The sequence below is a fragment of the Vicugna pacos genome, chromosome 20 (assembly GCF_048564905.1).
Source record: "Vicugna pacos chromosome 20, VicPac4, whole genome shotgun sequence".
In the NCBI taxonomy this organism is placed as follows: Eukaryota; Metazoa; Chordata; class Mammalia; order Artiodactyla; family Camelidae; genus Vicugna; species Vicugna pacos.
The window spans coordinates 43893141-44035635 of record NC_133006.1 but is presented as its reverse complement, the minus strand read 5'-3'; the positions used below and the strand labels follow the sequence as shown (position 1 = coordinate 44035635).

Sequence of the window (142495 nt, the reverse complement as noted above, 5' to 3'; positions counted from 1 at the left end):
CAACCTTCGGGGTAGCTCAGGGCCTCCTTATGCGCAATTACAGAGCAGTGAAGAGAAAGGTGTTTCCAAGAGCTGCAAGCTAAGAGGAACTGGGCAAGGGTAACTGGGAAAGATGAACCAGAACAAGCTGCTCCGTGCACCCTCCGCTGCCTTCTTCCACCAAGGTGGTTCTCCAGAGGCAGCAGGTGCTGCGTCTACGCCATCAAGCAAGGTGAATTAGGGAGAGTACCGTTTAGGGAAAGTACCTCCAAATCTCCCGCACACCTTCTGCCACCTCCTCAGCAGTGTGAACCTCTTCTAGTATCTTCCCCTTTTAAGACTGGTCTTTCTGGAGTAACCTCAGGCGCACCTTGTTCTAGTCATACTATTGTGATCATCATCTACAGATGAGAAAAATTTCTATGTTTCTGTCTAACTCTAGTAAGCTAAGAATTTAGAACACGGTCTGCCCCTTGAAAAACTTCCTATTTCCTTAAAAATTTTGTGCCAGATGTCTTCCTTTGTCTTTCCATATCTGTTCTCCACCCCGGCTGGTGCCAAGGGAGACAGACCAGAGTGGACCACACAGTGGCCCCACTCTCTGGTTTCCCATTGGGGTCAGCCCACGGGGATCCTGGAGGAGTCCAGGGGCCAGGAAGGGAGCAGCCTCCCTTCAGGTCCAGCTGTGCTGGTGCGGCCAAGCCCAGGCATCATTACTCCTCTCTAGGTGGCCTTTCTGCTCACCTCTCCTCCTAGGTTCTGGGCTCTTGGTATACTTAGAAGTGGTAAGTGCTTCCTGTCACAAGGGCAGGAGTAAACCTCACTTTCCTTTGTGGTTTCCTTATTCCCTGTCCACACTTATAAATAGGTCCTCCACTGCTCAAATGTGCTAATTTAAAACTATTCTAATCATATGTTTCCTGCTGGAACCATGAAAAAAATCAGTCTTACTCACATAAAACAGACAGATCTTCAAGAGCAAAAAAAAAAAAAATAATATGTTGGTAAAGAACTGTAGATTTCAGAGATGGAGAAATTGATGAGGAATCTTGTTATAAGACCTCAACCAACTCCAAAGGCCACTACAGAGTGGACGTGTCATTCACGATCCAGGGGAAGTTCCTGTGCCCCTAGAGCATCCTTAGTGGGACTCTAAGCACAATATTGAAGAGTTTCCTCCCTGGCTGTGCTATTGCATACCCTTGACAGTTTCTTTTGGAATGAAACCCTCTTATATAGATGCAAGGTAGCATTTGAAATTACTGCTAGAGTGAGATGCAGTGAAACAGGTGTTTTCTTCTCTGAGCAGAAGGTACCTGAAAGCTCTAGGAGTTCTTGTCTACCTGGGAGGAAGATGCCAACTGTGGAGTGGCAGGTTGTGAGGCAGAGGAAGGGTACCTGCAGACCCAGAGAGCAAACGTGGCAGATGGAATCTTCTCCAAATACCCAATGTGCTCTCCTTGCTGAGCTTAGGACTTGACGTTGCTTTTTCAAAAAGACGAGCTAAGGACAAAAGTGGAAACAACCTAAGTGCCTAACCATTATGGTCCAGCAGCACAGTGAGGCATTCTGGATGGTGTGAAAACTCTGCAGAAACATGAGAAACTTTTATGATACAAAGTTAAATGAATCAAGCAGAACATTAAGACTACATATGTCATGGTTACGACTCTGAAAACTGTATGTAGAAAGATTCTAGAAAGATAAAACCAAAAAGAGAATAGGATGCTAAAGTGATGGGATCATGAGTGCGATTTTTTTGGTCTCTGGTGTCTTTGTTGGAAGAAGTAGTCCTCTGTATGCCTCTCAAACCCTCAAACACTTCGCTGGGAACGCCAGGGGGCAAGGCCCTGACTGCCCCTTTAGCTGGGCCGTTTTTCAGGGTTGTCTGTGTAGCTGGTAACCTTGAAAGGTGTAACACTGCTCCCCGAACAAAGGGCAGGCTTGCTTACTGCTTGCTGTAAAAGCAGTGGACTCCCTCCACTCTGTGTTCCTCAGCTGTGAGGCAAACTACTCCACGCGTAGCATCCACCTGAGCCCACTGCATCACTTGTGTGGGAACTGAGGGGAAGGGGAACTGGCTCAGGCTGCTGGCTGTGCCATGACTGATAAAGCCCTTTGTCTGTGGTCCAGAAGTCTCATGTCTTCCACCAACATCCATTAAACAGTAGTAGCCTGACTCACTAGCTCATCATGAGAGTGAAGCCCAATCTCAGAGCAGTAGTCTTTAACATTATTACAAACCAATTTGTAATTATTTGTTTAATATTTCTCTTTCCCACCAGACTGTAGATTTTAGGGGGTAAGAATTATGTTTGTCCTTCTCACCACTGTTTTCCCAGCACTGAAGGGAGAACCTGGCTCAAGGTTAAGCTTCAACAAATGTTTTTTTCGGGCAATGGACTGAAGGAGCAGAGGTGTGTAAGAAGAAAGTTCTGAAAATGAATTCAGACCCAAATGGGGGTTTGAAGTTCAGAATGAAATTTTGCAACCATATGTCCCTGTTGTTCGGCAAGAACTAAGGGCACCACCATCTGTTGAGTACCTAGAAGCCAGGCCCTCTTCTGGGTGGTTTCCCAGGGTTACCACATGTAATTGCTCTCACCTCCCCTTCTCCGGCACAGCTCTGTATATTGCTAACCCTGAAGGAAAGCCAAGAGGAACAGCAGCAAAGGCTGCCCTTCCTGAGGGGCTACTGCTCAGCACACACACTTCTTGGCTCATTACGTGTGCTAACTTGTACAACCATCACACCCATTCTGTGTGCACATAGCCTTCATTGTCCCCGCTTGGGAGCTGGAGAACTTGGAGGACAAAGGGGTGGCAGAGCTCCCCACAGTCAGCCCGCTGCTGAGCGGCAGTACTTGAGCAAGGACAAGCGCTCAAGATGCAGGTCAAGCTCATTGCCCCTGGGTTGCTGGTCACAGAGCAGATGAGAGTGAAGCCAGCACCCGTAAGCTGCTCTGGGGAGGCCAAGTAGCTCACAGTCTAGACGGAAAGACAAGACATGCACACATTATTATGTATTTTATGCTACAAATTGGCATCAACACACATGAGCAAGTGAGAAACCATGTGGGGAGATCCAGGAAGGCTTCACAAAAGAGGTGACATTTGTTCTGAAAGCGTCATCTGAATGTCAGCCCACAGACCATATTCGGTGACCACTTTTCCCCACAGCTCTGGGCAGGACTGGACAGGAAGGGGAAGCCATGAAAAGTTTCTCCATTACTTCTGAGGGCAAAGGCCCGCTAGAGGGAGCCAGATGATTGTGAGAGACGTGCAGGCGTTGCGGGATACTTTTTTTTTTTCTCAAGATTTTTGTATCACTTTTTCTTACTGAAGTATAATTGACTTAAAATATTATATTGGTTTCAGGTATCTGACATAGTGATTTGATATTTTTACGCATTAGGAAATGATCTCCACCATACGCCTAGTTACTATCTGTCACTGTACAAAGTTATACAGTAATATGGATTATATTCCCTACATTACATCCTTATGACTTACTTCTTTTGCAGCTGTAAGTCTGTACATCTGAATCTCCTTTACCTGCTTAACATATCAGCCAACCCCCCTCCCTGGCAACCACTAGATTGTACTCTGCTCTATGAGTCCATTTCTGTTTTGCTTTGTTTGTTTAGTTTTTTTAGATTCTATGCATAAGTGAAATCATACAGTATTTGTCTTTCTTCATCTGACTTACTTCACTTAGCATAATACTGTCCAACCAAGTTGTCCCCAATGGCAAGATCTCATTCTTTGTTATCCCAAGTAATACTGCATTTTATGTGCATATATATTCATATGTATATATATATATCTCACATCTTTATTCATTCATCTGTTCATCTATTAGTGGATACTTGGGTTTCTTCCATGTCTTGTTTACTATAAATAATGCCGCCATGATCGTCAGTGTCCATAAATCTTTTTGAGTTAGTATTTGTGTGTGTGGTTTGGTTTTGTTTTGTTTTGTTTTTTTGGAGGGGAGGAGGTGGTAAATACCCAGAAATGGAATTGCTGGATCATATGGCAGTTCTGCTTTTAACTTTGAGGAAACTCCATACTGTTTTCCATAGTGGCTACACTAATTTACAGTCTTACCCACAGTACACAAAGTTTCCCTTTCCCACACATTCTGGCCAACACTTTGTTTCTTGTTGTCTTTTCAATAATAGCCATTCTGACAGTTATGAAGTGATACCTTATTGTACTTTTGATTTGCATTTCACTGATGATGAGGGATGATGGGCATCTTTTCATGTGTCTGCCATCTGTATCTTTTCTTCGGAAAGATGTCTGTTCAGATCATCTGCCCATTTCTTAGTTGGGTTACATTTTTGATGCTGAGTTGCATGAGTTCCTTGTATAATTTGGATATTAACCCCCCATTTGATGTATCATTTGCAAATATCTTCCATTCAGTAGGTTTGAGGTGCCCTCTTTTGTGTGTTTGACCAACTCCTCATTTGCAAAACATTTTTCTTGTTTCTTTTAATCAGAGTTGTCCTCAACTCTAAATCAGTGTGTATGTATTGTCAGTTATCCTATATAAATCTGGATGTTTCTTTCTGAGCAATTTAGTAATTTTCCTTATTTGATGTAAGAAATGAAACTGGAGTCTGCTAATAGTACCCAAGTGTAGGTAACAATTCCAGATCTTTTCATGAAATTTAACACAAGGGTCCTCATGGGTAGGGCTCCTTCCTCATTTGAATGCTGATTCTCACATTGGCTTGGCCATATCTCTGCAGGTGTTTTTTTTGAAGAAAAAACAAGTCTTTGAGGCTTGTCTATGAATTCTTGTTATTTCAGAACATAGTTCTTTTTTTCTGCTTTTTTCTAAAGGCAGAAACTTATTCTCTTACAGCTCTGGAGGCCAGAAGTCTGAGATCAAGGTGTTAGCTGGGCTAGTTCCTTCTGAGAGCTTCTTGTGGTTTGCTGGCAACCTTTGGTATAGCTGATCCCTGCCTGCTCTTCCTCACAAGGAGCACCTTGTGTCTCCAATCTCCCTTTTTAGGACTGCAGTCATGTTGGACTAGGGCCCACCCCAATAACTTCATTTTAACTAGATAACCTCTGTAAAGACCCTGTCTCCACGTAAGTTCACATTCTGAGGTCCTAGACCTTAAGACTTTAACCCATGAATCTGAAGGGATACAATCCAACCCGTAGCAGTGCCCAAGCTAGAAACTCAGACCCAGCTCTCAGTGTTCCCGTCCCTGCTCCCTCACTTCAATCTTTAGCTCAGTTTTGTTGTTTCTCTCCATGTCTACCCCAAGTCAGCACCTTCGTCTCTGCCCTCTGACTAATCTCCTCCAGCCAGTTCTCCGTGCAGCCTGCTCGGGTCCTGAAAAAAGTACCAGTTTTCTCACACTTTCCTGGTTTCTCAGGGACACACAGTGGCTCTCTAGAACTTCCAAAAGCAAGCGGAAAGTCTCTGCCCTGTTCTGGAGTTCTCTGTCTCCCTGGTGCATTGTCATACTCTAGGAAGCCTGGCTGGTCCTCAGCAGAACCCATGTGTCCACTGTTTATTCCTGCTTCCAAGCCATCATGCTGTTTCTACTGTTTTCGCTGCCAGAACGTCCTCCTCCGCCTGCTCCAACCTGTGAAGACTCTACAGGCCAGCCTAAGTCACACTGCGTCTGTGACACCTTCCCTGAAGATTTCCTTCTTAGCATGTCAGCAGGATTTACTACAGCCAATACCTTACAGCCTTGCTCCTGATTTTTTTTCTATTTCATGTGTATGAATATCTTCAAGCAGCCTGTGAGCTGCTTGAGGGCAGGGCCATTTCTCTTTGTCCCACTCCCTTCCCAGTGCAGCGTCAGAGCTACATGAGGTGTCAGTAAGTGCTGGCTGGATGAATCAGTGACCGAGTCAAAGGCCTGGTGAATGGGAGACAGATGGACTTGATCACGTGAGTGAATGATGGTGCTGAGGACAGGGCTCTGAGCCTGCTGGGAGCTACACTACATACTGACGTGTGATGACGCTGGGGCCTCGGTGAGACGGAGGCTTGCTTCCTGAGGGGCAAGCTTTGTCTACACTTGGAGGGCAGAGGTGACCGCAGACATGTTCTCCAGCTCACCAGAGGACAAAGGGAGGGCTAGAGGCCCACACACCACCTAGCATCTTACACGTGACCCACGGTTCTTTTCAGAGAAACACTGTGTTTCCCACAGTTCTTTTCAGAGAAACACTGTATTTTGGACCTCCACGAACTCAGGAAGAATGACTAGATCTCCGGGGGGGGGGGGGCTTGGGTGAAGTCAGTGGCGGCACCTGAATAGGTTTGGTTATGATTACCTGTAACCTGATAACTGTGAGGCAGGTAAAGATACATCATGGTGTTTTCCAGTCATGCTGCCGACAGGGTCTGGATCTAGTCTGGGCCGTTGCTCAGGGAACTATGGAAACATGGGTCAAGAACACCCTCACCAGTGGGCTTTCCTGGTTACCTTTAGCAGCAAGGAAGTAGAGAAGATCACTGATCCAGCAGTGACCTCCGAGGTCAGAGGTCATTGCTCATCCATGATCCCTCCAAAGCAGCCCTCGGACAATGGCCATTTCTGTTTGAACACCTGAAGCCCGTCACCAGGCCAGAGGCAGACGCTGCCTCACAATGAAGATGCATGCGATGCACCAGGTGATTAAAAGTCCCCAGAAGATGTATAGTATCATGTCATCTTCATATAGTGACAATTTTACCTCTTCTTTTCCAATTTGGATCCCTTTTATTTCTTTCTCTTGCCTGATTGCTGTGGCTAGGACTTCCAAGACTATGTTGAATAGGAGTGGTGAGAGTGGGCAGCCTTGTCTTGTCCCAGATTTTAGTGGGAAACTTTTGAGCTTTTCACCGTTGAGTACTATGCTGGCTGTAGGTTTGTCATACATAGCTTTTATTATGTTGAGATATGTCCCCTCTATACCCACTTTGGTGAGAGTTTTTATCATAAATGGGTGTTGAATTTTATCAAATGCTTTTTCTGCATCTATTGAGATGATCCTGTGGTTTTTGTCCTTTCTTTTGTTGATGTGATGTATTACATTGATTGATTTGCATATGTTGAACCATCCTTGTGTCCCTGGGATGAACCCCACTTGACCATGGTATATAATCTTTTTTGTGTGCTGTGGTTGCCAGGGGGGATGGGGGTGGGAAGGGACAGACTGGGAGTTTGAAATTTGTAGATACTGACACGTATATATAGAATAGATAAACAAGATTATACTATATAACACAGGGAAATATATACAAGATCTTATGGTAGTCCACGATGAAAAAGAATGTGACAATGAGTATATATTCATGTATAACTGAAAAATTGTGTTCTACACTGGAAACTGACACAACATTGTAAACTGACTATAACTCAATTTAAGAAAAAAAAAAAAGTCCCCAGAAGAGATCACCAGCTCCCGATGGAAGCCCTGGGAGCCTGTGGCTGCTGGGGCCTGGCTCTGTCTCTGAAGGTCCTGCTTTGGTTTCTGTTAGGACTGGAGCTGGACATGCTTGGGGGTCAAGCCATCAGAATGAAAGGATCAGCATGATAGGGGAACCAGCTACTTCTGCTCTGAAGACAGACCCAAACAGGACCAGCTACATAATCTGCAGAGCCCAGAGCAAAATGAAAATGAGGGATTCCTTGTACAAAACTTAGTAAAAGATACTGTACAAAAAATATCAAGATGGTGACAGCAGGGCATTAAACCAAGGATGGTGCCCTTCTGACCATGAGACCTTGTATGACCACCCAGGTCTCTCACAGGTGGAGGAGTACAATGTTCAGTCTGAACCACTCACAAGCCTGGGCGTCTCCAAGCTCTCCTGCCCCAGGGCCTGTGTACCTGCTGTCACTTCTACCTAGAACACCTTGAGCATCTTTTCCCCCTGCCGTGCCCCTCTTCCTTGTGGATGAGGGCCCAGACCTTTGTGCAGAATAGTGGATTAAGCCTATTTTTCATTTGTTTCTGTGTATGTATATACAAAACATACATTTATTGTTACAATAAAAATATCCTTTAAGAAAAAGAACAATTTTGCCTTCACAGTTTGACCCTTATTTAAACCCTGTGGGCAGCTCAGTTGTGGATCATTCTGGGTGAGTGAGCCTTTGAGTCCCGGATGGGGAGTGAGGAGTTCCACCAGCAGAGTTCAGAGGAAGGCTGCTCTGCAGCGGGGCCTCGAGGAAAGCAGAACTTTCATAGAGAGGAATAAGCCAGCCTGCTGGGAAAAGGAAAAGACAGAACCTAAAGACTCACGATGGACCTGAACCCATCTTTGCTAGGGCTGGTGTGAGACAGTGGAGGCGGTGGTGCTACCTAGGGCGGAAGCAGCAAGGGAGCCAGGGAGACAGGTGGTTGATAAGTTGAGGTCAGTGTTACCTGCACAGCCAAGGGATGCTGCCGTGTGTGTGTATGTGTGTGTGTGTGTGTGTGTGTGTGCGTGTGTGTGTGTGTGCGCGTGCGCGTGCACGCACATGCACGTGTGCACACATTTATATGGAATCTGATCAGTTTTTGATGGAGGATGCTTGACAGTGAGGTGAGATGACGGTGTTATTGTATCATGGTTGTGTGCTCTGGCTTCAGCATCAGACAGTTTAACTTCAAAGCATCGCCACTTTCTAACTGGGAGACCTTGGCAAGATTCTGGGCCTCAGTCTCTTCCTCTGTGAAATGAGCGTAATGATAGTACCCCCATTTTAGTCCTGCTCGTGTGTGGATTAACTGAATTAATATATGTATTACGTTTAGGTGCCAGGAAAGTAAGTACATGGTAAGTACTCCATGAATGTCACCTATTATCACTGGGGCTAAACCACAACTACTGCTGGGCACGATTCCTAAGTCAAGTTATTGCCTCAGATAGCCATGGGGGTGGAGGGTTACACAATTTGTCTGTACTTTCTACCTTATGCATTTTTAAGAAGTGGAGCACCTTGGGGGCATTCCCACTGACGAATGACTCCTACACATGGGCAGAGCACGATTTCCCTAGAACGTTGTGACCAGTCTTCCAGATCGGCTGCACTCAGAGGGGCACCTTGCACGTTTCAAAAAAATAACTTCCTTCATGAACATCTGCTGGGTTTTCCTTCCTCTCTCTCCTCTGTTTCCTTTTTCTCATACTTGAACTATTGAGCATATTAACAAGAGCGAAAAATTTTCCCCCGTCCCCTTTTTTAACTGCAACATGATTCAGCACACTTCTGATCATTCTTTTATTCTGGATACACGGTTTTTCTTGACCTTTTTAGGGACCTAGTTCTACGTGCTTTTCCTATGTGACTTACTGTGATGCCGGAAATAGACTGATTAACTACAGCGTTGCTTTTTTTTTTTTTTTTCTAAAACCACAGTCACATTGTGGGGTATTTGTCATTTACTTGACATCTTTGGGGTACTTTTTTTGTGATTTGTTAATCCAAAGCCAGGATTCAGAGGAAGTATAATTCTTATAAGGAGGTTAGTGGGATGCTGAGAGAAATGTTTAGGACCACAGTGCAATTCAGAGATAAAATTGGGATTTGATCTCTAAAAAATTAATGCTTTGAATTTCATGCAAGAACAAAATATCAGCAAACAGAAGATGGCCCAGTTATTTCGCCATGTTGGAATTAAAACATGTATTATCAGAAATCACATTCTCCTGCTCAGTCTGGGGTAGATGTTTAGCTGAGGCTTTCTGGGGTGCAGTAGCATGTGATGGGTAATGGGAAATACAACTCTGCTTTGTAGTGTCTTCTTCTGGGAGGGTGGCAGGGATCTTAATGGGAGAAAGGAACAAGAAGGATGTAATTGCTCCTGGAAACACGAAGATGGAACTGAGAATTAGAGGACAATGAGGAATTACTGTTAAGGTTGTTGAGGATTACAGTGGCTTGTGGTGTCATTACCTAACAAAATACAAGGAGAGAAATGTCATATTGTTGGTAAATACCTAGTATTTGAAATATTTTAGCAAAAATAAAATAAATAGATGAGAAGAATAAAGATGGAGGACTCACACTACCTGAGTTCAAGAATTACTACAAAGCTACGATAATTAATACAATGTGGTATTGACCTAGAGATAGACAAATAGATCAATGGATTAGAATAGAGAGTCCATTCCGAAGTAGAACTGTACAAATATGGTCCATTGACAATTGACAAAGGTGCATAAACTGTAGATGGAGAAAGAAGTCTTTTCTTTTCTTTTTTTAACTGTATTTTTTTGTTTGTTTTTATTTTATTTTATTTTTTTAACATTTTTTATTGATTTATAATCATTTTACAATGTTGTGAGAAAGAAGTCTTTTCAGCGAACAGTGTTGAGATAATTTTACATCCACCTGCAGAAAGACTAGCCTTGACCCATACCTCATACATACACGTAAAACAAACGACAAAACCTCAGGAAGAAGAAACACCAACTTTCAACATTTGGTATATGTCTTTGTAGTATTCTTCTATTCACATAAAATTGTATCAGTCTGTATATACTGTGTGTGTAACCAGTTTTGCTCTGTCACTTAACATTATGTAATTAACACTTTCCCATTTCACTGAAAGGATCCTCTTGTCTCTTCACTGAAGGCCGTCCTCTGGATCTGGAACAGAGAGGGGCTAAAGGCAGGCTGTGCACGAAGAACTTGGGCCTCTTGGAATCCAGAGACATACTTGGTGGCCTCAGAACGAAGCACTCTGACCTCCAAAGACAGCCCCCAGAGCTGTCCTGGAGAGTCATGCACCACACAAAGGGTCCTGGAGTAAAAGTCCCTGGAGAGAGAGCCATACTTCATGAGTCGCCTGCTGCAACTGTGGGGCAAGAGCCTCTCTGAGAGTGTTTGGCCCTTTTTCCTTTGGCCGCACTGCCTGTGTTTTCCAGACCGCAATACCCTGCGATGTCTGTGTCTGCTTGTTACCATCTTTAAAAAACCCCAAACCACATAAATTGTAGTAAACAAAGACATTTTGAATTCCACCCTTCAGGTTTGTTATCACATATAACAGTCATGTCCTGGGTGTAGGTTGCTTGATACTGATGAATTCATTATGGGAAATGGTCATATGACTTCCTTCTGGAGGAGAGGCCTGTGGGGGAGGGAGTGCTCTGACCTGAGTCCAGGGGACACAGATATATTTAGCCTTTCATAACCATGAGCTGCTGGGGTTGAGTCAGACCAATTCTGCTCCTCTGTGAAGTCCTCAGGCATCACTTGATCTATTGAGGAGGTTCTATCCCCCGTCTCAGTTTCTCCACTTGAAAGTAAGACCCACTCCATGGGAACAGAGGCTGAACCACGTGTTTTTTTCACCTCTGTTTTCCAAGCATCAAACAGACTACCTGGCATCTGATGGGTATGAAATAGAAACTGTGCCAGATAGATGTGAAAAAAATGGATGGATGTATGGTGGATGGTTGGATGAATGAGTGGATGGATGGATGAGTGGATGGATGGGTGGATGAGTGGATGGATGGATGGGTGGGTGGGTGGATGGATGAGTGGATGGACGGGTAGATGGGTGGATGAGTGGATGGATGGGTGGATGAATGGATGAGTGGATGGGTGGATGAATGGATGAGTGGATGAGTGGATGAATGGATGAGTGGATGGGTGGATGGATGGTTGGATAAGTGGATGGGTGGATGGGTGGGTGGACGGGTGGATAGATGGTGTGAGATGGTACTGATTTGTTGGTCCTGTAGTTCAGTTACAGTGCTTTATTGAAGCAATGTACCTAGGTGTCACTCTCATACACACCAAACATCAGGCTTCAGTTTAAGCAGTGTTGGCTCTCAGTCACGAGAGGAACCAGGTAATGAGCTCTCCTTTGATGTCTCTCTCTTCCTCAGGTTGCTCATTAAGCACATCACAACAACAAAAATATATGGCACAGTGCCTGCAGGCCCTTCCCTCCTTGCCAGGGGCTTCCAGCATGGCAGGATTTGTCTTTCAAGCCATCTGCATTTGCTCTTCGGGTCACACGCGTGTGTCCCTCTGGTCGGGTATCCAGCATGGGCCAGCCGCATTTCAGCCCTTCGGTCAAGTGGTTCAGCCCAGCTATGCCACCACTGGCACCAACTCCCCTCCGGAGCCCAAACAGGCAGCCTCCTCCCTGCAGACTGAGCCTGTGCCCGCTGTGGCTGCCGGTGTGCTTCCTCCCTCACACAGGGAAGAGTCTACAAGGGATCCTAGGCAAAAGCAAAGAGACTAAGCCTTGGGGTCGCTTTACACCAGGCGTAGTGAGGTGAGGTGAGTCTCCCACTGGGCTTCTTAAAACGTTGAGACCCGTACAGACTCCCATGACAGTCCTGGCACGTCCCCTAGGGCTGCCACTGAAGGAGCCCTTATGTCAGGCCTTCTCAGGCAACACTCAAAAGATACTTGCTTCCAGTCCACCTCAGTGGAAGTTTACTGCGGGCTGAATGTGGCAGGTACCACGAACTGTGGCTTAAAAGGAATTTACAATTTAGTTAAGAAAAAAGGTGATGTGATTAGAGAATGCAAAATGTCCTCAGAAGGTGCGCTCCACTCCCTCCTCGTCCAAGGGGGAAGGAGTGTCTTTCTCTGCCTTCAGGTAGAGAGCCATCCAGCAACTCCTAAAGTTAATCTCTCTGTAAAAAAGGGAAAGTTAAAAAATGTAAAATGTAATGATGTCACACAGACAACTTATATCCATTCAAATATAAGTTGGAAACTGTTAATAAAATAAATTGGAACCACCTGCCGAAAAAAAAGAACCTTCAGGGATTTAGGCTCCAATTCCAACAGTCTGAAATTTAGTTGCAAATTTAGGAGTAAATAACAAAAGATCTCTGAACAGAAAAACAGACTCAACAAGGTTAATGCATCCTGCGTAAGTGAGCTCCACCCTCATCCAGTTCCAACAAGTGTAATATTCCTGCTTACTAGACAAAAACAGTTAACAGAAGATATTTAAAGAAAGAATGCTGCATGAGATAGAATGACTTAAAACAGACAGACAGCTGAAAGTGAAGAACTGTATAAAACTATTATAATATCAGGCACAAGAACTCAAAAGGCAGAACAATCTAAGACATTTTACTATTCAAGAAACCAGCCTTACACTTTCATGGCTCCTCAAAGTACAATACATTTCAAACATTACCCAATTTTCTAACGTAATATTCTATACATTTATAACAATTAGAATCCAAACAATTCTAGAGCCACTGTCTTTTCTCAATACGTGAAAGCCATATGGCCATACTAATAAAATGAGCCTGTAGCTTGCAACTCTCCCCAAACCACTGATCTGGCCCAGAGCGCAGGCCCCCTTGGTGGAGACCGAATCTCCCTTAGGACACTGCTTTTGCCTGATTTCCCACACAGACCGCTGGAATCCAAAACAGGGAGAAAGATGGGTTGGGAGTGCTTTGTGTGAAAAGGTGGAGGAAGGGCTCGCCCAGAGAAGAAGGCCAGAGGAGAACTGATTTGCCACCAGAACAGGTTAAAGGCATTCTCTAATTAATTTGCTGCATCCAGTCAAATGGTGTCTATTCTTTATCAAACCCACTGAGGGAAGAGTTAGACCCCTTCATATCCCAAAGCACCTACTGACTGGGACATGGCAGACAATACATGCATTTTGAGAGTATGAAACAATGAATGGATGATAGCCTTTCCCAAAGGAAGACAGCCACTGAGAGAGGAGCAGTCACCTTACCTCAGGGTGGGGATCTGGTTCCCCATGGCCTGCTTCCAGGACGTCCAAGCCGAGAGGTTGGAGGCCAGAAAGCCAGGCACAGAGCAGCATCTGAGAGCCTCTGGGAACCCCTGCACCCCATGTAGCAGGAATTTCTAGGGAAGCAACAGCTAATGATGAAGGGAGAGGAGAAGTGTCCATCCAGAACACTCAGTGTCAGCTGGTAGTGGCCTGGGAGAGAGAAAATACACTGGCTGTCAGAGGCGAGCTCATTCAGGTAAGGTACCTGCTTACATGGATGCTCCTACCAGAAAATCTCTCAAGCCATAGGAAAAAAATAAACTGTGTTTCATTACCCCTGAGAGGCAAAAAGTATTCCATGCAGTTTAGAAAGAATGCCACCAAAATGAGTTAAGTTTTTTAAAAGAATTCATTATTTTCAAGGCAAGAAGTCTCCACTATTTGGTAAATGCACTGACGTGCTAGATAAGTGGGGATTATTTCTTCCAAGCTGAAAGTTATTTTAACAGCTGATTAGATTTTTTGCAGTGAGACTCAGCATGCGGATAAGTCTTCCTGTTCAGTCTGATGTTAGAATATGTCCACATAGGCTTTCTGAATGTCCCAATCTTCAGATTCATAAACAATGAGAATGGTCTTCAGCTGCACCCCCCACAGGAAAACAGCTGTAATAACCAAGAGCAAAGGGCTGTATGACACATGGAGCCAGACAGCACAGCTGAAAGTAGGTTCTGCTTTTTAGATTCAGCTCATTGTTAAGCAGGCTGTCAGACTGGCAGGAGAAAGGAGCCAACTCAATAGCAAGGAAGATGGAGGTGGTATGTTTCCAAATTATCTGCTAGTCATCCAGATAGACCAGACTATTTCCAATATTTCTTGGAATCCTGTCTGAAATTCATGGTTCTAGGAAGTGTAGGAATTTCAGCCACTGATTATTCCTCAACAGACCAAACACAGTAGAAAAACAGCAGGCTGTGAAAAAAAAATACAACAAAAGGTTAAAATCCTTAAAAATAAAAAGCTCCTAAAAGTCATTAAGAAAAACAACTCAATTTTTAAAAAATGACAAAGGATATGAGTAGACAATTCACAGAAGAATTACAAATGGCTAATAAGGGTTTTTTAAAAGAGTCTCAACCCCCCGAGAATCAGGGAAATACAAATCTGATAACAAGACAGGATTTCCACTTATTACATGAGCAAGGATTAGAAAGACTGCTGACTCCCACTTCTGTGGAGAATGCTGGGCTTTGCTTTTCTAAGCATGACTGACGACCATTTGTATCAGAACCTTTTGGTGGGTTTATTTAAAAGGCAATCACCTAAACTTGGAAACAACAGGTGTCCTGCCACAGTTGAACTGACAAACTGTGGCATGTCCACACCAGGGAGCACTGCTCAGCGGTGAAAAGGAACGAGCTGTTAACACAGGCAACAGCTTGGATGAGTGTCAATGGCATATTCCGAGTGAAAGAAGACAGTCTCAAAAGGTCACATACTGTATGATTCCAGACTTGGAAAGAAAAAGATCGATACTGACAGAGAAAAGATTGGTGCTCACCAAGGGTTTGAGGTGGGAGAGGCTCCACAGCTGGAGGGAGCTTGTTGGGGTGATGGAAATCTTCTGTACCCTGGTTATGGAGGCCACACAAAACTATGGCCTGTGTAGAATCCACAGAACTGAACACTCCATCTGCCCAAGAGTCAAACTTAACTGTGTGAAAATTTAAAAAACAAACTCGCGAAAAAAGCATATACAGAGTCCACCTCCCTAACAATCAAAAGCTCTGGGCCGGTGGGGTTGAGCCAGTGAGATTTCCTGACAGCCTCCCAGTGATTCTCGTGGACACCAAGTTTCGAGAATCGCTGGCCCTCATAATTATTCGTGTAAACATGGAAGAACACATTCTGGGGGGTAATTAGGAATATCTGTCGAAATGTAGAATGTGCACATGCTATCACTTGGCAACCCATTTTTAGGAACTGACTGTGTGGATATACTCGGATATACTCATAGGAGTTTGTAAACTCAAGTACAGACATGGTCTGCGGCAATGCACTAGTGAAAATTAAGAACAACCTCATCTTCTGTCAACAGCAAACAGTAAAATGTATTATGCTACAGCCATTCTGCGCATTAGTCAGCGTGCAGTGGAGAAAGGGAACGTGCCTATAATTTCACGTACACATTCACATTCTGGTACACCTGGAAGGAAACAGACGTCAGTGAGCATGATGCAAACCCAAGGAGCAACGTTACCTGCATCCACCCTGCCCAATGAAAACACGCGAATGAGTCGCCTTCGTTTAAACGGACAGGGAAATCTCACAGACAAACCTGGCTGTGCGGTTGCTTCTGAGGAATCAGAGGGCCTGGCAGCCGGTGTGGCTCACACATTTCACTTTTCCTTCAGCACCGTTCTCCCATCCGTGTTGTCAGGTGCTGGAGGCCCTGTGGTCTGACCTACCTAACACGTTGCAGGCGGAGGTGGGGGGTGCTTCAAGTTTTGTTTGTTTTGTGCTTTTTTGTATGTGTACCTGTATGACGTGAAATTGATATGAAAGTTCTAACAGAAAGATACAAATTAAATCAGGTGTAATGTTCTTATGACTATTGTCCTGCTGGGGCGTCTCTTCTGTGACGGGGCTTTACGTGTGTTGCGTCTAATCTCACAACCACCTTCGGGTGGATTTTGCTAACCCTCTACACAGACGAGGAAGCCGTGGTACAGGGAGCTTAAGTCCCTTGCCCAGGCTCCTGCCCCTCCGTCCAAGCAAAGGCACGAGCCCGGCTCCTTGTTCCCTGGGCTCCACCTACCTTCCAATGACACGGTTCTGAATTGACAAACCAACACGTAAAAACAAAATTCAGCCGCTATATAAGCATATTTCCACCATTTCGCCTTAATTAAGCAAGTACTTATTGACTGTATTCTCTGCAACAGAAGCCATCTGTTCATACATTATTTAAATATCCAAAATATTTGAAATGAACTCTGTCCATTCTGTTTTCCAGAGATCCTGGCTATGTCCCCAGCTGGCTCTGGGAGAGCTCTTCGCCTTGCCTGCAGCCCTCAGCCTTCTGCTTGGATCACCATTCTGATGGCTGGTTCCCTCGCTTACCAGCTGTGGAGCATTTTGAATATCACTCTGGCTACATGGGTGTTTGCTTTGTAGCTGTCACTGACGTGTAACATCTCCCTTCTCCCCTCATCTCTGTTGCTAAGCCGTCTCTTGTTTCAAAGCATGGCTGTTGCTGTTCCTTCCATCTGAAATGACCTTCTTTTCTACTCTCTTGATCTCTCTAATGGCCTCAGTCTTCTGTCCCATCCTCCGGAAGCCTTCCCTGCCCAGCCACCTGGCATCCTGGGTGGTCTCAGGGTGCCCTAGGCTCACCTCTACCGCGGGCTGTTCTGCCACTGCTGTGAGCTTCCTGAGAGTGGGCCTGTGTCAGCATATCTTCCACAGACAGCACAACACCCGTCACCCACCGTGTGCCTGGTGCATGCTTCTCGACCCCACGGGAGACTGCCCAGATGAGCAGCACTCACAGCTGACTAGGCACATGGGAACAAGTCTGAGTCAGTGGACACGGGAGCCCAGACTCCAGGACTCCAGGACGTCCCTAACTCGGCAGTCTGAGGAGGGCCCAGCTCAAACCAGACAGGAGGAAGAGCAATCCCCGAAAAGCTCTTTCAGCTCCCCCACCTCCTGGCACCTGAACGGCCTCGCGTAACGCGATTTCAGCCTTGTTCATGAGTTTGTTTCAGACAAACAGGGCGTACTAGCCCCACCCCCAACCTAAAACTAACACCCCTTCCAGCCACCACTCAGGACAGGGGTGCCACCAAACAGTCCAGTCTAGAGTCAGAAGTGTAACTAGTGTCGGTGTTGTGAGACGGTTGCTTTTCTCCACAAAACATCTCCGTGATCTACAAGCCAGCACTGTGGCAGGCGGCTCTGCGGCAGCCCTCGTGGCACCTGAGACGCCAGCCCACTGCTCCCTGCCTCCCTCTTCCCCTGACGCCTCCCTAGCGTTGGTCCTAAATTCCCAGTTACCCTCAAGGATATTTTTCTGAAGTCAAATATCCTCTCATTGCCTCAAACTCCATGTGTCCAAACACAAAACGCAGTCTTCCCACTCAAAACACCGTCCCCACTGTCTGCAGTCTCCGGTCTTCCCGGCCTAGACCTTCGGCATAATCGTCCACTCACCGCCCCCCCTCCCCGGAGCTTTCTCTCCTGCGCGGTTAGTCACCAAGTCGTTGTACTGATGAGACTCTTCCTCCGTCGCAGCTCTTAGGTTTGCTCTGTCCTCCCTCATTTCCTCAGCCACCAGCCCGTCCTGGCTCCTCTTCACCGCCTGGCTCTGACCAGCAACGTCCCCTGGCGAGGCAGAGCTGAGATGCCACCCCAGGATTTTCCGTTGTTCTCCGACCCCCTGGATTCACCACGTTACACTTCATGAAATGCCTCCAGCCTTCGCACCGCGCCTCCTGCCGCCCCGGGCCCTGGCACTGGGTGTTCCCGAGGAACGGCTGTCTGCTCTAGGAAGTGGTGAATGGAAACTCACGGCTGACCTTGTTTCACGTTTTGATCCCAGGCGAACCCAAGGGTTCTCGGCTTTGCAGGGGTCTGATGTAAGCTATCGAATCCCTCCTCAGAAGGATGAATAAACCCACAAAATGATGGCTATAATTTCAGGACCACAGGCCTCCTGAGGCCTTTCCATAATTTCCGGGTTAGGAAGTGCCGCTCCATCCTTGCATCCAGTCAAGAATGTTACTGTTGAATTAACCTTTCTGAAATATGTCGGGAATCAGTGTCAGAAATGCATTCTCGAGTAGAGCACAGCCGACTTCTCCAGCCTGGAGCACATGGCTCTTCACTGACTGACGGTTTGGCCCATCTGTGTGTGTTTCCTACTCCCCAGGAGAGAGTCAGGCCACTGCTACCACAGGGAGGTGTCATGCTTGGGGGTGATGGCCCCTGTCGCAGCACATTTCTGAGCAGAATGGCTACCAGCAGTGCCCTGAGCGAGTTGCCACACAGCCTCCTGGGGCCACGAGGCCACATTTGCTGTGGGGGCTGGCCGTGGGTCTCTGGGGATTCTCGCACAAGAGCTCACCCCTGTCAGTCAACGTTCTTCCTCCCTCCAACTGCTATGATCTTTACTCAATGTACGCTTCTTAGCAGGACCAACTGTGCCCCTGGGGACAAGTAGCAATATCTGAAGTCATTTTTGCTTGTCACAGCTGGGGAGTGCGCGCGACTGGAGAGGGCAAGGATGCTGCTTCGTACCCTGGAGCGTACAGGACAGCCCTCCCAGCAGAGAGCTTTCTAGCCCCAAACGTCAGTAAGGCCTAGGTTGAGAGGGCCTGGTCTGCAGGGATCTCTCCACCAACAGTCAATCCTGAAACTTCTTCAAGTCCCCGCTCCTCACTGAAACTTTCTCAGGCCCCCTAATTCTACCAGGGCGTTTCCCTCCTTAGACCCGACCCTACTTAGTGCATCCCCACCCCCACAGATTAGCGCTGGACACTGACGTAAACATTGCGGAACCTTGCGTTTGTCTCGCCCCACACCCTCGGCTAGGCTGTGAGATTACTGAGGGCAGCCATGTTTATCTTCCTGCAGGTGCAGGCGCCTGGCGACTGCGCCATAAGTGCTTGTTCACCCAGGTGGTTTCCTGAAGCACAGGATGAAAAATAAACTTAAATTCTAAGGTTGATCAAGCCAGTGCTTCAGTCTGCTGGCTCCTTTGAGGGACAGCAGGGTATGGAAGCAGAGGAGTCTTGTTTAAATGCAAGAGGGAAGTTCTAGAGTTTCCACAGAATTTAAGCTTTTCTTATTCTGAGGACTACACCTGGAAATGGAACTCGAGTTACCAGCTAGACTCATGGCTGTCCTTTGAAGTTTAAATAAAATTTGACTCAACCCTCAACAATGGCAAAAGACATTTTCTCCCATCCTGGGACTCTTTGGGAAGTTATGTGTTCAGAAGTCACTTCCATCTCCCCACGTCTGCTTTGCTGGGACCCTCTGCTTCCCCCTTCATCTCCCGTGGCTGGCCTCTCCTTCCCACTCTGGGCAGGTCCTGCCTCGGCCTTTAGCTCCTCGCCCCTATGTCTCTCAAAATCTCCCACAGGGGGCTTTTATGTGAGTAGAAGTCTTTAGAGAAGGTTAGAGAGACAGGGCGAAAAATGAAACAGAAAAAAGCCCTATTTATTGGCGGCGGGTGGTGGTGGGGGGTGGTGGCCTATTTTTAAAGGTCCTTCGGCAACCGCAGTCCAGGAGTTCCCTACAAATCTGCTTTTTGCTCCAAACTTCAGCCTCCTGCTAGGTAGCTCTGCACCTTCTCTGCCTTCTTTCCTTTTCCTGAGATCCTCCAGCTCCTCTAAACCACTTCTGCGGAGCAACCAACAATCCCTGCCTGCCAGGTAGGCTAGGATGATCTCACCCTACGCAGAGCCAGCACTCTCTCCCTCTAAAAACACCCTTCCTTTTGTTCCTGCCACTGCAGGACGATGGAGCTCTGCGTTCCCGTGAAGAGAGGTATCGGCTGAGACACGCAGGGGTCGGGGGCTGGCCTGGGGAGAGGGGGAGTCGCTGGCGCAGCTCTCACGGCTTCATTGTGTGTCGCAGCGGTTTTCTTTCCAACCAGACCTTGGAGGGCTGTGGGCACCTTTAAAGCCCCACGTGTCAGACAGTCACCAGACTGACCGACCCCCAGAACCAGCCAGAGCACCTGTGGCCACCCCTGCACGGGACGGGGGCAGATAAAGGCCTCACTCACACTAAAGACACACAGACAAACACGCCGCTTGGGAAGGACTCGCTTTTGCTGATGCACAGAAAGTGCTCTAAGGTTTGTGATTCTTATTTTGCAGCTGATACCAGCTTATTATAACCTCGCTGGGAGAAATGATCTCCGTGAATATTTTAGTGCTTGTCCTGCTCTACGAAGAGCCCTTAGGAAGGAAGGGAAACAATTGGGTCAGTTTCACCCAAGAAAAAGGCCTTTCTTACTTTACAGGGTCAGAGACCTCGTCTTCTCCTGCTGCTGAGAAGTGTCACATCCCACCCCGAAGGTAACGCGGATACCCTCCGGGGGAGCTCAGGGCTCTCCTGGTGCTCTGGTCCCTTAGAACTATTTGAGATGCTCCATGTTGATTGAGTGCCAACTATTGTTACCAGACACCCACCCAGGTGAAGGGGCAGCATTGGAACAGACAGACCTCTCCCCACAAGGTCCTTCCCTGGGGGAGGAGACAGAGGGAGGAATTCCCTTCATTCCTCTGGCCGTCAGTTTCCTCCCCGAGTACATAAACGGGGGAGCTTGGACCAGAAGTTAAATGTCTTCAGAGCTTGGGAAAACCATTTGAAATGCCTGTGTGTTGTAAGCGAGAACATCTCTTCAAGGTTCCTTCTTTTATCTTTTAAATTGTGATGAACTCTGCACTTTACTTCTTGGTATGTTCAAGTATTTTAAAATATTAAAACAATGTTTAAAATGACTTTCCATGGAGTAAAAGTTATGCTTGGGGAAAGTATGCATTGACTATCCAGTGCCTACACACCTGCTTAGAAAGACACTCCGCCTTGAGAAGCAGGACTCTTTCTGCTCTGAAAGAACATGGGAAGGACCTGGACTGACATTTTCTTGATAGCCAGTGCAGCAGGCAAGCTATCCAGCACTTGGTGCCTGGGGTGGGCAGAGGAAACCACTGAGTGGGAACAAATTTTCAGAAAAGAGAAGCTGAAGACAAACTTCCCAATTGTGCCAGACGGGCCCTGAGGTCTGGGTCCTGTTGCTTCAGTCCCTGGCTGATTAGATGACTGCATGCGTGTTTTACAGCCCCCAGACTCTCTCCACGAATGATGTAATCCTCACAGTTACTCTGTGAGGCAGAGAGCTTGATTCCCGTCTGACAGGTCTGGAAGCACACCCAGAGGAAGGGCACCTTGCTTCGGGCCATGCAAACAGGGGACTCAGACGATGCCCCCGATACCAGATTGGGAGCTTCTTCCCTGTACTGCATGCACTCTCTGGGACCCACAATTCCTATAAATTACTCAAAAGTACAGGTGTGCTAGAATGGTCATGGAGTGGGTGTGTTTTGCTTGTTATCAGGTAGCAGAGACATTAAGCAAGGTTCCTAACGGAAGCCTGAAGGCCAGCTGGGACCCGGCTGACCCACTGACCACACCTTCCTTTGGCTAGTTTGCCTCCAGATGAGGAGCGAGAGTCCAATGACAGCTCCACGGCGGTCTGAGGGCCCCCACAGTAATTGCTGGTCCCGGGTAGCAGCCCGGCTGGTAGGGGGTCACCTGCCTCACTCCCTGAGCCCTTTTCAGAGTAGCCAGGATGCGTGAACTCTGCTGGGAGTCCTCCAGGAAGAAGAAAGGCTTCTTCTCAGAACTCCTTTAGAAGCCGAGTTCTAAAGAAACCCCAAATGTTCCTCATAAGGCGAGGACTTTTCTCTGCCTAAGAGATCAAGTCACGGCTGCTGGGGCAGGCGGGCAGGGAGGGCGCATCGCGGGTCTCCCCCGAGGAAGCCCTGTTGGGGTGCTCACAGCACTCTCTCCTTCTGCCAGCTGGTGGCCCCGCCCCTCCCCCGGCAGGAGCAGCTTGTTTCCTGCTCTGCAAAGTGGGAGCAATGAAAACCCTCGTCAAGGGTGCTTTCCTTTGAGTTTTGAGAACTGAGCCTGACTGCCTTTAGCTTCGTTCTCCTCTACGCATGGGCCTCGTTTGAAATCTGCATCAACGGTTCTCAGAATAATTCAGGTCTGGGTGTGTGTGGTGGGGAGGGTGGGGGGCCCGGTCAGCGGTTTAGAACTTTGCGGAAAGGTTGGAGCTTCATGTCGACTGTCGGCAGAGGTGTGTGAGAAGTTCAGCCGCAGGGTGGTCCTGGGAGGGCCGGCTGGGCCAGGCGGTGGCAGGGGGACTGCAGGGCACGGGGAGGGAGGAGGGCAGCAGGGAATTTCTTCCGGCCCACAAGGGAGCCTGTCCTTGAGGAAGGGGAAAGCACAAAAGTGACCACTGCACAAACAGCTACGTTGCCTACTGATTTTCACATGCTGGTGAGATCAGTAAAAAGAGAAAGGGAAGGAGGCTGCATGTATCATGAAACTAAGCCATAAATAATGAAAGTACCAGTTACTCCCTGGGAGTATCTGTTTCTAACTGACTTTTTGTCAGATGGGGCAGGTATAAGCCAAAACAGCAAGACCAAAGAAGCAGCTATTCTGTGCGGATGACAACTGAACTGAGAGGCTGTTTCTACATTGGTGTCTATGGTGGGCTGAGTGCTAGCTGAAGTCTCCCCGCTCTCGAGCGATGCTCCATGGCTCTGCCCTGTTACTGTACCTTCTGTGAGAAGCCTAGTGGCCCCACGGGCCTCGGGGACTCTCCTGGCCGCTGCCGGGCCCCTTGGCACCCCCTGAGCTCACACACCCCCTTGGCTCTCAGCCCCCACAACAGTCCCACCCCTCCCCCTACACAGCTCTAACGTGGAACTCGCTCCTCTCTTGGGGATCCCACACCCCCAGACTGTAGCCCGTGATGTCAGGCGTGCTGCAGGTGCCGCAGGCTCAGTGTGCAGGGGGCTGTCAGCAGATGTGCCCAGAAGCCAGCCGGCTGCTGTCCTCACCCTCCCCCAGCCTGACTCCAGGGCCCTTGCCTTCCTAGCAAGGGAAGAAAGGACAGACATCCCTCTCCCCACGTCTCCACTCTCTCCCTGCCCACCAGCTCCTTCCCATGCGGCCCTGCCTTCAGCCTCCCTCTCCCCACTCGGCTCAGGCCTTCCCTTCACTCGCTCTTCGAGAACTCAGTGGTGCTGAAAGGAGTGGCTTCACCCCTCAGCAGCAGAGCAGGGCTGGCAGCTCCTGTGCAAATACCAGGTTGTCCTTTTCCCTCTTCTCCCCCAGTCTCGCCAGATGTAAGGGTGAAGGGTAGGGGCTTCCCATGAGTGATGTCCACTGTACCACACCTTCTTAGAGTGCAGGACATAGAAAACAAACAACAGTTTTGAATAATGAAAGTTTTTCTGTTTCTTCAGCAAGTGAAGATGAGTACTGTTTAATAACGCAGTCACGTGCTACTTGTTCCTGAAGAAACACTTGCTTGTGCCACGTTCACCTTAACGTGACGTGAAGGCCTTTGCTTGTTCTGTCTCCACAACCCAGATCTCCTCTCCCCGCCTGCTCTTCCTCCCCGGCCACCTCAGGCAGCGTCTCCTCCTCCCTCTTCCTTGTCCGTCAGAATCCCACCCTGCCTCCCACAATGGACCGGCCGTTTATCTTGTCTGTACTCCTTGTTTAACTATTCCGCACACCTGTGTCTTCTCTCCTTGATTTCAGACAGACTGTTCAAGGCTTCCTGAATTTTAAGCCCTGAGGTCGTCTACAACTACACACAGCGGCAGTGAGGTGCTCTTGGGCACGTGACTCCACCAGTCCAAACGTCTGCTTCCTCACCTGCAAAGTGAACATGAAAACAGTCCCTTCTTCAGAAGTGACGCTGTGAGGACTACATGAGGCTGTGCTTCAGAGAGCTGTGCACAGTGCTGACACACAAGAAGGTCTCACTGCACGTCAGCTTTCGTTCTGCTGTGGATGACGGTCAGCGTGGAAGGGTGAGCAAAGCCACGAAAGTGAGGAGAAACTGACCAAGTGCGTGAAGTAACCAGCCAAGCAAGAGGAAACACAGCAGCCCAGGCGGTTATCTGAATTACTGTCCATCAGAAAGAAGCCTGGTTGTCAGCTCGACTTTCTAGCATTCCAGCAGGTGACGGCATGTTCTGCAGACAATATGGTTCCTTAGGAGACTGCTCTGGCCACCAGGAGGAGCACAGCGTGTCCCCCTTACAAAGACCACTCTCGGCCAACAGCAAGAATAGGAAGTGATGACAACACTTGGCCTGCTGGCCAACTGGAGTGGAAGGGGAATTCTTCCACAGGTCATCGTAATTCCCCAAACTGAAAACTGAAAATTCGACCGAGTAGCCAGAAGGTTCAAAAGGGGCCTCTGCTTGTCAACCCATGGCTGCCTTGCTGGGTTTCAGGCGGGGTATCAGTATGAGCTTTTCCTGTAGCGCAGGCTGGCATGCTGCTTCTGTCCTGACTCAAGGAACCACTCGTGACCTTCTGACTCACCAGCACCTCCTTCTGCAGCTTCTAGACACGAGACTCCCTCCCCCTAGAGCCAACCAATGACAAAGCTCGTAACCAGCAGTGACTAAACATGCGCTAGGTGTCAAGTGCTGTGCGTTGTGTCAGCACAACAGACTCCTGAGGTGCCTACATCTGTTTCCCCCTTTTTACAGAGGAGAGGACCAGGCTGTGACATTTGGGTGAACGGCCCCAGAACACATTTTTTAGGCAGCAAACTGCAGACCCAAGATCCACGGCTCCAAAGTGCACATGCTTAACTACCGGACAATGAGACTGAGCTTCTCTCAGCCCACAGAGTTTGGGGTTAGGGTCAGGACCATAGCTAGCAGACCAAATAAGTGCATACCTGGCATGACTTGAAATGCAGTAACACGAGCAGGCAGCTGCGATGGAAACCCCGTCCACATTTCCTGAAGGTCACATATTGCTCATCTCTTTAGATCAACGCCTTAAGACTCTAAGCAAATGCTATGTACTGGGGAAGGAAAATGATAGCTATTAAACACGTGCTAGGGGTCAGGTAACTGCTCCTGGGTGACTTCTGGACACAGCAAATTGTGCGAGCCTCTGCCCTGGGGCACGCCTCCATTCTCTCTGCTTCACCATCTCCCCCTGTAGATGACTCAGACCTCTCCGTCTTGTTCCTGAATTCAACTCACACTTTCTGGTAATTTGACAGAAATCTCCAGCCAGCTATCCCTCCAGCACTCAGTAGCCTCAAAATCAGACTGTTTTCAGCCCCACCTAAAGCCTCTCTGGCTTCTCCATTCCTATCAGTGTTGGCAACCTCTGTCCGTCACCCAGGTGGGAAAACGCAGTCACCCTGGAGTCTCCCTTTAACTGGGGAGTAGATTCTGACTCTGGAAAGCTCCTTGAAGCCGCCTTCCTCTGCTCTCCACTCCTGTGGTTTTTGTCCTTATTCAAGGGCTCTTTGCTCCCCACCATGCCCACCACTACCACCACACAGGCCTACTGGCCTGTGCTGACAGCCTCCTGTCCCACCTCCCTGCTCTCCCCACCACCGCCCTCTGCAGACCGCTCAGCCCTAGGCCCACCACTGCTGTGAACTTGCAAAGACGCCTTCCCTCCGCTGGGTGATGTCACTGAAGGCCATTGGCAGGGCAGCTCTAACGCATGTCCCTGCAGGCTTCCCCAGCCCCTAGACAAGCTCTGTCCCACCTCAGCTTACGCAGTCCTCTCCGTTGGAATGCTCTTGCCCCCTCTCCACATAAACACTCCTTGGCTTTTGTTAAGACCCTCCCAAAGGCACACTTTCCCCAAGGCCTTCGCTCTGTCCTGGGAAAGAGCAGCAAGCTTGGGGACAGGACATCTGAGTCTCAACCCAAACCTTCTGCTTAGCAGCTGGGTGGTCCCAGAGAAGCCAACTCTATGGAAAGGGACCGAAAGGGGGTGGTAGGTAGGATCGAAACAACGGGAATCGGGCTGTTCGGGGCACCAGGAAGACAGCGTTGGAATCTCAGTTCAACCCATGAGAGCTACGTGGCCATATTTGGGTTCTCTGGACTTTCTCTATTATTTGGTTTTTCTCACCCGCAAAAATGAGAACAAGAGCACCTCCTTTAGAGGAGTTCTGTGAGGATGAGAATTACCAAATGCGAGGTGCTCAGTGCAGGACCCTTGACAGAGGTATTTTACTATGTGTTTACCAGGCTTCCTGTCCAACGAGCATCACACGGTCACTGTGAGCATTGCTCTTGGACCTTTGCACCTCCCTTAAAGCCTCGTCTTTCTTTGTCATGTTTTACACGTATTGTAAGGTTGTCTTTCCCGTCACTGAGCTTGGAGCTTCCTGGAAGAGGGGCTGTTTCCTGCGTATCTTTGTGCCCGTTGTATAAACTAGCAAAGAGCCCAGGACACAAAAAGGCTCAGGAGTGCCGGATTTGGTTAAACTTGAGGAGGGAAAAGGAGTCCCTGGCGGGCAGGGAGGGTGGGAGGGGATGTCCTTCGAGGCAGAGCAGTAGGGCCTCAGGGACAGTTAGGGTCAGCCCGAGAACAGCCACAGTGGAGGGACCCAGGGAAGCCAGGCCCTGGGTTTCCAGAATCTGGTGTCTTCACAGCCTGCCTCCCAGGGAGGACAGGAGGCTTGTGCTGCAGCGCGGCTTGATGTGGGTGAAAACAACCCACGGTCACCCAGGCCTAGGTTCCGATCTGGGATCTGCCCCTAACAGCTCCCTGAGCCCCAGATTACTCATCCACCAGGCCAAACAAGAATACGATCCTAGCTCCAGAGGGCTTTGAGATTTAATTCTATGCAAAGTGCCTTGCATAAAGATTTTCATCTTTGAATGTGATGACTGAGAGATCGAGGGAAAATGGCCGAAGGGCAGGATGAGTCTCAGCTCTAATCCCGTAGAAACCCCACCACGTTGCACTATCTCTTTGGTTTTAGGAAAACCCCCTCTGGGTCCCTGCCCTCCCAGGGGCTATGAACACAGACACCAGCTACTGGAAGTGATGCTCAAAGTCATGTACCACAACCACCTGCGTTCAGGGTGTGCATCCAGGGCAGAGGTACATGAGTCAGGGTGCCAGGGGTGCGGGCTGCTGTCCACGCTATTCAGAGCCCAAAGTGGGCTGAGAAGTCCAGTGGTGGTTGAATTATTGCCAAGTTAAGGCTGAAGGAAGCCCCAGATCCAGGCTTGTCTGACTTCAAAGCCCAGGCTCTCCCCTTGAGACCACGCTGTCTCAGAGACGGAGAAGACATTGTCCCAGTTCTTGGGACGCTTACGGCCTAATCCCAGCCTTCGGAGAAATGCACTAACTGATTGATATGATCAGAAGGAAGAGACATCACGTCCCCTTAATGACCAGATATTAAAACCAAAACACCCCCAGACTCTTTACTGACCAACTGCCTCCTGTACCCCCTGCCATTTTGTTCTCCCTTCCAAGCAGAGGAACAGGGTGAAGACCTTGCGGAAACCCCTCCCCTTGTCTGTTTTCCGGCACCTGTACGTCAGAGAGGGGTACTGCTCCTTTGAGGCCTGAATGAATGTTCCAGAATCAGAGCAATTTGAGCAGTGGGGTTTCTATGAGGCAGCAAGTGTGCACGATGCTATAGGGTGTGGAAACCTTATTTCCTAAAAGGGAAGTGTCCCTTTAGCCCCGCATGCATACTGAAGGAGGTCACAGCACCTCACGGCCCCAAGGGGCTGAACGGGGCAAGAGAGCTGGAGGTAGTTCCCCTGAGGAGCGTAGGCCCACTATTTGGAGCTGATCTGTTGACCTGAGAGACAGTGATGGGTGATGCAGAATTTCAGCTTTGAAGGTGCTTGAGATCCTCGCAGGGGTTACTTTCTGTGGGTTCAACTTGGAAGAAGGGACCAGGCTGGAAGAAATCAGGGCCCCTGCACTCATAAGGGAGGCATGTGGTAGAACAGGGAACCAGAAACGACCTTGGAGATTTAGTCAGCCCCTGCCCCTCACACCTTACACTTAAAGAGACAAGGCCCAGAGAGGCGAAGGCTGAGCCTAAGGTCACACAGCCAGCTGACGGGGGAACCAAATTCTCTTAGCAGCAATTCCACACTCTCTCCACCACGGCAAGCAGCAGAACAAGACAGCACTGGTGGAAGTGAGGAGGTCAAACTGCTGTGCAAACTCCGACCGACCCTCTCACGGCTTCTAAGTCCACCCTCTCTCAGCCTGGAGGAGTAAATGACTCTCAGCATCCTCGAGGAGAACCACGCACTGTTCACCTTGCACGCCTCCCCAGCTCCACTCCTCTCCTGTTAAGCACCACACCTTGCAGACAGTGCGGGTGGGCGCTGAGGGCACAGGCCACCATGCTTGGGCCCAGTGTGATCAGTAAACTGAGCAAATGTAAAGTAAAAGAATGAATGAATGAATGAATGGTCTGTATTTTGACAATTTAAATTAATATCCTCCTAACTAATAAAAATGAGTGAGTTTTTAAAACGCAAACACAGGAAAAATTGTGTCACATCTCCTCACTAATAATGATACGTAACTTGTTCCATGCACTCAGATTGTATTGCGTGTGCTTAAATATTGTTTACACATTTGTTCACACAAGCCCTGTATTTTAGTTTTATTTATTCCTAAGTGTTTTTCCTAATTAAAAAAAAATTTCAAGTCCACAGAAAAGACAAAGGAACACCTAATGTACCCTTCGCCCTAGATCGGTCAAGTGTTAGCATCTTGCCTTGTTTGTGTTCTCCTTTTCTCTGACAAACCGTTTGAACGTAAGTTGCACACATCAGATCACCTCACGCCTAAAAGCTTCTGCGCGTGCTCTTTAAGAGCAAGGACATTCTCCTACACAACCACACTAACATTGTCACACCCCCAAAATTTAACATGTAAAGACACGTAAGTTTTTCATGGAATTTAAATTGGAGCAGAATGTCTTGAGAGAAAATCAAATGTTCAGCCTCATTTCAGTTACTGGAGAAACTGAACCTCATGCTGCTTCAACCCAGTTTCCTTGAACCCGCAAAGCCTCGATTTCTGTACTGAGGCCGGTCTAGGCTCTTCTGCCGCAGCCACCACCGCCGGCACACCCGCTGCAGACGCTGACCTTTCCACGCCTTACGCACGGGGACCCTGAAGAAACGGGTGCAGCTGAGGCTGCGCCCTTTCTCGTGCAGAGGTGGCTTCTCGGCTCCTCGGCCAAAGTCGTGAGATATTAGTGTTAGACTAGCTTTGGGGGTGCCGGGGAACTGGAGAGAAGGAAGACAGGTCTTGCTGACCCGAAAAAATGTCTGCTTATTTCCATTCCGTGAAGCCTGCTGTTTTCCACCAGATGGAGCAGAGCATCATGCAGACCTATCTTTCACATTACCGTTGTGCTGTATTTGCTCTGTCTCCTGAGGTGGCATTTCTAACCGAGGGTGCGAGGAAAGCGCCCAGTTCCTGTAAGTGCCACCCCCACCCCGGCTCCACGAAGCTGGCTGTGTGAAACTACAGCTGAGGGGTGAGGGGAGGCACAGTGACGCAGAGAGAAGCATACTCAAGTGGCTGAATTTGAAAAGAGCCACAAGAAACACAAAACGAGGGGGAGGTGGTGGTCATTCACAAAGAGAGAGACTAGCAACTTCCCAAAAAATTTAACAAAGCTGCCAAAGACACAAAGAAGTGACTTGCAGCCTCGAGCAGGGCCCTCGGAACACTTCCATCTCTCAGCCTCCTTAGGAAGGATGGCTACAGCGAATTCAGAACAAGCCATCTCCAGCCTTTGAGGACTGGGGTGCTGGGCGAAGCGGGCGAGGGGCGTCTGAGAGCTGACCGTGGGGCCGGCGGCTGGCTTTGCTGCCTGCTGCGTGGAGTCCCCACTTCTAGCGATTTACACGCAGGGAGAGGCATCTGGGGAGAGAATACACTTAATGACAAGAAAGGAAACCTACTTTTCTTCCGAAACTGGTAAAAATTGTCAAGTTTGTAATTCCCAGAGCTGAAAGAGCTGTATTACCAAAGGAAGTGAAGACTCTGTGGTTCCATATTTGTAAGATGACTAACAATAACAAGAAAAAAATGAATGAATTCACATGCACGTTGACAAATACGAAACTTCTACTTTGGCTTCTTTCCCCAAAATTGTTTTTTTGGTCCCAAAGTTTTCCTCAAAAGAAAAAGAAAATGTAAGTGGGCTGTAAAGCTAGAGGGTGGGCTTACGTTAGGGTGGAAACTACTGTGGAGAGTATTTTGTAATTGTCAGAATGAAAACATCGAACGACGCACGCAAGCTGAAAACACCGCATGGATGCTCGTGCTGCAGGCTCACCTTTTAAGGAGATAAACGGTTTTAAGATCTTTTAAACATAACAGATCTGCTGAGGGTGGACATCGAGGCAGCTGTGTTTTTCTCAGTTGGAAAATGCACACGGCCTCAGGAAGCGAGCTTCTGCTTCGGAGATTCTCTGCATCTGTGGGGGTCAACCTCGTTTTCCTTTTATCTGAGGGTGGAAAGTGTCATACTGACACACCCAGTTATGTAATTTACTGCCTCCTTTTCTCTCTTGTATGTGTGTGAGATCACACGCTTGACTTTCCATGTCACCGGGTGTCCAGGGAGTGGAAGTTCCGAGAGGCCTCACGTGGGGAGTCCCCTTCCCTCCCACCCCCTCACACCCAAAGGCAGAGCGATGAGGCGCCTCCAGCTTGACAAGCTTGGCCCAGAAGGGGTCACTTTTTAATCCCATGCAAGCTCGTATAAACGTGGGGCTGTCACTCCTTTTGGGCGGAAGACGGCCCGGGAGTGACTTAGTGGCGTCCAGCACGTTAGAATTAAGCTGTTTCTGTTTCCACGCTTGTGGGTTAGCGCCTAGTTTAGAGCTGTTAGAATTGAGGCGACTGGGCTGTGCAACGACGACAGTAACAAAATCCTTTCCCTCCATCAGGTTCCTGACAGAGTCTGAAAGGAGGGGTCCAGCTTCGGCTGGTCCTCCCGTCCTTTGCTTTGTGTAGGCTCTGCACAGCCAGAACACAGCGTCAGTTACCAGACAAACTTCGTTCCCGCTTTGAACATAGACTCTCCTTGTTGATGCCCAGTGTATCAGTGCTCACTTCTCTCAGAAGTAATTTTTTAGAAAGTCTTCCAGCACACACGGCCCTCATTAGGCCCACTTGGCAGTTAGCCCATGTAGTCTTCCGTGGTTTAGTCACTGTGTCCTGTCTCCACAACTAGTGTTTAAGTTGCCCAGATCTCATTCCGTCTGTGCCCCCACCTGCAGTGTGAGAGAACGGTGTCTGGACCACAACACAGATTCTAGAAGGTTTGTGAAGCCCTCCCACGCAACTAGATGGGAGGGGCACGGGTGGGGAGGGGTGCTGGGCTTCAGACTCTGAAGGCTGCGCGTCTTCAGGAAACAGAGATGCTTTCTTCTGTGCGTAACCAGCTTGATCACCTAGGGTAGCAGGCTGGCCACGTGTCAGGCCCCAGGTTGAACACTGTGGGGATGTATGTTCATTAAATCTTTGCAGCAACCCTATGAGGTAGAGAGATTACTCATCCCATTTAGGAGGAGGAAGGTCAGGCCCGGAGAGGTGCCCAGTGTTGACGTGAGGATTTAACAGTCCTTGCAGTGCAGCAGGGCAGGTGGGCGGTGCCGGTGCCCCCAGGCAGCCAGCAGCGGTTGACAAGTCACAGCCTGGCTTGGGCACCGCATCCCTACTTTGCAAGGTTTCCTTTGAGTGGCCACTCAAAGTTGCCCAACTCTGACCTTCAACTCGCTCATCTGTAAAACAGGTTCAGAAAATCCATCCCACGTTTCCCACATGAACGCGATTGACTGAGGGCCTGTTCTGCCGTGGGAGCTCAGCCACGTGAGCTGTGTTCTGCTGGTCCCTTCACCTGCCCAAAATGGAAATACCGGAGCGACTCCCGGCAGCCTGTGGGTGGGGCGGAGGTGGGGGGTTTGTGCCAGTGCCTGCCTGCCTCTCAGCTGCTGAGCGGGGTGTCAGGGCGTGAAAAAGGGTTTGTTCTCTGAGGAATGTGACGTGAACGCTTCCCAGGTGCTAATTTCCAGCTCTGAGCTCTGTTTGTCCCCGTCAGAACTGAATGGCTGCTGAGCAGTGCTTTTTCCCAGGGACTGGGTTGTCCTAACTCAGAACTGCAGGATGCTCGGAAGCTCCAACTGTGAGACATTTGGAAACGTCCGGAGGACCTGAGAGTGTGGCATGAAGGCCACCCCTCCAAGAATCGCTGGCAGGCGTTTCTTCCGACTGCACACTGGACCGTTTGTACAAATGCCTGTTTTGTGCCCGGCATTACGTGAGGTTCTTGATCAATCTTACTGCCACTTTTCACACCAACTGTATGAAGGAGGTATTACCATATCCATTTAGAGATTAAGAAGCTAAGCAGAAGAAGGAATAGAAAGATTCAGAAGTGGAAGGAGCAAGCTTCAAGTCTGGGGCTATCTGAACATATGTAACCTTATCCCCAGCCTCATCTTCAGTTCTCACCTCCGTTAGCTGCGTCTCTGCTTCACCTTTCTGCCTTGGGCAGAAAAATCAAACCCCCTACCCCCAGCTTTGTATCTTCACCCCAATTATCTGAGCATTTATGCCTCACTACCAGGGATCACTTCTGCCTTTCTTGAAACAGTAACCACATCCAGGTCAGGCCAGAGTGACCACTCTCTGCCCCCCACCACCCTGGCTCCAAGTCACCCTTCCCTTCTCTGCTCCACATCCGTCCCTTGGTCTTCCAGACCCAAATCTCATGACTCCATTAGCACCCTGGCCCACACACTGCCGGGCAGGTGCTGCCTCGGGCAGGGAAGTAGCTTTGTGAAGGATATGACTCACCTTGCAGAGCCCCAGAGACAGGGTGTAACCTCCTCTGGGGGGCACCGGCTCTGATGGCCGCAGACAAGGCAGCAGTTGTGTGCTTGGGGCTCCGGCTCTGCCTTCACGGGGGGCTGGGCCGGCAGCCAAGCTCCCTGTGCTGGGAGGCCTGGGCTTTAACCAGCCCCTGCCCTGCCTGTGAAATGGGAATAGCGTCTTCCCAGAGGTTCACTAGAAGGATCAGATTAAAAACCTTACTTGACGTCTCTCCCATCGCTGAAAGTTCAGTAGATGGTAGTTGTCATCCACTTGCCTGTGTTACTGTCCTCTCTGGGAAACTGGATTTGAGCAGCAAAGAAGCGGGCACAGCTGGCCACGACGCCATGTCCTGCAGCAGGGCTCACGGGGACGGCAGTGAACTGCCTCTGGGGACACAGCCAGGATGATCTGGGGTCTCCTTATTTTTCTCAGATGTCTTCACTCACGACCCCCAACTCCATTCTGACCAAAGGTAAGCATTTTTCTGAAAGAATAGTCAGTCCATGGACTTGGAGTGAAGAGAAGCCCTTTCCGGACCCTGAATTAGAGGCGTCCTCACTCTTCCATGGACACCGGCCCTCCCACAGCTTCCCAGATGAGACGAACTGCCTGCCGTGAGGCCCCTTCACGGCCAGCGTCCACAGCGCTCTCCAGGGACGCCCTCCCCACTCCTCTGAGCAGGGCTGATTGCGCAGTCTTTGGTGTGGCCAAAGCTCTCCGATTGTACTTCGGTAACTGTAATTAACATGATTACTTTCCTATTTGATTTGATAGTTTTCCCCACTCGATTTTTAAGCCTGTGTATACACTAAATGCCTTTTGGCTACGAGTAATAGAAAAACCTGGCTTAAAGCACAAGGACACTAGTTCACTTAGAAAGTTCAGAGAGAGCTGGATCCACAGCACTTCAGCCGCTCAGCGACACAGCTGAGCTCAGGTTCTCTCTGTCCTGCTGCTCTGCCACCCATGGGGAGTTGGGCTGTCTACGGAGTGTCCATCATTTAGAGTGGGAAGACGGCAGCTGCCCCAGCGGCATGCCTCCACGCCAGCCCCAGGCAGGAAGGGTGGGGGGAGGCAAAGGGCTGTCTCCTGCGTTTCTCTCCCGCATCAGGAAGGGAAATAGTTTTAAGCAGCCCCAGCACACTTCCTCTTCTGTCTCACTGGTCAACATGGGATCACGGGTTCTCTCCTGGGCCAGTCCCTGGCAAGGGGAAAAGATTACTGCACCTTTTTGAGCCATTCTCTAGAGCTGCCATTTGTTCCCTACGCACAACTGGGGTTCTTTCACGAAGGAAGATGCGGGGAACGGCTGGGGAGATGTGGAATGTGTCCTCAGACATGAGAAAGGCTCCAAAGGGTACGAGGGAAGGAAGGAGGGAAACAAACAGCCAGCAGCAATGGGAAGGAGGAGGAAGGAGACAAGACAGAAATATTTACACAAAAATGCAAAGTCCTAGCTTGTAGAAAAATTTTAAACTGGATTTATGTTACAACTAAATCATATCATCATGATACTGTGGCTTAATAGTTGTCAAACTTTTTGAGGCAAACAAATTTTATGTCAAATAAATAAACTCTTGTTTCTGTTTTCATTCTGTGGGTCAGTATAAGTCCAAAGACAATCTATTGTACCACAGACTTTTTGGCTTAATCCTGGTTTGCTCTTGGGAAAAATGCTCCCTGCCTTTTTAGACTGAAGACAAGCACTTTCTCTGGAGATTGAGAGACAAACAGAGTTAAAAAATAAACTTCTGCAAATGTAATTTTTTTTCAAAGGAGCAGTCTCTCCCGAGCCCTCAACGTGTGGCGTCCTTGTTGAAGTCCTCCCCAGATTCTCGGGCAGTGTTGGTGGAATCTCAGCAGCTACGTTCTGGAAAGACTGACAAGCCTCCTTTTCATGGTGCCTGTGTCGGAAGAAGGGCAAGACAAGAGATGACATTGGAAGTTGTGCCCCAGAAACCAAGGGGCAGAAGTGTGCGATCGCACCACTCCCAGAACATCTAAAAGCAGAGGGGGCTCAGCCAGGCACTGGGTGCTGACGTGTGGGCTTGTTCTCACCTTCCTGCTGTCGGGTGGATCCACGTCTGTTTCAGTGGTTTTGAAATGAAACTCACCTGGGTGTGTGTGGTTTGGCTTCATTCTTCAGGTTTAGGAGCTCCCCAAGATCAGACTGAAACCCTCAAACCCGTGCCTCGTAAGACACTGGCCCTTGTAATGTACTGTAGTGTAACGTGTGCTTCAAATTCACATCACCTGAAACAGGTGGACTCTCACGTCCAGCAGGACCCGCCTCCTAGCCAGAGACCCCTGGAGCCCTGAGCTGACAAGACAGCCTTGTGTCTAGCACTGACTCAGAATGAAGACAGCTTGGGTGCCAGACAAAACTCCATTTACTCCAGACCTTGCCCTTTAAACCATCTCCAATACACAAAGATGATGTAAATTCTTCAAATTCACGCCCAAATGAAATCATTATAACTAAATACACATATATAAATACACAACATTCCTATATACGTATGTATGTCCTCACATACATGCTTATAAGTGCATGTGTATGTGCACCGTTCTGAATCTTGCTTTTTCACTTAATGATATGACTTGCAGAACTTTCCATATGATCATATTTAGATCTGCCTCATTCTGTTTAATAGCTGCAAAATATTCCATAGTATGTACATGCTGTAATTTATCTAGTCTTCCATTTAGGAAATAGGAGTTTTCCCCTCCTTCCTCCGCTTTTTTTGGCCTTACAAATAATACTGCAATAAACAGACATAGACATAGGTATCTACAGATAGATGACAGATAGGTAGATAGGTAGGTAGGTAGATAGATAGATAGATAGATAGATAGATAGATAGATAGATAGATTGATTGATAGATAGATAGATAGATGTTTACTTAAAAACACACATCCATGGCGTATATGGATTTGCCTGGAAAAGAGTATATGCATTTTAAACTTTGACAGATATTGTCCACCAAAATTACTGTACAAATTTACCCTCCCAGCAGCACTGCAGGAGACTTTCAGGTAAACCTCACCAAAACTGGACTTTATCAAACCTTGTTCGGTGCCATTGTTAAATGGATGGCCATTCATATCGCACTGCCATTTTAATTTGCATGTCTTTAATACGTGTTGTCTCAGAGTCCTCCTAAACTATCCTTATTTCTTTTTATTTATGTTTTCTGTTCTGCAGTAGTGATTTCCACTAATCTGTCTTCTAGCTCACTGATCTGTTCTTCTGCCTCACTTATTCTATTCTTGGTTCCTTCTAGTGTGTTATTCACTTCAGTGATTTTATTCTTCAGCTCTGTTTGGGTGTTCTTTATACTTTCCAACTCCTTGCTAAAAACTTCACTCTGTGCATCTATACTCCTCTTCAGTTTTCTGAACGTCTTTGCCATCATTACTTTAAACTCTTTCTCAGATAGATTGCCTGTCTCCTCATCACTTATTTGTTCTTCTGGGATTTTACCTTCTGCCTTAGCCTGGAAGATATTCCTCTGCTGCCTCATGCTGTTTATCTTTCTGTTTGTATTTTTAGGTAGGTGAGTTATGTTTCTCGACCTTAGAGAGGTGGCCCTCTGTGGGAGACATCCTATGGGTCCCAGCAGTGCACTCCTCTCCTGCCAAACAAGGGCCAGTGTTCAGCAGGTCCCAGTGTAGAGTCTGGCCTGTGTGTGTGGGCTCCTTCCACAGGCTTTGGGATTATTATTTTCTTATTTCTAGTATCTGCCCTGGTGGATGAGGCTGGACTAGAGGCTTATGCAGGTTTCCTGGGAGGAGGAGCCAGTGCCTGCCCACTGCTGCGTGGAGCTCGGTCCTGGACCTCTGGTGGGTAGAGCCCACCAGTATCTAGAGGCATCTGTGGCTCAGGAAGTCTGCTGATGAGTGGGGTTGTGTTCCCGCCCTGTATGTTTGTCCCTACAGGCTGTTGGGTGGGGCTAGGTCTTGGGGCTAATGATCCAATCACGATGTCAGTTTCTGGGAAAACTCAAGTAGATGAACACTCCCAGAACGTCCGCCATGAGCTTTTATGTCCCTGGGTGAGCCGCAGCCATCACCCACGTCACCAGGAGAACTTCAGAAACCAGCAGGTAAGCCTGGGCCAGGTTCCTATGAAATCACTCCCGCTGGCCCTGGACTGGCGCACACGAGATTCTGTGTACGCTTCCCAAGAGAGTGAAGTTTGTTTCCCCTAGTCCTGCGGGGCTCTTGGAGCTAAGCCCAAGATGTCCTGGGGGGTCCTACTCCTCCCGACGCCAGAGCCCTGGGCTGGGGCACCTGACGTGGGGCTCAGAGCTCTCACTCCTGTGGGAGGGCCTCCGCGACTTCGTCATCCTTCAGCTTGTGGGCCGCCCACCCAGCGGGCGTGGGGCCCGCTTATAGCACAAGCACGCCCCTCCTACTATTCTGCTGTTGTTCTCTCTACATTTCCAGTTGAAGAAGATCTTTTTTGCTAGGTTCCAGTCTTTTTTTGGTGGTTATTTAGCAGTCAGTTTTGTTGTAGTCACGAGGAGACGCGAGCTCATGGGCCTACCACTCCACCATCTTGACCGGAAATCCCTCTAATTTTACATTTTAAAGGAACAATGGATGTGGGAAAACAGTAAGCAATAGTGCAGAAATTTACCTCTTGTTGGGTGAACAGAGAGGACTCCAGAGTTCATTCATATTGAAACCAGTGTGGGAGGGTGAGAATTCAAGAGCTGACAAGGGACCCTAAAGACCCCCTGGTCTAATACCTTTTTTCTATCCTGAAGAAAGCAGAGGTCACTCAGCAAATGAATGGATGAGTCCCAGTGACAGGCCAGGTCCCCCCATTCTTAGTCCAGAACTCCCTACCCTACAACATTCCTTCTCTTATAGAAACTAATGGATTGTTTACAATGTGCTTAGAAACCTGCAGTCTGTGGCAGGACAAAGCCCCGCTTTCTTTGAGGCCGAACCCACAGCACCTTTCTGGAGGGACTTGTGGGCCTGCACCCCTGGGCCAGCCTGGTGCTTGGGGTAGTCCATGACCCAGGGCAGTTTCACAACAGTAAACACTACCATTCATTAAGCGCCTATTATGTATGCCAGGCCCCAAGCTCCGGCGCTCTTAATCCTCACAACAGCTCTGCAAAGGAGAGTTATTAACCCCATGTTGCGATGAAGATATGCTGAAGGTTGCATCATACTCCCAAAAGTCAGGCTGAAATCCTGACCCCCTCACAACCTCAGATTGTTGTCTTATTTGAAAATAAGGCTGTTGCTGATGTAATTAGTTGAGATGAAGCCACACTGGAGGAGGGTGGGTCCCCAGGCAGATATGACTGGTACCCTAATGAGAAGAGGAGACAGACACACAGGATGTCCATGTGGCGACAGAAGCGGAGATTGGAGTAACGTAGCCATAAGCCATGGCACGCCAAGGGTTGCCAGCAACCACCAGACGCTGGGAGAAAGAGAGGCACGACCTTGCCAACACCTTGGTTTTGGACTTCTGGCTTCCAGGCTGTGAGACAATGAATTTCTGTTGCTTCAATCTACTCAATCTGTGGTCATTTGCTGTGGCAGCCCTGGAAACTAATACAGACACTGAGACTCAGTAGGTAGAAAGTTCTCCCAAGTCCACCTAGTCAGGAGTCATGCTGAAGGCTTCCTGGTTCCGAAACGTCATGTTCTTGTCTCTACTCCACACTGCCCGCCTAAGCCCAAATGAGTGGTGGAGGGGACCTGATGGCAGTCCCCCACCTCTCTTGCACTGAAAGATGCAGTGGAAGGAGGCAGGGAGGAGAAGGCGCCTCCTGGAGAGTGTTACTTCTTCTCTGAGGTTGGCAGTCATGCACGCAGTCTTGCTCAAAGGAGTAACTCCTACATGGAATAGTACTCTTAGGAATACAAGTCCAGTTAGAAAAGACATCATCACCATAATAATAACAATTTTTAAAACTGCAGAAGAGCAGCTCAGGTAAAGAGCTTTGCAGGCATCGTGTTGTTTATTGTATCTTGTCCCCAGACTAACACTCCTGGTCACCATTTCTCTTACGAGGGACCTGAGGTTCAGAGAGCATCAGTGGCTTTCTCAAAGGCACACAGCAGAGAAGTGGGGATCTGAGATTTAACCCTAGGAATTGACTCTGTACCAAGTGCTGCCTTCATAGCCAGTTGTCACAAGGTGCTGGGCACAGGAGACAGTTCCAAGGGTATAAGGAGGCCATTTCCACAAGGTCTTCCAGACTGAGGTCTCACTATCAACTCCCAGGGAAGGTGTGCTCGTTCTTTCGGACTCTTAATTAACCAGGATGAGCAGAAGAAAGTGGATGTGGCAAACTGGAGTCTTGCCTAGGGGGCCCGAGCCTTCAGGGAAGAAGGATGGGTGAGGAAGGAACGGAGGAAGGAGGTGAAGGTACCCCCAGCCCCCACATGCATATTCATAAATAACTAGTCCATTAAAGTCCCCTCCTTACAAAATACCTGGAGCTTGTTGCTTGGCACCAAGTACCCCAAACTTTCCTTTTCTCCTCCTCCTCCCTGTTCCTCTAAAATCACATCAACAGATGACACTGGATAAAGGTCGCGTTGGGCACGGGAGGATGACGCCACGGGAAGGTGGACTGGTCTCGATAGGGGGAGACTTTGTGAGTGTGGCAAAGCAGAGTCCTCACGGATTGTCCCCACGCAGCCTTCCAGTGCGTCGGAGCTGCACCCAGATTGTCAGAAACTCATCATGTCTTATTTAAGACTCGGTTTCATCTCATATTCTCTGTTCTTTTCCACAGTGAGCCCAGGGAAGCCTAAAGAGAATTTAAACTCAAAGTTTCTCCCCAAACCCTGATCAGTGAACATAAATATTTTCCCATTCAAGAAAGAAAGAAGAAGAAGGAAAGAAAAAAGGTTTTGGAAACTTCCTTTGATGAGCTGATTTTCCTTATCTGTTGTGCTCTCTCTCTCGGCCTCATTTTCCATTCTTTCAGACATCACAAAGCAGAAAAGAAACTTACAGAGACCCATCCAGGACCAGGAACCCACCCACACACTGAAGGCTGTAAGGGGGGATGTGGTTAATTATTTCACAGAGAGAAACCTCTTTTTGGGGGCAGCAGAGAGAGAAGAGGTTGAATTCTTTGCTCACTTGAGTTTGGCAAAATAAAATTCAAGAACTGGGGTCCATAGGACCAAGAGGGACAGAGAAGTAATGGAAGAACAGCCACGTGGGCTGTGCCACCAACCCGGGTCTTTCCCGGCCCACTGCTTTCTCTGCACGCTCCTGGCAGTGCAGGTCTCTGGGAGGTTTTACCTGGGATGGCGACGGGGGAATAAAGAGGGCTCTAGGATGAACTGTTACAATTGAGTGGGGGCTTTGCATTTCTGACCTCACACCTGTGTGGACAATAAATGGAACTTTCTATAACTGAAAACAACGGCACCGTCTTCCTTGGGCCATCTTTCCAGATGTGCCTTTTCTATCTTTGCTTTCTTGGTAATTCCCTTTTACCCTGTCCCCTCACAATTCCCATTAACACTGTTCATCTAGGGCTTCAGAGGAGTGCTTTTGTGACACAAAATGAAGTGAAAATTCTGCCCTCATGTCACTCTTTGAGCCTATAAGAAGGAAATTCGTAAGTTGCTGCCAGCCTATCTGACTCTTTGTCTTCTCTCATGTCACTTCAGGATGCCAAGCTTCAACTAAAAATAAGAGTCTTGGCACAGAACAAAAGTAAAATGCCATTCTTGTGCGTAGTATTGATACACACACACACACACACCAGCTCTGTGTTGGACGTGCTGAAAGACCGCGCATGGCTCATTCATTAATGGTGGAGATGTAAACGGTTTGCAGCGCTCGCGGTGAGCAGTTTGGCGACAGGCATCAGAAGATCTTTCACATTTTGAACGCCCATCAATTCTACTTGGAAAAATTTTAATTATATGTTAAAAATGACATCTATAGCCCAAAGTGTGTGTGCACAATGTTTATGAAAGCACTGCTTAAATAGTGAGTCACATGAAGCCATTTAAAAATCAGAAACTGCACTTGCGAAGTATTTTCAGTGCTTTCCTGCAACGGAAGAACTGTGCAATCATTACAGTTTGTTACAGACAGATACTAACCACATAAAAGTGTCAGTGATATCCTGGAAAGTTCATGCTACAAAATAAGATTTATAGTTTTGTTTTTGCCAAAACTTATATTTATATCATGTGATATAAATTGAACAAAGACCAAAAACCCCTAAAAGCTGAAATGTCATCATTAGTATTCCTAGATCATGGGCAATCAAAACATCTTTTTCTTTTTCTAAAATGCTCACGGTGCATTTTTCTGTGTCTGTATTATTCATAATTAGAACTTTTAAAAAGAAATTCAGATGACCAATGACACAACAATTTTGAATGTTTTGTTCTTTCCATCAAAATGTTCTCTCCAACATAAAGCCCCACAGAAGACAGCACAGTGCGCAGCCCTACAGACTTTATTCAAGCTTGAAGAAGGAACTTCACAGAAATGAAAACCATTTGTGTTTCACACACCTGTTCTAAACTGGAGGCTAAAGATAACAGCTCCTGGTGAATTCAAAATAAATTCACAAAAAAACAAAACAATCTCCTCAAAAAACAAAAAACAAAACAAAAACAAAAAACCCCACCATCTACCACAGGCTGTTTCAGTGATCCTTAAATTCATTTTCTAGTTGATTGTCCAGTTCCTCCCTATCATTCTTCCTGTAAAATGGACCACTAGATTCATGTTCACACAAACCAGAAGCTTCAATTGATCACTAGCAGCACTGAAATCCAAGAATATGGAAATTTCACAAACCTGAGCCCAAACTTGCAAAGGACAACTGAGAGGATGGTTTAACAAAAGGAATTACATAGATTAACAAGTGGCATTTAAATATATGTCTATATATATATATAATATACCAAATATATGTGTGTGTGTGTGTGTGTATATATATATATATATATACACCATAAAGAATCTTGAAGTAAAATCATAGTTGGGAAGTCTCTCAGTAAAGTAAGAGGGAGTTCTTAACATATACCATTATATTAATACTTATTAACTTTAACTTTTGAAAGAACATACTTCACAGAAATAAAACGGTTGCTTGAAGTTTAAAAATGGAAACAACTGATGAAATAATACATTTATTTGATCTGAGGAGTTAATTTCATTTTTAGTTTGGTTTACAGTATTTCAAAATGCTGATTTTAAGTTTTTAATTAAATGAAAAGATACATATTTAGAAGGAGACTGCAGGCCCAGAATGGAGTCACTTGTTCTAAACCCACATCAGCAGACCAAATTTGATACCTGACCTAACTGAAGTTTTAACCCCCCATGAATGCAAGCTACGCTCAGTCAACCTGGAACCATCCGGTGGACACTAACGAGCCAATCCTCCCGAGAGGCCTTTTTGTTTCTTTTAGGAAGGTGACCTTGCCTGAAACAATGTATTGCTTGCTAACGACTTCATTCTTCCACCTGCCTTCTGCCTTTAAAAATGTTTCCTCTTGTACAGTGCAGTGGAGCTCCTTTCTATTCGCTAGAGGGAATGTTCCTGATTTATAAATCATTGAATAAAGCCAATTTGATATTCAGATTTGATCAGTTCAATTTTTATTTTTTAACAATATGAACATTCTTCTTTTGAATAAGTTGTCCTTTACACAGAGATAGGAGCTATGTGCACAAGACCTGCAGTTACCATTGTGAGTGACGGTGGAGATGCCACCAGACTCTCAGCTCCTTTCATATTTCTTAGACTGGTTTTCATCTACCCTTAAAACTGCAACTCATCCAAGATAGCAAAAATATCTCCTTATTCAGTAACTTCTCTGGAGATGTAAACACCGTACTTGGCTTGGAGATACAGATTCTAGGTCCAGATCCATCTAAATGGAGTCCTGGACCACGCTGGCCCTGGGGCCTCCATTTCAGAAGTGGGTAACAGTAGTATGTCATGATCTTCCCCACGTTGTGTGAAGAACAGAACCAGACAGTGGAGCAGTGTGAGGTCAGGAGCTGAAGGCAAATGGAATGTAAATGATGTAGATGAAGGGCTTCCAAAACAAATGCTGTTGACAATATTAACGATGCCGTAGCTTGTCCTTTTCCTTCAGGGTCAACTCTTGACCAAGGTTACGGCTTGGCTTAGGGGGCCAGGTTGATGCAAAGCCACTTCTTGGCTGTGAGATTTCAGCTGCAGGTTATTTCTCACAACATCCGTGGTGCTTTCCATATAGCTCAGAAACTTACTCCACATCTCCCCCTATTTTTATTTCAGCTGGATAAATTCTTCTCCACCCTCTGGCTTGGAACTGCTGCCATGTCTCTCTGACTGAATCACAGTCTCTGTCCTTGGGGCAACCTTGACAAAGCTCTGCCCATGTCTTCAGGGAGTTTCATGTGTACAACTGATCAGGCTTCCCCCACTTGCCCCAACCATTTTCGTAGTATTCTCACTCAGTCAGAAGAGTGAAACTCAATTTTCAATATTCCTCTCAGGCATATCAATGTTTGCTGACTCTCTAAAGGCAGTCTTCTGAATTGGGTTGATTGATAGGGCCCTCCTTGGAAGAAGACGTGGATAGGGGCTGGTAAATTGGGGCTGTGAACAAAAAACACTGCAAGTCCTCCCAGTAAACAAAGAATGCTGTGGCCGTCGAGCCGTCAGCCAGCTCGGGATGCAGACCAGCAGGCAGCCCGGCCTCTGCAGCTGCCCTCAGCAGTGCCCTGAGGGACGTGGAAGAGCAGGGTGCTGGCCCTAGATTGCCGGCTGCATCTCAAAGAAACAATTCCAAGGATCCCAGAATTTTGCCCCTTCCCATACACAGAAAAGTGCTAATTGTTTTAACCTCAGGTGTCTGGTTTTCTTTAGTAATCTTTTAATGTTCCGACTACCTGGTCTTTGTTGTAAAGTTCCTGTATATCCTGGCTCCTCCCCCACCTCTTCTGAGCAGTCCCTCAGAGCAGCCTGAGAGGCTGTCATCCTGGATTCCAAGGGGTTCAAGTCCTCAGAAATGCCTGCCGAAAAACATAACTCTCAACTTTTAAGTTGTGCATTTTATTTCAGTCAACAGGGCAAATGTCAGATTTATTTAAACATTTTAAAATTTGTCGTTGTATTTCATAAGTTTTGTATTTCACAGAAAATTTGTATTTTTTTCCCCTTACAATCATATAAAATTAGAGCTGGAATGATCTACCACCACCACCACCACCCATTTTATAATGAGAAAATTGAAGCTTAGGTTCCAGTTCAAGATGATGTGAATGAAAAATATTGCTGCCTAACAGTAAACAAAGGATGCTGCAGCCATCAAGCACAACTTCCACCCCAGACAGTGAGTCAGAGGGAACTTGAGATGGAGACAAGCAGGCTCCCTGCTGACAGGTCCTCAGCTTCTGCAGCCGCGCCTGTGGCGCCCCTGAGACAACTCAAGGTGGGAAGCTCAGGGTGCTGGTTTGATAGCTAAGGCCCACGTGAAAGGAATGACATCAGTGAGCACAGATTTTGCATCTTCCTGCACATAAAAAGGCACTACAACCCTTAACTTGAGCTGTCTGGTTTTCCTTAATTAACAGTGAGCGTTGATGTCCCACCACCTGGTCCTTGTTGCAAAACTCCTGTACAGCCTGGATCGCCCCCTGCTGCCTCAGAGCAGCCTCTCAGAGAGGTCTGAGAGGCCACTTGCGAGGCTTTAAGTCCTCAGAATGTCCGCCAAACAAAACGTAACTCTTCACTTTTAGGTTGTGATTTTTTTTTCTTTCAGTCAACAATGATTATGTAGAAAGACCCTGAACTCATCTCTTCCTGGAGACACACGGAATCTACAGCTGTATGTGGAAAAGCCTTCTCTGAAAAAAACCTGAACACTGGCCAAGGGACCCCTCCCTTCACATCAGGCAAACAAGAGGGAGGTCACATGGACATGGATGGGAGAGGCTGAGACACAGGAGCACCGTCAACCCCACCCCAGCATGGTGACCCGCACTTGGCAGGGAACTCCAAACCCCGAGCTTCTCCCTGAGGAGCAAGAGGTTTATATTCCACATTGGGTACCCCAACTTTTAAGACCAGAATCTGAGAGATGAGTCCCCAAAACATCTGGCTTTGAAGACCAGCAAGGCTCATGCCCAGGAGACCTGTGGGGCTGCGGTGAACTGAGGAACGGCTCTGAGAGGGCTCGTGTGCAGACTCACCTGATCGGGGCCCAGTGCAGAAGCAGCCCTTTGAAAGGTGCCCAGACTTACGACTCATCTCCTAATTTTAAAGCGCTGGCCTGAGGGGCGGTGTCCTGCTGGGATTCCCTCCAGAGTTGGGGGCTGGCAGGTGCCATTTCTCTGCTGTCCCTCTGCCTCGACAAAGTTGGCAGGCACTTTTATCCCCTTTCTTTTTCTTGTCTTCCCCCACCCCTTCTCTTTTTCTTTTTCTTTTTCCTTTTTCTCCTTTTTTTCAGGGCGTGCCATCTTTGCGCTTCCCCTCTGCCTCACTCCAGCCCATGGGTGCCATCCTTGCTCCCTCCCTCTGCCACCCTCAGAGGGCCAGATGCCCAGAGAGGAGGTTCTGCACCAGTCTGGTGCCCCAGCTTTTGCAGCCACCAGCCAGGAGGCACGCACTGACCCCTGGCTCTACAGGCCAGTGGGGCTTAATTTCCTCAGTCCCGGGAGACTGTGAGACCTGAAGGGACAGCTCTTGGCAGAACACTGCTCCCAGGGAGCTGCACAGACAGCAGGCTGAACACGCCTCCGTCTTTCTAGGAAAGAGGCCTCGATGCTTGTCCAGAGGCTTTGGCCTGAGGGGCAGGCTTCTGGCTGGCCGCACTTGCCGAGGCCCCCAGAGGTGCTCCCAGGGAATGGAGGCTGGTGGACACGTCTTCACACTTGGCCTCTGCCTTGCCCCAGATCACCAGTATCTCACAGAAAGGAGCTGAGGCCTTCTTTGGCACCCAGATTTTTGCGGCTACTGCCAGGGGACATCTCTGCCTCTCTCGGCTCTGGTGACCAGCCAGGCTCTTGCTGCAGGTCCCACAGAAAAGGTGTTCTTTAACAGCCGCCATCCCCAGGGTATGGCAAGAGGCAACAGACCCAGGAGCAAAATCTTTCTGGAAAGAGGCCAATTAGCTACTCATTATACTTGCAGCCTGAGGGGCTTCTAATCAAACACACATCTAAGGACCAGCGGTAAACCTTTCCTGAGACTCAGAGTGAGGGCACGTCTCAGCCTTCCCTCTGCCGCGCCCCAGAGAGCCAGCGCCTCTTGCAGGGGAGCTCACACTTGTCTGCCACCTTGGTTTCTGCACCTGCCACTCCAGAGACGCCCCTCGATTGCCTGACTTCGGGGGTCGGTGGGCTTGCAGTCCGGGGCCCCTCGGGACTGTGACAGTGGCGAGACAGTTCTCAGAAGGCTCCCACACAGGGCACTGCACAGAGGGCAAACCGACACGCACACCCAGCTTCCTGTGGAGGAGGCCTGCTTGCCTGTCCCGGAGCCCCAGACCTAAGGGCAGTCTTCAGGTCTGGCACCTCTGGAGCCAGTGCACGTGCTTAGGGAGCGCAGGCTGGACGATGCCGCCTCATGCTCTCCCTCTGCCCCACTGCAGCTCGCCAGTAGCTCCCAGAAAGGAGCGTGTACACGCATCTGGAGCCCTAGCTTGTGGAACTGCTGCCCAGGGAGCTACTCCAGACCGCCTGGCTCTGAGGGCCAACACGGCTTACACTTGCGGCCTGCAGGTCTGTATGTGTTTGTATTCTTTAAAAGCTGCCGCCAGAGGGTCTGCCTTCCAACCGCCCTGAATCTACGTGCTGACCGAGAGCCTCCCCTCTGGGGTGCTGACTGGTCTTGGGACACCTTCAGTTACTGGGAGTTATTCAAAATGAAACATGTTGCTGGGACAATCACAAAGCTTCGAGAGACGTCCAAGGGAGTGACTGAGTGATAAGCTCGTCTCCTGCGCAGGCCAGCCCTTCAGGACTGGGAGGAGTGGCCGCTTCATCTAATGTGTGGAAACTAACAAGAGAGTCACACAAAATGAAGAAGCAGAGAAATATACCCCAAATGAAAGAACAAGGTAAAACATGAGAAAAACACCTTGATGAAACAGAGATAAGTAGTACACTTGGTAGAGAATTCAAAGTAATGGTTAAAAAAAAAAAACTCACCAAACTTGGGAGAAGAATGGATGAACACAACGGGAACTTCAGCAAAGAGACAGAAAATATAAGAAAGGTCCAAATAGAAGCCACAGAGCTGAAGTTACAATAACTAAACTAAAAACACCCAGAGGGGTTCAACAACAGACTAGATGAAGCAGAAGAAAGAGTCAGTGGACCCAAAGACACCGCAGTTTACTCACCAATCAGAGCAGCAGAAAGGAAAAAAAATGGGTGGGGGGAGCAAAGAAAGCTTAAGGGACGTGTGGACACCACCAAGCAGACTGCCATTTGTGTTACAGAAGTACCGGGACGACAAGAGGGAGAAAAGGGCAGAAAACTTCTTTACAGAAATAATGGCTGAAAACATTCCTAGCCTTGGGAAAGAAAACGAAATCCAGATCCAGGAATCCCAGAGAGCTCCAGGAGACGAACCGAAGGAGACCTACACCAAGCACGTCATAATCAAAACTGTTGAAATCTGAGGCTCAGAGAAGTGAAGCAGCCCACATTGCAAGGTCAGGCGACCAGTTAATATCAGAGCCAGAGCCAGAATCCAAGCCTTCTCATTTCGAGCTGAGAAGTACTCACCTCCACCACACTCCCTAGAAAAGCTTGCCCTCCACATCGCCTGGGCATTTGAGGTTCCTGACTCACCACTGCTGCCCAGAAGCGGAGGCGAAGTGACGCAGCGAGCAGACACGTTGCAGGTCAGGGTTTGCAGTGCTGGGGACTCTCAGTGGGAATGACTTCTCTGCGTACCTCGAGTCTGACTCTCATCATTTCAGCATCCAGTTCAGTGACTACAGCTATTGCTTTGGACAGTACTCTGTACGATGGCTTGTAACTGTCATTTTAAAGTCCATCTATTGCACTCCCCTGGTTTATTCTACAGTCCCATTTTCCCCTATTTTTCTGTGGCCTTTGACCACGAGTTTAAGAAATAATATTAGAGACAGACAAGTTATTCTTACGCTTGGAACAATTTCCAAGAACTGTGTTTTCCAGAGCAGGGAGTCAGGAGAGGTTGGCCTGGACTACGTGGAGGTAGAGGAGCATTATTCAGGCCTGGGACTGGGTCCAGGGCGAGCATCTCCTCTGAAAAGACACGGGCATCCTGTGAGATGCAGCCAAAGGTACTGTTGCCTTTGTGGCTCCCTTATGTACAAAATGTTTTAAAAATTATTTTATGGTTGTGCTGATATAACGATAAACAAAATCCAGGCTGGACTCATCATTATATACTCACTGTTATTATATTTATTGTTTATTCTCATTTAAAGAGAAATTAGAAGCGATCATTTCTGAAGGCCCTAAAAGTAGCATGAGCCCCAGTCCCTGTGCCTCCCATGCCTGGTGGAGGAGTCAGCCCTCGTCGGAATTAGATGGGCCGAGCAAGGCCCGCCTCGGTCACCTCTTCTTGGTGGCACCCTGAGCCCCCAAGCCCCTGTTCCCTCTTCTCTAAAGGGGGGTGACCATCAGTCTTCTGCCCAGGGCTGCTGTGAAGACAAAAAGAGATCACACATACAGAAGGAATACCTCCCTCCCCACCCCTCCACCTCCCTCCCTTTCCTGGCAGACTGATCCGCAGCACTGGTCCTGGATGTTACAGACAAACCACTGGCTAATGGCACAGCCATCAGCAGAGACCATTTTCCCCAGACATCAGGTCACTTTTCTCCCTCTGCTCTTGTCAACACAGAGCATCACTGAAAAACTTCTTTCCCCGTGGTGATGCCACTTCACTCCGCAGGCTTTCATATCTCCCCCTTTTTCCACAAACACAAGCTAACCGCTTGTCTAGAATAATTCACCTTGATCATATTTTTAAAAATTAGCTGAATAACAGGGTTACTCCAACCACGGGAGACAGAGGAGGAGTACATGTCCAATTAAAGGTGAAAATAACCAAGACTGATGCATTCTGTGGTGTCCTGAGGCCTGCCTTGCTCAGCTACTTGTTTGTCATAAACAGCTGTGGAAGATTCTCAAGTGGGTGAAGAAAATGTGGGTGAATATTTGGTGCAGATGATTCTTGTTCAGGCTAATGTAAACTGATAGTGTCCCTGTTGGAAAGCAATTGACCATTGCCCTGTTAAGACTATAAGTTTATAGTTTCTTGTTCCCTCCCTATATGCGTATGGTTCTTAGAATCCCCCCTGGAACTGGTTGTAACACCTTTGTCTCCTTGATTATAGTCGTCCTAATGGGTTGAAGTAGTATCTCATTGTGGTTTTGATTTTCATTTCCCTAATGGCTTATGATTTTGAGCATCTTTTTATGTGCTTATCTGCCATTTATATATCTTGTTTGGAGAAATATCTATTCAGATCCTTTGCCCATTTAAAAAAATTGGTTATTTTTCTCTTTATTATTAAGTTGTAAAAGTTCTGTATTTATTCTGAATACAAATCCCATAAAAGACATTTGGTTTGAAAATATTTTTTCCATTATGTGGGTTGACTTTCCACTTTCTTGATGCTGTCTTTTGCAGAACAGAAGTTTTAAAATTTGATCAGGTACAATTTATGTATTTTTCTTTTTGTCACTTGTGATTTGGTGGTGTACCTTGGAAGGCTTTGGCTAATTCAAGGACATGAAGATGTGTACCTATAATTTCCTCCAAGTGTGTTATAATTTTAGCCCTTACATTAAGGTTTATGACCCACATGGAGTTAAATATTTGTGTATGTAAGGAAGGAACACAACTTCATTCTTTACTATGTGGGTCACCAGCTGTCCCAGCACTGTTTGTTGAAAAGATTTCCACATTAAGTTGTCCTGGCACCCTTGCCAAAAGTTAGCTGACCACAAATGTGAGGGTTTATTTCTAGACTCTAAATTCTTTCCCATGGATCTGCTTGTCTCCCTTACACCAGACCGCGTTGTCTTGCTTTCTGCGGTTTCGTAGTAGGCTTCCAAATAGGGAAGGGCGGGATCCTCTCCCAGCTTTGTTCTTATTTTACATGATTGTTCTGGCTCCTGTGGGTCCCTTGCACTTCCATACAAGTTTTCTGCCAAAAAAAAAAAAGAAAAGCCGACTGCGATTTTGACAGGCATCGCGTTGCATCTGCAGACCAGTTTCAGGGGCTTTTCACCTTAGCAGCACATGTTAGGCTCTCCAGTCCTGAACGTGAAATGTCCTTCCATTAGTTTAGGTCTTCGTCAATTTTTTGATAATGTTTTGTAGTTTTCAGTGTGCAAGTCTTTCTTGTGTTAAATTTATCCCTAAGCATTTTCTTTTATTCTTTTTGATACTATTATAAATTGAATTATTTTCTTAATTTCATTTTCAGACTGTTCATTGCTAGTGTATAAAACCAATTATCTTTTGAATGTTGACCTTGTACCCTGCAATCTTGATGAATTCATTTACTAGTTCTAATATTTTATTTTGAGGCTTGCTTAAGATTTCTATATATAAGATCATGTTATCTGCAAATAGAGATAGTTTTAATTCTTTCTTTACAAGGCAGATGTCTGTTATTTCTCTTTCTTGTATAATTGCCCTGATCCTCCAGTGCAATGGTGAACAGAAGTGGTGGGAGTGGGCATTCTTGTCTGGTTCCTGATTTTAGGGGAGAACAGTCCGTCTTTTACTATATAGTGTAATGTTAACTGTGAACTTTTTGTAGACACTCTTTAGCACATTGAGAAACTTCCTTTCTATTCTTAGTCAGTTGGATGCTTTTATTATGAACGGGTGTTGGATTTTGTAAAATTCTTTTTCTCCATCTGTTGAGATGACCACCTGGTTCTGTTTTTTATTTTACTACTACGTGTATCACCTTGATTGCTTTCTCACTGTTAAACCGACCGTAGATTCCAAGGATAAATCCCATTTGAATTACTCCTCTTACTATGTTGCTGAACTCAGTTTGTTAGTGTTTTGCTGAGAATTTTTGTGTCTATATTCACAAGGGATTATTGGTCTATAGTTTTGTCTTCTTTTCTTGTGGTGTTTTTCTCAGGTTTTGGTATCAGTGTAATACTAGCTTCATAGAATAAGTTGCAAACTGCTCCCTCCTATTCTGGAAAAGTTTGTGAGAATTTTTCATTAATTAGACTTTAAACATTTGGTAGAATTCACCAGTGAAGCCATCGGAGTCTGAGCTCTTATTTGTGGGAAGCTTCTGATTACGAACTCAGTCTCTTGTTATATATCTATTCAGATTTTCTGTTCCTTCTTCTGTCAGTTTTGGTGGTTTGTTTCTGGTGCACGTATGTTAAAAGAAAGAACTTAATTCGAAACTTCTTTCTCTTTCTAATCTACTACCTTTTGTTAATTATGTTCCTCTCCCTGACAGTGACTGTAGGAAAAATGAGAAAGGAAAACCAGTATCTGTTTACACACTACAGACGCCTCTAGATTTTGCTGCCCCCGGGTTCTCTTCACGCATATGGGCTCCTTCCAGCTCATGCTCCTCCTCTAGGAACGCGTGAGAGTGGGGGGTGAAGGTGGAGGAGAGACGCTCTAGTAAGATCTGAGTCTGTCTTGCCTGGCCACATGGATAAGAAGTGGGCCCATCACGTTTCACTAACGGGCCTGGCCAGTGTGAGCATCGTACAGCCCTGACAGTGAGTGACTCTCAGCAAACGTGTGATTCATAACTTCAGCAAAATCGAGAACATGAAATTCTACATTTCCTTCCTCCTTAGAATTGTCCAGAGTTAGAGAAATACTGTTTCTTCTATGAAAGTTACTTGTAAGTTTCTTTCTTTTTGAATCAAATCTCACATTTATTAATGGAGAACCACTTTCACAAAGAACTAGGCAAAAAGACTACAGTTCTCATGTTAATTCCCAGGTGACTGAGCACAGAGGCCTCAATTCTGCTGTTATTAGAAGGAGATCACTTATTTCCCACCCCCCTCAACGTATTTTGAAAAACAAAAAACTAACGACCACCACCACCGCCAAGTGCCCCTTAAACCTGTGTTCAAACTGCAGTGAGGAAACTCTTTTAGCAAAGGTAGAATTTCCTAGCAATACCCCCATCTTGGATTTGGGTTTTTCAATGGCCATGCGCGGGCCTTTTCTCTTGAGGGGTTTAACAGCTTCCTCTGTAGGCCATTCCCTTCGCCTCTACCTTATCACCCCTGCACCATAATATTTCACTTACCAAGGAGTAAGTATTTCTTATCTTGATTTAGTCTAGGGGATTTGACTGCACAGAAATTATCTAAAAGTTGCCCACTGAATGATTTCCCCACATCTGCATTTGTCCTAAATGCTCCTTGCCGCTGCGTGAGAGGCCACGAGAGGAAGACCAGCAGTCTCTCCATGACCTGGAGCCTGGTTTATGCTTTTGCACCAACCATGTGCAACCCTGGGGTGATCATGAAACTCAATTCTTTTTTTTTTAAACTTTTTTTTTATTGAATTATGGTCATTTTACAATGTTGTGTCAAATTCCAGTGTAGAACACAATTTTTCAGTTACACATGAACACACATATATTCATTGTCACATTTTTTTCGCTGTAAGCTGTGAAACTCAATTCTATCATTTTTCTTACATTTTCTGAAAGCCATTGTTCTTTTATCTTTTTTTAAAAAAATGCTTGATTACTGATGTCCAAGTCTTTACATAAAACTTTCAGATTGATTGACAGTCTTGCTCTTTGGCATTCCAAAGCCTGTGTTAAAAATATGCTTTATTTATTTACTAACAAATTTGTTCTTTCGAAATAACTTCAGACTTACAGAAAAGTTGCAGAATAACCCAAAGGAACCCCGTATTTCCTTCACTAGAAGCCCACAAATGTTACTATTGTACCAGATTTGTTTTGTCTATGTTTATGTTTTTAAAAAAGCAGTGATCTCTAGGTAGCTTATGAAATGTGTGCTCTCATTTTGTCAGGTGACAGGAAACCAACTATCAATAAAACGTAAAACACCGGCGAGGCAGCTTTGTTTTGCTGTTCAAAACTCATCTTCAACTTTCTTAGTCCGTTTTTCTTGTTTTCCTTCTTATTTTGTTTGCTTCTTGACCCCTGTTTCAGAAGGTCTCAGAACATACATTCTTGTCCATTTCATAAACATCATGGGACATGAAAAAGTCTGTCCTCAAGTATTTCACAACCGGAACTAGAGCAAGTTTTGGCACGTCAATGTGACACCGTGCCCACATACAGGAAGCCCACATGCATCACGGAGGGTCTTAGTCTTGAGTGCTAAGCAAGGCATTACTGCTTCTTACGAAGTGTTCTGTAAAGTACAGTTGACACGCATTTGTCAGCAGGTATACCTTAACTCAGACGTCAAACAAATCAACAGACTTTTTTCTAGCTGACGATGGCAAAGTGATTGTCACAGCAGGTAACGTAATAACAAAACAATACCTGTTATGTCACAGAATGTTGTTTTCTAGTTTGACAGAAACAAGAACATTATTTTGACACCATAATTTCTCTTTCTTTTTCACTTTCTTTCTTTCTTGTCTACGGAACTTACCTGCACAGAATTAGATTCTTCACGATCCTTGGCTCATGATACACTCACAATTGGCCCATGTGTGGCCCTCTTTTATTAATTCACTCATTTATTTATTTTCAGTAATATAAAAACCCAGCACGAACCCATCACCACCAGTACACAAGCCAGCACTCTGAATTCCAGTGTTCCGGTCCTCTTGCATTTTATGTCTCTGCCTCCCGCCATCAAACATTTAGGACTGTAACTACCATCATAAACTCTTTGTTCACCATTCCCTTGCCTTTCTTTTTAATACAAAATTTTTTCTTTGCTTCTCTTGATTGGCAGGTCGATTTATTTTTATTTTTAAGTCTTTTCCAGGTTTCACTCAGATATGGCTTTCACGTCATTGTATTGAGAGAATGTTTTCATTCATCAGTGTCGACGTAATCAATTCCTCACTTATTCTTACGACTGGCAAGGGTGGAGAAAAAACATCTCACTGGACAATAAAACCAAGAAGTTCTTCTGGGAGTGGTCTTGGCTTCCTTGTGTTGGGTCTCCTCCTGACACGCCAGCACTGGGCGGTCCCCTCCCCCACTCCATGAGCAGTGTCTGTGGCCGGCGGAGCCCAGGGACAATCGACACCGTGAGTTTCCTTTTCAAGAGCTTTTCTACATAATGGCTGACTTAGGAACCCACACCGAGGAAGTTTTAAAAAGGGAGGCTGACTCTGGGGGCTTTGGGCTGTATTATCGATTGAGGCCAATGGAAGCTGGTTCAACAGGAAGAGAGCCAGGGTATCACAGGGTAGTAGAAAGAACACTGGCTTCAGAACTTGGAGACGTGAATTGCAGTTTCAGTTCTGCTGTTAACTAGCTATGTGACCTTGGGCAAATGGTTTTTACCTCTCTGGGCCTCAGCTTCCTCTTCTGTAGAATCAACACTTAAACCAAATAATTTCTAAGGGCTCTTCCAGATGAAGAACCTGGAGAAAGACTGGTTAAGTGAGCTGCTGAGGGTCTCAAGGCTCTCCCTTCACCCATTAGTTGTAGCATTCTATCCCTTGAGCTCCTGCAATGTGCCAGGGATGCAGGGGTGAATAAAACACTGGCAGCTCCTGGCCAGGAACGCAGAATCCTGCCACTCTGGGAAGTACTGCAGGATGTATTTTTCTGTCTGCCTTACTAAGTGCAGATCTGCTTACGGTCACAGACACAATGTTAAGGCGCTTTTGAACGTAAGCAATAGAAGCACACTGGCACTAACTTAAATAAAAGCGGAGATTTGTTGTAAGAACACAGGGCTATGGGATGCCTCGTGAAATCATAGCAGAAACACAATTAAGACTCAGTAAAAGATCAGAGGCATTAACTGGGTGTGAGGGGCACCCAGGAGGCCATCTCTCTCCATCTTTATCTCCAGTTCTCCTGTCAGCCCGCTTAATTCTTCATTTTTTCCAGTAGCTGCCACTTGGGTATAAAATAGCTTTGACAATCACATTGTTTTACATGGAGGGAGACCAAACTTCCTCTCAATGCCAATTCTGAATTACTAGGAGAGAACTGTGATTGGCCCAGTTCATGTCAGCCACTCCCCTCCCAATCCAATCCTCTGTGACCGAGTTAGAGAAGAGGTTGGAGAGGGTCTGTCCCACAAAGACCACCTCTGGGTCCTCCACCACAAGGACAGGGCTTGGGGGACGTGCCTGGGAAGGGCACTCTGCCTTCTGGCTCTGACCAGGCCTAGGATCAACATTAGCTCACTTGTGTCCCCGCATTGGGCCCTAGCCCAGAACAGGAACCCAGTACATGCTTTCTGAGTGAAGGCACAGATGAACACTATCAACTTAAAGTGAGATAGTAGGGAAAGGCTCACCAAGAGAATGCCACCTTCGGCTTTAAAAAGAAACTAAAAGAATATCAGCCCGACAGAACAAGCCACACAATTCTGAAATAGAAGTTCCTGGAAGGCAGTGAAACTTGACACCAGACAGAGTGCGTGTAGAGTCATGTATTGATTCCTGTGATAGAAAGAAAGGCTGATCGTGACTCTTGTGACCAGCGTGTATTTTCTCACAAGGCATCAAACAAGAAGGAAGTGGTAATTGAATGGCATCTTTTTGAGATCAGTGACTTAGAGGTCTTTCTTAAAGCTTCTCACATTCCTTCAAAAATACAGATACCAAAAAAGAGTGGCCAGGCAGACCGGGAAGCCCCTTTGCATTTGCCTTCTATTAGTCATGACCTTAAAGTCTGCGGAAAGCTCCTAATGGAGACTCGTGGCACTTTAGAGCTGAAATGAGCCTCACTCAACATCTCGTTCTTTGCGCTAATTTTGCAGAAGAGACGCAGCTATTCACTGCCAGCTAGAGGCGGTGACCCAGCTCGCTGTTCTGGAGAATCAGTCTTTAGTTGCCACCAATGTTGTGTGTGCACAACACCCAACAGTTGTCCTGTTGCTCAGAGCTAAATCGGAGAACTGACAGCAAATGCATAAATCAGGGCTGTTAACAGCTGAGTTAGTACTGCCATAGTACACTGAAGTCTGGTCCTGCCCTGGGTATGCTCAAGCCAAGCGTTGTGTTTGCATCAAGATACGTGCTCTGTTGATCTAAATTAGTGCTACTGGGATGGTGTTTTGACCTGATTTGTGCTTGAGAATTCTCATCCCCCCAGGACTGGCTGGCAAACGCCGTGTCAAAGCCTGAGCCCTGTTGGCCCTGCATGGGTGCTCAAAGGAAGGTCGCAGGTCAGTGTCTACACAGTCCACCAGCTGGTCACCATACACACACAACGTGGTAGGAGAGCTGCAGTGCTGTAGTTACATTAGATTTATTACATATATAAAATGTATATGTGCATATATTGAATATTCATGTATTTTTTATATACAGTTTGGGGCAGGAATACCCTTTCCCTGGGTTTCATTTCGCCTCTCATGGGGCCTTTTTAAGGGAAGAAACATTTGGCAATTTTATTTTTTAAAATGCTAAGCTAATCATTTAAAATTAATAACTTTACATTTTAACTTAGATCTAAAATTCCTTGGGGAAGAAGGCTCACGAGAAGTGTCTCAGCCTGAGAACTCCCCTGCACCATCGAAGGACAACACACCCACTTACACAGCCAACACATCTTCCTCTGAGCCACTGGATGAGCTCGAGAAGAAATACTTCCTGGAGGAATGGGCTCCTTTTGAAAGTGTGTTCTGTTTTGCTCTGGTTGTTGTTGGCTGATTAATGATGAGAAATCTCCCACTGGTGAGGTAATTCTACATCTGATGCTGTCACCGTAGGGGAAAGAAAACCTCCAGTTTCTTAGAGGAAGGAAGTCAATGCCTGTGACAGATAATCACTTCCCTGAAAGAGTAATATCTCTTGATAAGTTGAATTTTTTAAGCTTAAAAATCAATTTTTCAATGCTTAAAAATGGAAATGATTGCTAGAATTGATAAAGTGGGTGCAATTTAAAGATTGCATTTGTAAAGTGAGCACAGAAAGCAAATGTTACGAAAGTAAAGTTTCTAGGGCAGTCCTCAGGCCAGCAGACGTTGTGGGCCAGGTCTTTTGAAAGCAGCCCAGAAAATGTTCTATATTTCAGATTAATGGAGGCTACGTGAGTGTCTACATAAAAAAGGTCAACAGTGTTGTGCACTTTACTGTGTGTAAGGTGTATCTCATTAAAAAAGACGGCGCAAGCTAGCAAGCCAGCCGGTGAGCAGTGCAGAGGTTCTCTCCACGCTTCCCATCAGCTTCCACTGTGCCCAGCTCTGCTCCTGGCTCTGAGCCAGCCAGGCACTCAACTCAGCTTTGACAAGTCACCTGAGGACGACCTGCACGTGGTCTGCACTGCTCCTACCTCCATTTCTGTTGTTAAAGGGGAATGGTTATCACCCACTCCTGATTCGACTCCTCGCCCTCGCCTGGCAGAATTCGGAAGGCAAAACTGCTGGCGGGCAGCTGTGCCCCTTCTGCCATCTTCCCAAGAGCAGGTTGCTCATGGGAAACCCGCGTTCACCGCTGCTCCTCCTGCTGCAAGTCCTGCAGAGACAGGCCGGCCATGGGGGAACTCTGACATTGCCTGTGACTGGGTTGGGAAGCCCACAATCACCTGCAAATATAAGCTAGCCCTTTATTAATATATCACATCATCAATCTTATTTCTTAATTGGTTCAAACCTCAGGTGGGAATGAAATGTGCTAATCATTGGGCTCCCACAAAACCCCCAACACTTGCCTTCCAGGCAAGAACAGATAAAAAGCTCCCTGCTTCTCTGAAACTAAACCTGGCATGCCTGATTTAGGCCTTGCTAAAGCCTTGTAGAATTATTACATAAAAGTATTAGCTGATTTTTATTTGTTAACTTTTAAGTATCTTTCATTTTTGAGAAAAATAAAATCCATTAATCCATTATTGCTTTTGAAGTTTGAGAATGCTGCTTTACCTCCTGGGATAGCTTTGTGAATTAGTTGACAGACACGGAAGCCAGATATGGGTCAACACATTGACTTTGCTACTGGTGAGGTTAGATTAAAACTCTTGGCTTGCGCATAGCCCCAAATGGTCTTCAGCCTACCGCATGCCCACAGGCAGAGCAGCTGTAGGCCTCCCCCAGCAAGGGCAGCACCTGGCTCCTTGGGCTAACCCCAGGAGGGGAGCAGGACAGGTGCATCCTGCGGTCGGGCTGTTTTAAAAAAAGTTGAGAGAGAGAAAGAAAGAGAGAGAGAGAGAAACAGCAAAGTGGGGCAGGGTGTGGAGCTGAGAACTTTATATGTTGAAGCTGATTTGTACTGGGCAGCACACGTCGTATTCCTTGCTGAAGAGTTAGATGGGGGAAGAGAAGAGCAGGGAGATGTTCTTTCCAGTGCTTCTGAAAAGTTGGGTCGAGGCAGGAGCAGGTGGGGACAGGGAGACACCTCCCTTTGACTGACGATTCTAGGTCACTGAGAATGTTCTTGTGGGCCCAAACTGAAACTGATGAACCTTTACCCATAGTGCACCAAAATTTGAGATCCCAGCAAAAGTTTTAAATGATGATTTGAAAAGACGGTGTGCATTTAAATCCCACCTCCCCAACTAATACTCTGCCACCGGCATTCTGGCCTCACCAGAAGAGGCCACGAGCCCAGATCCAGCCTCAGCACCAGCAAGGGTTGTGGGGCTGGAGACTCACAGTCCCTCTGTGGGCATGGGGGGGTTCCTCTCTTGCCCCCTTCTGCCTTCTGCATCTGTGTTCATCAACAGTGTTGGCTTATAGTTTTCTTTTCTTTTCCTTTTTAAAAAATTAATTAATTAATTAGTTAATTAATTAATTAATTAATTAATTTTTTGGTTGTGTCTTTGTCTGGCTTTGGTATCAGGGTGATGGTGGCTTCATAGAATGAGTTTGTGAGCATTCCCTCCTCTTCAACCTTGTGGAAGAGTTTGAGAAGGATTGATATGAGCTCTCCTTTGTATGTTTGATAGAATTTCCCAATGAAACCATCTGGTCCCGGACTTTTGTCTGCAGGGAGGTTTTTTATTGCTGACTCTTTTCTTCACCAAGATGAAAAGAGAAAGGACACAAATTAACAAAGAAAGAAATGAAAATGGAGAAATTACAGCCAAAACAATCTTGAGAAAGAAGAGGAGACCTGGAGGAATCATGCTCCCTGACTTGAGACTATACTACAAAGCTACAGTCATCAAAACAGTGTGGTACTGGCACAAAAACAGACACATAGATCAATGTAACAGAATAGACAGCCCAGGAATAAACCGACATGCTCATGGTCAATTAATCTACAACAAAGGAGGCAAAAAGACAAGTGGAGAAAAGACAATCTGATCAATAAGTGGTGCTGGGAAAACCGGACAGCTGCATGTAAAAGAATACAATTTGAGCATTCCCTAACACCATGTACAAAAACAAATTCAAGATGGATTAAAGACCTAAATGTAAGACTGGAAACAATAAAACTCCTAGAAGAAAACATAGGCAGAATACTCTTCGACATAAATCGTAGCAATATTTTTTAGATCCGTCTCCCAAGGCAAAAGAAATAAAAGCTAAAATAAACAAATGGGACCTAATCAAATGTAAAAGTTTTGTACAGTAAAAGGAAACCATCAACAAAATGAAAAGGCAACCTACTGAATGGGAGAAAATATTTGCAAATGATAAGACTGGTAAGTGGTTAATATCCAAAATATGTAAACAGCTTATACAACTCAACATCAAAAAACACAAGCAATCCAGTTAGAAAAAGAGCAGAAGACCTGAATAGACAAGTTTCCAAAGAAGTCGTACAGATGACCAACAGGCACATGAAAAGGTGCTCAGCACCCACTAATAGTCAACAAAATGCAAGTCAAGAGCACAGTGAGGTACACCTCACACCTGGCAGAATAGCCATTATCAAAAAGGCAGGAAATAAGTGCTAGCGAGGATGTGGAGAAAAGGGTACCCTGGTGCACCTGGTGCACTGTTAGTGCAAAAGCAGTATGCAAAGCAGTATGGCGGGTCCTCAAAAACTAAAAACAGAATGACGACATGACCCATGAACCCCACTTCTGGGTATACATACAAAGAAATAAAAAACTTATTCAAAAAAGATATATGCACCACTATGTTCCTTGTAGCACTATTTACAATAGTCAGGTTGTGGAAGCAACCTAAGTGTCTACTGGTAGGTAAATGGATAAAGAAGATGTGACGTGTACACACACACAACTCACTTTTACACACACACAATGGAATATTACTCATCCATTAAAAAGAGCAAAATCTCGCCATTTGAGGCAACATGGGTAGACCTGGAAGACAGTAAGTTAAATGAAATAAGCCAGAGAAAGGCAAATACCATATGATTTCACTTATAAGTGGAATCTATACAACAAAACAAACAAAACAAAACACAGACAGACTCATAGATACAGAGAACAAACAGATGGTTGCCAGAGGGGAGGAGAATATGGGTAGACAAAATGGATGAAGGGGAATAAGAGGTACAAAATTCCAGCTATAAAGCAAAAAGTCACAGGGATATAACGTACAACATAGGGTACATAGTCAATAATATTGTAACAACTTTGGGGATACATGGTAAGTATACTTATTGTGGTGATCATTTCATAATGTCTAAAAATTTTGAATCACTATATTTCTATATTGTACACCTGGAACTAATATAATATTTCATGTTAATTATAATTCAATTTTAAAAATCCAACAAAAAATAAAGAATGAGTTTTCATGAGTCATTAGAACTTATGGAGTTTGGCAAAGCTGTTATATTTATGGTTACAATTTACTACAGCAAAGGATACAGATTAAAGTCAGCAAAAAAAAGGGCACATACGGCAGAATTCAGGAGGCCAGGCGCAAGTTTCCAGATGGCCCCTCCCACTGGAGTCTTTTTGATAACATTTAATTTTTCCAACAATGATGCATGACACCATATAGATAATACTGCCAACAGGGTAAGCTCAGCTAAGCCTTTATGTCCAGGGTTTTTATTGGGGGTCAGTCATGTAGACCTGGATGACTACGTGGCTGACTTTTGTCTCCATTCCCTCAAGAAGTAAGCTGATTCCACATGTTCCAAGGTCCCCACCATACATCATGGTATCAGCATAAACTATCTGATGTGGCCTCAGGTGAACAATGACACTCTTAACTGACAAGGCTTAGAGACTGTCTCCTGGGAGCCGGGCAGGGGCCCGACCTTCCTTTGGGAAGTACGAGTCTAGATGACGAGACCTGCTGAGTTAGAACCTTACTGCACGGAAGGTAGTCTCCTATTTCAAAAATTTCACTTTGATCCACTTTTATTTGATTAGAACAAGCAGATAGTAAACTTGAAATGCAAAAAAAAAAAAGGGTGTACAATGAAAAGTATTCCTCTTATCTCTACTCAGTTTCGCTCCAAAAAGCAACCCACGTTCTCCAAATTTCGTGTGTAATTCCAGAAACACTTCAGTTGCTTATGCACATGTCAGCAAACCTGTATCATGTATGTTCTTCTATCCTATTTTTTAAGAAAAAGTTAACACACTACACACATTTATTCGTTTTTCTTTTTTCACTTAACAATATTTTTGGTAACCCTTCTCTGTCAACTTTATTGTTATGCATTTGGCTATGTAGTGTTCCTCTGCGTGTGTGTGTGTGTGTGTGTGTGTGTGTGAGTGTGCATGCCACAGTTATTTAAGCAAACCGTAACTAATGGGCATTTGAGTTGTTTCCAGATTCTTTGCTGGAACAAATACTGCTTCAATAAATAACTTTACACATATATTATTTCACACCTGTGAAATGTATCTTTAGGATAAATTCCTAAAAGTAAGATTGCTGCTCAGAGGGTACCTGCATTTGAAATTTGGGAAGTGTTACCCAATTTCCCTCTATAGTTGTGTCACTAGTGTATTTTCCCATCAGCAATATGGAAAATTGCTTCTCTCTCAGCACTCTATTTTTTAAAGACTTGATGATTTTGTCAGTTTAGAGAAAAAATTACAGTGAAATTTTATAAAATCTTTATAAGGTTTTAATTATCTCAAATGTCAAAACAGAATTCTGTTTCTTAGCCTGCTCAGGTTACAGATAAACATCCCCCTCTTTCAACGTTTTCCTCTATTTTATTCCTTAAGCACAAAATAACATTTGAACTTTATTGAACACTATGCCTTGAACATAAGTTCTGAGGTGACGTTGTCCCGCTTACAACATTAACATTCTTTCTCTTTTCCCATTTTTCTTCTCCTGCCATCTTATCACCATTGTATCTGCTAAATGCTCTGACCTAAGTTCTGTCTCTGTTAAGAAGATAAATAATTTCAATATTATTATCTCGGCTACATCTGTACATCTTTGAGCAACCTGGCCTTGCGTGGCACTCTGCTGAGTACCAATTAACATTTACACTTATTGTGTATTTCTCCTACTTGTGGCACACCCAACGACTGCAGCACAGCCAGGATCTCAGAAGCCTTCTTACCCACGGTTTAGGGGAACCTCTCCTTGTGATTGTATATCTGTCTTTCTGACTTTCCTGAGTTAGGTTGCAAAATGTTTGCCATTGTGCATTCTCTCTCGAGAAAAGCTCTCCTGACCCAGTTCATTCTAGCAGAATTGAAATGCATCTTCCTTGGAGATGATTTGTGATCACACATGTTTGCCAGACAGGCCAGTTTGAGGAAGCTTCAGTGACTCGTCTTTCTGCTTTGGTTCAGCTGGGACTGGGAGATAGCTTGAGTGTTTTGTGGAAGAAGAGCAAAAGTTCTGGGTCTTTCCATCCACTCAGTACAACCAGGAGTAATGAGGGGAGTGTTAAAGTAACAGATCTCATCATCAACCCTGAGGCAGACAGAGCAGGAAGACAAAGAAAGCTCTCACATAAGTGGTAAGCAACTCAGTCCCTAGAACTCCTGGTAAAGTTAGTGTGATCTGCCACCGATACAGAAGACAAGAATCGATTGTTTGAGACCTCCAGTACAATAGCAGCTGAGAGTTGTGCCTGGAAAAATAACACATCCCCTTTCTTTTCCCTTTTGAGGCTGCTGTTTCTTCTCCTTTTTTTATTGTGGAAAATACGTACAACATGAAATTTACCATAAAAACATTTTCGGCATAAGGTTCAGTGGTGCTGCTTATACGTTCTCGGTGTTGTGCCCCCATCATCGCTGTTTCCAAAACTCCTTCAAGTACCCCAAACAGAGCTTTTTACCCAGTGGGCAATGAATCCTCACTGCCCAGCCCCACCCAGCCCTGATAATCTCTAATTTGCATCTGTCTCTCTGTGTTTGCCTGTTCTCGTTGTTGCAAATGAGAGGAATCATGATTTTTTTGTCCCTTGGTGTCTGGCTTATTGTATTTAGCATATTGTTTTCAAGGTTGGTCTGTGTCGTAGCATGACCAGAATTTCATTCCTTTCTATGCCCAAAAAAATTCTACTGTATGTATACACCACATTTTATGTATCCATACATCTGCTGGCGAATTCTTGAATGGTTTCCACCTTTTGGCTATTGTAAATAATGCTGCAATAAACATTGGCATAAAAGTATCTGTTTAAGTTCCTGTTTTCAATTTTGGGGGGTATATACCTAGGACTGAAATTTCTAGGTAATGTGGTAATTGTATGTTTAATCTTTTGAGGAGCCACCAAAATTTTCCACAATGGCAAAACCATTTTAAATTTCCTATCAGCAATGTAAAAGGGTTCTTATTTCTCCATATTCTTGCCAACACTTGTAATTTTCTATTTTTTTTTATTATAGTCATCCTGGCAGGTGTAAAGTGGTATCTCATTTTGATTTTGATTTGCATTTCTCTAGTGATTAATGATGCTGAGAACCTTTTCATGTGCTTATTGGCCTTTTGTGTATCTTCTTTGGAGAAATGTCTATTCAAGTCCGTTGTCCATTTTACTTATTGTATTATTTACCTTTTTATTGTTGAGTTGGAGGAGTTCTTTATTTATTCTGGATATCAATTCCTTATCAAATATATGATTTGCAAATGTTTTTCTCCCATTCACTTTCTTAACAGTGTCCTTTGATGTACAAACTTCTGAAATTTGATATTCAGTTTATCTATTTTGTGTGTGTGTGTGCTGCTTGTGCCTTTGGTGTCTTACCTGAGAACCCGCTGACAAAGTCAAGGTCGTGAAGATTTTATGTTTTTTTCCTAAGAGTTGCATTATTTTAGCCCTTGTAGTCAAGTCATTGGCCCATTTTGAGTTAATTTTTGTGTGTGGTATAAAGTAGGGGTTGAGCTTCATTCTTTTACACATGGAAATCCAGTTCTCCTTGCACTGTTTGTTGAAGGCACGATTTCCTCCTCTGTTGAATGAAGTTGGCACCGGGTCAAAAATCAGCTGGTCACGGACATAGGGGTTTATTTCTAGATACTTGAGTCTCTTTCATTTGTCTGTATATCTGCCCCTATGCCGGTATCGCATTGTTTTGATTAGTGTAGCTTTGCAGTAAATTCTGAATTCAGGGAGTGTGAGTTCTCCGACTTAATTTACTTTTTCAAGATTATTTGGCTAGTTGGGGGGGGGGCTTGCCACTTCCCATGAATAAGAGCATCAACTTTTTCTGTGGAAAGGGATTTTATTGGATCCGTAGGTTGTTTCAGGTGCAGTGACACCTAACGGGATTAAGTCTTCTAGTGCATAATCATGGGATGCTTTCTACTTATTTTTGTCTTCTTTAATTCCGTTAAGCAATATTTTATAGTTTTCAATGTAAAGTCTTTTGCCTCATTGGTTAAGTTTATTCCTAGGTATTTGTTCTTTTTTAGATGCTTCTGTATATGAAACTGATTTTTAAATTTTGTTTTTTGGTAGTTTATTGCTGGCATATAGAGACACAACAAAGTTTTTGTGTGTTGAACTTGCAGCCTACAACTGTACTGCATTTGTTTTCTTGTGGATTCTTTAGGGGTTTGTATGTGTAGGATCAGGTCATCTGCAAACAGAGGAATTGATATTGACAAATACGACAACATAGATGAATCTCAAAATAATGATGCAGAGTGAAAGCACACAGACAAGAAAGTACAAAAACCCATGATTCTATTTATTTAAATTCTAGAAAATACAAACTAATCTTTAATGACAGAAATCAGTTCAGTGGTTGCTTGGGGATGGAAGGCAGGCAGAGAGGTGCAGGAGAGAGAAATTACTAAAAGGTGCATGAGGAAACTTTGGGGGTTGTCGGACAAATTTATTCACTCACTTGTGGTGATGGCTTCAGAAGCAAAACAACAAATTATACACTTCAGATGTGCCATGTATTGTATATCAATTATGTCAATGTCAATAAAGTTGTAAAAATAGGTGTGTAAGCTGAGAATTGATATTTGAGTCTCTATGCAATATGTGAGTCATATGAAGGTTTTGAGAGAAAGGTGATGCCCGTGGTGCTAAATGTAAATTGATGATTTGATGAAACTGATATTATTTTTTAATTTTTCAAATATTACTCCCTAGAATGAACTATGTGGTACTAGGTTAGAGGTGGAGACATCAAGATGAACCCTGCTTAGCTTAGTACAGACACAGATGCATAGATAAAGAAATTATAGATATTTGTGTATACATGGGTTTACACACACACACACACGTCCTGTCTACTAAGAGAGCCTAGAAGCAGTGGGACTATAGTAGCAATGAGCATACTCAGATAGTGATTTCTAACAATACCATTCTCTGATAAAAGGAACAAGTGTTTTGGAGAAAAGGATAATTCTAGGGTTATGATGGGGAAAATACAAGGTGACTCTGTAGCATCTAGCAGTGCCAGTAAGAAAGGAAGTACTCAAGAAATAAACTGATTCGAACTTGTCAAAGGGACATGGGAGCCAAACTGAAAGATCTCCTGAAGACCAAATTTGGAAAACTTTGAGCAACAAAATAAATAACACAGTCCTGGATTATAACCCAAAGTGTGAAATAAATACCCACGAATCCATACTGATTAAAAAAAGTGGTAATGAGTAAATAAATAAGTGAAGCAAGCAAGCAAGCAAGCAAGCAAGCAAGAAAGAAGAAAGAAAGAAGGAAGGAAGGAAGGAAGGAAGGAAGGAAGGAAGGAAGGAAGGAAGGAAGGAAGAACAAGGAAGGAAGGGAGGCTCTTCCACACAGAAGAATTACAAATAATTTATGTCGATACTTTGCCCTCCAGGAAGTACAGCTTAATCCTCCCCTGTCCCAGCCTCCTCTTGAGCATGGACTTTGCTTGATGACTTGCTTCCAAAGAGAAGAACACAGGCAAGGCAGGTGTGGTCCACAGTGAGGGCATCTGGAAAGCACTGCTTCAGTCAGGTGGTCAAGACCATCAGCACTCGTAAGTCACACTGAGAGCACGTGATCCTGACATGACTGATAAGAGCGGCACGTGACTCTGCGGTCTTCCTTCCAAAAGCCCATAGCCACAGTCCAACCATGAGCAAACATCAGACAGACCCAAACTGAGGAACATTTCTACAAATATCTGACCAATGCTCCTCAAAACTTCCGAGGTTATCGAAAACAAAGAAAGTCTGCGAGCCCATCGCAGGCCAGAGGCAACGACTACGTGTAACTGTGGTCTCCTGGGTGGGATTCTGGAACAGATGAAAGATGTCAGTGGGAGATTAGTGAAATCTGGGTACAATGTGGAGTTCAGTTAACAGTAATGTACCAGTGTTGGTTTCCTAGTTTTGACAAATGTACTATGGTTTTGTAGGATGTTAACGATGGGGGATATTATAGTCAGAGAAAGACAAACACTGTACGATATCACTAATATGTGGAATCTAAAGCATACAACAAACGAACAAATATAACAAAAGGAGGCAGACCCGCCAATATAGAGAACAAACTAGTGGTTACCTGTGGGGAGAGGGAGGGTGGGGGGGCAACACGGAAGCAGGAGATTAAGGCTTGCAAACTGTTAGGTACACAATAAGCGACGAGGATAGCCTGCACAACGTGGGGAACACAGCCAACATTTTACAGTAACTGCAGATGGAATATAGCCTTTAAAAGTCGTGAGTCATCACTCTGCACATCTGCAACATACACTATCGTACATCAACTCTACTTCTATAATAGACAGATGGACAGATAGTAGATTTAAAACAATGGGGGAAGTAGGGCCCCTTTTTGCACTGTCTTTGCAGTTTTTTCATAAATCTAAACCTACTCTAAAATAAAACGTTTATTTTAAAAAAATATGATCCACCTTATTCTGCTCTTTAGGCAGACTGTTACACATCCATACAAGCACACGAGAACAAGTTAAAACTATGGCCAAGACTAACCTTTGTTCATCTCAAGTCACTTCTCATGAAAAAAGAATAGAAAGTCCTCCTTCCAATCTAACACTTGGCTCTTTGTGTTACTGGATTATATTCTCAAGTTTTATAGCTTAAGTCTGAGGTCTTAGTGCTCCCAACCTGCTAAATGAAATTCCATAAAAGGAATCGTTCAGGGGCAGGCAGAGGGCTAGTGAACTTGTTGAAGGCCCCCAGAGATGCAAATTACACTGGTGGCTTCTTCCAGTTGGGTAGAGAAGCCTTAGAAAAATGGGAGTGAAAGACTATATCCAAGGACAGAGAGTAACTGGATGCTTACTATGAGAAAAAAGAGCTGAGAACAGAAGTCTCTGAAGTTCCCAGGTGTCATACTGTCATGACTCCCTGAAATATCATAAATTTCCTGTGCCCTCCATGTGGGTTAGTTCCCCTGCTCTGCATTCAGAGCACACTAAACGTCGCATCACCACTAGTTAGTATTTCTCCAGCCAGACGACTTCTCTCCCCCAGAGCGTAAAGGTTATGCTCCTGCCCTTCCCCACCTCCCTCAGCCCACCTGGCCTTGTGCCTCTCGCTCAATAAATATTTTGTATTAGTTTCTGCCCTAAAATTACCACAAACTTTGTAGCTTAAAACAACAAATTCATTAGCTTACAGTTCTGTAGATCAGAAATCTGACATGATGTTTACAAGAATAAAATCAACGTATCGCAGGCTACATTCCTTTTCGGAGGTTGTAGGGAAAATCTTCTTCCTCCTGATTTGGTTCCTCGCAGTTGTAGGTCCCAGGCTTCTGTTTTCTTGCTGTGAGCCGAGGGCTATTCCTAGCTTCGACAAGCCACCGGGCTCCTTGGCTTGTGGCGCCCTTCCTCCATCATTAAAGGAGTGGCACTTCTCACGTTGCATCTTTCCAACCACTCTTCTGTCGTCTTCCACTTGCAAGGACTGAGCCAAGGCACTCTCCCCAGCTCAGGGTTCCTAACCTTCAGCACGCCTGCAAAGCCCCTTTAGCCATTGGGGGAACATAGCTGCAGATACCAGGAGGACTGGGATGTGGACATCTTTGCAGGGAGGGCGTTTGTCTGCCTACCACACATTTGAAGAGTCAGAAACCATAGAGTGAGATGTTCTTTTTAAATACACGACAGGAACTTTGTACAATTACTCTGTTGTCATTGGCAGTGACACCCTAAAAAACAAAAGTAGGAAAGTGTTCTGCCTTAGAAAAATCAAAGGATAAAGGCACTTACTATGCACTAGGATGGCCCAGGGACTCCGCTAAGTGCTTCAGATGCATTTCAGTGTTTTGTTTGATTCTCACAAACCCTAGGAAATTAGTACGAATATTATCTATCCATTTTGCAGATGAGGAAGGAAGCCAAGTTTTAAAGATTTAAGAAAACTCCCCAGTTTATACAGCTAGTCACGAGGGGAGAAGAGGTTCTGACGAAGCCCAGAGAGGGAGAAGGAAGCGGCTGTTCAGGAAGCCCCAGCATGCGCCCAGAGCCGAGCCTCAGAGCTAACACGCCCAGGAGTCGGAACAGACGGTATCTAACTGCCAACAGGGAGAAAAGAGCAAGAGTCCTTTGTGGCCTGAGCAAAGGCAAAAATAAGAACAAGTGACAAAAGCTGAGGCTGGGAGTGGATGAGAGGAGGTGATCTGAGTCTGGGAAGGGATCCAGGAACTGACTTCTGTCCCTCTACTGAAATTCTAAGTATATAAAGTTTATTTTTGTAAAATCTTCTCAGCATTTTCCCCCAACAGTATTATTGAGATAGAATTTATTTGCCATAATATTCACCCTTTTGAAGTGTAAAATGCAATGGTTTTTAGTGTATTCACAGAATTGTGCAACCATCATCATCATCTAATTGTAGAACATTTTTAATTACCTGAAAGAAACCTAGTGCCTACTGGCAGCCAGTCCCGGTTCCCAAGCCCATCTCCCCAGCCTGAGGCAACCACTAATTTGCTATTGGTCTATATAGATTTGCCTATTCTGGACATTTCATGTGAATTGCCTATTTACCCTTTTATATCTGGTTTATTTAACTGGACATAACATCTTTAAGGTTCATCCATGTTGTAGCGTGAATCTGAACTCATCTGTTGATGGTCGCTTGCATTGCTTCCACCTTTTGGCTGCTGGGGATAAAGCTGCTATAAACTTACAGGTGTACAAATACCTGTTCAAGTCCCTGATTTCAGCCCTTTTGTGTATATACTCAAAAGTGGAGCTGCTGGATCATACGGTGATTCCATGTTTAACTATTGGAGGAACTGCCATATTGTGCCAATAGTGTCTGCGCCATTTCACATTCTCATCAGCAATGGGCAAAAGCTCCAATTTCTGCCCATTCTCACCAACACCTGTTGTTTTCTGCATTTTGGATTTTTAAAATAACAGTCGTCTTAGTGCTGTGGCATGGAACCTCGTGATTCTGACGTGCATCTCCTTAATGGTTAGTGACTCTGGACTTTATGTATTTACTGGCCATCTGTATAGCCTTCTTTGGAGAAATGTCTGTTCAAGACCTTTGCCCGTTTTTGAATTGAGTTGTTCATTTGTTGTTGCTGTTGGGCTTCGGGGACACTTTATGTGTTCTGAATAGCAGTCCCTTATCAGGTATGCGACTTGCAGATATTTCCTCTCATTCTGTGGGGTGCCTTTTCAGTGTGTTGGCATTGTTTTTATGCAACTAGTTTTAAATTTTGGTGGTATCTATCTATTTATTCTTTCATTCCCTGTGATTCTGGTGTCATATCCAAGATATTCCAAATCTAATGTCATGAAATATTGCCCCTAATATTTTCTTTTAAGTGTTTTATAGCCTTTGCTCTTATGCTTTGGTCTTTGGTCCATTTTGAGTTAATTTTGTGTATAGTATTAAGTAAAGGTCTGAATTAATTCTTTCGCATGTGGATACCCAGTTTTCTCACCACCATTTGTTGAAAATAAGATTTTTTTCCCCTAGAGTGCTTTTAGTATACTTGTCAAAAATATTTGACCATGTACTTGTGGGCTTATTTCTGAGCTCTCTGTCCCACCTGTTGGTCTATATGTCTGTACCAGTACCACACTGTTTTGACTTCTGTAACTTTTTGTGTAAGTTTTAAAATCCAAAAGTGTGAGCGCTCCAAATTTGGTCTTCTTTTTCATGATTTTTGGAGCTATTTAGAGTCCCTTAAATTTCATATGAATTTTAGGATGGTATTTTTTTATTTCTGCAAACAACATTGTTGAGACTTTGATAGGAATTTTATTGACTCTATAGACCCCTTTGGGTAGTAGTGACGTCTTAAAAATATGACAACTGAATGTGGGATGTACCTCCATTTACCTCTAATTTCTTTCAACAATGTTTTACAGTTTTAAGTACAAGCTTTTCACCTCCTTATACATCCAGAGGGACCTCTAAGTCGAAAAGACACATGAACCCAATGTTCATAGCAGCACTGTATACAGTAGCCAAGACATGGAAGCAACCTAAATGTCCATTGACAGATGATGAGATAAAGAAGTCGTGATGTTATATATAATGGAATACTACTCAGCCATAAAAAAGAAAAATAATGGCATTTGCAGCAACATGGATGGACCTAGAGACTGTCATTCTAAGTGAAGTAAGCCAGAAGGAGAAAGAAAAATAACATACCATATGATGCCACTCGTATGTAGTGTCCAAAAAAAAGTGGGGGGGGGCACTATGAACTCATCTACAAAGCAGAAATAGACTGGCAGACTTAGTAAACAATCTTATGGTTACAGGGGAAAGGGGGTGGGAGGGGATCAATTTGGGAATTTGTAATTTAAAGATGTTAGCCAGTATATATAAAAATGGATTTTAAAAAAGTTTCTTCCATACAGCATAGGGAACTATGTTCAATATCTTGTAATAATCTTTAATGGAAAAAATATGAAAAATGGATATATGCATGTATATGCATGACTGGGACATTGTGCTGTACACCACAGACAGACACATTGTAATCGACTGTACTTCAATTTAAAAAAAAAACTGAGATTTTCACCTCCTTGGTTAAGTTAATTCCTTAATGTCATTATTTTCAACACCATTGTAAATTAAATTGATTTTTAAATTTCCTTTTTGGATTGTTTACTGTAAGTGTATAGAAAAGCAGACAAATTTTGTGTGTTGATTTTGTATTCAGCAGCTTTGCTGAAATTATATACTAGTAATAGTTTTTCTTCTCTGTGTGTGTGTGTGTGTGTGTGTGTAAAATTTTCAGGGTTTTCTACATGTAAAATCATGCCTTCTGTGAATAGATAACAATTTTACGTCTTCTTTTCCAATTTAAATATCTTTTCTTTTTCTTGCCTAATTGCTATGTCTATATTATAGGATAATTTCCAACCCCCCACCCCACCCCTGCACCAAACTCATATGTTGAAGCCCTAATCCTCAGTGTGCTAATATTTGGAAGTGGATCCTTTGAGAGGTAATTCGGTCTTGGAATCCTCATGAATGAGATTCATATCCTCATTTTTTTTTTTTAAAAAGGCACAAGAGAGATGATTTCTCTCTCAGTAATGCAAAAAACAGCAAGGAGAAGACCATCTGCAAACCAAAAAGAGAGTCCTCACCAGGAGCCAAATTGTCTGACACCTTGACCTTAGATTTCCCAGAATCCAGAACTGTGAGAAATAAATGTCTGTTGTTTAAGCCACCCAGTTTATGGTGTCCTGTTACAGCAGCCCAAACTGACTAAAACAGTCTAGAACTTTCAATACTCTGTGGAACAGAAATGGTAAAAAATAACATTCTGGTCTTGCTTCTGATTTTAGAGGAAAAGCTCTCAGTCTTTCACCACTGAGTGCGATGTTAGCTGTAGGTTTTTCGCATATGACCTTCACTATGTTTAGTAGTTTTTGTCTATTCCTAATTTGTTCAGTGTTTTAATCCATGAAAGGGCACTGAATTTTGTCAAATGCTTTTCTGCACCAGTTGAGATAATCGTGTGATTTCCCCCCCTTTATTTTGTTAATGGGTGTATTGTATGATTGACTTTCGTATGTTGAAGCATCTTTGCACTGCAGGAATAAATCCCACTTGGCCATGGTGTATAATCCTTTTAATGTGCTGCTGAATTCAGCTTGGTTATATTTTCTTGAAGATTTTTGCATCGATATTCATAAGGGATATTCCTCTGTAGTTTTCCTTCCTTGTAGTGCTCTGTGGCTTTGGTATCCGGATATTGGTAGCCCCTTAGAATAAATTAAGAACACAATTCCCTTCTCTTACATTTTTTTTTTTGAGTTTGCGAAGGATTGATGTTGTTTCTTCTTTACATGCTTAGTAGAATGTACCAGTGATGCCCTTTGGCCCTGGGCTTTTCTTTGTTGGGAGGTTTTTGGTTACTGATTTAATCCCCTCACTATTTATAGGTCTATTTGGATATCCGCTCTCTTCGTGATTTAGTCTTGGTAGGTTTTGTGTATCTAGGATTTTGTCCCTTTCATCTGGGTTATACAACTTGTCAGTCCACCGCTGTTTATGTGGCCTCTTATGCTGTTTTGTATTTCTGCAGACTGGGTGGTATTGTGCCTGCTTTCATTTCTGATTTTAGGAATTTGAGTCTCTTTTTGTCTGAGTCCAGCTAGGTAAATGCTTGCCGATTTTGCTCATCTCTTTTAAGATCCAACTTCTGGCTTCACTGAATTTCTCCTCTATTGTATTTATCTCTGTTCTAATCGTTATTGCTTCCTTCCTTCTGCTAGCTTTGAGGTTAGTTTGTTCTTCTTTCCCTAGTTCCTTAAAGGATAAATTTAGATTGTTAATTTGAGATCTTTCTTCTTTTTCAATTTAAGCATTTACAGTTATAAATTTCCTTCTTTGAAGTGCTTTCACTACATCCTATCAATTTTGGTGTGTTGTATTTTTATTTTCATTCATCTTTAAGTCATTTTTAAATTTCCTTTGTGATTTTTTCTTGACCTATTACTTGTTTAAGACTATACTTTTGCATTACATATTTGTAAGTTTTTTCTTTTTTATTTCTTATTAATGTCTAACTTCAGCTTGCGTTTAGAAAAGGTACTTTGTGTGACATCAATCTTTTAAAATCTATTGAGACCAGTTTTGTTGTCTAACGTGTGGTCTATCCTGGAGAATGTGCCACTTGAGAAGAATGTGTATTCCATTGCTGGGGGAAGTGTTCTGTATATGTTTGTTAGATCTAGCTGGTTTATTGTATTGTTCAGTTTCTCTGTTTCCTTAGTTATTTTCTGTCTGGTTATTCTATCCGTGACTGAGGGTGCAGCAGTGAATTGCCCAACTATTACCGTAGAACTGTCTGTATCTCCCTTCAGTTCTGTAGGTTTTTGCTTCATGTGTATTTTCAGGGTCTGTTATTAGGTGTGTAAATATTTATAATTGTTATATAATCTTGCTGTATTGAAACTTGTTAATATATAATGGGTTTTCATCTCTCACAGGCCTTTTTGATGCAAACATTTAATTCCTTTCTCATATCCTTCTGTGTATACATTATAGCTATTTTCTTTGTGGTTACTATGGTGATTACATTTAACATCCTAAAGTTATAGCACTCTAATTTGAAGTTATACCAGTCTGAGTTTAATACCATGCCAAACCTCTGCTCCTATACAGCTCCATTCCCACCCTCAGTTATTGATGCCAAAAGTTGCATAGTTTCACATTGTGTTCCCTAAACAATGACTAGTAGTTGGTTTTCTATACGTTCGTCTTTTAAAACTTGTAGAATCTAAGAAAAGGAATTACAAACCAAATAGAGACTAATACTAATTTTTTTTATAACTGCCCGTGCATTTACTTTTACTGGAGATCTTTATTTTTTCAAATAGCTTTGTGTCCCTGTCTAGCACCTTTTTATTTCAACCTTAAGGATTTCCTTTAGCATTTCTTTTGGGGTCAGGCAAATGCTAATGAACTCCCTCAGCTTTTGTTTATCTGGAAACGTTTTAATTTCTCCATTACTTTGAAAAGGAGTTTAGCTGAATATAGAATTCTCAGTTGACAGTTTTCTTCTTTCAGCACTTTAATTATCTGAACCACCTGCCTTCTGACCTCCAAGGTTTCTGGTGAGAAATATGCGGATAATTTTGTTGGGGGTCCATGTATGTGATGAATAACTTCTCTCTTTTACTTTCAAGATTTTTTTTTTCTTTGTCTTTGTTTTCAACAGTTTGAGTATAGCTTGTCTCAGTTTGGGTCCCTTTGAATTTATCCTGTTTGGAATCTCATTGAACTTCTTGGATTTGTAGATTCATATCTTGCTTCAAATTTGGGAAGTTTTTAGCTGTTATTCCTTGAAATATCTCTCTGCCCCTTTCTCTCTATCTTTCCTTCTGGGACAATGCATACATTCCCTTTCTTGATGTCCCACAGATCACCTGGGCTCTATTCCCATTTCTTTAACCTTTTTTCTTTCTATTTCTCAGACTTCATAATTTCAGTTGTCCTTTCTTCAATCCACTGATTAATTCTTTTTCCTGTTCACATCTACTTTTGAATCCCTTTAGTGCATTTTTCATTTCAGTTGTACTTTTCAACTCCAGAAGTTGTTTTTTGTTGTTGGTGGTGGTAGTTTGTTTGGTTTGTTTTTTTGTTTGTTTGTTTTTTGTTTGGTTTGTTTTGGTTTGGTTTGGTTTGGTTTGGTCGTTTCTATGCTTTCTATGTCTTTACCAGTATTTCTATTTTGCCCATACATCATTTTCCTGACTTTGTCCATATCTTCCTCTAGAAATTTGAGCATCTTTAAGAAAGCTGTTTTAAAATCTTTGTCCAGTAAGTCTGGCATTTGATCTTCCTCAGGAATCACTTCTGTCCATCTATTTTATTTCTCTGAATGGTTCATACTTTCCTGTTTCTTTGTATGTCTTATAATCTGTTGCTATTATTGTTGAAACCTGGACATTTGAATCTTATAATATGTGACTCTGGAAATTAGATTCTCTCCATCTCTCAAGGTTTGCTGTTTCTAAGAAGAAAGGCAGACAGACAAATTTTTTTAGTATTGGGAGCATTATATGCCATGCACTCTAACCTTTACAAGTGACTTTTTAATTGCTGAAAGCTATTTGTGAAATGGGATGGGATCATTCCCTTATGTTAAAAATATAATCGTGTAATAAATCTTTGGTATTTGCCAGATTATTTTGAAAAATTTTCCATTTCTCCAAAGTTGTAAATATCTTTGTATCATAGAACTTGAATTTCTTTTGAGGCCATTTCACAAAAACAAAGCTTTGACCTACTTATGATGAAGAATAGAATACAACACACCCTAAATGAAATTTGGATACTAATCAGTGGATAAGCACACAGATCAACTAAGTGACTTGGTCCTATACATTATAAATTAAAAAAAAAATGATTCAAATTTGCCTCAGCAAAATTATACATGACCACCTTTCTTTACTAGAGGTTCGTCTCATAGTTACTATTTCTCAGAGAATAGTCTTCAGTACACAGGGTTAGACTTCCAGAGTTAGGCCTTGTCTGCACTAAATGCCCCTGACCTCAGGGCCATAATTAATAAACCCAGGGGTGGGCATCTGACCTAACCTGGGACAATAAATTTTTTTCTCCCAGGGATTTAAAATCTGAAAGTAAGAAACCAGAGATCAGGATTTCTTGGAAGAGGGTCACATTGTTGCACTATGGGGAAAACACAAGCTCCTGCTGCTCAGATCCTTGGAGACGTGCTGGGTGTTTCTCTCCTGCCTCTTGGTTGCTCTCTTTTCCCTTTGATTCTGTGAGACAGCTCATTGCTCACTGACTACTCGACAGCCCTCCTTGTTCTTTGCTCAAGATCCCAGGCATTTCCCATCATGATCTCATGAGATGGCATAATTGCTCCGAGACTTTCCAGACAGTATGGCTTATGTTTGCCAGATACTCTATTTTTTTTATCCTTTCTTCCAATAAGAGTGGCCATATGACCCTGTTCTAACCAGAGACACAAAGAAAAGTTTGAAAGAGAGACTCTGGAGTAGCTCTCCCTTTTTTTCTGGCCTTGAAAGCAGACAGTGCCTGGAACTGCAGCAACAGCAGCAAGTCAAGTAGAAAGAAGGAGGAAACACGACCCTTGATGGACCACCCAGATCTAATCTCACTGCCTCCAGACTTCGTTTTATCACAGAAAAAGAAATTCCTATTTCTTTGAATCACCGTTAGTCAGATTTTCTATTTGATTTGCAGCTTTAAAATTCCTAACTAATGCTCTGTGATGGGCAGAGTAAGTCAAAGATGCCCACATCCTAATCCCTCGTGAATATGTTGCCTTCTGTGGCAGAATGGACTTTGCAGATGTGATTAAGGTGAAGAACCTTGGGATAGAGATATTCTCCTGGCCCAGTGTAAACATGTGAGTCCTTAAAAGTGGAAGACAATGAAAGAAGAGTGGTTCAGAGAGATGAAGTGTGCAAAGGATTCAAGCTGCCAATGCCGTGAAGTTGGAGAAAGAAATCTAATGACCTCCAGAAGCTGCAGACAGCCCTTAGCTTACAGCCAGCAAGGAAACATGGACATAGGTTTTACAACTGTAGGCACTGAATTGTGCCAGCAAACCAGTGAGGGGGAAACAGATCGTTCCCTACAGTTCCCAGAAAGGAACGCCACCTGCCAGCACCTTGATTTTAGCTCGGTGAAGCCCATGTCAGACCTACAGAACTGTAAGCTAATAAATCTGTGTTGTTTTAAGCCACCAGGTTTGCGGTAACTTGTTAAAGCAACAATAGAAAATTAATATATACACATAATATTATGTCAGTGTATTCAATTTATCTACCCTAGAACTAAAAGAATTTTTGAAAGTCAAGAATCTAGGTTTATAAAATTCAACCTGTACGTTCTCTGAATTAAAAAGAAAGTGCGCTTTATCAGAACTCTCAGATACACATCTGACTGTGCCCAGTGGGATCCTTCTTTCTTAGTCTGTACTCTAAGAAGACAAGAAAATTTCTATAGTGCTCTCTGTTATTCTCCAGATTTATATCTGGAGTTGTGGTTCCTCTTTGTTGCTTCCTCCACCAACTTTGATAAACCCAACCAAGCAAAGACAAATATTTAGCAGGTGCTCTTCTTTGGCAGAATTAAAATCAAAGTAGTTGTCTAGAAATGTAAGCGTATAAGGTGATAAGCAAAATATTCTAATCTATTATTCTATTAGTTCAACATATTTGTTATTTGTTAATCCTATTAAAAATTAAAAACAAAATTATTATTTTAAAAACAGTTGCTAGAGGTTTATGTGGGGTTGTTCTGTAATTATCACTAATGAAAAACAGCGTTGGGCGGAAGTGTGCACGATACAGGGAGAGTTCACACTAAATGGATGGTTAAGGGCTGGAGTCCCAAAGCCACACCACTCTTTCCACTTAGCACATGATTATGGGGAGTTACCCTTTTTTAACTTCAGGTTTTGATCAGTTAAAATAGAAGTATAGTACCTGAGTCATAGAACCGTAAGCATTAAGCTAATCATCCATACTAATGCTGAAAATTTATTTGTTGTCTATGTCAAATTCAAATTTAATTGGTTTTCCCTGACAACCCTACTGAAACATGACTCTACAAAGGGCCGCAGAGTCCGACTCCATGGGAAGGAGTCCGAGGCACACGGGACCTGTCTGAGACTGAACTAGACCAGGACCGCAGAGAATGCGCCTGTTTCCCACCACAAAGACAGAAAACACTAAGCAACAGGCACGGGCAGTCTACTAGAGGTGACATACTTACACGCACACACGAACTTCTTGTTTGTGTGAAATTCAAATTTAACTCTGCTTTTATTTGCTAAATCTGGTAGTCCTGTGTGTTGGAGTCCCCTGCCCTCTCCCAGTGGTAGGAGATCCCTAAGGCATCGGTGTAGGATCCTGGGCCAGGACCTTTTCCTGCCCCTCCCCCAAAGATAGAGCGTGTTTTATTCTTAATCTTTCCTCAGACACGCGCGTGTTCGCTTGTGCCCTAGCCTGACGGTATTTCATGTCCCTCTGCCAGTGACTTAAAGCTTTAGTTTCACAGGGGAGAAGAGCCCGGGTGGGACTCCTGGCTTTCTCGAAGTGGCAGCACCCCCTCCTCCACGTCTGCACCCTCACTCCTCAGCCTCCTGCCCCACGCCCCACTCTCACCGATAGGAGTCTGATGGACGTCCCATGGACGTGGGGAGAGCCTGCAGGTGGCACAGACTCTTCTCAGGTCGACTCTTCAGCTGGCTCCCATTTGGCCTCGAGCGCTCTGAGGTCCTACCTGCCCGCACTCTCCCTGACTCGCCCTGCCCCGCCATCTGTCTGTCCTTGAGGGGGCTTGCCTTTCCTTGGATTGGGGGCTATTTAGTCAACCTGTGACCTCAGGCGTCTGATGTGTTCAAGAAAACTTACTGTATCATTTATCGAGCTGCTACTCGTTACAGTAGGAGTAAGACTCCTCCTCTTCTTTACATTTAGACCTCCTAGCCTTTCTTCGTATTTTACTATGAAACTGAAATTTCAGTTGGGACGCAACGGAGCACCCAGGTTTTCTGCTGCAATAAAGAAAATGCATTTCTTTATTATCATCCAAATATGTTTTAGGGACACTGTTGAGCCAACAGTATAACCACACAGATGTCTTTGCAAGGGGCTTCTGGGAGGACTGAGAGCCATTTTCCAGGGAGGCGGTTTTTTATTTTAACCACTTAGCTCCTAAGGGATGTCTGCAGATGGTAGTCAGAACTTCCAAACCACTGACAGTGAGGTGAACAATGGAATAATTTCAAATCATGATCTCACAAAATCACCTGTGGATTCTCTCACTCAGGTTACGCAGGTATTTTTGTTATCTTTGCAAGTTCCAGTATTGCTTAGTCCACGTCCTCATTATTTGCTGCCTGTTTGAGGTGACTAATTTGAAACGACACGCTGGGAGGAGCCCTGCTGCGTGGCACGTCTAACCTGCACCAGCAGAGGCTTTAGGGCTGCTGCCTGTATCTGGCCTTCCTGCCTGGTATTTTTTTCTGCTGCTGAGAATACAGCTGGAAAGTGGTCTATGAGCAGCTCAGCTTGCTAGTGTTCAGTGGGAAAACTTGAGCGATACCACATCCACATTTATTCCACACTCAGCACTTCCGTTCTTTTGGGCTCACTCTTTTGTTTCATTTTGTAACTCCAACAGCTCTTCCTAGAAGACTCTGTTTTTCCACCTTTCACTATTACCTTCCCATCTCTCAGTACCTATTTCAGTACTTTATGTAAAATTACAGCTCCATAATTGTTTGCTTTAAAACTACTGAAGTAACATGCTTATAACTATGACCTAATTATTGTGGTATCTGCTTCTTATCTCTCATAGCACAGGTAGGAAAAGTAATTATTTTAGAGCAATGAAAACATTGTGGCTTTTGCTCTAAGGTACGACAACATCTAAGTCGCCACAGGGTTTCTGCATTTTCCGGCAGTGGGGCTCTGTGTCTCCTGCCTGCACAGTCCAGAGGCATCCGACACCGGGCACGCCCAGACGGCAGCCACCGCTCCCCCGCAAGCGTGTCCCTCCTCCTGTGCTCCCAGGCCCGTGGCCGGCGCCACCGTCCCCGCAGCACCCAAGCTGGAGACTGCGGTCGCTCTCTGCTCTCCCCTCCTTCTAGTGCCTGGCATCCAGCTGGACTCCAGTCCTGCGAATTCCCCCTCTCCCCCTTTCCCCAACCAGCCCCTTTCTCTAGACCCCTGCTGCCAACCTTAATTTAAGGCTCTCATTGTTTCCACCTGTCAGTGGCCTTCTAACCGATCTCCCCACCTTCAGTCTCTTTCACTAAAATATGACATCCTCCAAAAAGCCCTCAAGATGCTCACTCTAAAGTCCAGATCCTGTGAGGGGTCCCCAGGTTCTCTGAGAAGGAGTCTCAACATCCTGGCATGGCATATAAATACGTTTTTAAGTTGACCCTACCCCCGTTCCCTAGCCCTAACCCTTTTAATTTTTGTGTCTTTAGGGCCTACACAGTAGGCGCTGTTGCACAGTTTAACCCTTGCCTGACGCTCCCTGCCCCCGTTTCCCCATCACCCTCTTTCTAGGCATTTCTTTAGAACCCAGTACGTCATCTCTATATGATGCAAATAGCTTCCGAGTGGATCCACCTCCCTGTTCCCTACCTCTTCCACGGTCGTACTACTGACAGGCTAACCCTCCCAATAAACGATTCCCAGAGACATGGTGTTCAAGGCACCCACACTTCACCTTGACCCAACTTCACTTCCTCACGCTGCCACTCTGCCCACGGCCACCATCCACTCTGCAGCCCAGAACAAACCTCTGCTGGTCACACACCTCCTCTACCCAAAGCAGCTGTCGCCCGCCGTGCCTTCGGCTGGAATCTTACCCAGCCTTCTCCGGGTGGATGTCCAAGTCACCACTATGCAGTGGTGCTGCCCCGCCCACAGAAAGTAAGCTTGGAGTGGGGAGTCCTGAGGCTCTGAGCTGTGCTGGGGTGACCTTCTGGTGGCTGGTTAGGGGAAGGTGGGTGGGTCCCAGAGGATGGGCAGACTGGGGGATGAGGGAAAACCTGGAGCAGCAGGTGTTTTCTGATATGCATATTTCCATGGCCCTACAAAACCACTTAATGTTTTGGTGCCTCAGTTGCCCAGTAGCTTGGACTAGAATTTGAGGATCTTCAAACGCCCTTCAGGTTCTGCGATTCAGTTTTCTCCAATGCATGCCAAATGTGATTCGCTGATTAAGCTCATCACCAACCATCTGTCCCTTGAAGCCAGGTTTCCTTCAAGAAATACAAGAGAAAAATTTTCCCTCCACAAGGCTGAATGTTCCCCAAACCTTTGTGTGTGTTTGTACTGCTTTTACATATTTGTGGCTTCGCCAAAATCCAGAGTCTTCTCTTAAGAATGGTACTCCTGAGAACCTTCTAAACGGCGCGGAGAGGGGGCGGGGACAGTGAGGCTCGGAAGCCACTGCAGGCGCTGTTGGTGTGTGAGCAGCAGCACACGCTGGCACTGCCAGGGCTGTCGTGTGTCTGGCGTCGGGCTCACGCCTCATTCTCTGCATGACAGTTCTGAAAATGACATTTTACGAACCAAGAGTTCCTGAATATGGCAACCAGACAGGCGGATCTTATATCCCTGGCCCTGAATAACCAGAATTGTGCTTGAAGCACACACGAGAGTGCATGTTTGAGACAAACTTGCACACCGGAAGTGCAGAGATGTAAGGAAAGGGCAAGATGCCTATTTTCAAGAGGAAGAAAAGGCATCTGACCTCCTCTAAGCTCCAGAAAACCAGTTTCACAAGCAGAGTATACCGTGCTACACGGAAATTATTTACACATAAGTCCCTCTTTCCAATGAACTTATAAATAAATGAGAGTCAAGTGTGGTGGCAGTTTTGTTTTTATTTCTATATCCTTGGCTTCTGGCATGATGTCTAGAACATAACAGGTTTTCAATAAGTGTTGGTTGAATGAATAAAAAAGGCACCTCAATGCTTAGAAATGTGGATGCACAAGGACCTCCAAGACCTAGACACCTGGGGAGCAGCAACCAGGGTGAGGAATAGCAGGTGGTGTTGGGATTTAAAAGGAGAAGGAGGATGATGAATTAGTGTCTTTACCCAAACCCTCCACTTTATGAACATCTAGCCACTTTAGGAGACTATCCATTTCCTTCCAAATAAGTACCCATTCAAGCGCTGTGATCGCTTACATTTGATATTGTAAGGAAAGTTTACTAGGCTTGCATGGTTACCCTGGGATAGGTTTGGGGGGAAATGTTCAGGTGGAACCTAACACAGCTATTGGCCTGCTTTGGGGAAGGTCAGCATGTACTTTCCGTCAGGGAGAAAAACTGACATTGACTTTCCTCTGGCCAGTACTTCCCTCCTGGAAAGTGTCAGTCGCCCGCCACAGCCCTTCAGGACAGGCCAGTTCCTGCCTGTGCAGAAGCAGCTAAAACCTGCCTGGCTCGGCCCAGTCGTGGGAGACAGCTACTCCTTTTCAACATTTTACACCTGGAACTATTTGTAAATAAAGAGGAAGGTGCTTACATAAGAGTTAAGTATATTTCCTCATTTAAAGCTGCTGTATATTTCCCCAAAATACATCATAGTGTAGGGTAGCCAGTTGTCCTGGAACATCGCAGTGTATGGAACATCGCGGTGCAGGGCAGCCGGCCGTCCCGGAGCATCGCGGTGCTGGGTGGCCGGCTGTCCTGAACTGCCAAGGACTAAAGGGCTTCCTGGGACACAGGACTTCCAGTTCTAAAACAAGGGAAACCCTGGGCAAAGCTGGATGAGATGGTCACCTCGTGATAGAAGCTTTATACTGAGTGAAAGGACCAGATTGTCCCCCTTTCAATGTGAAGACTAAACATTTTAGAAATAAGAGATTTTATAAAATTAAAAACCAGAAAATGATTGATGCAAACTAAAGCCGCGTATTTCTTTAGGACACAGGTAGAGAAGGCTAAGGGGTTCCTGTCTTAGCTCTGTGAACCTCACACTGAGTAACTAGAAGAGAGCACGGTCTGTTTGAAGGTAGCTCTGTCTCCGCAGCTGAGACACCCTCACCTGTGCACCCCCCACAAGTCAGGTACGTAACCAACACTTACACTGACTCTGAAGTTCGAGAGCTGCTATCACTCATGGGAAAAACCACACACACACCTTTACACCGTGACTTGAACAAAATGACCACAAAGCAGAGAGCTTCCTGCCCCATGTGCTTGGTTGTTATGACTGCAATAAAAACAGTTAGTTTTTTTAAAGCAAAACCCTAAGCTGTACATTTTTATTATATTCAATACTTTGTAATGATCAATAATAGAAAATAATCTGAAAACTATATATCTGAATAAATACCTATTTACAATATTGTAAATGACTATACTTCAAAAATTATACAAATTTTACATAAATTCTACATATACAAAGCATGGCAGTGAGGAAAGACGGCCACGTATCGCGCGGTCTTGTATCCCAGTTAGCTCAGTCTCTCTTTAACCATCACTGCACAAACCCTGGGCCAGCAGGAGGGGCAACTGCCACTTTAAAGTCACAGTGTACTGTGTACAGAGACAGCGATCTCACACCACCTTCAAGACAAACTGCATCTTCCGCCAGACCATCGTGGGCCCTGCAAGCTCCAGGGGCAGAGCAAGCACCCCCTTGTGCTCCGGAGCAGATGGAGGAGAAACTGACGGCACTGTGAAGCTGCGCACAACTGTGTTCAGACCGAGACACCGTTCTAGTCTGTACCGCGTGGAAGCTGTGCACCGACGAGGCAGGGCGGGCGCTGCCTCTGCCGTCCCCGTCCCCTCCCAGGGGTTCCTGGTGTCTGCGAGGAGAAGGAGGAATGCACCCAAAGTGCCTGAGAACGACACACCTGTGCTGAGGTGGTCGCTCCTCTTTGCAGCGGTCGCTCCTGGGCCAGTCGCTGCCTGTGCAGATCGGAGGCTGAAGCCCCGCGTGGAAAGGGCACGTGGGCCTGACAGAGATGATAAAAAGTCCAGGCCAACTAGCACTGGGAAGGTGCTGGTCTCTGAGTAAAACACGCAGCTCTGGGGGAAGCCGCCTTGTCTGGGCAGAGGCAGGTGTCCCCGCAGACTGAGCAGTGCTCAGGGCAGAGACACGAACACCCGGCCGTGGAGCAGAGAGAAGGCGACCCTGCCCTGCTGCCTGGCCTGAGCAGCAGTGTGTGTACAGTTGTCTCTGCATAATTCACAGGGCTTTACTGGTGACTGACCAATCAAACTGATGATAAGTACTAACAGACTGCCCAACAGAGGGGTGAGCAATGACACCGTTCTGTCACATGGGACGGACTTCCCCTCATCAGTGAAATTTCTCTTGGGACATTCCATTCTCTGAGGAAACCCCCTTCTTCCTCCAGCCCCCTACCCAGACACGTTTTAATGTCTTTAAAGCTACTTCAATTTCTGTTTCATGTAAAAGGGGGAGAAAAGCAAACAAACAAAACTAGCCAACGTGAAGCTCTTCAGCCGCGAAGAACCCTCAAGTGCCATTCGGCAGGTGAGGGTCGGTTCTCTGAGGAGGCCACCCTTGCCCGGCTGCTCCTCGGAGCTGGACCCTTGCCGCCTTCTCTTATGTCTGCACTCCGGGGCTGCCCCCAACCCCCAAAGGCCTCGAAGAAGCAGAAGTGCACCTCCAAGAGGGCAGGTGGCGTGCAGGCGGAGGGGACCCTCGGCCGGGGACACTCAGGCCCCACTCTCCAGCAGAGTGCAGGCCGTGTGGCCTCTCTGCACAGGTGTGCAGAGACCTGGAGCCCGTGAGCACAGTGACGCACAGGGTGTGCCCCTCTGAGCCCGGGCAAGTCAGGGAGGAGGTCACGGCCACGTTGCCTCTTACACTAGTCCTGTTAAACACAGAGAAAGACAGTTATTCTACCCAAATACACCGATCTCGTCAGCTGTTTGGGGCTGGGGTCATCTACCACGAGACATTTCAAAGGGCCTGTCTGTTGTCTCAAGTGGACCTTCCTTGGCAGAGACGTCACAGGTGGAGCCAAACCGTTTCAGCCAACCTGCAAGATAGTGTTCATAAACCAAGAATGGTTTCCCAGCCAAAGCTCAAGGGACAACATGATGTCAAGTACAGAAAGTGTGGGGCTCTGCCCACCACACCGCCAGCTGCACGTCCGGAGGAAGAGGGCGGCCGTGCACGGAGCGCTGTGTGCAGCCTCTGTCGGCCTGAGTGTCTCCGTCTCCCTGGCTCTGTCTCTCTCTCTCTCTCTCTCTCTCACCAGAGCGCAGTAGGACTTTGCTCATTCCCGGATCACAGCCATCCCACGTGGAAACTGCCTTGCTCTGGAAAAGGTGGGCTAGGCAGATGCAGCATTGGCAGAGTGTCTGGCATCTAAAAGGATGAATTATTTGTAACCCTCACATCTGGTTAAGGGCAACAATCTCCCAGTTGTGTTTTCTCTCCTCCGTCAACAAACATCTGAATGTTTCCCCACAAAGGAGGAACTATTGTAGGTGCTGGGTGCTAATACTGACTACAACTTGTCCTTGCCCTCAGGAAGCTCACAATTTTGGAAACTAGGAGCACCTACAGTATACAGGCATACGTGTTAGGACCTGTAGGCTGACAACAGTGTCACCTTCCCCCAAACTTTAGGAACCAGGGCTCTATCTTTTGCCCCCTCTGCCTGACACTCTGCGCTGTAATCTGCCTGGGAGCTCGTCCTCCACAACGGGCCTTGCCTCTGCCAGCCCCTCTGGGAACTCCACATGTCAACACAGCGTGCTGACTCCACCACGTCTCTCGGCCCTGCTCACCAACCTAGGTATTCACTCTTCTTGCTGCTCCCCTGACGCACACTCTCTGGATGCCTGTGCTCTGAGACCTGAGTTCCCCAAACCTCTTAAGTGGAAGGAGGAAACCAAGTTCAAAATCAGAAGACTGCTTGGAGAGCTGGAAATCGGTGGCCTTTCAAAGGCTGATGTCACTGAAGGGCACATCCTCATGGTCAGGCCGCAGGCAGTCAGCGGGACCCCACTCTCCTTCTGGACAGTTCTGGAGAAGCAGAGAAAACGTCTTGTGCTCTTGCTTCAGTAGTTACAGACGCCACCATTTTTCTTCTTTTCACAATTCGTTAGTTTCTAGCTCTCTTTTTCTTTCAGTCACGCTTTGGCTAGATTAGCTCTTCATCTGGGCCTCGTGTTCTTTGTTTGTTGCCACGGGACAGTGTGGCCTGGGAATTCTGCGGAGGCCAGCACCACGTATTTGTGTGGCTTTAACTGGTATCAGTGAGAGAGGCAGAGGCAGAGAGTGACACCCTAAAAGATCTCATCCCTGCGGCCCCACTGCCCAAATGACAGCGGCAAGAGGTGCACTTACTCGCTGTCTGAAGGCTGGAGGCATCTGTGATTGTCATGACTGAGGGGTGCCACCGGCGTGGAGCAGTGGGAGCCGGGACACTGCAAACACCCTGCAACGCGCAGGAAGGCCTCGCAGCTTAGTAGACAGACAGATGAATCTAGTCCCAGGCGTCAGCAGTTCTGAAGCTGAGACACTCTGGATGACAGTATGTTCAAAAGGTCGAGGAAGATCACTTAACTAATCCCACTTGGGCCGAGGTTTCTCTCAGTTCCCTGAATTGTCGGTGACACCCCCAATGACTTCACCGGCTCAAATGGCGGCACTTCTCGTGGGCTTTCACACACGCCCACCCTAAAGGTCACAGTTACCACTCGTCAAGCACAGCACTAACTGGCCACCCTCAACCACACGTGCGGGGTCCCAGCTGGCCCACGTGGCTAGTGACCGTGCCTCACCCCGCACATATGAAAGCTTTGTTTGGCAGCTGCTGCCAGATTTTGTGGTGTTGGCCGTGCTGAGAAACGGGAAAACAGCAGGAAGGAAAGTCTTGGGAGTAAAGATCTCACACGGAGTGAAATCCCACCAGCTTGTGATGCTCAGCAATTCTGCGAGTAAGAGGGAACACAAGGGAAACACGCCAGCCTTGTCCAGGCGTCTTCTTCCTCCCCTTCTCCCCGTAATCAGGAGCTTTAAAGCAAAAAGAAGGAAGACCGGAAGGAGCTTGGGAGCGAGCAGGCCCCTGTCCAGCATGAGCAGAACCGGAAACACCCCTGAGGTGGTGCTGTGGACGTGAAAAGAGAAAACCAGGACCCGTCCAAATGGGCCAGGCTTCCTCTTTCCCTTTCCTTTAGTCATAGAAGGCAAGACACGACAGACGTAATTTTTGTGTCATGATGCAGAGAGGTGCGGTTAGGTTCAAGGACGGGGTGGGAGGAGGGGAGGAAGATAGAGCGTCTCAAGGGGAGTTTCCCTGGTGCGCGTGCACACACACGAAAAAAATTTATATCTGACTCTTCCGACTTCTGGTGCTAATAGTCTCACCTTTTCTCATTTAACCAACAAGCGGAATTTGAAATGAGCTCTGGGCACGTGGTTCTCGTAGGCCTTACTGTGTGTAGGCCACAGTGCCGATCTTGACTCAGGAGACAGCTGTGGCTGGTCTGAGTTCAGGAGAGATTGTTAAGCAGATGATCTCAGCTAGAAAATTAAGTTTATAAGAAACAAATAAAAGAAAGGAAATGTTCCAAATGGATGGCAGCAGAAAAACTGAGTATGTATCCGTCATGCATGGGCAAATACTAACTTACGAGTTGGTCACTTTTCCACAGTTCGTCTGACTCCTGGAAGCAACAACAGCACAAGGAGAGCAGGGAAATAAAAGTCACTCACTGATGGTGGGACAGGAGCTTCGAAGATGAACAGTCCACGATCTCATTTCAAGGAGGAGAAGAGTGGTTCAGAAATGTTGGTCTTCTTGCCCAGTGTCACTCTGAGACTTAGAGACAGAGGTTGGTCTTGGGAGTCCCCAGGCAGTCCACTAACCATGCTGTGTCATAAGCAGGAAGGCAGTAAAGGTGATGACAGTGCGGAGCAGAGGAGGAGGAGTTGGTTGGTCCAGGGGACTGGGAAGCAGGAGGGAAAAGAGGACGTGAAGGTGGTTGGAAGGAACAGAAGGAGTCTGCAAGTTCTTTTCAAAATATCAGTATTCCTCAGAACCTCACTACTGTTTTCTCAGCCCTCTGGAATTCGTTAATTTATTCAACAAGTATTTACTGAACACCTATTTTGTGCCAGGCACTGTCCTTGGCCATGTGGCTGTAGCAGTGCATAAGACAGACAAGGTCCTGTAGGTTGCTTTCCAGTGAGACAGTAAAAAGTAAGCTGATAAATATGATAATGTCCATTCAAGTCAAGTGCTATGAAGAAAAAATGGGCGGGTAATACGATCGTGCCTGGAGGATCTCCTTTAGACTGGGTGGTCAGGAAAAGCCTCTTTGAGGAGGTGGTATGTGGGCTGAGACCTCAAAGAGAAGAGCCAGTTTTGTGAAAGCTTGGGATTGAGCTGGCTGGGTAGAGAGCACAGCCCATGCGAAGACTCAAGTGCGTGATCAAGTGATCAAGCGACCAAGGTGGCGTGTCCCAGGGACACACAGAATGCGGGTGTGGCTGTAACTCTGGGAGGAAGGAGGAGCAGATACAATGAAGTCATCAGGGGTGAGCCCAGCTGTATTGGAATGATGCATTTGTTTATTTAATAAATAGTTATCAAGCGCCCACTATGTGCAGGGCATTGCTGAGAATATAAAAAAGAAACAGAGAAACCCCTAGTTCAAGGATTCTGTCCGCAGGGAAGAAGCTAGGAGTTTAGAAAGGGTGACAGAATATTTACACAGTTCTGGTAGGTTATAAAGTATTCCACTCCACTGAATCACAGTGCAGACGTTACTTTGTTGCTTAGCAAGGACAGGGGCTTTCCAGAAGCAGTTATATCAACACACCCATGCACCTACTAGAGCCAGCTTACAACGTGAAGAGGGGACACACTAGACGTCCCAAGCCAGGGTATGTGGTCTGAGACCCAGACATCAGCTCCGCCAGGGTAGGGGGGTCAGGTCATCCCAGAGATGAGTCACCGAGCCCACCTTTCTCCACGGGGTGAGCCTTCTCGGTCTTCGTGGGTGGGGCAGGGCCGTAGGAATCCCCCCACCGGGCCTAAATCGGTCGCACTCAGAAAACCCAGGCAGGGAAGCCGCCACGACCAAGGCTCAATTAGCACCTGATTCACCCAGGCAGTCAAGGCAGGGCGGCAACTGCTGGTAAAAGGCCCCTGAGTCGCCCCGGGGAAAGGCCTGCGGGAGTTTTGGTGACCCTCATCCCTGGGGAGCGGACGCGCCCCACTGGGCAGGGGCTGCGCCTGCGCGACCCCTGGCCCCGCCCGGCCCGTCTCCGACCGCGCACCGCGGCTGCGGGCCGCTGGGGCTGGGCCTGTGCGCGCGTGCGCTCTGGGGCCCGGTGCCGAGGAGCCGTATCCCCCGAGCCCCCGGCGCGGCCCCGGGGGCCGTGTCTCCCAAGTCCCAGGCGCGGCGGGGCGGGCGCCCGGGCTCCCTCGGGAGGGGCACCGCGAGACCACTTCCCGCAGGGGCGCCGGTGCCTCTGCGGGGCTGGGAAGTTCGGGAGGGGGCGGGGGACGCGGCAGGAGCAGCGCAGACAGAGGGCCTGGGCGTCCCAGTTGCTGCTGCTTATGCTGCCAGCCCGACGGCCCGCCCCGCCCGCCCCGCCCGTTCCCCGCCCGCCCCAACATGCCCTCAGTCCGCCCGCCGCCGCGCCCGGGTGCTAGAGCCGCGCGGCCGTCATGGGGAATGGGATGAACAAGGTAACGTGTCTCAGTCGTGCCCCTGGGCCTGGCCTCAGCCTCCGTGCGCTGCGCTTTGCTGGCGCGGCGTCCCCGTCTGCGCGCCCCGGCCTCGCGCCAGGGCGGGCGCGCCGCGTGCGCCCGGGTCCCCAGGCCCCGGGCCCCGCCGCTTCCGGGCGAGCCGCGCTGCGGTGAGAACGAGCCCGGCCCCTCTAAAGCGCCGGCGCTTGTTCTGCCGCAACTTGGGCTGAGCTCAGGAGGTTGCGGTTTCTCCCTCTCCCCCCTCCCCTTCACCCCGACATTCGGCTCTTGAAGCATCACCACCCACGTCATTACTAAACTGGAGTAGTTCAGTGTTTTCTCATCCGTAATTTCCTCTTCCCAGATTTTTTTTCCGTGTGCGCAGATGACTTTTTCTTGTGGACAGAAAAGTTGACTGAGGCCTAAGTCCGGAGGTGCTTCGATTACCTGGGGCGGGGGGCGGGGGCGGTGAGAGAGCAGGTTCAGAGCTGATGTTCCCCGGCTCCCGGGCGTCCTCAGCGGGGCGACCTGTGGGCTGGCTGCTGTGCGGACTCTGCCTTCCAGAAAATCCGGTCGCTCTGTTCCTCTGGCTCTGCCGGGCCCCCGCCCTCTGCGTTCCGGTGCCCCCGACCCTTCTTCCTAGGCGGTGGGATGGTCTGTGCCTTTCGAGTCAGCGGAAGGTACCAGATTCCAGCTCTTGCTTGGGCTGTATTCCTGTTAGACACAGGGTTAAGGATTTAATGATCTGGTATTGCTGGTTTAAAGAGAAGAAAGAACTTCCTTTAAAAAGCCCTCAGTGAAGACAGTGCCTCTAACACAGGTCTTTGCAGTGGTCTTGGATCAGAGATTAGTTTCTGGCCTCCCGTTTCTCTTCCCGCATGTGTGCCGCTCACGCACCCCTCCGCCCGTGTTCAGCCCTCCTGTTGGGTGGGTGTGAACCTCATCTGTCTCAGCGCTGGGGCCAGCAGTGTTGTCGTTCTTCCAGCCGGCGGGTTAGGGTCCAGGCAGCAGAGGTAGCGGTGTGCCTGCTTGACTCCTCACCTGCCCACTGTATTTCGCTGTGTCCCGAGACAGCTTGTGAAGGGACGGGTCTGTGATTTGGGCCTGCGTGCTGAGGTTTTCTGGCAGCAGGGATTGTATTCCTTGTGTGCGGGGGCTGCTTTGAGGGGAAAGAGTGGGGAGCCGTGATCAGATTTGGAAGGAGACCGTCTCCCTTTTGGGTAAATACTTGCATTATGTTCCCATTAGCACTAGAATCCGTCAGTACCCTGACCTGCTTCTTAAATGAGAACAGAACAAAAAGGGGGCTTCCACGAGTTTGAGGGCCTTGCCATCAATTGTGGTCATACCTCAGCTTTCCTTTGGTTCTTTGTACAAGTTTTTCCACTTGAGCTGTTCACTCTCCACCTCTTTTCAGCATTTAATTTGTAGTATCTTCCCATTATAACTCAAAGAACATGTTTAGGAATACAAATCATTGCCTGAGCGTTCAAACTGAATTTCAGGCTTTTCAGCAAAAGCAACCATATTCATAGCATGATTTTTACCTTTCAAAGAAAGTAGTACATTTCTCAATGGTATTGTTACCATAACCATCTTGTATTGTAAATACAGCCACTATCTCTGATGTAGATATGGAGAAGCATCCAGAGTTAAAGTCAGCAAGTATTTATTGTGTACCTACTATGAGCCAGGTACTGTCCTGGCTGAGGGGGCACGGGGAGGGGTCAGTGCTGAAGGTCTTTCACAGAACCGTTGGTGTGGACCAGCAGTTGCCCCATAGAAATACAACGTGAGCTGTATGTGCAATTTAAAATTTTCTAGTGGCCAATTTAAAAAGTGAAAAAAATTAATTTTAATAATTATTTTAATTAACTGAAATATATTGAGAATATTGTCTTTTCAACATTTAACCAATAGATAAAACTACTCATAGAGTGATTTATATATATATATATATATATATATATATATATATATATTTTTTTTTTTTTTTTACTAAGTCTTCAAAGTCTGGTGTGTGTTTTATACTGCAATCACATCTCATTTGGGATTAGCCACATTTTAAGTACTGAATATCCACTGTGGTTAATGCCTACTGTATTACACATCACGGGATTTGTGTGTGTGTGTGTGTGTGTGTATTTTACGGTGAGTGAGTGAGAGAGAGAGACAGACAGAGACGGAGTCTGAGAGAGAGAAGGAACACAAGGTGGTGAGGAGTGGAGGCTCCAGAGGAGAGATGGCAGGTTATTGAAAGTCGGGTGAGTAGATGTGATGGCCTGGCCCAGAAGTGGCCTTCCTTTCAGACCAAGAATCCTACTGGAATAAAGACTTTTAGGCTTAGATCTGAAGAATTGCTCAAAGTTACAAGGTCATTTAGTGGCAAAGTAGATTGCTAGAAGCTAGAAATTAAAAGCCTTAATTAGTTCATTTATTAGTGTGTGATGTGGAACTAGACTAAATATTTTCCTCATCTGTAAAAGAAAGAATGGTTGATTTGCAGACTTAGTGGAATTAGTATAAGGTGCTAGCCATAGAAATCCTTTCCTAAGAACGTTTATAGATAAACATGAACACTTCATTTGCAGGGTATGTGCCCTGAGGTGACCGGGACAGGACTTCTTTCCAGTCACAGAAGTTGGTCATCCTTGGCAAAAGACAGCTCATGAACTAAATGCAGATTCTGTTCTGCCTGGTTTGAATTTAGCAGTTAAAAAAAATACATTTTATGTCCTCATGGAGAATCTTCTCCTCAGTTCGTCCCAGTCTCCTGTGGCAGAACACCGTGTCCATCTCAGGTGCACGCAGCATGCTGCGTAGAGAGTGGATGGGAAGAGGCTCCTGGATTCTGGCCGATTGGAGATGATCAGGAAACAGAGAAGAAAACACAGCAGTCACGATCTGTTGTTTTTGGAGCCTCGTGTCATGTGCTGCAGTTCACAAAAGCCCAGCCTCGCTGTAGCCCTGGGGTCAGTCTGTCTTACTCTTTGTGCGGGGTAGGAGGTGGAGACTCAGACAGAGTAGGCAGCATGGCCAAAGTCCTGACGCTAGAAAGTGGCAGAACCCAGTTCCTCTGGGTCCTGAAGATAGCACAAGTCTTGTCTTCAAGCTAGAGTGCCAGTTCATGCCGGGTGATTCCTAAAGATGCTGAAAAATAACCTGAAAAAGCCCCCCAGAGTCTCAGATTAGTTGTGAACTAGGAAAAGCCGTCACCCCTCTTCCTTCACGCTTGATATTGATGGAGAAGAGAGGAAAGGTCAGACTACTGCAACTGTCTTTTCATTGTTTTCTGTGCAGTTTCCAAATAGAGCCTCTAAACCGGCCAAAATTATAGTCACTGAGGAGCTGATGGTGTGCCAAGGCCTGTTTGAGCCTTTACGGAGTGAAGTGGAGTAACTCGTGGGATCCCCACCCCAACCCCAGGAGGCAGCTGGGGCCATTTCATCCCCACTTCACGGATACCCTGGCCAGAGCCACCCGTCTGGTGGCGGAGCTTGGACTCAAAGCAGGGTGGCTGGCTCTTGGCCTCGTGCAGATGCTCTGCTGTGCTGCTGAACCCAGTCTGGCAAATGTCTTCAGTAGGATTGGGTTAAACTACGCAGGCTCCTGCAAGCAAATGTGTTTCTGTGGGGCCTTTGAAAATTGCTAGTTGAGTCAAAGTTCTCTCAACTGACTCCAAAATCGTTTTGGGGAGGGCCGATTAAAAAAGCCCTGATTATCATCTTATTAATCTTAAGTACTATAATGCCCCATTAAGAACAAAAGTCGAATCTCTCTGGCCAAGGGTTATGTTAGAGAAACGTGCGTGTTTTGATCTTGATCAGCCTGAACTAATGATGCAAACGTGGGTGAAGCATTACCGCTCCAGGACAGGATGTGAGGTCCCAGGGTTGGTTCAGTTTGTCCAGCATCCAGCTGCCCAGCCTGGTGGTCTCTTCCTCACTGCCCTGTGTCCCCTGAAGGCATCCTTCCTGGTGGAAATGGATGCTGCCCCAGTGTTTCATGGGAAACTTGATTATAGCAACTGGAGGCAACGCTTCAATCAGTGCATCACTTTTCCACGAGAAACCCATGGTTGTGCAAGAAAGAGGGGTGGGGCTATCAGAAAGCCTGATTTGGGGATGTCTGCCACTCTGCAACAGCATGAGTGTGATCTTGAACAAGTCACTTAATGTTTCTGAGCATCAGTTTGATCATCGCCCTTGATTCGCAGGGATGGTGGTTTGCTTTTTTGCTGGTCTCCTTATTTGCTCGAACATGAGTATAATGTTACCTCCCCCAGTTACTACCCAGGTTCTTGGGAGAAGCAAATGCAAATGTTTTTAGAAGACATTTTTATAAACTGCGAAGTACAAATATGCACTGCTCTGAGTGTTTTTGGATTTGGCCATCAGTGGTGACAGTGATGACATCTGCCTTGGACATGGTTGACGCCTGTTTGAGGATGACTCTTCCCCTTAGGAAGATACGAGGGTACAGCTGAGAAAGGAGTGTAGCCCGAGAGCCAGGGAAACATGCACCCTGGGCGCAGACGTTCCTTGAGCTCTGCTCTATTGACGTTTAGGGCTGCATCGTTCTTTGTTGGGGGCCCCAGTAGGGGCTTCCTGGGGCTGTGAGGAGCAGCACCCCAGGCCTCCGCCCATGGGATGCCTGTAGCACTCTGCCCGCACTGTGAAAACCAGAAATGGGTCCAGGCGCTGCCAGATGTCCCCTGGAGGGTAAAACCAACCCCTACTGAGAACCTCTGGCCCCGAGTCCTCCACTCAGAATCTCCTGAGGCCTGTGTGATCTGAATGGAGTCATCAGCGAAAGGTGGAAGGAGGCTGGGAAGGTCGAGGAGCCCTATTCTAGGTGGGGCTGGAAGATCAGACATCCTTGCGCTGTGAGGTGCTGTTTCCACAGCGGCAGCTCCTGGCTTGGCTGACTTCATCATTCGTTCATCTGTCCGTTCAGCAGTTAATCACATTGGGTTACTGAGTACCTGCTGTTGTCAAGGCGCTGTGCCAGATCTCGTAGTGGGAAATAAACGTGAAAGACAGGAAGACCCTGCCACCCAGCTTGGTTCCGGGCAGCCTGCAGGAGTGTCCTCTCCTGGAGGTTAGCCCCTGAGGACTTCGGCGGTGCAGCTGTGGCTCTGGGGCTGATGGACAGATGGTGCTGTGCTGGTGGTTTCTGTCTTCTCTACACCACCTCCTGAATGTTTTCCATTCTCAATAGTGCAGTTTTATTTCATGCTAAAGAAACAGATGCTTAAGGCAATGCTCTGAGTGCACACAGGAGTATCCTCAGATTCTTCCTTTCATAAATGCAAAGTGGTTAAGTCCATGGCCAGATGGCATTAAGAAAGTCTGTGACATGTAAACCTTCAGGGAATCCACCAAAGTCTCCCCTCGCCACTGGCTCTGAAACCCAGAAAATCCTCTCTGACCCGCGAAGAGTTAAGATCCTCCACCCTATGACCCTGTGCTGCTACTTAATCAGGAATTTTATCTTACATCTGTTTGGGTGGTGCTCTCAGATTCCATAGCTTCCTGCAGTACTAAAGGAATGTTTAAAAAATAAACTCAGAACATCTCCTGTCTTAGAAGCAGTGTTGTTTTGTGCCCAAGTGCTGTTTGTGGCTAAGGACTTGACTTTGTCCATTTATCTGTGGTCAGTGTGGGTGCGGTGCGGGTGTGAGGGCACCGTCAAGAGGGGCCGTCCGCCATGGGGAAAACTTACGATGATCACAGAGGGTTTCTGCAGAAGGAATTGGCCTCATTATCTCTCCCAGACAATCTTGTTGCAGAAAACAAGAGTCATTTTTGACCAGCAGAGTGTCGGAGCATTCTCCTTTGTGGTGTGTGCTGTTTCGTCACCGTTTATTCATTGACTGTGTCTTCAGAGCCTATCTCTGTGCCTGGCTATTGGGGCCACAGCAGCCACCCAGGTGGACAGTGGGTGGAGCAGTGGTTTCAAGGCCCAAAGATGGTCAGGACCAGTTCTCTGCTTGCTTTTTTAGAACCATAGAACATTCCCAAGTTGCATTTGCACACTTTTTCCTTGATGTATCCTTGCTTCTCACTGCATCGTGGTGGCTTCCCTCCCCCCCGTGTTCTTGCTTCTGGCTTGCGTTCAGATTCTCCACCTGCCAGCCACTCTGTCCCAGGTGAACACTCTGCTCTTCCCTGGCCTCCTCCATGAAACATCTCCCTGCTGGAAACTTACTTTATCTTATCTCATTTCATTTCATTTCAAGTTCTCTTTCTCTGTGCCTCGGCTTCCCAGCAGCAGTGACATCAGGGAGGCCAACAGGCCAGAGTTTTGGGTTTGGACTTTGAATTATGAGGCTGACTGGAGTAGAAGTGTAAGTGTTTGTGGGCTCTTTAGTCTCCTTGAAAACAAAGATGCACTTTCTCTTGCCAGTGGCCAGGCCTCCAGCCTTCCCAGTCTTGCTTTGTAATTCCGTACGGAAGAAACCACAGGAACTGGGGTTGAGCAGTTTGCTTTCTGTTTCCAGTCCTTGAAACTGTAACTTGGTCTCCTGGTCTGAAAAATGGAGTTAAAAGTTTAGTGATACAACTCTGTCCTCTCTTTATAATTAAAATATTTAAATACATATAAAATGTGCATCTCACAATTTTAGTAAGTTCAGACCTCGTCTTTGCCAGCATTCTTCCCTGGGGTCCCGTCTGGCTGTCACTGCCCTTTAACTCCAGCCGCAGAGCCACCGGCGTGGTGTCCCTGGCCCCGAACAGAGCCTTCCCAGAGCGGAAGAGGGCAAAGCCCGATCTCCCAGGCCTCACCCACCGTGGGTCTCCGTCACTCTCTTTTCCTTGTTTGGCCCCCTTGCACCTGGTGCACACTGTCTGTTTGTTCCCTCATTCACTGAAGAAAGATTTACTTAAGTATCCACCAACCAAGGGAGAACTTCTCAAGTTTGGAGAAAACATACAAATATGGCGCAGGCAGCGGTTAGAGGTCATACACTGGATGTCTGTGGGTCAGTCAGCCTGCAGATATGTTTTATTTATCACAATATTTAAGGTTTTTTTTTTTTTTAAACTTAGTTCGCAGTAGTTGAAAATTGGGCTGTTCTCCATAAAACCCGGGTGCCTGGATTTGGGGGCCTGGCCTGCATGTCCACATCATCGCCTTGGCCATGAGGAGGGCTGGGGAGAGTGTGAGGCCTGGGGCAGAGGCCAAGACAAAGCAGCCTCCATCCTTGCCAGTCTCTCTTGCTGAGGTGTTGAATTTCTGATAGCTACTTGGAGCCTTAAGAAGATTTTAATCTGAGGTCACAAGATCAGCTTTGCACCTGGGAGGCAGGTTGAGCGTTCCTTTGGAAGGATAAGTCTGGAGGCAGGGAGAACTCTAGGAGGCTGTTGCCGTACACCGAAGAGGGTGTGCTGAGACGCTTAACAAAGGCACTAGTGCAGGTTCCCAGAGGAGCAGACTAACTGGGAACCCATGCAGGAGCGGAAGTGAGTGCTGACAGAGCAGGAGTGGTGCCCAGAGCAGGAGCCGCCGGCCCCTGGAGTGCCAGTGCGGCTGCTCCTGCAGGTGGGTAGGGCTTTGCTGGCCTGTGACTTCCCTGAAGGGCTGTGCAGTTCGTTTGCATTTGTGCGTTTTTCTGGGTTGAGAGGCCGACATCAGGGTTCCTGGTTGTCAGCAACAGGATCCAAGTGTGAGTGTTTTAGGTAGAATAATAGGTCAGCGGACCAGGAGGGCTGGAGAACCTGATTCAGGCTGCTCTGCCAGGAGCACGTCCTAGAACTTCTGGTGAGAGCATTTCTGGGGCCGCCCCAGGACCGGCTGCTGCTGCCAGTGGTCCCTGCGTGTTCCTTCAGCCCTGCTTCACCTGCTGCAAAAGAGGGCGCTCTGGGCGGTCTCTGGAGCCCAGGCTGAAGCAGCCGTGGAGACTTCGGGCCCGCGTCCCGTCCTGCCGGAGCCGACAGGCCAGTAAGGTCGGGGATCTGGTGACTGCTGTTTGTGTGGTACTGGCTGGGCTCTGTTTCCCACCATGACTCCACAGAGGGGCATGGGGACCCCGAAACACAGGAAATGGCTTCAGAGGCTAGGAAACCAACAGAATAATGGTCAGCTACAAGGTTTATAATTCTTGAGCATACCCAAGGGATGAGGGACCCCAAGCACTGAGGATCTCCTCCCTGCTCACAGAGGATATTGGGGGCAGTGAAAGAGGATGTTGGGGAAATAGAGGTTGTCTGGCTTGGCTGGAGATGGAAGAAGAGGGGGAGGCCCTCTAGAGGTAGGAAGCCATGCTGAGATTCTCCATTCATTTTCTGTTTCAGCCTTCTTTTGTTTAGGAAGGGGTTTGCCACCAAACACTTTGGTTTAGAAAATGACCCAATGAGAATATGACTTTAGAGAATTAACTTGATAGACCCAGAGTTGAGTTCAGCGGCTGGGGTGCTGGCCCCCGTGTGCACTGAGCTTCTGGACGGGGGTCCTTGGCCCCACAGCCGAGGGGCAGAGACTGTGATGGGAGCGGAGCGGAGGGGTGCCCTGCAGGGAGTGGGCTCCGCGGTTTCATTCTGGGCGACACCACCAGGGGACAGGAGGCACTGATCGTGCGGGTCTGTTTCAGGTAGTGGAGCAGGGAGTGGAAGCCTCACTGGGGGTGAGTCCCGGAGGGTGGATTTAGGAATCATGAAGTCATGGTTCTGGAGTAGTAGAGGGCAGAGCTGAGCTAATCTCGTGCCCTTGCTTTATTTAAAAGTAATGTAAGATGTATCTGTTTATGTTTAGAAGAGATGGTAGAAGTGTAAAGAAGGAACACAAAATGGGCCGTAATCTTTTCCCCAAATAACCTCTTTGACTTTCTAGCAAAGCTAAACTGAGGTCATGCATGTGCACAGTACGGAGAAGTGCAGAGACGCAGAGTGGGGTGCTCGCCAGATCTCCCAGCCCCCGTGTCCCCTTCAAGGGTGAGCACAGTCAGGAAGGCATTCCTTTATTTTGACCAGGATATTTCCAAGATACAGTGAATAAAACACACGAAAACATCTGCTTCTGTCTAACAGCTCCCCACACCTGAGCATCGTAGTGGCACTTAACCTGGAGCCCTGGACACTGGCAGCGGCTGCCCGTCTTTTGTGCACCTGCCACCTCCACCTCCTTCACAGTCTCGCCAGGAGATACTGGTGTCTTTCTAGGGCCTGGCTTCCCCTGCCTGTCCTTCCCTGTCTCCCGGCCCGCTTCTCTTGGCTGCCAGGTTCCCTGAGTGTCACTGCCTCCTGGAAGTCCTCGGGGACCCCAGAGTGGTTAAGGCACCTCCCCATTCCCTGGGCGAGGGAGGTAGGACGTCGGCAGGGCCGTGTCTCTCGGTCGCACCTGTGTCCTGAGTGCCCAGGAGGTGCCTGTGTGTGACAGGGACTCAGTAAACCATTCAGCCACTGTAATATATTCTGTGCCTTTGGGGAAGCAGACACGCTCTGTGACAATGTTGTAGTCCATTGGAACTGTCGACTATATGAATTGGAAGGCCTTTGTGGTCAGTGTTAATTTTGCCACATTACAAATGGCAGGGAAGATTTTATTCCAGACCATTGCAAGTGAGAGATGGAACTCCACTCCCAGTACAACAGGAGCAGGTCAGGGAGTGGGTGGAAAGTCACTGACAGAACTTGATTAGATGCCAAGTGTGGAGGAGGAGGAGGTGGACTGATACCGAGAGAGGGTGGATGCTTGACCGCTGGCTCGGCGGGATTCTTCGCTGAATCTGGCAAGCCAAGGACAGGCCTGGTGGGGAAGGCTCGAAGTTCGGTCGGGGAGGAAGTCCTTGTCCCCATCAGCCGAAAGAGCTGAGTGGTGATTTTGCCCTGGAGCACCTAATGTCGCGTCCTATCAAGATAGGAGAGGCCTTGGAGACCAGGAGGCACCGCAGGACAGAGCTCTGCAGGCAGGCGCTGCTGGAGGACAGCGGTCTGAGCTTCTCCGCGGGGGCTTGCATTGTTCTTACGTTTCAGAGCAGGAATGACGAACTGTCTCCTCCACCATTCCTCCCAAGAGAATCCCAAAGACTGGTTATGTCTCAAGAGAGACCTGTCCAGCGTTTCAGCTCCTTGGCGGTGGGTGCTGTTTTTTTTCCCTCTGAGATACTGTTTCGCGTTTCCTAGGTCCACTCTAACCCTCGCCGCCAGTGCTGTGACTTCAGACGCGGATGTGACTGACCTCTCAGTGCCCTGGGGCCCTCTCAGAGCTAATTGTGCCTCTGGTATCGAGTCAGCCTGGGTGGTCACACATCCCCATGCCCAGGTCACTTCTGGACTTTGCTGATTGTCCTGGAGTGATTATTAATAGTCCTTCTTTTCACTCTCACAAGTGTCCCAGTTTGGTCGACCAGTTTTACGCCCCTCACACGGAGGCTGACCCTGGACCCAGGACTGCTGTGCCCCAGGAGACCCCCTGCAGAGACTTGCACACGTGCCATCAGTTTTTAGCAGGCAGTTGGTTGTCAGGAAGATGCTCAAAGGAGTCCACGCACGTGAAGGACATTACTACCTGCTGCTTTCAGCTTTCTTAGCAGAAGTGGGCACCACTGGGGAGCGAGACGCAGGTGGGGCCGAGGGGGTGTCCCCAGGGCACTGGGGGCTGCAGTGACGTGTCACCAGGCTCAGTATGCCATATGCACTGGCAGTCACCTCAGGCGGGTGGCTTCCAAAGCAGTGTCCATATTTGGATTTCAATTTCCATACAAAATATCGGCAGGATAAGAATCAGCTTTGTATTTTGCAAAGTCAGGGTGCTTGTGAAAGTCACAGGCCCCTGCTCTCATCTCAGATGTGCGGAATCATTTCATATGGGGCCTGGGGCTGGGGGGTTGTCCAGAAATCTGAATTTTTAACAGATTCTGGTGATTCTAATGCATAATCTGGTTTGAGAACCATGCTTCAGACGAAGTAGATGTTTTGGAGCAAATAGATATTCTTATTAACTTGAACAGTTGGTTCCTTCATTCAGCAGCTCTTGACTGAGTGGTAATCACAGGCCAAGCCCTGGGCCAGGAGTGGGGTCTCCAGCCTGGCAGAGGGGACAGGCCCCCCACCTGGTAATGCCCGTGACAACATTGCTGTGAGGGGAGCACAGAGGACGGTGGGGGCTGAAGTGGGGGCTCAGGACAGGCCTCCCCAGGGTGTGAGTCAGAGCTGGGCCCCGGGGATGGGGAGCCCAGGGTGGGGCTGCCTGGCTGTCAGCAGTGTGCGCAGAGGCCTCAGTGGCAGAAGTGGGGATGTGGAGGGTGCAGTGGGAAGAGGAGCAGTTGGGGGGATAGGCAGGCAGGAGGGGCAGAGGCACTTGGTTTGGGGGCTGGACTCAGAATGAGCACTTCGAAAAAGATGTAAAAAATATGTAAATAAATAGAATGAGCACTTCGGGGCTGGAGGTGAGGGAGGCCGTGTGGTGTCCGTGGAGGCTGGTGGGGACCCTGGTCTCTTACGTTGTGTGAGCTGATGGCACCAACAGGCAGCCACCCACGGACTACCTGAGCAGCTTCCTAGTGGCCGCGGGCAGGCGAACCCTGGAGACAAGGGTGCCTTGGCAGCCAAGCTGTCCGTCTGGGGAGGTGCAGGCGGGGGGAGTGCTGTGCGCAGGCCGGGGCTGTGCTCCCACCGCTGGTGTGGGCCCGCCTCTGTGCCAGATGCCATCAGCCTCAGGTCTATAACACGCGCGTCTGGTCTGTGTCTCCCCTAGATCCTGCCTGGCCTGTATATCGGCAACTTCAAAGGTAAGTTCTCTTCGTTTATTATTGCGGTGAGATACACAAACTATAAAATATGCCATTTTAGCCATTTTTCATCGTGCAGGTCGGTGGCATTACGTACATTCACACTACTGTGCAGCCATCACTGCTGTCCGTCTGCAGAACTCCTTCACTTTTCCTACCTGAATCCCTGTCTCTACTGGACACTAACTCCCCAGCCCCTGGAAACCACCACCCTGCTTTCTGTCTGAGAGTCTGACTGCCCTAGGGGCCTTGTGTGAGCATTAGTCCTTCTGTGACTGGCTTATTTCACTGAGCACTATGTCCTCAGAGTTCACCCATGTTGTAGCAGGTGTCGGGACTTCCTTCCTCTTGAAGGCGGAGTGATATTCCACTGTGTGGATAGACCGCATTGTGTTTGTCCATCATCTGTGGACGGGCTCGTGGGTGGCTTCCGCCAGTGGTGGTCTCATTTTTTACAGACCAGTTTGAGGCTCTCATACACGGTGAGTCGAGGTGTAGGTTCAGCTCATGTGAAGTGAGGCCACCGCTTATGCCCGGCCCCTTTCTGTGGCCTCGCCCTCGGGCCCCCACCCTTGGCCAGTGGCTGGCTGAGTGGTGTGGAGCCCCACAGGTTCCACCTTGACCGCTGACCTCCATTTTAACTATGCATGTTTGCTGGAGCTTTATTATCAAAAGAAGATGCTAAAAGGCACATTTGGCAGCCATGTAACTTGTTTAACATCTTTTATCACTTTTGTTTTCTAGTTATTAATACATTTCAGAACCTACTTTTTGAGCACCTGGGGAAAGCAAGTGGCAGCCTCGTCTCTAGCAGATTATTCTTAGCCTGTGTTCCTTTTCCTCTTACGCGTTTCCCTGCAGCTTGTTCGCTATTTGTTGATATGCTGTCAGCTGTTGACTTTATTTTCAGCTCATTTGTCTCAAAAGAATCTAGTTGCAGAAGGGAGCAGAAACCCACGGAGCAGAGTGCAGGTTGCAGGGCGGGGCTGGTCCCGGCAGGAGGTGTCTTGAGTGCGACTCAGAGCCCGCTTCCCTTGTGCTTTGCCCGCGGACGGGGCCCAGGACACGTGCAGAAGCTCGTCTGCCGTGCGGGTCGGAGAGGCCCGACGCGTCACAACGCCTCCCTCGCCAGACAAGCCAGGACGCCTCCTGTTTGTCTTCTGGTTGTTGCCTAAGCTTGTGAGTTCAGGTTCACATTAACTGTTAAGACAATCTTTATGGCTTCTCTGCGTGACATGCATTTTCTCTTCTTCCCCTTGGGCTCCGGGGGCAGCTAGTCGGCTTCAAAGAGAATTCAGCACAGTGAGCTGCCAGCTGCCACTTGCTGCTAGAGCGTGTTAAAAATAGTCCTGGAGTTCCTAAATTAGTGAGCTTCGTAGTTCTGAAAAGGCAGCAAGTGCTTTCGGTAGGCAGGCGAATTGTGCTGGAACCATTAATACCTTTACGGTGGTTCAGTGAGTTATTAGCAGCTTTCCTGAGGAGAGGGGAATGTCTTCATGTTTGAGAACAAACAGGATTTAGGACGAATTCTTGAAAGTAGCATTGCTAGGTGAATGATTTGACAGACCACAAATTGGGATGAGTACCGATCAAATCCAGTACTTCTGCCAGCAGTTTCGAAGAAGTTTACCTTTACCCACAGAAGGTCGCTTTCTTCTAGAAGGACGCGCACGTGACTCCAAGGGAGACCGAAGGCTCTTTGTGCTAAAATCTGTGCCTGTTTTCTAAATGTGTGCACAGTGGGATAGCAGCCCCCAGTTCCTGGGCCCCCGCCACGCAGGCCACCCGGGGTGAGCCCCGCCCACAGCCACGCAGGCCGCTCCTGGTTCTGACAGCTGATATCTAGTTGTTGGCCTCAGTTTTTCTGACACTAGTATGTGGTCATGTTTTACTCACTCGTTAATTCACCAAACATGTATTAAACACGAGGTGCAAGGTTTTCTAAAACAAGAACGACAGTGCAGTGCATAGACAAGCTGGAAGGAGGCCTTGTGTGTGTGCAGATGCCTGTGAGTTAACTCACTCACCCCACAACGTGCTGAAAGTGCCTGATGCGTGGGGCCCTTTGCGGGGAGTCTGATGTGCATGTGCATCCTGGTCCTCTTGTGATTCAGGGTCCGAGGATCGGGTCCTGCAGATGGAGAGAAGCCAAGGGGCAGGCCCACCTTGGAGTCCAGTCACCCTGCAGCCCATGAGCCAGATGGTGACACAGCCTGGACGTGAGAGGCCAGCCCACATGAGGCTGACACACCAGCTTGTGCCTGGTACTCGATGGGTCCGCCAGCATCAGGCCCTCCTCGCCTCCACCCCCCCCCCCGGGAAATGGGAACCATGTACCTACTTTGGGCTGTTGTGAGAAGGGGACAGATGTGTGGCAGGCACTGGTCAGCCTCAGTCAGCAAACGTGGGAGCCCGAGGTAAGAGGGTGCTGACTTCTGGAAAGTGGGGAGGAAAGTGTGCTTCCACAATGTCTCATTTAGTCATTTTCTTCTCTTCTTAAACTACAAAGAATACATGCTTATTGTAACACAGCAACCAATATAGACATATACAAAGGAAAATTAATGAAAAATCGTTTGGCATTTCTGAGCGATCTTTGATTTTCACACAGTGGACTGGCACTGCGCCACAGCCCATGGTCTCCTGCCCCGTCTCCTCCCTCCTGCCTCCCTCCCCCCATCCTTTCTTCCTTCCTTCTGCCTTCCCTGCCTTCTTCCTTCCAAGGCGATGCTTTACATGTCGCTTTGCAACTTCCTTTTTTCCTTTTTAACTTTGCAGTGAATCACAAACGGTCTCCCAACACCTGGTGATCTCTCCACCTAGAGAAAAACCCACAGACAAACCCAGATTCTGGAGCCCAGTCTTTGACAAGAGCCCCTCAGCTGAGGTGCCTGCAGCTGCCTCTGCCCAGGCGCCAGGAGGGGAGGTGGGAGTGGAAGGGCAGCTCTTTCCGGGGAGGGGGTGGGGTGGCCGCTTCCTCACACACTGCAGGAGTGGATGTGCACTTACGTCGTTCTCTGTCTGACTAATTTCACTGAGCCTAATGCCCTCCAGGTCCATCCACATTGTTGCAAATGGCAGAATTTCCTTCTTTTTTGTGGCTGATTCAGTGTGTGTGTGTGTGTGTGTGTGTGTGTCCCACATCTTCATCTGTCCATGTTGATGGACACTCGGGTTGCTTCCATACCTTGGCTACTGCAAATGATGCTGCTATGTTATCATTTATATGTGAAATCTAAAAAAATAAAACAGACTAGTGAATACAATGAAAAAGAAACAGACTGACCAATATAGAGAACAAAATAGCAGTTACCAGTGGGAAGAGAGAAGGGAGGAGGGACAAGACAGGGGTGTGGGACTGAGAGACACAACTGCTGTGTGTCACGTGAATAAGCAGCGAGGCCTTACTGTGCAGCACGGGGGATGCAGCCACTATTCTGTAATAACTCTAAGGAGAGTATAGTCTGTAAAAACACTGAATCGCCATGCTGCACACCTGAAACTAATACAACACTGTAAATCAACCACACTTCAATTTTATAAAGTGGGTGTGAGCTGACAGAGGGAGCCCTTGTGTTTGAGGATGTCCGCGGAATCCCAAAGAGGGAAAGCCGGCTCGGGCGCTGTGTGTGCGGTGATGCACGTGTGCACACGCTTGAGGCCTCAGAGCTTTTGTCCTGTGTCTGCCCCGAGACTGGCCGTGGTTCCCAGTTGCACAGGCAAGGCCAGGGTGGTGAGTGTAGTGTGCCTATGGTGGCCTGTGCCAGCTCAGCCTCGGAGAGCCGGCAGGGCTGCGAGCAGCGGTTCAGATGTCTTTGAAGTCAGTGTGCGTTTGGAAGCATTCCGAGTTATTGGAGACTGAGGCCCGTACCTCAGCCGTGGGCCTGAATCTGGTCCAGATGGTGTTAGGAGTGATGGCGGTAACAATAACACACACTACGAGCCAGCCAGGCGCTGTTCAAAGCAATTTTTATCATTTAGTACTTCCAGCAACACTCCGAGGTGACGATCTGACCGTTCTCCCACTTTGCAGATGAGAACGGTGAGGCACAGAAACACTTGCTCAAGGGCAGCACCAAAAATGGAGGGAACAGGCAGGAACTGCCCCATTTTGGCCCTCACCCCAGGTTGGAAATGTGTCTACTGAAAGGTTGAACCCACTAGCGGCAAGTTTATAACTCTAGAAGTTACTGTAATGAATAATAATCTGTGAGTCTGGAAGCCGCTGAATTAACTTTGCAGTGGGAAGTGTCACTACAAAACAGACTGGAATCTCCTGCTCGTCGCTCGGCGGATCTCAGCTTGGGAGTGAAAGTTGTTCAAAAGTGACTCAGAACAGTGCTGGGGGTCAATGGCCAGAGCAGAGGCAGTGGCTCCCTTTAAAACAGAGACCTTCCTCCCTCCTGTCCTCGTCCTGCACGGCTGTGCTCTAGAGGCCACGGATCAGAGTGTCTGAAGGCACCCCCTAGGGAGTTCTTTCCTGCCAAATACCTGTTTCTCTAGAGCGCTTGGTTGATGTTGCTGGTTTTCAGTACTTTCTGCAATATGTTTTTGTTCATTTTACTCAGAGACAGTCCTGCCTGACCTGCTAGACCAGCTTACTTTTCATGGCCACTCTGGCGTTTCCCGCATCTCACAGCTGGTCATCCCTTTCGTCTTCTGTGTTGGTGTAAGATCCTAAGGGAGCAGGTGGCTGTCGCTCTGCCCTCTGAGGACGGCTTCTTCCAGGAAGGCACCTGCTACTCAGGTGCCGGTCCTACCAGCAGTGGGTGGGACCTTCCTCTGAGCTGCACGGGGAGCGTGCCGCAGCACAGGAGAAGGGCCAGCTGGGTCGGTTTCTGTTTCAGCGCTCCTGCTGTGTGAAGGCGACGTTCGCTTCTTCAGAAGCCATGTGAGGGTAAGCAGGCTGGCATCAAGACTGGGCAGGAGTCCGGGGCCGGGAGAGATGCTGATGGACATAGGGAAGAACATGGTTGACTGTGTTTCGTGTGAATGCAATTTATGATGAGTTTTGTCAGCAGCATTTTCAAAATTTTGTTTTTCCTGATTATAAAACTCATGTGGGTTCATCAGTTAAAATAAAATAAAAATTAAAAAACCCAAACGTGATAGAAGTATGCTGAGAGAGTGTAAACTTCCCTGAAGCCCACACCTCGAGGTAACCGTGGTCAGTGTGTCTCCCTCCAGACTTTTTTCCACGTGAATTCCAAGCTAAATCTTCCCGTTCGTTTTATTAGTACTGACGTGTTGCATTTGTGATTGCAAGAGACTGGGAGTTGTGCTCTGGCCTAGAAATGGCACCAACCTGCTGCGTTGGGGCAGGGGCACTGTTGGCACCAGGTCAAAGGTCAGTCACCAGAGGCCCTCTGGGGCTCCGTGTGTGCAGTGTGCCCAGGCCTCCGGGGCTCTTATTCAAGTGCAGATTCTGATCGTGTGGGTTGCCTTGGGCCTGGCAGTCTGCCTTTCCAGCTCACTCCCACCCGGGGCCGTGCTGCTGCCTGGCAGACCCCAGTTTGAGCAACAAAGGACTAAGTTCTCCTGAGACTTCCGGGAGAGCTGGCACGAAACTCCAGGCTTATGCACATGCCTGTGGGCCAGCTGATGAGCCCACGGCCAGTTTTCCGGCAGCATTCACACTCGTTACCACGGTGCCCGTGGCTGCAGGCAGCCGTGCATCCATCACTTGTCAGCCTGAAGAATGAACGTCATCCTGCAGTAGCTCTAGCTGAGCACTTATGCACTTAAATGTGGGTGGGCAGAGCCTGCGCTTGTGGGAAAGAGTAACCCCAAAGTGCCGCATGTATGTGGACGGAGCTACAATGAAGTAGGAAGGAGGACCGAGCAGAAGCACCTCCAGGAGTCGCTTCTGTTTTCTTTGGAGCCCAGCAGCCAGTTTTCTCATTTGTGGCGTCAAGGACTGTTGTATTAAAAAACGGTTAATTTTATTCCCAAACCACGTTTTTGTTGTTGTTTATCTTAATCTGTGTTACAGAAGTATATTTATGGTATGATGAAAATATTGTAAAGTTAGGTTGTGGTGATGACTTTCGAAGACTTTTTTCCTGACTTCCAACGTGTTAGTTACATGCTTACTGCAGAGTATTTAGAGCAGTGATTCTTCGTTTCTGCTTGATCATCAAGGCCTATTAGAAGTGCAGACTCCCGAGCCTGCCGCAGACCTTGGGCCAAGTTGGAGCCCAGGAATCTGCCTCTTTAACAAGACCCCGGGCAGTCAGCACATGGGTGTGTTAAACGTCCATAACTGCTTGTGTTGAATACACACACACAAAGTATAAAGAAGAAACAGTTAAAAACATTTGTAATTCCATCTCAAGATTATCACTCTTTGGGCTAATTCCTCATAGCAGTTTTCCCCACTATGTGTGTTTATCTTCATTCGTTCTTACGAATTGAGTTTATATTGTATTTGTAGTTTGGTACCAGCTCCCCTGGCCCCATGCTTCATATTGTATCCTGAGCTTTTTCCATGTTGTTGATATTCTCCAGAAACATCGTAACTAATCACTGGCTTTTTCAGTCCGTTTTACTCTGTGTCATTTTAAAAAGCTTGTCCCAGGCCGGGACCGGGACAGAGGGGGAGTCTACCCCCTTGTTTTTTGCTAGACCCCTGTTTTGTAGGTTAGCAGAAGGGTTCTGGCTTGGCCTCCCAGTTCATTCAGTCTGTCTTCTACAGGTAGGAGCACTGGAAGGGAATGAAATTTTGGCGTCTCCTTAGCTGCAAATGCATATAATCCAACAGCCAACTGATACCTTACGGACTGTTTTGTTTGGAATTTCCGGACAATGGCATTTTTGGTTTTGCCATAAAGTGAAATTTAGACGTTAAAAGCCACGTCTGCATCTGGACCCATTCCCTGCTGTTTGACTTCAGGGTTGAATCATCTCTGGCTGGTTCCTATATCTTATATAGGAAGTTGTTTTTGTATTTAATTTCAGCCTAGATTAGTAATCATGAAGAAGTAATTTTAAAAACCATTTTAAACATCTTTCTTGTTACATGTTTCACATGAGAGACTAACTTAAGGGTCTGCAGCTTGACAAGTGCCAACTACAAAATGATTTCACAGCTGTGCTTCCTTTAAACAGCAACAATCGACTGTAATGTTTAGTCATCTGGATACATGACTACTTTGTATCAAAAGATGTGCCAGTCAGAAATAAACTTAGTTGTCTGCAGAATATGTAAAAGCAACAACCCTGAATTCCCTAGATCTAGATTATTCTGGTGTAGTCAGTTATGATGTTTTAAGAAAGAAATATGCAAGTCATTTTGTGTCTTTTTCTGGCTATAACCTTTAGGAGTAATTCCCTTGCAGAATATATTAAAATGACCTCTTCTTTCTTCTGTGACAGATGCCAGAGATGCAGAGCAGCTGAGCAGAAACAAGGTGACACACATTTTGTCTGTGCACGACAGCGCCAGGCCGATGTTGGAGGTGAGGGAGGGCGGCTGCACGTGTCTGCACTTGTGTTCCTGGGTGTGTTTGGCGTGAGTGAAGCCGCTGTGCCCCGCTAACGCCAGTGTGCTCCCATACTGCTGGCTCTGTGCGTGCCTTTGCCTGGTCCACGGCTCGGCGGAAGGGCGCCTTCCTGTTCTGACTGCTCCTGTTGTGTTGCTCACTTGCTTTCCTGGCTAAATGCCAAAGGTGAGCTGGGGCCGTGTCTCCCTCTGGATTTTATGGCAACTTAAAACCCATTTTCATTCCTTTCAAAATTACCTTCTGTTTTAGAATCCAGAAGAAATCAGGCTGCACATTTCCTGACTTTCCCTCCCATTTAAGCTCAATTATCTGCAATTTGCATTTGGGAATAAAAGGCAATGGAGGGTCAGTTGTCCCTGGAGGTTTTCCAGGGTTGCTCTGGTACAGAGACTGTCAGTGCAGAAGCTTGTGTGTCTAGGGTTTAAAGTAAACAGGGTGTGCCTGCCCGTTCACTGATTCCAAGCACATCTGCAGTTTTACCCTAATGGACGATTTGAGCTGTTGGCTGGGAGCAAAACCTGTGACTCTGTTTATTAGCCTTGACAGACCCCAAGTTACCTCTTTTTAGAAAATCATGTGAGTGTGGTTGTGATGTGTGTGCTTTTCTGTTTTAGGGTGAGCTGTGTGAGACGGAGGGGTGGCTTGTTCTGAAAGTAATCATCCTAGTTCAAGCAGTTTTCAATTAAATTCATATTATACAAGAGTAGGTAATGTACTTTTATTTCAAATTTGTCTGTTTTACATGACCATTAGAGCTGCTGGATTTTAGCTAGTGTAAAGCGAGTGAGAACACAGGATAACAGTGATTCTACCGACATCAAACCGCAGAGGACCACGGGGGTGAGCAGACCCTACTCCTGCCTCCAGGTTTTTGAGCTTCTACTTTCCTCTATTGTTTCAGCTCATGATTTTTTGTTAAGGTTCTATAATTTGTGCTGCAGCATGATTTTGTTGAAAACAACAACAACAAAACATCATTTTTTGGGAGCCTAGCAGTTCCCTTGAAAATAGCTACTCCATTTTTCATCCATCAACAGTGGTTTGTATTTAACATGTAGCCGAGCTACGGCCTAGACCAGAAGTCAGACACAGACTGGTCGTGACTGACTTCCTCTTGAATCACAAGGTGAGGCTGGAGGTTCCTTTATTTTAGAGCACTGCATAGACGTCCTCCCACCCTCGCCCTCCGGGCTGCCTCACCACGTTACGCCCCATGCAGGGCAGCACCTGTCACATGGGAGCGTGGCCCTTACATATGTCCAGATACAGAACCTTCAGGTGTCAGGAATGACAGAGCCCCGGCTCTTGTCTGTCCCACCCCCCCTGTTTTACACGTGGGCAACGAGGTCTGGAGACTAAAACAGATGCGGTTGTGACCCAGTGTAAGGAGGTCACTGTTTGAGTAAAAACCTCAGGACTCTGGGTAAACTATGTCCCCCCATCAGTGACACGCCACATGTCCCTTTTTATTCCCCATGGGACTGCATTTACTTGGCGACAATCTGCTTCAGTCTTTGTGTGCTATTATTATCTTGCTTAATAATAAGTACTTTCCTGTGATCTCACATTTATTGAGGGTTAGACCACCGTTCTGTAGCATGACGTACCTTAACATTGCCCCTCATAATTTATTTTTAACTTTACAACTAATTCAGGAATATATTCTTACTTAAAAATTAAAACAGTAGGTTTTCTCTGATTACATGAGCGGAGGAAACTGAGGCACGAAAAGTTATGTGAACTGGCACGTTCACCGTAAGTGATCGGAGCAGAGGGAGCTCACCAGAGGCCCAGAAGCTCCGGACCTTTGTTGAGCCCTCTGCCTGCTGCGTAAAGGCAGGTGTCTCTCTTAAATTTCAAATTCAGTTCTAGAAGCCTTAATTTCAGTCAGCCCGAGATGACTCAGGGAAGTTATTTGTTTGGAGTTGGTAGGGAATTAATGGATGGATTTTATCTTTCAGCAGCTCCATGTTATGCTGGCCCTGGTCCTTGGAGGGAAATGGGGTTGGGATGAAGGTGAGAGGGTAGATCATGCACAGGGCTGAGCAGCCAGCCTGATGAGGGGTCCCTCGTGAAGGGTGGGGGGCTAAGGGATGGGAGAGGAGAGAGCTGGGACCTCCTTCCCTCTCTGAGGTCTTCGAAGCCATGCGCATTTATCGAATGGCCCCTCGCTTTATCCGGGCAGCCCGGGGCTGGGCGGGGCTGGGCTGGAAGTGGGGAGGCAGTGACTGCCTCAGACTGAAAGGATTCAGTCCCGTCACATCCGCGTGGGAGTTCTGTGGGCCCTGCTGCTGTGCAAGACAGCACAGGTTCTTCTTCGGTGGACGAGACAAGGTCTGTTTGTCCTCGGAACCCTGGGGCAAGGTGTCGGTGGAGGGAAACAGGCCCAAGCCTCCAACTGCTGTCTCTTCAGAAGAGCATCTGAGGGTTAGATCTTCCAGAATAGAGTCTTAGGGACTGCAGAAACATAGGAGGCTTCGTACTCACCGAGTCAGCCCTAAACTAGCACCTGAGATCCCGAGGAGCTCTGGCCCCGTTTCCACGCCTGCTGCTCTTTGTTTGACGTAGAAATCCCAGCTGCACGGCGTCCTGGAGTTCACCCGCCTACCCCCTTCACTGTGTGGCCAGGAAGCTGAACCTCAGAGACGTGAGGGGATTCCCATGATCCCACAGCTGGTTTTGATGGAAACCTAGATCTCCCTTTCAAGGCAGAGATTTTCCCAGCATGCTTCACTGCCTTGGTCCTTTCCTCGCATGACTGATGCTTCTGATTTGGTAGCAGGATCGGTAGATGTTGGCACATCCACTTTGGAAAGGTGCTGTTTGTATCTGACAGTGTATCAAAATCCCTGCCTCCCTGTGCCATCATCAGCATGGGTCTTGCTCATCTTTACTTTTAATTAGCAATGCTTTTATTTTGATTTATTTGCTGTGAATGCCTTCCTTGCACCATCAAGCCCCCTGTCCAGACAGCTCTCCCGTCTGAAAGCAGGGAGTTGATCATTCACTCATTTTTGAGCTCCTCCCACAGGCCAGGCCCTGGGACAGGTGCTGGCCGTAAAGTGAATGCATCCCTGTGTCTGCCAGGAAGAAGCCGTCAGTGTGTAAACAAGATACCTATTCTGGCTATTTTGTACATGTTGATAGTAATTATAGTCCAGTGGGAGAAGGGCTCAGGCTCAGGGCAGGAATCACTCAGGGAATAGGGCTTCCTCCTCTGCCAGGTGGGTCTGGACAGTCTGCAGTGCCAGGTCTGTGGAGGTAACTGGGAATTTGGAAAATCTGATTGGAGCCGTTCCAGCCAGAAGGAGGTGGCAGAGGACCAAGACCTGACTTTTAGGGGGGCCCCGACTCCACGGGGTCACACCAGCCCCACGTGACCCCAGGAACCCTGGGGGCCCGGCCAGCTAGGCGGCACAGCCAGACCCGGAGGTTCCCTTACGTCACCTGCTAGCAAGTGGCAGAGCCTGGGGGAGAAACCTTTGCACACGCATGCATTTCAAATAGGAATTTAGCCCAAATCTGTAATTACAACATTTGGGGGGGGAAAGCTCCTCCCTCTGATGCCACGGTGAGGACTGGGCGGGGGACATCACATGAGTCTGCTGAAGGTGTTCCCCATTTGTGATCTGTGTCTTCGGCGCCGACTGGTTGCTCCAGACTTGAGCCGTGGTGAAAACTCCTGTCACAAAGGTGGTGCTTTTTCAAATCAGAAACCCTGTGTTGTTTGTAGTCATATTGAGCAACGAAAGGTTTCTCCCTTCCCCTGAAGAAATAAACAGAACTCTACCTTCCTGATGTAAAAATTTCAGAGTTTGTTTCATTTTTCACGTGTTCCGTTGTTGGGCATTTAACAAGAGTACCTGCAAGAAACAAACCTGTTTCACTATTAACAAAAATGCTTTAAAAAGTATTCCCATTCCTTCACTGGGCCAGCCACACAGGGATTTGACTTTTAAGTGATTTAGAAGAAGAAAAGAGTTGACACACATACACTCGGGGCAGAGTGTCGTGTGTGTGCAGGCAGGTGTCTGAGCTCGAGTCTGGCTTGGGTCTTCTCCCCATTTTAAGCTGTGACTTTCACATTAGAACTTTTTAAGCTTTTGCTTTTATTTTTAAGAAAAGGATGTTTTCATCAGTCATTATTTATTCTGCTGATTCAGTTTCTATTTTCTTAAACACTGAAGGTCTTTTTTAAGGCATCCAGGCTCCAAGTTCAGTTTTGTTAGTTTTATGTGTCGGTGTCTGCTGCTCCTGGTGCTGGTTCTCACTGTTGTCTGTGTGTCTGCACAGACAGACATGCCGGTGAATACCCCAGGACAGGTCCGGTCTGCTGAGACCGAGGGGCTCCTGGAAGGACCTCGGTCCACTGCCGCGTGTCTGTCTGGTCACCCACCCCATTTCTCACCCTCAGAAGTTCTGTTGGCTTCCCAGGTGTCAGAGAAGCCAAACCCAAAGGGTGAAACTGTGCTCCTCTGTCCGCTTCTTTCTTCCTCCCTCCTCTTGCCCACCCAGGTCCAGCCTCCTTCAAAGCTCAGCCCAGCTCTTCTTCTGACAAGGACACTTGCTGTACCCACCAACCTCAGGACTCCTTCCCTTTTTCTGTAACATGTGGTTTGTGCTCTTTGTTGGGTCGTGAATTGCGTGTGCTCTGTGACAGACTGTGGGGGGTCATCCAGTGGGCTTGTGACCTCTGCTCGATGGTCTGCAGCCTCACTGCCTCTGTCCAGGCTCCTGAGCTGGTCTCAGGCCACGGCAGGCAGGCACCACTTTGGAGCTCTTTGGTGTCTCCAGCGCTCAGCCTGGGTCTGATTCTCGGGGCCCCTCTGGGAGCCTGCTGTTGAACCCGTGGCCCAGAACATTTCCGCTCCACTCCCAACTGGAAGTCATGTCCTGGGTCACTTGTGGCTCCCTTCATGGCATGAAAGAAAAGCAGCGTCAAGAGCGATGTACTGATCACCAGTGACGTGTGAGGCCAGAGGTCTGGCTAACGCAGCACAGCCGCCCTCTGCGTCTCCCCGTCAGCGAGGTGCAGGGGTCCTGCCCTGCAGAGTGGACGTGGCCTCTAGTTCAGCATTACCTCCTGCTAAGTTACTGCAACCACGCGACCTTTTGATCTCCCCGTGGCCCTTTGATCTGCAGTAGAAGCTTGGTCCTGCAAGGAGGACAGCATGACCTAGGACACAGACAGTGGGTGATCAGTTAGAAGAAGACTTGCGCAGCCAAGGCAGCACGCTTGAGGTGGAGGCAGAGTTAGCTGAGACATTGTCTCAGATTTCAGGGAGCTTCTAGCCAGATCACAAGAGGCTGAGAGAACCTTCGAAGCCCCGGGATTCTGTTCTGCCTCAAGAGGGAGACCCTTCTTACCTGTGTCCTCCTCTGGAGGCTTTGCAGGCAGACCTGGGGCATGTCACCCCTGGTCCTGCCTTTCTGCCATCTGGAGATGTGCCAGTGCTCTGCTCTCAGGACCCTGGGGCCCCTTCTGTCTGTGACCTTCAAGTCACAGGAGCTCTCAGCCACATTTCCCCTGGCACAAGGAAGATAATTGTCCCACACACACAAGTGTGGGCAAGGATGTTCACTGCTGCTGTGTTTGGAATGCAAAAAATTGAGCCAACCCACACATTCAGCAGAAGGGTACTGGTCAGTTGTGATACATCCATATTGAGAAATTCCCTGCAGCGGTTCAGAAAGAAGAGGAAGGATCAGATGTGTGCACGGGAGAAGGAGAATCGCTCAGCAAAAGAAGCGAGTTGCAGAGTGATATCCGCAGTGTGATCCCGTGTCTGTGAAGTTGCACGTCAGCTGTGCGTCTCTGTGTGCACATGTCTGAGTGCATAACGCACAGGGGGAGGGTCCGAAAGGGCCGTGCCAGACTCCTGAGCGGGGAAGAGGAGGAGGATGCGGGGAGAGGGCGGGAAGGAGGAGTTTCACTTTTTTCTCTATTTATTTTCTACAGTGGGAGCATCTTCATAGTATCTTCTTGAGTGAAGAAGGTAGGGAGAGAGGGCGGGCAGGTGGCCGCGCTCGGCGTCTGTGGAAGTGACGGGCAGGTTGCACTGGGGTGCTCAGGCTTGGCTGCGATGAGTCCGGTGCTTGGTAGCAGCATTTCCCGTGGACCTGTGTTGGACGTGTGACACCAGAAGTGCCGTGTGCTGTCGGCCACAGTCAGTGGGCACAGAGCTCCTCTGTCAGTCGTCGTAACCTTTGAGGGAGAAGGCACCCCTTGAACACTTTCCAACTGTGTGCATGCTCAGTATCAGTTATGTTCTGCTTCTGCTGGGCTGTTTCCGTTGAATGAGTTTGTATCCTTCTCTGGGGTTCACAGATCCCAGCTGCAGCGTGAAGCGGTGGTGGGACTCCTGCTGGGATTGGCCCCTGTTTCCAGTGAGGGCGAGGTCGGTTGCCGCACTGGCCTTACAGAAAAGTCCACGCTGTCGTGACTGCTCATGAGATCCGGGGCCTTTGAAAACAAATCATTGTTTGACCTGGAGCAGTTTTCGGGTTGACAGTTGTTTCCACCTCTCTAGTAAAGTCTTTGACGCAACCCGAATATCGGTGGCACCTACTGTACCCAAGGCTTGCAGCTTTCATGCGTTGAGGTAAATTTGTTTGAAGCCAACCCCAGACTTAAATAGAAATGACTCAAATAGAAATGATTATGGTAGGTGTCGAAAACTGTCTAGTAATCGCTCTTTCTTGAATCCAGCTGCGTGTGAGTTCCCTGTGTGGGCAGTCAAATACAAAGACGGCAGGCAGCTCCACCTGGCTCTGAAGCCAGACTCCAGCACGGCTGGACAGAGAGCCTGAGACCCTCCAGGACTGCACTGGGCCCAGAGGAGAAGGCAGTCGCTCTTTGTCTCTAGGTGGAGGAGCCCTGTGTCAGGCTCCCTGTGGCCTGGCCCTCGAGAGCTCCCTGCATGTCTCTCTGGTCCTCACGCTTACCGACCAGCCTCTCCGTGCAGGTGAAGACTTTTCCAGAGCGCTCTTCTTCCTGGGCTTCTGCTCAAAGCCAGGCCCCAGTTCTGGAGCATCTCCTGCTGAGCCCCACCTCGCCCCTCTTCTCCGGACCGCCCCCCCCCCCCCCCGCGTGGTGAAGCGCTGCGCACACGTGCTGAGCGCTGCTCCTGGGCGGGCTTTCCCAGTCCGGCCCCTCTCAGTCCTCCACGGGGAGCAAGCCAGTGGCAAGACCCGCCAGGGTTTCCAAGCCAAGATCCCGGGAGAAGCTTGTGGCATGTGGCCTGGCCCCTCTGCTCCAGCTGGAGGGGCAGTGCGCACTGACACGCTGTACAACAGTGCCGTAAGTGCTGAAGCACGCGCCAGTTTGGACAGGATCCCCGTGCCCCGGGGCCGGGGGTGGGGAGATAGGTGGAGAGGAGCAGGGAGGCATGTCTGGTGCAGCGTGTGTGTGTGTGTGTGTGTGTGTGTGTGTGTGTGTGTGGAGGGGGTTGTCTCACGTCGGACCAGCCCATGTCTGGTGCAGCGTGTGTGTGTGTGGGTGTGTATGGAGGGGGTTGTCTCACGTCGGACCAGCCCTTCCGGGCCGCTTGGGAACGGGGAAATAAGCCCTGGGCCGCAGGACATGTGGATGGGGCTGGGTGTAGCAAAGAGGGTGGCCAGCAGCGCGGGGTGAGGGTGGTGCCACCTTCAGTTCTCCTTTTGGCTAAGTTGGGAGTTATTCCTTCAGCTTCAGCAGATGTTAATTGAGTGCCCACCTTGCAGGAGGGACTGGGGACAAAACACAAAGAGAAGCAAGAGGTGGCCCAGCTCGGGAGGAGGCAGGCACGAGACCCTTGCAGCGGTTCAGAGCTGTGAATGCGTGGCAGGGCGGGGGGCCCGGGGCGCCCAGGAGAAAGTGGCCAGCCCCGTGGGGTCAGCCAGGCCTCGCCAAGGAGTCGACCCCGTGGAGTGACCCTGAAGGATGGCAGGGCTTGCTGGGGAGCGGTGGCACAAAAGGGCAGCTGGAGCGGAAGTGGGGGCACGGGGTGTCAGAGGCACCGGCCGTACACAGCGCAGGGCGAGCCCCGCCGGGTGAGGCTCTGCAGAGCAGGTCTGCAGGGAGCTGGGCTGGGCGAGGAGGCTCAGGGAAGACTAGGTTCTGCTCGCCAAGGCGGGGAGTCCGAGCTTGCCCTCGTGTGAAGCAGAGACTCAGCAAAGGTTCACGAACAGCCAGGTGACACGCTCAGGTTCCTTTTCCAGGGTGCCGACTGGGGGATGGGATGGAGTGAGGGAGGGGGCACCAAGGAGACTGCTGGGGAGCTCTTGCAGTAATCCTGGGCAGAAATTGTGAGGGACTGAACTGGGTTTTTTTTTCTGTAATCGGAAGAGTCACTTCCACAAAGTGGTCCTGCAGCGGCACCGCAGGATGCAGAGGAGTTGGAGGGGAGGGGCTCGGGGTCCGTGCAGTCCTCTGGCCATCAGCCCTGAACGAGGAGGCTCTTGTGCGTGAGTGTGTTGGGTCCTGTGGATCCTGGAAAGGGGGAGAGGCATAGGAGCAAACCGGGAAGGCTTCAGCGGGGGATGCAGTTTTGCTAAGGAGTTTAAAAGGGAAGAGGAGCCTTGTTTGCAGGAACCACAAGGAAGAGTAGATGTGTTTCTGGTCCCAGGTCAGGACAGCACAGCGTGTGGCTATAGGCCAGCAGGGACCCCACTGGTGACGGGTGTCTGGCCCACGGGCACTGGAGGGGTTGCAGGCTCCTTGGGTGAATGGCCTTGGAGTCTGCAGTCACCAATTTGAATGAGAAGCTAAAGGTGGTTAGTTGGTTAAAACCTAAAGCAGAGTTAAACGACTCTACTGGCACTGTTGTTGTTTTTAGCCACAGGAAAATTTAGCCATTTAAATGTAGCCTGGTTTACGCAAATTTGCCATTTTTAGGTGCTCCTAATAACTCAGTACCTGGTAGGCGCTGCAGGTGGACCCCGTGCCTGCCACACCTGCAAGGGAGCGCCCCAACCTGACTTCACAAGCTGGGGGTGGGGCAGTGGCGCAGCTGAGGTCGGGCCCACATCCCTGGAAGTGCTTCCCCCTCGGGTCTGAGCCCTGGGACATCTCTGTGTGAGGCGGGGCAGAGGTGGGTGTCCGGCCCCAGGTCTGGATTGAGAGCCCCTTTCTCTCCTTTCAGTCTTCACCACGGCCAGCACAGGTGTTCCAACACTCATGACTGAGCAGGGCACCTCCGGCCAGCTCTGCCCTCTCTTCCAGGGGGTCTCGAGTGGAGGGAGGTGAAGGTCGGGGCTGGGCCATGGCTGCTGCAGCCCCGGGCAGAGGTGAGGAGGCAGACGCACCTGGAGTCTGAGAGGGAGCCTCCTTCTGAGGGCCAACTGTGGACGTGGTGTTTGCTTCCCAGGCGTTTTCCAGTTAAGGGAAGGTTGTGCATGCAGAGCAGAGGAAGGAGAGGCCTCCCCCTCGTCATCCAAACGGCTGCAGAGGGACGGCTTCCCCACGTGGCGTGATCACTCGGAGCATCTCGGACACAGAGTGGTGCCCAGACCTTGGCTTGAGCCCTCTGGTCTTGGAAACTGTTCCCGACCAGGGCAGTTAGAGGCCATTCTGGATGGTACTCGTCGTGGCCTGGTGGGGGGGGGGCTGGTCCGACTGGAATTTCCCTGTTCGGTGAAAGCCGTTGTCCGAGAGACCAGCCCCACAGCCTCCAGGGGAAGACGCTCCCAGATCTGCCCCGAGAGACTGTTAGTTCAGACCGCATGGCAGAGCCCCTGAGCCCTGGCTGGCGGAGCAGGAACAGCGTTCCCAAAGGTTTGCCTCGTCTCCCTGGTGCTCCTGAGCCCAGGGCTTCCCAGCGGCTCTGATGGGAGCCTGTCCTGCTGCTGCGTCCCCAGCGGTGCCGCAGGGACTGCTCCACCAGGCACCCCCCCCCAGAGCGAGGGACCGCTGACCTCCCCACAGGGGCTCTTCCTTCTGTGCCTCTTGCGAGAGGATGCAGCTGTCAAAATAAAAATAGCCCTCAGCTTGCGTTCAGCAGCAGCTGTCGGGGAGGGAGAGCTTGGTGAAGTGTTGCCCCTCCAAGGGAGGCCCGGGACCCTGACTAGCCCACAAGCAGAGCAGCGCAAGGAAAACGCCCCTCTCCTGTCATACGTGGGGGTTGGCACCCAGACCATGGTTCACAAGTGACCTATGAGCCAGGCACATCCGGTGCGATCTCTGACCAGCCGCTCACCTGGCCCGTGGAGAACACGCTTCCTTCACAGCCTCTGTCTGCTCCCTCCACTCCTGCCCCCGCGCTTTCCCGCTGCCCTCAGCTCGTGCCCTTCTTGTGCGGCTCACGTACGGGCCTTTACCACATCCCGCCTTTGTGTGTCCTGACCCTGACCCGACCCCGACCCCACCCACGCAGGACTGGCCAGCTTCCCAGGAAGAAGCGTCCAGCTCTGAGTCAGTGTTCGGTCTGGTCCCGCGTGGAGGATGCGGCGTCGGGTCCTGAGGAACCGGGCACGCTGCTCAGAGAGCTTCTCAGGTGCCCAAGCCCTGCAGGGGTCTCACTCCACTGTAAGCGAGAGTCTGAGGCCCACCTGCTCAGTAACCTGCAGAAGGGGCCACCGTGTCGTGCCAGACAAGGCTGCGCTCTCGAGAAGGGAGCTGGATTTACGAGTGAGCGGCCCTTCCTGCCTGGAGGGTGAGGGCGGGGCCCAGGCGAGTGGCAGACCAGGCGGGAGCGTGGCCCTCCAGGCGCCCACACAGCCTGGTCTGTGCTGGCCCTTTATCAGGCCCTCCAGCTGCTCAGTGTTTCACAGGTCGCATCTAATCTCCTTGTTTGAAAAAGTCCTGGGAAAGAGGGAAATTCACTTGTCCCTCTCTCGTCGGGGTGAGGAAGGGAGCTGGGCAGGAGGCCTGGTCTGGAACCCAGCGATCCCAGGCTGTCTCAGACATCTCCGACACGCGGAGAGAAGTGGGACGTGTGGTGTGCTGGCGAGCTCCAGGCCATCAGACCGACTCTGCGAAGCGCCGCTGTCCGACCAGGGCTCAGCGCACCTGTCAAGGGCCAGGTGGGGAGTAGGTTCGGCCCTTGGCCCTAAAGGTTCGAGGCAGCACTCTGCTGTGAAAGGGGCTGCAGGCGCCATGCAGGTGGACAGGGGCTTCAGTCTGTCACCTCTGTCTCACGGCAGGTGACAGGGAGCACAGCTGGGCTGCACATGCCAGGAGCCTGTGCTGGGCCTGAAGCTTGGGGGTCCCCAGTGCAGGCAGTCCTGAAAAACTTCTGAGCATCTGGCCTACCTCCACCTTAGTGGTAATTTTCCACTGCTAGTGAGACCAGCACAGCCTCCTGCTGAGACAGTTTAGAGCCTGGAGTGAACTGCAAGTGGAGGTGTTGCTGTTTAAGACTGCTCGGCCTGGCCTGCCGAACCGCAGGGGCCTCTGCCGGCTGGGCACGGTGCTCTTGGGCACGCTGGAACTCAAGATTCTAGAAACGGGTCTCCCTTCCTTCACGTAGCGACCATTCATCGCTAGTCTCTGAAGAGAGGTGCTGGGATGCTGAGGAAAGATGACTAAGACGGGCCCTCAGCATGGAAGGCCTTGGGGCCCACGGGAGAGGCTGGCCGTTCCCCAGCACTTGTGTCGCTTGTGCTGGGGCCCCGGTGCCGGGTCTGGTGGGCAGTCAGAGGAGCAGCCGGCGTCGCCAGAGGACTCCTGAAGGGGGGAAGAGTGCCCCGGGGCGGGGTGGGCAGGAGGGTGCAGGGCTTCGAGGGAGACGCAGGCAGCCAGGGCACCTGGGGCTCGGGGAGCTGGGGAGGGGAGCCGAAGGACTTCGGAGAGGGTCTTCTTTACTCTGCAGATGGGACGGGTTTCAGTAGCTGAGAGGCAGGATCAGATAAAAGTCTGCCTTTGTACCTCTCACGAGCAGGATCTGTGCGGTGCTCCTGAGGTGCCCACCTACGCTGGTTCCTCAGGACGGTGGTTTCTGGGCACTGAGTCTTGACGTGTGGTGCAGCATAGCCGCGCGCCAGGCCGCGCTGTGGAACTGCCTGGTTTGGGGAGATCGCTGCAACTGGCCAGTGTTTGTGAGCCGTGTCAGGCACGCAGCCGGCCCCCAGGCAGTGGAAATGGAAGGAAGGGGAGTGGGCGGTGGGCTGGAGCGGGTGGTGCCTGGCTGCCGCCCCGTGGCCCGAGAAGGCCGGCATGCTGACTGTGCCCACTTTGGCAAAAGTAGTTTGAGCCAAAATAAGCATTTGGGTTCTCCACCTGCTGACCTGACAAGTCAGATGGATGTCATTTTTTGACTAACCTGAAAGAAGCCAGCAGGTGCTAGCGGGCTCTCATTTGCATTTTTTTCTCACAAAATCAAACCAAGGGCTCAATCTTGTCCCTCCGCTCTGACCTTTGCACCCCCCCCACCCCATTGAGCACCGCAGGGTTCTTGGAAGTTGTTATTTGTGGCGGTGTCTCCTAAATTTAGCGGGTGCAGGAAGAATCAGCGGCAAATGGGCACGTTAAGAAAATGCATCTGCACTTCAGAGTTTAGACCTGACGGGTTTTGTGTGGCTCAGCCGAAGGGCTATGTTTCTCTCCCATGACTTCACACAGTCGTTCTTGGAGATTTTGTTATGGTGCAAAAGAGAGCTGGCAGAGCCTCACTCCTGAACCTCCCTGCTTTTGTGTTTCATGCTGATTTCCGGTTCTTAGTCCACAGCCACACATGCGTTTTTCCAGATGTGATTTCTCCGTGGACGTACTTTTGTTTCATGCTTTTTCCCCTTGGAAATGTTACTGGCTGTGTGGAAGCTCTTAAACTGAGGAGAAATAGTAATTACAATGTGTGTGCCACGTTCGTAACTACGTGGACACCTTCACTCGCTTTCTCTGGGGTGAGACGCGGCGCAGGGGGTCTCATGCCGGGGGGTCAGGTTGTCATGCCGGCACATTCGTCCCAAAGCAGTTTCAAGTCAGCCATTGCCATCTGTTGGGTCTGTGGCCTTCAAAAGTGTGGCCAGACTAATTTTTTCAGAGTTTACCTTCCTTTAGGTTTGTATGAAAGTGTGGAAGTTGTCAAATTCAGGGACAGAAGGTAGAATGGAGGTTGCCAGGCGCTGGGGGAGGGCGGGAGTTAGTGTCTAATGGGGACCTAGTTTCCATTCTCGAAGATGAAAATGTAAATATATTTAATGCCTGTGAGCTGAACACTTAAAAATGGTTAAAATGGTAAATTTTATGTTATGTCTGTTTTATGACAAAGAGGGCGTGGAGAGAGTGACTGTCTCAAGTGGGAAAGACTTTTTCTTCTTAGTGTATAAACTGTGATCTTGCTTCTGATCAGACAGTTCAAATTTAGTTTTTTTAATTTTATGTTTCTTTTCTGGAGTCCGAGGTTGTTGGGAATGTGGTGACGTTAGCTCTTCTCGGGGTCCTGGCCGTCCTTTCTCAGCCCGTGGGTGGGCGTGTGACGTCAGGCGGTGAGGGGCGTGCGGGGCTGCAGAGTCGTGCTTGTCCAAGCACCAGCGCCGTCTCTGCGGGGGGCCCTCGTGTGCACCTTGGTTGCTCCGGGCCCTGAGTGGGATAGGTGAGAAACCAGGGCTCCTAACTGTGTCGCTGTTGCTTGCATTTTCCAATTCAGGCCCCCCAGGGGACTCCCTCTCCTGCCCTGCAGAAAGTGGGGTGATTTTCTGGCTGGTCCTCGCTGGCTGCACTGGGAGAGAGCAGACAGACTCTGAAGGGCTCTCTCTGGAAGGCAGCATGTCAGCTGAGTTCTTCAGGAGACTCTTACTTGTGCTGTTTCAGAAAGAAAAGAGCAGCGAATTTTAGAAATTGTACTTGAAACAAACGAGAGTTTGAGCCTTTTACTGGTCCTGAAATCAGAATCTTGGCCCTGCTTTTCAAGTACTTGCCGTCGCATCATCTGAGTGTGATCTGGTTTCAGGCCCAAAGAAAGGCAGAAACTGTGCTTTTGGTGGTGTTGAAACAGAAAACTGAAAAATGTTACGACTTTTGAGAACACGCACGTAGAAAGCTTTCACCTTTCTTCAGGAAAAACCTCTGGAATACACTTTCTTCTCAGCCAAGAAGTGCCGATGGCTTCTTCCAGAGCCTGGCACAGGCGCCCTCGCAGAGCTGCCCTGGGGGCCTCGCCCGCTCTCACTTCTTTCCTGTGTTTCCCTGACGTTCTCCCCGCACACGTCACGCTCGCTGATGCGTCACTCGGCATTGTGATTACTGCGTGCGCATCTGCCTCTCCCCCCCCCCCCCCGGTGCCTGGCTCATCAGCACAGGACGCGGGAGGCCATGCAGAATGTCCGGCAGCCCAAAGCCGTCAGTCGCCGCTCCTTTTCCTAGAAACCTCGACCGTCTCAGCGAGCTTGCTCTCGGGCTTCAGCGCCTGCTCGGGCCAGCTCTGCAAACTGAAGATCTGTAACTTGACATTTATTGCTTCCTAAAGGTTTTCCACTAGTCACTTTCCTGAAGTATCATGGAAGTACTGAGTTTTTATTTGCTTAGTGAGAATTTTAGTTCAAGGGAGGTAACCAGTCTGAGGGACTTTTCATGCTGGAGGGAGTATGACGGAGGAGTGCCACACAGGACGTTCTACAGCAGTGGAGATACTGCAGCTGTCTTTATTGCTTACGAAGTTTTCAGCTTGTTCCAGGGTTTTTTCCTCTAATGAGATGTTCTTTCTTTTTTTGCTAAACTTTCCATAATTTAGCTAAACATACCTCATCCCTCGTCTCTGCCTGTACGAACTCCAGCGGTGAATGGCCCTTGTTGGGGTCCAAGTAGGTGAACAGTCCGTTCCCCGTCACGTTAGAACGTTGGCAGAGCCCAGCCCTGTGACACCAGGGCTACTTTAAGCCTGTCTGGCCTCCTCGCAGCCTTGAGGCCCTCTCGCTGCTTTCTGAATTAGTAATTGACTGAACCGTGCGAGGGTGCAGGCATCTGGAGCCCCTTCTCAGGTCCCTCGTGTTCTGCCGTCTGTGGCCTCCGAGAGGGAAGCATTTTCGTGTTTGTTAATGACTAAGCTAAGATAAATAGATGTTCTTGGGTGGCGAGCAACTGAACCTTTTTGACAGTTTTGACTCCTTTCTTCACTGAATTTGCATAGTTCCTTATTGTCGTTCTCTGGTGAGCCGCTTCCTGGCTGCGTCCCGTTGGAGGAGGCAGGTGGGAGGCTGCTGTCAGAGCACGCGTGCCGTGTGCCTTGCGTGGCATGGCTGCCAGCCCAGCTCTCTCGTTCTGTGGTCACCAGAATGAGGCGTGGGCCCTTTGCAGTGTTGGTCTGGTGTGGCCTCCGTGTCAGTCGGTGCCACCTAGTTCTCGTCACTCAGCAGACATTAGTGAGTGCCTGCTGTCTGCCCGGCATCGCTCCAGGGAAGGTGGTTTTTGCTGTTGCTCTGTTACGTTTCCTGTGCCTGCCTTTGGGTAGGGGATCCGCGGAGGTGCGGATGGGAGGCCCTCGGCTCTTCCTTAGATGCCTCACGGACGGGAAGCTGTAGCTGCTGCCGCCAGCACAGCTCAGGAGGGTGAGGACCCTACGTGGCCGGCAGCTCCCTCCTGGTCCCCTGGGGGCGTGGACACCGGGACACCCCGGGCACTGCTCCCGGTTTGCTCCTGTGCGTCAGGCACCACAAAGGCAGGGGCTTCCTGCCGGGGCCTGTGTTCACGGGAGACGCTCGTAAGGACTGAGAGCCGCCCCTCTGGCTGTCCTCCATTTCTTTGTGTTTCCTTCCTCCCGACCTGCGGGCCGGGCCGGCGTTCGGTTACGTGGGCTCCGTCAGCGCGAGCAGGCGTTTTCACCCTGTCGTCTGGCGCTGCTCTCGCCGACAGCCCGCGTGGAAGGGACAGTGGAACCCGAGAGCCTCCCTCCCGGTCCCTGGAAGGACGAGGCAAGGGAAGGTGGGGGGCGTGTGTGGGCGGAAGGCGTTTCCCAAGCCTCTGGGCCTGATCCCTGGCTGACTCTCACTCACGAGTAGATGGAAAAGGCAGTTGAGTCATTTCCCCACGGACGCGTGAGGGGCAGCGCGTGTCCACACCGGGCACGGGACGGACGGAGTGAGACAGCTTTTCACAGTGTTGTTTCCTTTTACGCTTTCTTTCCCTTTAAACCTGGGCTCTGAAGCCTGCCTGGCTTGGAGGTGCTTCGGAACCTCAGGCAGCTGCGACTCTGCGCCCAGCAGCGTCCCTGGAAGCGCCCAGCAGCGTCCCAAGGCAGCGCAGGCAGCGCGGCAGAGTGAGGCTGGGTGGGCAGCTCTGCTGCTCGACGGCCTCCTGCCAGCAGCCGCCCTCTGCACCTGGGCCTGTGTGGCCCTGTGCGGGCGAGCGGCAGTAGGACTCATTTTTGTCGAGACTCAGAAGAGCCTGTGGTGCAGGATGTAATGGTGGACCCAAAACTCAAAATACACACATGTGAATTAAGCAGGAAACTCTGTTTTGACCTCTCGTGGGGAAGGAAGGGGAATTGTGTCGCTTGGGTCTTAGATGCAGACAGCAGATTCCACTCTGAGCCGCTCCAGCGGGAAGGTGTTTTGTGAAGAGACAGCTGAGCGCTTGTGGTCTCCTCGGAGGAGCTGGGGAAACAGGCTTCCAGCTGAAGCTCCAGGAGCAGCACCCAGACCGCAGCACACAGCTGCCACCTGATCTCCCACCACGTCCGCCACCTGCACCTGCCACACAGGTGCTCTTTACCTGTCTTACTCTTCCATGTCCTGTTTTCAAATCCGCCTCTCGTAGGTGTGTCAGCTGATGAAACCAGGCCTGAGTCTACACCCAGCAGCAGAGGAGGTTGAGAAATCTGGTTTAACGTAGCTTCTGTGTTGAAAAGTGGGATTTCCGCCGTGGGGAAGGACCACGCCGTTCCTCACAGCACACTGCACAAGCAGATGCTGCACAGGGGTTTCTGACCACCTGCCCTGACAGTAGAACGTTAATGACCTGCTGTGGAAAAGTTGCAAATAATTCTGCAAGACAAGTTGTTTCGACTTTGACTGCTGAGGGACTCTTGGCTGTCTGTGCCACGATCCTACATTTCTCTCCTTCGTTTTCTCTCTTAGGTCAGTTATTTTTCTAGTTTCTGGTATGTGTCCCTCATTAATTATCTATGATATGGTGGCCAGGTTCTATTAGGTTAGGCTACCAAGAGAGGAAGTTTTAAAAGTGGTTCATTAAGTCTTAGTGAAACCATATTCTTTTGCAAAGGTCACTGAGACCGATCTAGATTTTATATCTTTACTTAACATGGAAGACCTTTTGCACTGTGCTTTACGTCCCTACAAAGAAGAAGCAACCAAGGTTTTAATAAAACTCAAACTTACCATGATTTTTGTAGCATGAATTTACATAAACATTTTTATAGATTTTGTAGCAAACTATATGAAGATCATTTTTTGAAATTGGGTCATTCTTTAAAAAAAAAATATCAGTTTGGTTTGCAAACTTTTACTCTTCTGAACAGCAAGCAAAATAAATCACATTGTTTCCTGTGTGTGAGGCCCTGTCCCGCACCAGTGGCGTTGCAACCCCCCAACCCTCTGACTGTCCCATAACCTGTCATCGTGTTACTGTTTCTACTGTCAGCGTTTCCTTTCTGACCAGTCAGGATCTTAAATGCAATAGAGTTAAAAAGTAGAATTTGTGAACAAGCATCTGAGATAACAGTCTTGGAACTTGTGGACGCTTAATGGGAAGTACTCAATTGTTTTGCTTTTTTGATACACTCTAACCTCCAAGCTGTTTGCAAACTAGAGTATGAATGTTTGTGTGCATGGTCATGGAAAATAACCAGGAACCTTAATTAAAGAGTTTTCCCCAGTTCCTTGGCAACAAAAGATGAGTGGAAAACTTCTCCTTTTTACTTTTTATTTTGACCTGAGTAAATAGTTCCTTTAAATGTTTTTCTTCACTAAGTATCATCATTTTATTTTATTTTTTATCATTCTACAGGGGGTTAAATACCTGTGCATTCCAGCAGCGGATTCACCATCTCAAAACCTGTAAGTTGCTTTTCTCCCCCCTGTATTATTTGGGCATATTAAAAGCAAATAAAGGACTGTGAAGGCATCAGAGCCGATGGGACCTTGACGCCTGCAGGGAGGCGGGAGGCCCACAGAGGTCTGTGCTCCCTGCTTGCCGGTCCTTCGCCAGACAGCGCTGCCCGTCGGGTGTGCGTCAAAGGAGGCTTATCTCGTAAAGGGTGCCTCAAACCAGACCTTCAGCTTGCTCGCCCTCTCCCTAGAAGCTGCCGTGTCTTGTCCCATGGAAATGGAATATGAGCCACAAATGCAAGTCACACGTGTGTGATTTTAAATTTCCTAGGAACCACATTGAATAAGTTAGAAAGAAACGGGTGATGATAATTTTAATAATATGTTTATTTAACCCAATATATCCAAAATACTATCAATTCAGCATGTGCTCAATATTAAAAAAAAAAGATATTTTACATCCTTTTATTCATACTAAGCCTTCAAAGTCTGGTATGCTTTTTATACTTAAAAAAGCAAAATAATTGAGTACTTCCCATTTCCACTTGGACAGCTGCATTTCAAGTGCCCAGAGCTTCAGGGGCTACTGGCCACCCAGTGTCTCTTTGAGAGACTAGGTTTCCTGGTTGAAGGAGCCCCGCTCTGCCTTCCCCACGGCCAAGCACATCTCTGATGCTGCTTTCACTCTGTCCTCCCTCCAGAGTCGTGCTTGCTCTCCTTTCCAGACCCCCCTCCCCGTCATCCCAGACCCGTGGGATTAGGCTTGGGCAGAACCTGGGGGTGGGGGGGTGGGAGCCCGAAGACCCTCCAAGGTTGCAGCTATGACGTCACACTCCCCGGGTCCAGAAGTGCCCAGGATGACGTGGAGTGGGTGAGAGCTTTCTCGAAGCCTGGATTTTGAGCCGTGCAGGCCGAGAGGCAAGAAGTCAGTAACCTGGCTGTGCTGTGCATCCAGTGACCCAGCCTCCGCTCTCAGGCTCACCTGCTTGTGCAGTTCAGGTCGGACACCACAACCCTTCTGGAATCACTGGTTTCTGCACCTCACCAGGGAACCTGTAAGCTGCGATGTTTGTGAAGTTGGGAGGCCACAGGCTTCCCAGGACCCATTGGCATGATTCTTAAGCTCTGCTGCCTGCAAGTCCTACGTATGAGAAGTGCAGACCATGTAGTCTCTGGATCCCAAGGGCCCCGCCCCTCTGAGACCTGGCCAGTGCTGGACTAGCAGCCAGCCTTGGTTTTTCACTGCTGGGAAGCGGAGAGACCACAGGGTATGCAGTAACTTTGTGGCATCCACCTTTTAAAAGGGGGGCAGCTGCAGTCAGAGGCATTGGTGTGGAGAGGAGGAGGGGCACGAGCAGGCAGGAGGTGCAGTGTCAGACCCAGGAAGAGGGGAGGAGCTGGACGCGGGCAGGTACATCCCACCCATGGCCTGTGTCCCACGCTGCCTCTCCGTGTGTCACAGAAGCCAGTCTGTGAGACCGAGGATGGTGAAGGGAAGATTTCGTAGGGCCCTAGGAGGACAGCGGTAGCCTAGGTCTGAAGGAGAAGTGTCAGAGCACTTCCTTGGTTACCAGTCGTGTCAAGAAACAGAAGTGGTTGCAGGGCATGGTGTGCACGGAAGGAAGTAAGCCACTGCCTTTCTCTCGAGACCACAGCAATCTTCTGCCCATGTTTTGGTGGCTATTTTTAGAGCGGTTGCTTTGCTCTTATCTCAAACCGAGATTCTGATATACTGTTGAACTTGTCAATAGCTGGTTGGCATTGTGACTCTTTGGAAGAATCAGACCAACACCTCCTAGGCGTTGGTGGTCAGAGCAGGTGGCCACTGTGCTCGAGCTGTTCCCAGAACTTCTCAGCTTTGCTGGAGTCAGGCCCCTCGACGTCCAGGACAAGGGTCCTGACCCACCCAGTGCAGACTGCCTGCTGAGTGGTCCTGTGCTGTGCGGCCAGTGAGCAGCAGACCCGGAGTCAGAAATCTCAGATTCAAAACCAGCTCCATCTGCCTTGGGCAAGTCATTTTAACCCATCCAAACTTCAGTTCTCTCATCTGAGAATGCCTGCCTTCAGGATTTTCAGAGATGAGATCATGTATGTGAAAGTGTTCCCTGTGACCGCTGAGCACTTTTGAAAATAAGAGTATGTTTTACTCAAAGTATATTAATGCATCTTGAGAGTTACAGGAAAGATGGGTTTGGTGCTCTGGAGGCCCAGTGAGCTGCTGGGCAGACACGACCCGGGGAAGGGGTGGGGCGGATGGTGCCGTAGCCGCTCGCCTGACTTCTGACATCTCCTGGGTCACTTCACGTCATCTGTCAACCTGGGGCCAGAGGACCAGCTCCTAAGATTTGAACCGGTTCTCTCCTGTCCCAAATATGTACAGGGGTCTTGTTAAGACGTGTGGTTTGCCTTTGTAACCCTTTCTTTATATTGGGATGAGAGTGTGGGGTGGGACGCAGTTGTCGCAGTGTCTGAGCCTGGGGCCGCTGTGGGCGGGGCCGTGGGCTGTGCCGGGGCTGCTGTTTTGGAGAAGGAATGAAGTCGTGCGGCAGCAGACCTCTGCTTCACCTGGAAAAGGAAGTCGAGACCACAGCTCATCGAAAGGCAGGAGAAATGGCACTGTGCTGCTGGGAGCTGTGTTCACGGGCACGTGTGTGTCTCCCGGGGAACCTTTTACTTCTGACCCGTTAGAAATTCCAGAGCTTACATATGCGTAAGGCTTTGGCTGCGTAAGTGCCCGTGATGCTGTAAATGCTTCCTGCCTTACTGAAGTAGTACGGAGATCGGGAGGTTATGCTTGGAACCTGAGTGTCTTCGTGTGCTGGGAGGCAGCCTGCGCAGTAGCTTTGGGTTCTTGCTGGCTGTTCGGACGCTTCATGGAAGCACAGTGCACCTTTTAATGTGAGCAGGTGTCCACGATGTGGTGCGACGGTCGACATCGGCCAGCGGAACACTCGACTGTTCTTAAGACCCACCTCCCTGCGAGCAGCCTTGCTCACCACCCGCCGGTGATGCACCCTCGGCGGCTGTGTCGTCCACCGAGGCAGACGGTCAGGAGACGGGCCCTCCCGGTGCTCGGGGAGCCCAGTGAGAACTGGCAGTCCTTCGGCCACCATGACTTCCTGGTGCCTAGCCGTTCCTATGTGCAGTGACAGAATTAATTCTACAAAAGTGTATTGCTTATTCTTTAAAACTTCATTACAGATTTTAAAAATTATTTCCAACTTTGGATATAATTTAAGGTTTTATATCCTAACTCTTTCCCCACAAACCCTATGCCAACAGGAATTCTTCTTGCTAATTACGCGTATGAAGAGGCCCGTGGCCTTTGGAGATGAACTGCTTTCAGTCCCAGCAGACGCTCCAGAAAGGTCAGCTTTCTGTCTTGGCCGTGCTCCTCACAAACCCCCTCTCTGATCTTCCAGGAATTAAAATGCAGAAACCTGGTTTGAGATGACAGTAACACGTTAGAATTTCAGCCCAGTCCCCCACCACCCTGCTCCGCAAAGCCAGGAAGTTCCAGCTCTCGCAGTGGCGGTAGCCTCAGACCCGGGCCAGTGCTTCTGCCTGACTCGCACCATCAGAGTTTACATCCCAGGACTTGTGTCGGACGCACACACCTCCTCCGAGTGGCTGGCGTGCGGCGGTCGAGTGAGCTGAGGCTTTTGGAAATACTTGGTTTTGCTTTCTCTCTGTGCTTCCTCAGGCAAGTCATTTTAGCCTCACTTCTCCTGTCCAAAATCTCTCTCTCAGGATTTCTGCAGTGTTAGGTGAGGCAGTCAGAGGGTTGTTGATGGACACTAGAAGTCTAAAAACTCGATTCTGGTTTCCGCCTATTCAAGTAAGGGCTGTTAATGTGTCTTGAGAGTGAATGGTTGGAGATACCCATTGGCTGGCCTGTTTTATCCATTCTCACTTAATATTTATTAAATTGGCATTCGCATTTGGACACCATAAGGAAACACCTACCTTTCTTGTGTTCCCTCTGGAGCCAGCCGCCTGGCCTGTGCTGTGGAGCTGGCAGCCCGACGTCTTCACAGCAGAGCCTTGCGACAAGAGTCTTGAGAGTCAAGCAGGTTCTAAGCTTCCTGAGGTTTTTGTGGGGAAGAGGCACTAGTGATGCAGAGAGCTTGCGTCTGAGACGTCAGAGCCTCCTGGCTCGTTGCACCTCCTGCCTGTGCGTCTGGTGTAGCTCGTGTCTGTACTTTACACTCTCTCTTTCTCTCGGTCACATTTTTCCTCGTTTTCATTATAAGAAGCAGTTTTGCAAGATCAGAGCTGTGTGGGCCCTTGGAGTGCTGTGGTCTTGCTTGCCGACGGAGCTGCACACGTGTGTGCACACGCGCACACGCACAGGCATGACCCCTGGGGACTTGGCAGCCCTCAGAAATATGTGGAAAAGGTGTATTGTGTTTTCCGTGAGACTTCACTTACTCAACTGAAGAACTTACGTTTCCGTCTTGGACGCCGTTGCCCGTGATTGCTGGCGTGGGGCTGCTCTTTGTGAGATGCGGTGTGGTAGATGGCGGAGAGCACTGTTTGCTCTTTTGCTTGTTTTTAAAGTGACCTCTTCTGGCAAAATGGAAGTGCAGTACTCACATTCCCCCAGCTTCCCTCCAGATGTCGGCTTGTAGGGAACGCAAACGTGCCGAAGGCCACGCGCGGTCTGCCCGGGGGAGGAGGCTTCCTTGCTTCTCGCCTCTCTCTGGGTGGGGTGAGAGGGACAGGTCACCCAGGAGGAAGCCGCCCTCTGACCTGAGCCTGCCCTCTAGCACCTGGGCCCAGGGAGGACGTTCCCCTCACCTCTTTTTAAACATTGCTTTTCGGGAGAAAAAAAATCTTACGGGGTTTCTGCTCAGGGAGGGAGAAGCAGCCTGGAGCGTGTGGCTCGTGCTGTCTGTACAGCCTGGTCTGGTGCTGCTGGCTTTGGGGTGAGCCCAGCTGCCACCCCAGGTGCTCGTCCACGTCTCCCACAAGCAGGGTCCTCCTCGGCAGGACAGCGCTGCCTCAGATCCCACGGGGGATCACAGCCTCCAAGGCTTGCGATCTCGCAGTAAGAAGCAATTGTTCAGCCTCAAAAGCGAGCATCGTGCCGTGCAGTGTTGCTAGATCTATCCACCACCCTTCCTGAAGGTCAAGGAAACCTGGCTGGTACTGCTCTCGGCCTCTGGATGAGAGGGAGGGGTAGGGGTGCTTGGTCAGTGACGCAGAGGAGGGAGGGACGGTGGCAGTGGCCAGGCTGTTAGCTGGGCCCTGAGGACGCCTCTCGCCAGCCCACAAGTTCCCTGCGGCTGCCGGGAGCAGCACAAGTGTGTAGGCGTGCTCGCTTCTGGACGAGCCCAGCTGGCTCTCCTGTGACGGAACCAAGTAAAGGTGAAGAGCGAAGCTCAGGAATGGGGAACCGGTGCCACTGAAGTAGCGGTGGTGGGACGCGCTCCGCAGTCAGGAGTTGAGCAATGTGAGGGCTGGAGCCCTGGGTGTTTCCCGCCGTGGAGGAGGAAGTGTGGTGACCGGGCTCGGGCTTATGTCATGAGCTTCCCTGGAAATAACCCACCCCAGCAGCACTGAGCGCGCCTGCTCCTGGCTTTCCTTGGAAGCGGCACTTCTAGGAATGTCCGCCTGGCCTGGCCTCATGCCAGTTGTGTTCGTGAGCTAAGTCCGTGGCAGGGCCCTGAGCAGCCCCTTCGTTGACATCGGCCCTCCTGGGCGGGGCCCTGCAGTCTTGTCCCCACACTGTGCTGACAGGGGCCATCCGGATTTTTCTGGACTTGACACTTGGTGCAGAAAGGCCGGGGGCACCTCTTCCCGGCTCCTTGGCTGTCAGTTCCTTGGATGTCACCCTGCTGACCACATCCCACCCCCAGTCTCTTACTCTGACTCCTGAACCCCATCCTACACCCTATTTACGACCTGGTTCCATAGTGCCTGTGGTTCGGGACCTGCAGGTGTAAAAGGCAGACATGAGACGCTGTTCCCACTCTGAGGTTTCAGTCAAGGCACTCAGCTGTCGTCTTTGCAAAATGCTGGAGACCCCTCAGCACCGACACGTCCCCGAACAGTGAGTCCGCCCAGCTGGTGGGGCCTTCTCAGTGTGTTCATTTACTTCTGGATTTGCTCTTCCTTTTCTGGGAAGGTGTTCTGGCAAAAGCATGGGCTGCAGGCATGGGGAGGGCCTCTTGGAAACTGTTGGGTGCCCCAATGTGGCCGGCCTAGTGGACAGAGGTGTGTGCCCTCTAGCCGCACCCGCCAGCTTCTAGCCTGCAGTTGGGGTGAGCCTGGGTTCTGGGTGGACTGGCCCTGGACCTACAGGGCCCTCTGGCCTGTCTGCTCTACACGGTCTGCCTCTATGCGGAGGCAGACGACTGCCACACTGCATAAACCACGAGGCAGATGGCAGACGGGCAGCCTGGAGCCACTTCTCAGCCAATCCAGTGGCTCAGTGTCTTTAAAGCTGTTGCACCTGATACCACGTAGCTTGTATCCGCTGTAAGTAGCAGAATATCTGACTGAACAGTGTTTTAAGTTATAAAGAGACTGATTTACAGGAAGCCTCGTGGGTGCTTCAGGCCTGGGCAGCAGCTCCTGGGAGCCCTCCTTCCAACCCCATCCCACCACCCTCCACCCCCGAGGCCTGCCACCTGTGGTCGCAGGGCGGCGGACACACTTACGGGTGTGAGTCCACTCCTCAGCCTCCCCGGCAGGAAACCTGGGGTGGAGACACCTTCCAGTTACCACGAAGGGGAAGTTTCCGGGAGCCCCGCCCCACCTCCTGCCCCGTGGCCGAACGGGAGGGAAGATGGGACGGGGCGCTCTGCCGCCCAGGCAGCATCGCTGTGATGGAAGACATCTGCCCGGCATCAGCACGTCCGTCACCAGGGAGCTCTCCGCCGGCGCCATGGCTGATGTCACTTGGGAGGCAGGGTGGACGCTCCCAGCCCCCAGCCTTCACCCCCGCTGCGGGGCGTGGCCCCGGGGCCCACCCTGCACCCCTGCCTGCCTCGCGGCTCGGCCTCCTTGGCTTCTGCTTCACAGCCCTGCGCTGAGGTCTTCAGGTTTCAGGGTCCCAGCAGGAATCTTTCCTCACCTGTTTTACACCAAGCGGGCTTTGGGGGTAGAGTTGCGATGCCCTCAGTCACCCGGTGGGTTCACATCTGAGAGTGCTTGTTCCTGGGAACATTAGCAGAAGCACACCTCGCCCTGCTGGGCAGTCAGGTTTCAGGCAAGAGCCTGGAGTCTGTGGGCAATGGCTGCCACTCAGTGTCCTCTGTGCCGGCTACCCTGGTCCAGCCAGCAGCCGCCCGGCTGGTTGTGCGCCACCTGCTCCCACTCTTGTTGGCTTTGTTGGCCCTCATGAGACTCAGACCTGGTTAGTGCAGCTGGAACCACACTCTACTCACCTCTGAATCCCTTGCAGTTCAGCAGAGCTCCTGCTAAACAGTCAGTCCTCAGTAGGTGTTGTGAACTTGGTCCGTGGGCAGCTTGAGGTGTTTTGTTCTTTATAAGCCATTCAGAGGCGGGAGACCTGGAAAAGCACATGGTCTGTAGTTTGTACTCCACCCACCGACCTGTCTGGAACAGGCTGGCACGCACAGCTGGGCGTGAATGGCTGAAAAGCTCAGGGGCAGAAGGAAAGAGCGCAGAGCCGTCCTCGTGCAGGACTTCAGGGTTTGCAAAGCACGTTGGCCTTTGTTCCTTCATCTCAGCCTGTAAGGCATCACTCCCGCTTCGTAAGTGAGGCCAAGGGAGGCTGAGTGAGGTTCCTGGGGCCACTCAGCCAGTGAGGCCGGGCAGGGTCGGAGCTGCAGTTCCCACCTCCCAGCACTGGGGCAGGAGCAGACAGGACCCACCTCCGCGAGGGGGAGCAGGCTGGGGAGAAGATGAGGTTTTTGGATGGTCAGGCAGACTGGCTTTAGGGCTCGGGGAACCTACACTGGGTGGGCACCTCTGTCACGGGGTGGCTGTGTGGGGTCACTGTGTGCAGTGAGCGTTCAGGGGCCCAGACGGACCCTGGGGCGGGGGCGGGGCCCACCCCCAGCAAGTCAGCGGCAGCTGTGTGTCTCGGGAACTCCTCACAGAGAACTCCCGCCACACGCAGCGGGGGGCGCCCTCCTCGGACCCACAGCCGAGGCAGCTCCAGCCCAGGCGCTGACCAGGGCTTGATGTTGTGGGGCTTGGAGACCTTTTCAAGAAACCTCAGGTGGACTTTTCTTTTCATCGTGTGTTGAGTAAAGTAGAGAGATGTCACTTCTCTCTTTTTCCTCCCCCAGGACAAGACATTTCAGAGAAAGTATTAAATTCATCCACGAGTGCCGGCTCGGGGGCGAGGGCTGCCTCGTACACTGGTACGTGCACCTCTGGCCGGCAGCAGCAGCTGAGCAGTCCCGCTCCGCGCACGGAGGGCTCCTGCGTCTCCCCGAACCGCGGACACACACCCCCGACCCTGCTGGCTGTTAGTCACTGTCTCATTCTTTTTTCTTCTCACTCAGGATTTTCATTTTCTCAGTTGGGTTTCCACAGGGACTGTCTGGACAGCAGAAACCCCCTTTCCAGGGAACATACACTCAGCTCTGAACCCCAGTGGCTTTCACCACACTGTTTCCTTCTGGAGCTTTGACTGCATACACGGGCGGGTGTTCAGTGCTGCATTCCTGTCACACCAAAATGACCATTTCTTCTCCCTTGACAGGTTGGGGCTTTTGTGTGTGTTTGCCTTGTACTTTGAAGAGGACTGACTAGACTCTTAGAATTAAGCAGTTACATGCAGCCGTCCGCCTACATTCAGCTTCGCTTTGTGTGGGCCGTGTGCACACACCTGTGCACACACATGTTGTGCCGGGAAAGCTGTTCCAGCACACGTAGCTGCACCTGCCTGGCACACAGCAGGCACCCAGGGCAGGTCAGCTCTCATTTTATTACCACCAGCGCTTGTACTGATAACACAGCTAATAAGGGTAACATAAGCTGGTCTTTGCAGGGGTAACAGGTCCAGGGAACCAGCAGCCAGCATTCTGGGGCAGAGGGCTGCTGCCTCTTGAATGAGGTTCGAGCTCTTGAATGAGTTTACTGAGGGCGCAACACTCTCCTGAATTCCCCAAATGAGCGGCTTCTGCAGGAAGAGCTCTTGGCAGATGCAGGCGCTGTCTCCCGGGACAGCCACCGCCCGGACGAGGGGCCGGGGGTCCCCTTGGTGGTGCCCAGAGGAGCCTCACGGGAGCCACGGTCGGTTCTGAGACCAGCATCCCGCAGCAGGGGAGAGGGCACTGGACAGTTCGATGGCTGCTTGGCATAGTGTGGTTTCTCCTTTTACTTTTAGAAAGAGCAGGACATGTAATGAACACAAGTGCAGGTTTTGTGACACTCACTCGCGTTTGCTTCACAGCACTTCACGCTGCCGTCGGAGCCATTCCAGGGGTCCTGGGTGCAGTGCCTGGCGTTAGCATCTCCCCAGGTGCAGCCCAAGAGGATGCCTTTTTAAAACAAGCTCTCTCGATATTTCTGACACAAAGCCTGAGGGCAGAACCGCTACTTGAGAGCGGTTCTTTTATTTTTACTATTACTATTATTTATATTTGACTGTGTGCAGGCCTGATACTCTAGGAATTCGTATTTCGTAGAGTTGTGTAAATCTGAGCATAGGCCTTTCTAAAAATGAGACACTCGCTTACACTTCCCCATTGTAAACCGTTGCTGCACACTCCAAGTCTGACGCAGCACAACCCCTCTGTGACCGCCTTCATTTGCATGTGCATTTAAAATCGGTCCCCGTCCTCAGCCTGCTGGAGAAACTGCCCGTTACCGCCTGCAGAGCGTCCCCCCGCCCCCCCAGAGCACGTGGACTGTGCCTGCTCCGGTGCCCTGCCGAGGGGTGTGCAGAGCACGCAATGCTCAGCGAACTTCTAAGCTGTAGGCTTGGCCCTCATGTATCTAAGGAAGCCAGACCTAAAAAGTGGCACCTTCTAGACGGCTGCAGTTTGTAACCGGGCTTATTACTCAGACCCCCTTGCTTCCTTGACGGGCTTTAGTGATTGTGCTGCCCAGGGGAGTGGGAGCATCTGAGGAGGGGCTCAGGAACAGTAGAGGATCATAAAGCAAAGTGTCTGGAGCCAGAGCCAGTAGAAAACCAATAAAAAATGAGGCTCACACAGAAAAAGAATGCCTGAGATTCTAGCATCACCAAGTAGAGAGAAGCCGGTGTGTTTCTGGGTGACTTCCTGGTAACGTACTGGCTTGCTGTCCACTCATGATCCAAGACGGGAAGGGCGCCTAAACAAGTCCACAGAGTCACTGACCCTCCCTTGCCCTGCGGCTTTCGGCCCTGCAGCCTGGCTGGCGTCTCCCGAAGTGTGACCCTGGTGGTCGCGTACATCATGACGGTCACCGACTTCGGCTGGGAAGACGCCCTCCACACCGTGCGTGCAGGGAGGTCCTGCGCCAACCCCAACCTGGGCTTCCAGAGGCAGCTCCAGGAGTTCGAGAAGCACCAAGTCCACCAGGTAACTACGCTTGGGGGCTGGCAGCGGCGGCGGCGGCCCTGGGAAGATTCCTCAGTCTTTGTGCACACGCTAGACTCCTGGAGGTCGGAGAGGCCTAGAGGTCATCTGGGGCAGGTCGCCCTCATCCCCACTGCAGCCACCTCTGGCCTCTTGTTCACTGCCCTTCCCCTCGTTCCTCAGCCTCACATGGACATCTGTTTCTCTCCCTTTGGGTCAAGCACCTTCTCAGTGCGCTTGCTTTTATGTTCTCAAGCCCAAACCGGGGAGAAGCAGTCATTCTTCCTCCTTGCCCCTGGCTGGCAGCCTCAGCGCTGCACGCTCAGCACCCATATGCTCCCATTTACAGTGGCAGAACCTGCCCGTCAGGTAGTAGGTGAGGGTCCTGGGGTGCAGCTTTGTGGCATCTCGGTTTTGTTTCCACCTTCTCCAGTTCCGGCAGTGGCTGAGGGAGGAGTATGGAGAGGACCCTTTGCGGGACGCAGAAGCAGCCAGAAGCATCCTGGGTAAATATAAAGAGCAGGGGCGTGCAGAGCCCCCGCCTGGCACCAGGCGCTGGAGCAGCTTCCAGGCCCTGGCTCCTCTGCCCCATGGCAGCCACACCACGGAGACCTAGCCTGGGCCTCGCTCCTGCCACTCCCACTCGCCCTCCGTGCCGTCCTGCTGGGTACCCTGGTTGCTGGCCTGGCCCGAGGACTGGAAGTGGGTGTCTGGTGAATCAGGCCCCTCCCAAGAACCACTCCCAGCTTCTGCGCTGCCTGGATGCTGCTGCCCCTCGTGTCCTGGCGAGCCGGGGTGCGTGTGCACACCTGTGTGCACGTGCGTACGTGAGCATGTCTGTGCATGTGTGAGTGTGAACTCTGCATGTTCACGTTACGGGAACCACCACAAACCCTGCACTGTGGGACTGGCTGTGCTGCTTCTCCCAAGGCTCCACGGGGGGGGGGTGCGTTTGGAGTTGGCCTTGGGAGAGCCATTTAGCCAGGGCAGCCCGTGCCTGTGAGCAGACGGTGGGGAGGGCTCAGGGGGCAGGGGCCTCCCCGGAGCCCAGGGTGCTGGTGCCGGGCGGCAGGGGCCCAGCTGCCTCCTGAGGGTGTTCCTGGGACCCTTGGAGGCTGGGGCAGTGGTGAGCCCGGCCTCGACCCCTCCCGCCCAAGTCAGCCCCTTCTCTGCCTTTCACACCCTGAGGGCCCTTGGTGGCTGTCCTTCCGCACCAGCTTTCACCGCATGGGGAGCAGCCCCACGTCCGCCCTCTGCCTCTGTCCAGCTTCGCCTCTCCCCGCCGCCTGCCGCTCTTGCTGCCAGGGCCTCTCTGCAAGGTCTGCATGCGCCTCGGAGCTGGAAGAAAGAGCGGTTCTGGGCACCGTCACGGTTTCCGCTTGAATATGCGTTTTTGAAGTCCCTGAGCACTAATCAGGCACCTTTGTGTGTGCTGTGGATTTGAAACCTGCTCTCAGCTACCTCGTTAAGTGTTTTCGAGGTGTTTTCATTATTCCAGTCAGTTCTGCCTCACAGCTGGAACTGTTCCATCACAACTGCGTCTGAAGCCAGAGGGGAAAGGATCACATCACTGGGCTACTCAGAGCTTCTGACTTGGGCTGCAGGGGTGCCTCCTGGTGGGTAAAGTCACCAGCCAGGTGCGACCTGTGCGCGCTGAGCAGCCCCGTGGCCCAGGCCTCTGTGCTGACTCGGGTGGTCTCAGCACGAAGAGCCACGCAGATGAAGACACATACTCAGCCTCTCCCTAAACAGACGTTGCAGCCCAGTTTCTCCGAATTCCACCACAAAAGGGTCCCTGAATAAAAAGAAAGTGTGTCATAGGCGACCTCCTCGGGGCCAGGAGAAGGGAGGCCTGCGCATGGAGTTACCCTTCTGCAGCCAAGACAGTTTGCCTCGAAAGTGACTTTTCCTTAAACCGAAAAAAAAAAAAAAGAGAGAGAGAGGGAGGGAGAGAGAGAGAGCGCGAGCGCAAACATGTTAACAGGAAAAGTACCAGGATGTCAGCTTGAACGCGTAAACATGTGTGTCCAGCGTGGACCCTAAACGTATTCCTGTGTTTTAAAGTGTCGTTTTACGTTTGTCGCCAGTGATGTTCTTTCTTCACAGCCACCTCGGGGATTCTGAAGTCCTGGGCCTTTCTCTGAAGACTGTAATGTTCCTGACGTTTCTGAAATGTTGCAGAGCCACAGAGTTTAGGCTGGTGCTGCCAGGAAGAAAAGCAACCCAGAGTTTAAGTGTCCAGAAGTGGTTTGTGAACCTGCCTGTTTTCCTCTCAAACCGGTACAGCATGTCGCCAGCCACGTGCCGTCTCTGGCAAAAGAGACCTGTCTTCACCTGGTGCCACTGCTGTGGCTCCCTGTTTGCCCTGAGCCCCGCTGCCCAGGCCGTCTCCGCGGCCTGCCGTGCCCCCTCTGCTCCTGGAGCGCGGCTCCCGGGCTGTGTTCCATCCCTGGTTTTGTTCCCCGTGTGGCCTTGGCGCCCACACGTGTTTCTGTTGGTGAAGGCAGCCCTCCACGTTGAGCCCCGCCGCCCGCCTTCCTCCTCAGCCGGGTGGGGACCCCACGCCACCAGGCCGTTGGGGGCTGCTTTCCAGAGGGTGGGGTGGTGACCTGCTTCCCTGTGGGAGAACGTGGGTCCCCGTGGGCCGGGGTCCCGGGGGATGCGGCGTCCAGTGCCTTCTCCTGATTCCGTGTTCAGCTTCGATTTGAAGGACGCTAACTGGTGTGAAGAGCAGTTGAAGTCAATTTCTCAACTTTTTCTCGTCTCAGTCCAGCAGGGGAGAAGGAAACCTAACTTTTACTTAAAGGATAGGTTTGGCTTGAGCTCAGGGAGCTGACAGGGTGGGCTCATTGGCGGAGGTGTGTGCTTGGCCTGTGTTCTGAGTCGGGGCGGGGGCGGGGCGATGAGTTGGGTGAAGAGGACCCCTCGTGCCCAGCAGCCCCTGGCCGGTGTGGGATGACAGTTCAGATCCATTTGGAGCATTAAAATGCTTGTTCTGACTCAACAGGCCCGCCTGGGTGAAGCATGGGTAATCCAGGTGTAGGTGCTGGACCTGGAAGCCCTGAGATGCCCCCCAGTCCCCTCCTGTGAAGATCGGACTTGAGCAGCAGCCCAGCCCAGGGCGAGCCTTGGAAGACCCCTGGGCAGCACACAGGCCCCTCGCCAGGTGGCTGTCCGGTGCTCTGCAGGCCACAGACCGTCCCCCGCAGCGGTGTAGGCCGGAGAGAAGATAGTATTTCATTCACCTGAGGCTCAGAGAGCCCAGGAAACATACCAGAAACTAAAGATGTTAGCGATGCTTTGCTTGAACCTGGGTTTTCTGGTCCCAAATCAGTGGGCAGGGTGAGAGGGAGGGGCCGGGTGCCCCAGGCTCTGCACGCAGAGGCTTTGAGGCCCCAGCGCCAGGGCCTCTGGGGAAGGGCCAGCACCACTGCAGCGTGCGTGGCCGTGAAGCTGGAGCCTCTGTTTGCCTGTTTCCCCCGCGCTCTCTCTGGGGGTGATTTTGGGCCACTGTGGGGTGGTGGTCAGTTCCTGTGACCAGACCAGGTGTCCGGGTCTCGTGGAGATGGGGACGGTGGACTCCCCCAGCCCCGAGGGCCCTCCTTGTCGGGTAAGGGGGCCGTGGCTCCGGGCAGTTCTCTCAGGCTGCCTCTTCTGTGGTTTTCTTCGAACACCGGTCCGCCCAGCCCAGGTCCACCGTGAGGGAGGCCTGCCCTGCCTCCGTCATCCAGCCCCTTGTTGGTTCGCTTGACGAAGGCTCGTTCGTCCCAGCAGGTGCTGTGGGACTCAGGCAGGACACACAGACCCACCCCTGGTTCTCAGAAGACTGGCTTGGTGGGGGGTGGCAGCGAGGAAAACTGGCAGTTGCAGAGCAGGCTGCGAGCACCAGGCAGGTGCTCCTGTGCCGTGTGGGGAAGGGAGACACCTTTCCAGGTTGGGGGAGGGAGATCGTGTTCGGGAAGGCACCTCAGAGAAGGTGGTACTGAACTGGAGGCCTGAAGATGGGTGCTGAGCAATCAGCACTATGGGCAGAGGGGAGTCCAGGCAGAGGCCTGCACGATCGCTTTGTGTGACAGGAACCGGTGCTGGGGGGCAGTGATGGGAGCTACAGACACAGGCAGAGGCCCAGGCGTCCACTGTCCACTTGGTGCTGCTGTCCAGTGACTGGTGACTCCTCACACCTGCCTTGAAGCTGACCAGCTCAGAGGTCTGGTCCCGAGCATGCAGCCTTGTGAGCAGCCGGTCTGCGGACCGGAGGGGGCTCCTGAATGTGCTGGGCGCACTGGCACAGTGGCAGGTGTGCAGGGGGGAGTGGGGGTCCATGAGGGGCTGGTCAGGAGGCCATGACCACGGCCGTCCAGGTGACAAACGGGGGCCTGGAAGGGGACTGTGGTGTGGAGGCGAAGGGGCTGAGGAGGCTGGGGGAGGAGGGGTGCTCCTGGTGCGGCTCTCCCGAGTCTGGTCTCCCCCGCCGTGGCAGGGTGTGGGCTCTGCCCTGTCCAGGGGGGACTGAAGGGTGCTGCCGGCCCAAGGCCCCCACAGGTGCACCCCTGGTGGGACCCTGCTTTGCACATAAGGTGCTCAGGTCTGTCCTCACACCCATGACCGACTTCCAGGAAGCAGACTTGTGACACTTAATGTTCAATTCAAATGTCCAGTTTCTTACTTTATTGGGAAAGATAAAATATTTGCTTTGTGAAGACTAACTTTATCCCCTAACCAGGCTGTCTGTCTCTCATTATCAAGATTTTTGGAAACCAGCAGATGTACACCGTGACGTACACAATGTTGTATGTCAGTTATGTCTCAATAAAGCTGAAGAAAAAAGGGAAAGCATGTTTAGTCCTGAGACGCTGCCCTGTGCTACGGACGTGGGGCTGACACCTGGGGTGCGGTGTCCTGACAGGCGTGTCCCGAGAGGTGTGGGCCGCGTGCCACCTGGCACACGTCTGCAGCCTCAGTCCCTCCTGAAGTCCCTGTGCTGGTCCTCACAGGCAGCCTCCCCCTGCCCGGCAGCTTCTGACTCAACTCCGTTTCTCAGAGCACCTTTGTTAACCTTTGGCTTCTCTGGGTCTGGTTCCCGCTGGTGGCTTTTTTGTGTAAAAGGTGCTGGTTCCTTCCAGCTTCTGTCTCAGCAGGAA

The 142495-nt window shown here is 48.8% G+C and overlaps 1 protein-coding gene and 1 long non-coding RNA gene across 7 annotated transcripts; one reads left to right on the top strand and one right to left on the bottom strand.

The window, feature by feature from the left end:
- Window positions 1–34608: 34608 nt before the first annotated feature.
- On the bottom strand, window positions 34609–37981 carry LOC140687649 (uncharacterized). Its single transcript, XR_012062053.1, has 2 exons — window positions 37906–37981; window positions 34609–35054 (listed from the first exon to the last, which is right to left on the bottom strand). It is a non-coding gene; the product is annotated as an uncharacterized lncRNA (long non-coding RNA).
- A 51640-nt stretch (window positions 37982–89621) lies between these two features.
- Window positions 89622–142187, top strand: DUSP22 (dual specificity phosphatase 22). 6 transcript variants are annotated; one of them, XM_072945802.1, is made up of 9 exons: window positions 89649–89715; window positions 101413–101446; window positions 106294–106343; window positions 108821–108903; window positions 126827–126876; window positions 135132–135206; window positions 137186–137357; window positions 137788–137860; window positions 138572–142187. In XM_072945802.1, the coding sequence occupies exons 4-9, from the start codon at window positions 108895–108897 to the stop codon at window positions 138796–138798; spliced, it is 606 nt and encodes a 201-aa protein (XP_072801903.1). In that variant the 5' UTR covers window positions 89649–89715; window positions 101413–101446; window positions 106294–106343; window positions 108821–108894; the 3' UTR covers window positions 138799–142187. The 6 variants fall into 6 exon arrangements, with proteins under 6 accessions (XP_072801906.1, XP_072801900.1, XP_072801901.1 ...); XM_072945805.1 differs by lacking the exon at window positions 106294–106343 and having other exon boundaries at window positions 89622–89715; window positions 139461–142187; XM_072945799.1 differs by lacking the exon at window positions 106294–106343 and having other exon boundaries at window positions 89622–89715.
- Window positions 142188–142495: the final 308 nt, after the last annotated feature.

Coding starts and splice junctions, on each gene's coding strand:
- DUSP22 (XM_072945799.1), top strand. CDS start 89,695: ATGGGGAATGGGATGAACAAG. Junction 101,447..108,820: donor GTATATCGGCAACTTCAAAG/GTAAGTTCTCTT, acceptor CTTCTGTGACAG/ATGCCAGAGATGCAGAGCAG. Junction 137,358..137,787: donor AGAAGCACCAAGTCCACCAG/GTAACTACGCTT, acceptor CACCTTCTCCAG/TTCCGGCAGTGGCTGAGGGA.